A 135861-nucleotide genomic window follows, 5' to 3' on the forward strand; every position below is an offset into this window, starting at 1 on the left:
TGAAATGACGGAATTTTGATATATGACCTAAGTATGCTGTGTGGAAATGAGTGAATTGAATGACTCTTGATTATATATTTTATGTGAAATAGCCCTTGTTTAAAGATCAATGTGAATGGTGGAAACACCAATGTGAATAACGCAGGTAGCTTATGCAATACGTTTATACACGATCTAGAGGAAGACGTCAAGAAAACCAAATGGCTGAAACTCCAGAACAAGTCGCAGCACGACTTAGGACCCTCGAGCAATTAGCTCAAAACTTCGGATTAGTTCTTCAAAACCAACTGAACAACAACCACCATGGGGATGATCCGCAAGCCGCAATGGCGAAAAAGATTTCCTCTTTGAAACCACCAACCTTTGTTGGTAGAGAAGACCCATTGCTTCTCGAAAATTGGATAAGAGACTTCGAAAAGATTTTCACAGCCACGGGTACGCCTGAGGCCCAGAAAGTAGACCAAGCGACCTTTTATTTGCATGAGGACGCTGATGCTTGGTGGGAAAGTGTAGGACCAATCATTAAAGCTCAAGAGAACTTTAACTGGGAAGCATTTAAGATAGCGGTTAAGGCTCGATTCTTCCCCGAGCACATTCGTAGGCAGAAGTACAATGAGTTTAGTAGATTCAATCGGAGTTATAACATGAGTGTGCAAGAGTATGCTCAGAAATTTAATGAGTATGCTCGCTTCTGTCCGACTGTGGTTCCTGATGAGGGAACTAAAGCTCAAAAGTTTGAGGACGGACTTAAGTTCGATCTTCAGACTCGAATGGGAGGTAGTACCTCAACTACTTTCGGGGAGGCGTATGCTAAAGCCTCAAACTTAGAGAGAATTCTGCAGCGTGAGAGATAAGTGCTAAGTAGGCATAAGAGAAAGGAACCTGCTAGCAACAGCAACAACCAAGGGTACGATAAAAGGCCCAACAACAACAACAATGGTGGACGCTACATCAACCGCAGCAACAATCAGAATTTTGGACAACAGGCCCAGCAAGGAAATAGGATCCAAAAGAACTATGTTTGCAAGAAGTGTCACAAGAGCCATCTAGGATTCACTTGTTTGGGTGAAAGAATCAAATGCTTCGAATGTGGAGAATTGGGTCATAATCGTTCAATTGTCCCAAGAAGCAAGCTCCGAATGGACTAAATGCGAACAATAGTAGCAATGGTAACAATAATGGAGGTGGAAACAGAATTCAGAACTTCATTAACAACCGCCCCAATGGAGGAAATGCTGCACAGAACTGAAATCAGAACAACCGCCCCTTTGGAAGTAGAAATGGAAATTTCGGAAGGAATGATAATAGAGGCTACACCAGTGGACGAATCAATGTCATGAGCCGACTCGAAGCTGACACCAATGCCAATGTTGTGACTGGTACTTTTCTCGTGAACTCAAACCCTGCTTATGTACTCTTTGATTCAGGAGCGTCTCATTCTTTTATTTCTAGCACTTTTGTTAATAAGTATCCCCTCGAGTCTACCCAGCCTTGTCGAGCCAATATAGTCATGCCCACAGGTTAGACTGTCTCTTGTAAATCTCTCTTCCAAAATATTCATGTAGTCATAGCTGATACTGAATTACCGGCCGATCTTATTCTTTTTGACCTAAAAGACTTTGACGTTATCTTGGGAATGGATTGGTTAGCTAAGTATAAAGCCAAAATCGAGTGTCATAACCAGAAAATATCTCTTAGAGGACCAAAAGGAAATAGGATATCTTATAAAGGCATAATCTTCCAGCCTGATGTCAAAATAATCTCTTCCCTGAACCTTCGAACCTATCTTAGAAAAGGCTACCCAGTCTACCTCTGCCAAGTAAGGGATGTGAGCGTGGGAAACGAGAAGTTGACTCAAATTCCGATAGTAAAGGAATTTTCAGATGTATTTCCCGAGGAGTTACCTGGAATGCCGCCTGTCAGGGAAGTGAACTTCACAAATCGACTTAGTCCCGGGAACAGGACCTATCTCTAAGGCTCCGTACCGAATGGCACCTGCAGAAATGCAAGAATTAAAGGTGCAGTTGGAGGAATTGCTGGAAAAAGGGTACATTCGACCTAGTGTTTCGCCTTGGGGAGCCCCGGTACTGTTTGTTCGAAAGAAAGATGGATCTTTAAGGTTGTGTATCGACTATAGGGAGTTGAATAATGCCACGGTGAAGAATAAATATCCGCTCCCGAGAATTGAGGATTTGTTCGATCAACTTCAAGGTGCAGCAGTATTTTCAAGGATCGATTTGAGATCGGGATATCACCAATTACGAATTGCTGAAGAGGACATTCTGAAAACAGCCTTTCGTACGAGATATGGCCATTATGAGTTCACAGTCATGCCTTTTGGACTCACTAATGCGCCAGCAGCTTTCATGGACCTCATGAATAGGACTTTCCAGCCATACTTGGACAAGTTCGTGATAGTATTCATTGATGATATATTGGTGTACTCGAAGGACTAAGAAGATCATAAGGCTCAGCTGAGGAAAGTATTGGAAATTCTTCGAGAAAAGCAATTATATGCCAAGTTCTCAAAGTGTGAATTTTGGTTGGAAAAAGTATCATTTTTGGGTCATGTGATATCAAAGGAAGGGTTTCTGTAGACCCATCGAAGATTCAAGCAGTGACTGATTGGCATCAACCTAAGAACGTCACCGAAATAAGGAGTTTCTTGGGTTTAGCTGGATATTACCGAAGATTCGTAAAAGATTTTTCAAGAACAGCCCAACCTCTCACTAACCTGATGAAGAAAACAACAAAATTTCTTTGGGATGATAAGTGTGAGGAAGCATTTCAAGAGTTGAAGAAAAGACTTACAACAGCCCCGGTATTGACATTGCCCTCTGGAGTAGAAGGATTTGAAGTTTATAGTGATGCCTCGAAGAAAGGTTTTGGGTGTGTTTTGATGCAGCATGGCAAAGTAGTGGCCTATGCGTCGAGACAACTCAAACCGCATGAGCAAAATCACCCTACTCATGACTTGGAGTTAGGGGCGATCGTGTTTGCGTTGAAATTTGGAGACATTACTTGTATGGAGTGCAGTGTAAAGTCTATACAGATCACAAGAGCTTGAAGTATCTGTATACGCAAAAGGAGTTGAATATGAGGCAAAGACGTTGGTTAGAGCTTATAAACGACTATGATTTGAAGATAGTGTATCAAGAAGGAAAACGAACAAATGCGGATGTGTTGAGTAGGAAGAGCGCTCATTCGCTAAATGTGCTGATTTTGGCAAATGATCTTGTGAGGAGATCAAGAGATTGAATTTGGAAGTAGTAGAACCCGGTTATGTGAAAGCTCAGTTGAATGCTCTTACTGTTGGACCGGACATATTTGAGGAGATTCGAGAGAAGCAAGCTGCCGATAAGTGGTTGGTAAGTTAAGAGGGATGAAAGAAAGTGGTCAAGCACCAGAATTCGAGATCGATGAAAATGGCGTTGCAAAGTATAAACAGAGATGGTGTGCCACAAGATGAGGAACTCAAGACGAGAATCCTAAGGGAAGCTCATAGTTCGCCGTATTCTATACATCCAGGAGGAGATAAGCTTTATAAGGATTTGAAGAAGCACTTCTGGTGGCCTAGGATGAAGCAAGAAGTAGCCGACTTTGTGGCAAAATGTTAACCTGCCAGAAGGTGAAAATACAGCATATGAAGCCTGGAGGAAAATTGAACCGTTGGAAGTGCCAGGATGGAAATGGGAATCTATCTCTATGGATTTTGTCACGGGATTGCCGAATACGAGATCTGGAAAGAATGCAATATGGGTAATAGTGGATCGTTTGACTAAGACGGCAAGATTCGTAGCAATGAAGGATACTTGGTCGTTGAAACAGCTGGCCGATGCTTACTTTAATGAGGTAGTTAGGCTACATGGTGTTCCGAAGGACATCGTTTCGGATAGGGATTCGAGATTCTTGTCCAAGTTCTGGAAACAGCTTCAGACAGCCGTGGGTACATTACTGAAATTCAGCACAGCTTTTCACCCGGCAACCGATGGTCAGACAGAGAGAACAATTCAGACTTTGGAAGATATGTTGAGAGCATGCGTGATGGATTTCGGAGGATATTGGGATAATCATTTGATGTACATTGAGTTTTGTACAACAACAGTTATCACTCGAGCATAGGAATGGCACCTTATGAGGCGTTGTATGGACGAAAATGTAGGAGTCCTATATGTTGGAGTGATGTGAACGAGTCGTTAAATTTAGGACCAGAAATGATAGAAGAGACTATCAATAAGGTGAAGCTGATTCAAGAGCGCATGAAAGCAGCTCAGGATCGACAAAAATCGTATGCCGATCAAAGGAGACGGAATTTGGAGTTTGCAGTTGGAGAGAAAGTGTTGCTGAAAGTTTCACCACAACCAAAGGAGTAATGAGGTTCGGTAGGAAAGGAAAGCTAAGTCCTCGTTATATTGGACCTTATGAGGTATTGGAGAGAATTGGACAAGTGGCCTATAGGTTAGCCTTACCTACAGATTTAGCCAAAGTTCATAATGTTTTTCATGTGTCCCACTTCGTAAATACATCTCTGACCCCTCCCATGTTATCCAACCTGAAACCATTGAGTTAGACGAAACCCTCACTTTTGAAGAACGTCCTATTAGAATCCTTGATTCCAAAACGAGAAACACCCGAAACAAGACAATAACGTTAGTCAAAGTTTTGTGGTCTAATCATCAAACCGAGGAAGCAACGTGGGAAACAGAAGACGACATGAAAAAGCGGTATCCTGAACTCTTTTCTGAGGTACGATTATTAAGTTTCGGGGACGAAACTCCTTAAGGGGGACTGAATGTAATACTAACAAAGCGCAAAGATAATGTTTCGTTATTATTAAACATCTAACCTTAAAGTTCGAGGACGAACTTTGTTTTAAGGAGGAGTAGATGTAATACCCTAAATTTCAAAGATTATTTTATTATTATTTATTAAGATTTAACATTATTTTCGCTTAAAAATTATATTTGTGTAATGAGATTTCATTGTTAACTACGTTTATTAAAATAAAATTTCATTTAGTTTCGATTTATTTTAACAAGTTTCAACCAAATCACTTACTTATTATCCATTTCATTATCAAACTCTTTAAATTGATTTATGGATATTTTGGTTCATTGTCCATCCACATTGTTAATCCAAGCCCAAACATTAGTCCATAGTTCAATTCCATGTGTCTTTTACCAAAAAGAAAAGTTAAAACAAAACAAAAAAAAAAAAGAGAGAGTGAAAATCAGCTTCTTTCACCACCTCCTTCCCTCCTTCCTCTTCTTCAAAAAAAAAAAATCAGCAGTAAAAGAATTAATTAGTTCAGCAACTTGCAATACTTGTCAGTAAAAATTTAATCTTCCCAACTAATATCAGATTTTAGGGGATAGCTTCACCTCCCTACACCATAGCCTCCATTAATGGGGACTTGATCAAGCTTAAAAATTTCTGACCAAATCCCTCTATAAATAGTGACTTCAATCTCATCAGATTCCTCAAGCAAAACCACTTCAAACGTTTGCTTCACTCTCTCTCTCCCTCTTTAATTTCTGAAATTCTGATTTTTAAAGGTTTAAATAGAAAAAAATTCTAAACCCACCATTATCACCACCTTCGAACCACCACAAAAAGAAAATCCGACCACCTGAAACGCGGCCAACCACCGCGACCAACCAGCCACTCGCATCACCTAAGTCGCGCCTCCCTTGTGCGCAGCCCCTCGCGACCCAACTCCGCGCCCAGCCACCTTCTGTCGCGACCCAACTCCGCGCCCAGCCACCTTCTGTCGCGACCCAACTCCGCGCCCAGCACCCTCGACCAGCCGCGAAAACCGCCGGCTTCCTCCCCGCCTGAATCCCGCCGGAAAGCGCCAGCCGGAACCACAAAAATCACCCTAAACTCCTCTTCGAGCCCCCCTGCTTCGGCTCCCTGCTGTCTTTCCCCTCTCCTTCGTTCCTTTTTATTTTCTTTTGTTTAAATGAAACTGATTCTTAGAATCAGTGATGTGGAAACCCCCCCCCCTTCCCTTTTAAATGATTTTTGTTATTCTACCTTTATTTTTAAAACTAAAACTTTATAAACTCTCTTAAGTTCATTAAGAATTTCTTTAAAGTTATTTGAACTATTTAAATTGTTTACTTTATAAAAAAAAGGGGTTATTTAGGAACTAACTTAAATCTCGTTAATATTGTAGACTCTGATTTCGTAGACAAGGACTATCAAGAGCGCTAATACGTTTGTGAACTTAGCTTTGGGCACGCGTCACGAGGTAATCTTCAATGTCCATCTAAACATAGATCTCGTTAGCATAAAACGAATTGATTACGTGATTATTATGTGCTTATAAAATTTATAAGTATGGACTATAATTATGGATTATCGATTTAATGCGGATTATGAATACGAATGACAAATGGACAATGATTATGGATTTTCGATTATGAACATGACCATGGACGATGTACGATATGACATAGATGTTATTATAACGTTATTAAAATCGGTTAATCTTATTATGATATTATTATAGATATTATTATTACTATCATCATTATTATTATTATTATTATTATTATTATTATTATTATTATGATTATTATTATTGTTATTATTATCACTTTATTCATGAATATTATTATCGTTATTAACTTTGAACTTTATGGAAGTTGGAATTGATAAGAAATTGTGATAACAAAATGATTATGAATCTGAGACGATAAATGAACTCAAGTGATTCAAAATATGAAATAAGTTATTGAAATCTCTATGAATGAATTGAGGTTATGATGGATTGAATATGTTCACACTGGTTTGAACAAGATGACGTAATTGAATAAGATGACGTAAATGTATATGTGATTTATGTGATGACGTGAATTAAAAGATGTTAATCACGTAAAGTGATATATCGGAGGGAAATGATGAACAGGTTGCCCTGTATGAGTGGTTCAGCGGCCCCTACAGGTTCTCTGGTTATTATGCTGATTACTCTGTTACTGTCTTCCTTCTATCTTGTTGTGATCCAAGAAGAAGGGGTGTGCACACTAGGGACTCTGTTATGGCCATTATGATTTTCGTAGGTGGTTACAGGGTTTCGTCCCGGCCTACAAGTAGGTGGTTACAGGATTTCGTCCCGGCCTACTATGTTGAAGTAAGTGGTTACAAGGTTCGTCCCAGCTTATATTACTGGCGTTCTCTTTCCTCTCCTTGAATAACTAGATTAAATGGAAGTAATGATATGATTATCCAGTATATATATATATATATATATAATATATATATATATATATATATATATATATATATATATATATGTGTATATGTGTTATGACTTTCAAAACTATTGATATACTATTTTACAAAATATTTTCAACTTAAGTATTTTACGGGATGGAGTTGGAATTACTCAGTTTATCTGATTTTTGGGAGCTTGTCTCTCTTGTTCTTTTCAATATATTTGTGCAGGTGGGTGATCGATCGGGGGAACAAAAGGGAGATCATTTAGAGTTGTCATCCACTTAGCATTTGATTAGCTTCCGCTGGAACTCTGAAACATTTTAGTTAATTAGTAATGTTAATGAACAATTCGTTTAGTTGTAACGATTAATGAATTTGAGTTGGTGTGTTGTAACTTAGCCTTGCATTTATTTCCAAGGAGATAATTGCGGCGGTAACACCTCCCCGTCGGATCGAACCCTCGTGGATCCGTTTTCCCCCGAAAACCCGAGTTTTATCGAAATGGAAAAAGGGTTCGGGTCGGCGGGGGTGTTACAGTGGAATCTTTTAGCCTAAATTAGAACGGTATTAGTCTAAAAAATTTTAACTTGGTTAAAATTTGAAGTTATTATTGTTTATAATTATAAACCTAAAACATTATTTTTTCATTTGTAGATGGTTTCTCCTAATTCAAACTCCGCTATGTCATCTTTTGGTATTTGCTCTACTCTCGAAAAGGAAAAACTTAATGAAAACAATTTTCTAGATTGGTATCACAACTTGAGAATATTTCTAAAGCCTTAGATGATACTGGATGTTCTTGAAAATCCCCTCCCTGTTGAACCTCCGCTTCAAGCATCTGCTGAGACTCGAAAAGCATATGATACAGCTACATCTCTTGATGTCACATGTTTGATATTCTGAATTGCAAAAGCAATTTGAAATATATGGAGGCTTTTGACATCATTCATCAGCTAAGAGCTATGTTTCAGAAACAAGCAAGAATTGAGCGTTATGAAACGGCTAAGGCTATCCTTGAGAGCATGGTCTCAAAGAAAGTGGTATGTAAGAACAGGATTCTTAGGTGCAACTTGATACTTGGCTCAGCAGTCTTGAGCATTTCTATAAGCTCATTCGTAGTCTTATCCAACACATTCATGTTAAAGTTTAACACGAATTGGTCATACCCCTTACGAAGGGAGTGGAGAGTGATGTCAATTGGTAGCTCATCACCTAAAGTGACACCTAATTGTTCCAAATTCTCAAAATAACCCATCATTTGGAACAATTAGGTGTCACTTTAGGTGATGAGCTACCAATTGACATCACTCTCCACTCCCTTCGTAAGGGGTATGACCAATTCGTGTTAAACTTTAACATGAATGTGTTGGAGAAGACTACGAATGAGCTTATAGAAATGCTCAAGACTGCTGAGCCAAGTATCAAGTTGCACCTAAGAATCCTGTTCTTATATATGATTCAGAAAAAGAAAGGGGTTTTCAAGAAGTAAGGTAATAAAAACCAGTATCCTCATAGCAAGGGTAATGGCAAACAAGTTGACAAAACTAAGGCTAGAGCTACTCCAGACCAAGAATGTTTTCGTTGCCACAAACCAGGTTATTATAAGAGGAATTATCCAAACTATCTAGAGGACAAGAAGAATGACAATATTGCTTCCACCTCAGGTATACATGTTATTGAAGTTAATCTCACTATTTCTGATTCTTGGAGGGTATTTGATACCAAATGCGGATCTCACATTTGTAGAAATGTGCAGGGACTAAAGAAAAGTAGGATCTTGGCTCGAGGGAAAGTGGACCTACATGTTGGCAACTGAGCAAAGATTGCAGCTTAAGTCGTAGGCACTTTTAGTTTAATAATGCCCTTTGGGCTTGTTTTGGATTTAAATAATTGTTATTTTGTTTCAGCTATTTCTAAAAACATTATTTCTGTTTCAAGTTTAGATAATAAAGGGTTTACTTTTGAGATTGAGAATAAATGTCTTTTTTTCAAAAGGACGGAATGTTTTATGGTAATGCTCACTTATTTAATGGGGTCTATTTGCTAGATTTAGAAAGACAAGTTTATAACATTGATACTAAAAAGGCCAAATCAAATGATTTAAATAAGAATTACCTTTGGCATTGTCATCTTGGCCTCATAATGAGAGACGTAATCCAAAAACTTCAAAAGGAAGGACTTTTAGAATCATTGATTTTGAATCATATGATACATGCGAATCTTGCTTACTTGGCAGTACGACAAAAGCTCCATTCACTGGTGTAAGTGAAAGAGCTAGTAACCTATTAGGACTCATACATTCTGATGTTTGTGGACCAATGAGTATAAATGTTATAGGCAATTATCAATACTTCATAACGTTCACAGATGACTTTAGTAGATATGGGTATATCTACCTTATGAGGCACAAATCTGAAGCTTTTGAAAGGTTTGAAGAATTTTAAATGAAAGTACAAAATCAGCTTGACAAGACAATAAAAGCACTTCGATCTGATCGAGGTGGTGAATATTTAAGACAAGAGTTTGATGACCATCTCAAAAGTTGTGGCATTCTTTCCCAACTAACTCCTTCAGGAACACCACAATTGAATGGTGTGTCCGAAAGGAGAAATTGAACTCTATTAGATATGGTTCGATCAATGATGAGTCACGCCGATCTTCCAATATCATTCTGGGATCATGTATGCCTTAGAAACTGTTGCACTAATCTTAAACAGAGCCCCAAGCAAAGCTATTGGCCTGGAAAGACTTCATATGAGTTATGGGATGGAAAAACTCTACCTATGTCTTTTCTTAAGATTTTTGGGATGCGAAGTTTATGTAAAACGTTTACAATCTGACAAAATTGCACGCCTACATCTGACAAATGTTACTTTGTGTGTTATCCAAAAAAACAAAGGGGTATTACTTCTACTCTTCATAAGAACAAATTAAAGTGTTTGTGGCTCGAACTGGTGTCTTTCTGGAAAGAGAACATCTTTCTAGAATTTCAAGTGGGAGAAATATTCACTTAGAAGAAATTCGAGCTGAAAATGAGCCACAAAATCAGGAGCCTCCACAAGTTGTTGTTGAAACTGATAAGACTCCACAACCTATTGTGGAATTTACCTTCGTGGCACCCGCCCCTCGTAGGTCTACTAGGAAAGTTTCAGCATCTGAAAGACATGGATTTCTTATGTCTGAAAATAAAGAAATGTTACTTTTAAAAAACAATGAGCTTACTACCTACAAAGCAGTTATGGCTAGTTCAGATTTCGGCTTATGGCCAAAAGCCATGTAATCCCAAATGGATTCCATGTACGAAAATCAAGTTTAGAACTTGGTTGATTTTCTCGATAGGGTTAAACCTATTGGATGAAAATGGGTTTTCAAGTTAAAACTGACATGGATGGAAATGTATATATCCATAGAGCTAGGCTACTGGCACATGGTTTCAAAAAAAATCATGGTATAGACTATGATGAAACCTTTTCACCAGTAGCTATGCTAAAATCTATTCGAATACTTCTAGCAATTGCCTCATATTATGAGTTTATGACTATGAGATAGGACAAATGGATGTTCAAATCTCCTTCCTAAATGTTTTTATTTTTGGAAGAGTAAGTGTACATGACACAACTGGAGGATTTTATTGATCCTAATACACCTAGAAAGGTATGCAAGCTTCAAAAGTCAAATGGATTGAAGTAAGCATCTAGGAGTTGGAACCTTCGATTTGACGAGTCAATCAAAGGTTTTGATTTTCTCATAAATGAAGAGGAATCTTGTGTTTACAAGAAAGTTAGTGGGAGTAAGATTGTTTTCTTGATCTTGTATGTAGATGACATACTTCTGATTGGAAATGACATTCTTATGCTAGAGTCTGTAAAGATATGGCTTCGGAGGTGTTTCTCAATGAGAGACCTTGGTGAGGCTCAATACATACAAGGCATTAAGATCTATATATAGAGATAGATCTAAAAGAATGATTGGCCTAAGTCAAGAGATTTATATTGATAAGGTTCTGACTAGGTTCAATATTAAAGGTTGTAAAAGAGGTTTTTACCCATGTCTCATGCCATAAGTCTAAGCAAGACTCAGTGTGCTTCGACGACTGATGAGAAAGACAGCGCGCATGAGCAAGATCCCATATGCGTCAGCTATTGGATCCATCATGTATGCCATGATATGTACTTGACCAGATATTTCCTATGCTTTGAGCATGACTTGTAGATACCAAGCAAGTCCAGGTGATGACCATTGAACTACTATGAAGAATATTCTAAAGTACCATAACAGGATCAAAGAAAAATTCTTAGTGTATGGAGAAGAGGATGAGCTAAGTATAAACAATTATACTGAAGCTAGCTTTCAACCTGATAAGAATGAATTTCGATCTCAGTAGGGATTCATATTTTGTTTAAATAGAGGAGCAGTGAGTTGGAAAAGTTCCATGCAGAGCACTATAGCGGATTCTACAACTGAAGCTAAGTATATTGCTACATCAGAAGCAGCAAAAGAAGTCGTTTGGATAAAGAAGTTCATTTCTGAACTTGGAGCGGTTCCTAGTATTGCTAGTGCTTTAGATGTTTATTGTGATAACATTGGAGCTATAGCACAAGCAAAAGAACCAAGATCACACCAAAAATCCAAACATGTTCTTAGAAGATTTCATTTGATACGAAAGATAGTTGATCGAGGAGATGTTGGGATATGTAAAGTTCATACGGATAACAATGTTGCAGATCCGTTTACTAAGCCATTTTCTCAGCAGAAACATGAGAGTCATACTTCAGCTATGGGAATTAGGAACATTGGAGAATGACCTATAGTTGTACTTAATATTGAACGTTGTTCATTATTGAAATAAAAGGTTTATGTTTATTTTATAAAGTTATATATATTTGTTTAATTCGGTTTAGGATTAAACAAATGTCCAACGTAATCAATTGTTTTATATAGGATGTTGAGTACGAAGACTCAACCATGAAACCCTATTAAGTGAAATAAGATAACTAATCACCTTGTCCCTAATCAGGTCATTAAGTAGGTACATTAATTACCTATAATATTAGTTTATAGATTGATTGATGATCATGTTTCATGGATCATAGAGGCATTAGATGTCTAATGAATTATATTAATGTGAGTTGATGAAATACACATTGGATTTGACCCACATAGAGAAATTTTAAGAGCAAAATGTCATAAGTTTCTCTAAAATATACCTAAGTTGATTCCTCTTACTTGAGTTTACCACTGATTCCTTACATTGATGACTAGTACACTTTGACATTGTCAAACATCGTGTCGTAAAAGGAGTCTATAAAGGCAATGTATAGGTTACTATGAGTCGTATGAAGTGTAGAGGGTAAATAAGATGGAATTGTCCTCCTATTACACAAGAATGTTGTTTTGGGCCTCTCGGAGAGTCCATACTGTAAAATGCATGGTGGTGCTAGAATGAATTGTGATTCAATCAGTCGTTTGACAGTTGAACTTGGAGACTAAGAAATATTCTGGACTTCATAGGGATGACAAGTTTTCTTACCTTATGTTCAGATATAACAATAAGAGACAAAGGAATTGTAAAGCACCACTTGCTCTAGGACAAGTGGGAGATTGTTGGAGTATGTCCGACGATCAAGTGCATAACTCAATAATATAAATAATTATATGAATCCAAGTATGGTTTGGATAGTCATGATGCTTTGCTTGAAGCCAATCTTGACTTGCAATATTAATAAATGATTAATATTTACTACTAAACTATATTAGACCTACAGGGTCAGACATAAACTACAACGTTGATTAGTTATTAGTCTTTAATTTGATTAATATTATACGGTAATACCAATATTTTCTTTTGATCATAGAACAAATAAGTTATGGATAATATTTTATTTGTTTTAAATCCAAATCAATTATAGGATAATTGATTGATGATATCAATATTAATTGATTGGGAAAATCAGTCAATCAATGGATTGATATCCTCTAAATTGAAAGGAAATCAAGTCCTTCCTTTTATATGTATACAATTCAAATAAATAAAGAGGTAAAGATGAGTTTGACTTACTCATCCCAATTTCACAACTATCTTGTGGTGAGATTGTAAAAAGCAGAGAAAAGAGTTTCTCATTAAATATTACAAAAGTTCATACAATATACAAAGAGTTTGTTTTAGGTTCTAGTAAACCAAGGTATAATCAACATTGTGGTGGTGGACCTTTGTAGAGGAACTTCAATTGACGTTCTTAAACATCAACGGGGCATGCTTATTCAAAGGTATAATGAATTCACTCTTTTTGTAGATTGATTATAGTATTTTTAGGGTGTTCTTGGGAATAAGATTTATTTGTATAAATTGTTTGTATTTCTGCATCGTAAATATTATTAGGAGGTGTATGAGGGATAATGTGGTGGAAGGGGAGGGGGTTGGGTGGCAGGGGAGAGGAGGAGGAGGAGGGAGCAGTGAAGAAAGTGGGGGGGAAGGAGGAGGAAAGAAGTAGGAAAAAATGGCAAAGTTTACCTGCTACAGTTGGTTTTTAACCTGTTGGGACAAGTATTGTGAGATAGTCCCAAAATTGGGACTAAACAATAATAAACTGAAGTAAGGACTGTTTTTATCAGGGTGCTCGTAATTGAGACTGATTAAATCATATTTTTCGTTTTTTATTGATAAGAAGATAGTCATGCTCTTACTATATTTATCAAGACTTATTATAGGGCTGATTGACAGATAAGGTCGGGTCGTGTTCATCTTCGGGTTAATAATAAACAGGTTGAATATGTCCCAACCAAACCGAACTTGTTTATTAGACGGGTTGAAAAATTCAAATTTGATCCAACCTGTTTATTAAACAGGTTGTCCATATAACCCGTTTAGTCCATTTGCATATTTATTACTATTAAATATTTATTCAAATTTATTAGTTTTCAACAATAAATCCACATAAAAGTATGCATGATTAGATTTTCTTTTCAGTATTTGTGTTCTACAATTAGTATTTTTAAATTTTTCACCAACTTTAACATAACTTTTTAGGAAATTTATATTTTAATGAGCTAAACAAGTCAAAGCTGGTTAATTTCGGGTTGAAAATATTAACCTTAACCTAACCCGTTTAATGAAATGGATAAGTCGTGTCAACCCATTTACTTAAATGGGTCAAAAATCTTAAATGGCCTAGCAAAGTTACCTGCTACAGTAGGTTTTTAACCTGTTGGGACTAATATTGTAAGATAGCCCCAAAATTGACACTAAACAATAATAAACTAAAGTAAGGACTTTTTTATCAGGGTGCCCATAGTTAAGAGTGATTGAACCATTTTTTTTCTTTTTTTGATTGATAAGAAGATAGTCATGCTCTTACTATATGTATCAAGACTTCTTATAGGGTTGATTAACAGATCAGGTCGGGTCGGGTTCATGTTCGGGATAATGATAAACAGGTTGAATATGTCCCAACCAAACCAAACCCGTTTATTAGACGGGTTGAAAAACAAAAACTTGACCCGGTCTATTTATTAAACGGGTTGTCAATATAACCCGTTTAGCCCATTTACATATTTATTACTATTAAATTTTTATTAAAATTTATTAGTTCTCGACAACAAATTCACATAAAAGTATGCATGATTAGATTTTCTTTTCAGAATTTGTGTTCTACAATTAGTATTTTTAAAATTTTCACCAACTTTAACACAACATTTTAGGAAATTATATTTTAATGAGTTAGGGCATGTTCTCCCCATCTTATTTTCTGTGCAGTTCAGTTCAGCTCAGCTCAGCTCAGTTCAGCTCAGCTCAGCTCAGCTCAGCTCAGTTCAGTTCAGCTCAGTTCAGTTCAGCTCAGTTCAGCTCAGTTCAGTTCAGTTCAGCTCTATTTTTTTATAACTATTTTGTTAAATATTATTATTATGTTGGTCTGATTTATTTTACTAATTACTCTTATTATTATTATTATTTATTTTATATATTTTTATTAAGTATTATTATTATTATTATTATTATTATCATTTCTATATATTAATTTGTTTATTATATATTTACTCAGTATTATTGCTATTATTATTTTTATTACTAAATATTATTATATTATTAATTCTAATTATTAAAATAGTAATATTAACTTACTTCTTAGATATTATTGTTATTATATTATCATCATCAAGTATTAATATATTAATACAAATAATATAAATTAACTATTATTAATTATCATTAATTATGATTATTATTAATAATTAATAATTATTAATATTATTTATTTATAACTATCATTTAAAAATATCCAAAAATACTATTATTATTATTATTAATTATTATTACTTATCATTATAATAATTATTTAATATTCACATTATTATTGTTTAAATATTAATTATATATTCATTACATTCAATCAAATTCAATTCAGTTTAATTCAATTCAATTCAATTCAGTTCAGCTCAGTTTAGTTCAATTGTTTTATGCCGAAGAGAACATACTCTTATTATCACAATTAATTCACATGCCATGGCTCTAGTCTTAGGTGTACTTTTTCATTACAATAATAATCAAAAGAATTAGGTAAGATGTTGGGTCCTCCTTGGCGAAAAAGGAGAGATTCCTTCTGAGCCTCGTGGAAAGCAACTTGAGGCACTCATTGAAATTAAGTACGGAAACAAATGAGCTTTGGAAACATAAGCATTTTAGAGGCAGTATAATTTTCGATACTTCATTTAATAATTATTCCATTTTGAATTGGTACGTTTCCCAGGCAGGCGCAACTCTGATCCTTTATATCGTTAAGAGTAATTGTAAAAATAGTGAAAATTATATATTTTAAATATATAGAGAGAGACAAAATTAAGAAGATACAACATGATTATATTTTTCGTTATGTATGAATAGCAAATTGCCCCTTTCGAAAACCCATGGTAAGATGAACTTCCTTTAGACTTCCCTCGCATAGGACCATTCACCTAGAGGTCCAACAAGCCCCAACCCCCCTCCCCCCTCCCCCCTCAAGAAATTTTGCTTCCAGCCAGATTTGAACCTTGGTCTCCTATGTGGGAGATAGATAGGAAGTCATACCATGGGACTCAAGGATCCTTGATAATATTAACAATGTGTAGTTAGTAAGATTCGAACACATGACTTTTAAAATAAAATGTGAGAGTTTAACCACGAATTCACTACAATTTGAATGAATAGCAAGTTATTATCAAAGTAAGACGGATGAATCATGATTGGTATAAAAAGACAACGAAACAACAAAAAACGGAGCAAGTATTCGTTAATTTCCAAACTTCATTAACAGAAATGATCAGAATTTCGGAAACGGTGAAACTTCATGTCAAAAACTTTATGTGCTAAGTTGGAGTTTTTAATAAATGATTGTGAAGGAAACTCAAGAGTTGCTTCAAAAGAGAATGTGAAGAGTCCCACATTGATAGAATAATAGGTAGTGTAAGGGGTTTATATACATTACACTTTCTATACCCTTTGAGTTGTGTGACATAAGGACTTTTAGTGGGCATGTGGTGAGTGGAGTCACCACACGCGCGCGCCCGCCCGGTCAGGGCCATGGGCCTTGGGCCTTGGGCCTTGGGCCTTGGGCCTTGGGCTTTGGGGAATAAACTTAACTTAACTAAAGTTTTGGGTTAAAAATCTGTTGTTTTTAGCCAGTAACTAGGTTACCGTTTTTTCCCGGATTTCCTCCCTTAATGAGCCGTTATTTCCTAATTACGGGCCATTATCTCCTCCCACTAAGTCGGCTGGTAACCACGTTTTAACCCTATTATCCTTTTATAAATACGTAGGTTACTGTTCTCTTGAACACAGAAAATCATAAACACCTTCTTCTTCCTCTCTCAAAAATATCTTTCTGGGCAATATTCAAGATCGTTCTCAATCTGTTTTTCCATCTACACTGGAATCTCAGAGACCGTGTAACCCTGGAGGTTGATTGCTAAGGCCGTGTGTTGTAGCGGGGCAAATTCAACTTTAGGGCAGTGAATTCTTCACGCCACGGTGTTCAGATAAGTTAAATTTATATTGTTAGCGGTTTTAGTTCCTACATTCTAAAGTTGAATTTTTTCGAAATATTTTTTTTAATCCCGGAACTATGGCTGCTGATATTCCTAATGAAGGTACCCGTATTTTAAATGTTGTTCCTATAACCAATCCCTTTGTCCCTGATATGTCAAAGTTAGAACCTTTTCATGGGAAAAACTATAGGATGTGGTCTGATAAAATGGAATTTTTCTTGGGACAGATTGGTGTTGATTATTGTTTATCTGTTGATGTTGCTCCTGAAAATTCTGTTAGGGATTTCGTAAAAGATAATAAGACCTGTCGTGGGATGTTATTGCATTATATGATTGCTTCCCTTTATCTGATTTATAGTAAGTCTAAAAATGCTAAGGAGATTTGGGATGGTTTGAATGCGAAGTATGGGACTGATGATTTTGGGACTAAAAAATATGCGTGTAGTCGTTGGTTGAAATTTTCATATGAATGATGAGAAACCTGTCCTTGATCAAGTTCATGAGTATGAACATTTATGTGCTGATATTGTTGCCGAGGGTATGGCTATTCCTGACCTTTTCCAAGCCAATTGCCTCCTAGAAAAATTGCCTGCTTCTTGGGAGAATTTTGTTCATTCCTTAAAACATAGGCAGAAAGATTTTACCCTTCAAGAGTTAGTGTCCCATATAAAAATTGAGGAGCAGAACCGTATCCAAATAAAGGGAAAATCAGTTGATCATTCTTCTAGTTCTGCTAATCTTGTGAAAACTAAGACTGCTGCAGGTAAAGGACCAAAAGGCAAATGTCAAAATCAGGTTCATGGTACCAGGCAGAATAACAACAACTTCAAGGGAAAAGGCAAATTTAAGGGTAACTGTTTTGTGTGTGGTAAGTATGGGCATGCTGCCAAGGAGTGCCGTCAAAGGAAGGAAACCCCAGTCAAATCTAAAGATGGCAAACCTCAAGCTAACCTTGCTGAAGATGATGATGTCATTGCTGCTGTGGTGTCCGAGGTAAATCTGGTAAGCAATGTTTCAGAATGGATCGTGGATACTGGTGCAACCCGTCATATCTGTGCCAACAAAGAAGCGTTCCAGGAATACCAGAAAGTTCCAGAATCAGAGTGCATCTTCATGGGAAACTCAAGCACTGTGAGTGTTTTAGGCAAAGGAAAGGTTTTCCTGAAATTAACATCCGGGAAAACCATTGCTTTGCAGAATGTCCTGCATGCTCCTGATATCCGCAGAAATCTCATTTCTGGTTCACTTTTAAACAAAGCTGGGATTAAGTTATCTTTTGAATCTGATAAACTTGTATTAACCAGAAATGGTATTTTTGTGGGTAAAGGCTTTTGTAATGCTGGACTTTTTGTTTTGGATGTTGTTATTGATAATAAAAACTCTGCTGCTTCTGTTTATATTGCTGAGTCTGTTTCTTTATGGCATTCTAGACTAGGTCATGTGAATGTTGCCTCTATTAAAAGGCTAAAACAACTTAGTCTTATTTCTGACTTCAGCAATACTTCTTTTGATAAATGTGAATGTGTGTAGAAGCTAAGCACCCTAAGAAAGCATTCAACAAAAATGTGTCTCGTTCCTCTACTTTATTAGAGTTAGTCCATAGTGACTTAGGTGACTTTAAGAATTCCATGAGTAGGGGAGGAAAGAAATACTATATTACTTTTGTTGATGACTTTTCTCGTTATACTAAGGTTTATTTATTGAGTTCTAAGGATGAGGCAGAAGAAAAATTTCTTATTTATAAAGCCGAAGTAGAGAACCAATTGGACCTTAAGATTAAAAGGGTGAGATCAGATAGGGGTGGAGAATATGATGGTACTTCCCTTAAGAAATTTTGTGAGTCTAATGGGATTATTCATGAGGTTACAACCCCTTATACCCCAGAACAGAATGGAATAGCTGAGCGGAAAAATAGAACACTTAAAGATATGATGAATGCTATGCTTATTAGTTCAGGTATGCCTACTAATATGTGGGGTGAAGCTATCCTTTCTGCTTGTTATGTCCTTAATCGAGTTCCCCATAAGAAGTTAGATAAAACTCCCTATGAATTGTGGAAAGGCTTCAAGCCGAATTTGGGTACCTCAAAGTGTGGGGGTGTTTGGGAAAGATAGGACTTCCTGACTTTCAAAGGAGTAAAATTGGACCTAAGACTGTAGATGGTATTTTTATTGGTTATGCGTCTAACAGTGCTGCATATAGACTCATTCTTAAGGATGCATCTGGTTTTGGTCCGATTAGAGAGTCAAGAGATGTTGAATTTTTTGAACATATATTTCCTATGAAAGTTAGTTTGCAATCATGCTTGCCTGCTGCATCTTCTTCTGTTTTGCATCGTGACATTGCATCATCTAGTGAGACCTTAGAACCTAGAAGGAGTAAGAGAGCTAGAACTGAGTCTAGTTTCGGACCTGATTTTATTACTACCTTTCTAGCTGAAAAAGAGTGCTTAGATGAGCAAGATATCAATGCTTTTGTGTTAGAAAGAACCCGAGAACCTATGCTGAGGCCATGAGATCGGTAGACTCAAGTTTTTGGTTAGAGGCTATTAACAGTGAAATAGAGTCTATTATGAGTAATAACACTTGGGTATTGACAGACCTTCCTAGAGGTTGTAAGCCATTAAGCAGTAGGTGGATTTTTACAAAGAAATGCAAGCCTGATGGGTCTTTGGATAAGTATAAGGCTAGACTTGTAGTTGGAGGGCATCGCCAAAAACAAGGGTTAGACTTCTTTGATACTTATTCTCCTGTGACCAAGGTAGCCACCATTAGAGCTTTAATTGCACTTGCATCTATTCATGATTTAATTGTGCATCAAATGGATGTGAAAACTGCATTTTTGAATGGTGAGTTAAACGAGGAGATCTATATGAAGCAACCTGAAGGATGTGAGGTTCCTGGTCAAAGGACAAGGTATGCAAGCTTATTAGATCTTTATATGGTTTAAAACAAGCACCAAAACAATGGTATGATAAATTCCATCAAACTATTACTTCAAATGGTTTTTTGGTAAATGATTCTGATGCTTGTGTTTATTCCAAAATTGATGAATTTGGTTGTGTTTTCATATGTCTATATGTGGATGATATGTTGATCTTTGGGACCAATATAGACGTAGTAAATACAACTAAGTGCTTCCTAAATTCATGCTTTGAGATGAAGGATTTAGGAGAGGCTGATGTTATTCTTGGAATAAAGATTACTAGAACTTCATATGGGATATCTTTAAATCAATCTCATTATATTGAGAAAATATTAAAGAAGTTTGATCAATTTGATTGTGTTCCTGTGAAAACCCCATATGATTCTAGTATTCATTTGAAAAAGAATAAAGGTGATAGTATATCACAAGAACAATATGCAAAAATAATTGGAAGTGTAATGTTCTTGATGAATTATACTAGACCTGATATAGCTTATGCTGTTAGTAGATTGAGCAGGTATACTCACAATCCTAATCGGGAGCACTGGGTTGCCTTGATTAGATTGTTGAAGTATCTAAAAGGCACTACCAATTGGGGTCTACATTATCAAAGGACACCTTGTGTTCTTGAAGGATTTTGTGATGCTAATTGGGTGTCGGATAATGATGAGATACAATCTACTAATGGTTATGTTTTCACTCTTGCTGGAGGAGCTATATCATGGAAATCATCAAAACAAACATGTATTGCCAAATCTACAATAGAATCTGAGTTTATTGCTTTAGAATTGGCAGGTCAAGAAGCTGAATGGATAAGGAGTTTGCTTGCTGATATTCCATTGTGGGGGAAGCCAGCTCCATCAGTTTCTATGCGGTGTGACTCGCAAGCAGCAATTGGGGTAGCGAATAATCAAGCCTATAATGGAAAGAGAAGGCATATTCGCTTAAGGCATGCCATAGTTAGAAATCTAATTAGAGAAAATGTGTTGTCACTCGAGTATGTAAAATCAGAGAGGAATATTGCTGATCCTCTCACCAAAGGCCTTTGTAGAAAAATGGTGCTGGAGTCAGCACAAGGAATGGGTTTAAAGCCTATTGGTGAGTGAATTGTGATGGATACCCTTCTTAGGAATTCCTAAGTTCAAAGGGTCAAACGAAATCACAAAACAACTCAAGTTATTATGTACTACTACCATTCCTATTAATAAAAGTGATGTAGTATTTTGTTTTAAATTACTGTTATATGTGTAAGGTTGAGTATAAGCTCTTAATAAGTTCATAGCCTTATTTGAGGTGGTTTGTGACAGTACAAACTTGATGAACTTACCTATGTGAATGTGGGGTTACGCCCAATCCCCTATGAGAGTCCAAAGGCTTAGGCTCTCTAGAGCATTCACGAGAATCCAGGCTAATTGTGGGGCATCTATATTATATTTGCGAGAACGTATCTTGATTTGAAAAAGGTTGAGTGCGCAACTATGTTTTGCTAACATCATGAAAGGTTCAAAGAGAAATCTACCTCTTATGACAGTAAGACATATTTGTATGCACTGAGTGTCAATTCAAGTCCATAAGACATTGATACTTCAAAACTCAGTATCTATTGCCCAGAACATCTGTTTTCAGCCCTGTTTTTTCCTGTTTTCCTCTTTTGAATCATGTGGGGGATTGTTGGAGTTTTTAATAAATGATTGTGAAGGAAACTCAAGAGTTGCTTCAAAAGAGAATGTGAAGAGTCCCACATTGATAGAATAATAGGTAGTGTAAGGGGTTTATATACATTACACTTTCTATACCCTTTGAGTTGTGTGACATAAGGACTTTTAGTGGGCATGTGGTGAGTGGAGTCACCACACGCGCGCGCCCGCCCGGTCAGGGCCATGGGCCTTGGGCCTTGGGCCTTGGGCTTTGGGGAATAAACTTAACTTAACTAAAGTTTTGGGTTAAAAATCTGTTGTTTTTAGCCAGTAACTAGGTTACCGTTTTTTCCCGGATTTCCTCCCTTAATGAGCCGTTATTTCCTAATTACGGGCCATTATCTCCTCCCACTAAGTCGGCTGGTAACCACGTTTTAACCCTATTATCCTTTTATAAATACGTAGGTTACTGTTCTCTTGAACACACAGAAAATCATAAACACCTTCTTCTTCCTCTCTCAAAAATATCTTTCTGGGCAATATTCAAGATCGTTCTCAATCTGTTTTTCCATCTACACTGGAATCTCAGAGACCGTGTAACCCTGGAGGTTGATTGCTAAGAGGCCGTGTGTTGTAGCGGGGCAAATTCAACTTTAGGGCAGTGAATTCTTCACGCCACGGTGTTCAGATAAGTTAAATTTATATTGTTAGCGGTTTTAGTTCCTACATGCTGTAGTTCGGGTGGTTGACCTGCTGCCCTGACTCGCCATTCCAACTCTCAAGTGGACACACCAAAACTATCATGCTATTAGTCATACGCAGTATACCTTCATGGCTTCATATATATAAAAAATCCACTTTTGAACAACTTTCTGTTACACAATTACACTTATATTGTTTTTACATGCAGTAATCATATATTCATATATTGGTATGTGGGTTAAAAAAAACACTTCATGCCTGCTTTTTAGATAACTTGGCTTAAGATCATCCCCAGTTTTACATCTCTAGCAAGAATCTTTGGATTTCCTCAGCGACAGCCTTGGGGTACTCTTCTTGAGGTAGAAGAGCACCGGGTACTTCAACAAACTTAGAAACCCCTTTAGCTCCTCGGAGGGCTTCCATCTCAGCCTTTGACCTCTTCGGAGCACCTGAAGCTGAGATCACTAGAACTGGAACGTTCCCTGCCAAAGATGCAAACATATCAAGAAACTCCTCTCGAGATTTGACAGGATCTAAGAGACCAGTCAAGAAAGCCGCAGGTACATATCGAGCTCCGTCCTTCTTTGTCAATGCATATCTGCTTTGTACAATTTCTGGAGTCACATTTGCAGGATCTACATAAACATGAGACTTGTACTGGGATTGAATCGCATTTTCGTTGCTGACAAGAACATTATACATCATCCAACCCAAAGCTGGGGATCTTAAGGTTCCCCTAAGAAGCCCATACCTAGCATATTCACACAGACCATGGACAGGTATCAGTAGTCAGTACATCCAGAGTTTGAGAGATGAGAAATGGTATAATGCATTAAAAAACAGAACCTGCACTTCTGTTTCATGTAACCAATAATTGGAACCATGAAAACCAGATATATAATGCTGCCTCATCTAGTTAACTTCTCAGTTTTTTTACTGAAATGTCCCAAAAAAAAAAAAGAACCACCCATTTTCTTTATTAGTTAAAGCTACCTTGTTTTGGACAGATAGTGTTCCCAAGCATAGACTCATAATATGGTTGGCTATGCTGACTTCACACCAGGCAGAAAATGCTCTGTCTATTTACAACTGTGATGCTTTTACTCTATGTGAAAGAAATACCAAGTCCCGTATAATACTTTATATTGCTTAACCCATAGCTATTATTAAACAATGGCTTGCTATCAGTGTCACATCTGTTAACCACCAACAGATTATCATATGGCTGCAGAGGCATAAAGGATCTCAATTTCGAAGGGAAGTTTGTATGGCTGCTGTGTCTGCTACCTTGTATCATGTCTGGCAAGAGCAGAATAATGCTCTTTGAATTTTCAATATTAAGGGCACAAGCCATCCATGAAAAGGTTTGTACAAAATATAGAATTCAGCAGATGAAGGGTACTACATTGAGTCAATGTGATTTAGTTCGGCTGAGAATTTTATATTTTCTTGGCTTTGGTAGTGTTGTAAAACTGTACATTTTGCCAGAGTTTGTTCTGGTTGTTTAGTTCTGGCAATAAGAATTCAAGAAGAGCCCTACCCAGTAAGTACCTCCTCTTTACTTCCTAGGTAGTTAAATGGCTTCAGTTGAGCAATATAATTCTTACAGATTACTTGCCTAAAATAAATAGTGTTACCTTCTCCCTTCATCACATCAACACCTTTTCTTTTTCCCCATTCTATTTCTTCAACTATTTTTCTCTCTATATATACTACTTCTAACAAAAACAATTCCCTATATTCCATGCCACATAAAAGTGAGAAGTAGAAATACGATGAAAGGAGTACAGAAGTATGATTTTTGGTAGGATAGAAAGAACCACATATTTTTTAATTCGTAGGTATAAAAATTAGAAATACAGAGAAAAATATAGGAGTACTAATTAGTAATAATAGTAAATGAAATTTAAGTTTTCTAAAATAAAGTGATCTGATTAGAAATTTTGTGATCAAATGTCATTTGCTTTTTCCAGATGTCTGAGATAAGCACTCAAAAGCTAAAGTAAGTAAATCTGAACATAACCTCAATTAGTAGTGTACTACTTACTACCTGCTCTCCATGTTGGAATCACGTCCAAAGACAATTGGAAGAGGACCAGCCCAGGTCGGAGCTACAGCTACAATGGCTGCTGGCTTCACTAATCCCTTCTTTGCAGCTAGAACTGCGAGAGTGGCAGCATGCCCACCGCCAATAACCACCAAATTGTTGCCTGTCATAGCAGAAAATGAATAAGCAAAATAAGCTGAAACAAAGATTTTCATTCTTATGTTTACAAGTAAAGGATAAGGTGTTCAACCGCAAAAATAAATGAATAAATAAATACATAAATTATAGGGCACAAGGCAGCAAAAAAGAAGACAAATGCACCGAAAAGCCAAATAAATAATGATTTTGCATGAAGCAATTTAATTATAAGTGTTGAAAATAAGATCTAGAAGTTAAATATCAAACTATGTAAACTTTGATGACTACAAACAGTAATCAATATGAAGCACCAATAGGTCACAGCAGAATAGGCCATACTGACTGAAGCCCGCAGAACACAAGGATTAGAAGTCCAACAGAAAAGAAGAATTAAGTGAATATGCCAGCAATGACACTGCTTTCTGAGAGGACACTGGAAAACAAGCCAACATGTTCAAGCTCATGGATGTTTCCTTACAAGAGAACCCACAAACATATAGGACATATCCCCTATCAATTTCAGAGCAATAAATGAATAATGTGCAGCTTCAAGCAACATAGTTCTGGCAATCAAAAAGAGGAATCAGCAATTCTAGAATTTTGAATGTAACCAAAAAAGGGCATCAGTAATAGAGATCTGATAACTAATAAATATCTATTTTCATTGACAAACACAGACGTACAAGTCCATAAACATGGTGTAATGAATGGCCCCATTGGTATTGCATAATTAGTTACTTTAGAAGTAGCTTGAGGAAGAAGGAAATTAGTAACAGTAGGGAGAGGAAAAAGAGAATAAGATTTTTGTATAAAATGTGGAAATCACAGAAGAAGAAAGCATGTTGAATATTATGATAGTTCTATTAGTCTTAATTAGTTCTCTTGCGGGTAAATCAGGCCAACTCGCAAGCCTTTTTATTCTATGATCATCTCTGTAATTTTCCCAATCACTAATCAAAGTTCAATTTGTTTCTCTATCATCCTCATTATTCTGCTTTAGCTATGTCAGTTCACTACACTTGGGCACACCAGAAAACAAACGGGCAACTGCAGAGGACCAAAACAAATGCATTTTGAAGGAAGTGTAGTCTGTAGTATCACTTGATTAATTAGGGCGAGATGAGCAATACAAACAAGGGGAACACTAAAGATACTTAAGTACTAGGCTTATGTGTACTCAATACAGATGAGACAATCCAAATTTCCAATTATACCAATCAAAAGAACAGTAAACACCAATTTGACAATGAACTAAATCCTGGACACACTCGGCACTATACAGAACTTGGAACACTCTAGGCATCAGAAAGTTTCAGAAATCCAAATATCATTCATATTGCTTATCTTCATAATCAGATCATACAATAAGCCTATGTAGGTACTGTCTTTAATATGCATTAAACAGCCAAAGAATGAATCCTGGCAATAAACACTAAACAGCCCCTACCCCCCACACATGCACTCCCCAAAATTACGAAGGGTTTATTTGGGATTAACAATGAGATATCTATCTGTCAAAAAAGTTTACTCAAATTTGAAGCGAGACTAAACAATGCTTGAACATAAAATGCTCTCAAAGAGAATAAACACAATATAATCTTACAAATATCAATTTTGAGAATGCTAGATCATATTAATATTAAATTAAAATAAATCTAAAGAAGTGGATGTGCGAAAGAATATGGACCTTGCTTAGTTATTTCTGAGTAGATACAAGAGATTCAAAGTTTCATGGAAGAAAAAGAGATTATGTTGCCAATAAGGCCCACTTCCATGTACCAGGTTCCCTAAAGAATATATAAATTCCCACGAGACGTTATAATTGCTTAGCTGGGCAATAAGAAGTATGTAAGAGCCATAGGTCTACACCTTCCCCCCCCCCCCCCCTCCCCGGGTTCATTTCTTAAATAATTATAACCCAAATTCCATTCTACTTATTCCTTTCACCAGGCTGAATCAACCCAAGTGCTAACACCACCTCATCCTCCAATATTTGCACCAGCTTAAGCACCACCATGGACTTGTGGAGCCACAGGTCCACCACAAGCAACTGTTTTTATCATCAATTGCAACTGTACTATGTCTGTCACCGCTACTAGTCGTCGCTGCAGCACTACTGCCTTCCTCCACTTCGTAACACCAGCATTTTATCCACCTCACCACTACCACCATCCTGTCCAATCCATTTTCACTCTGATCAAAGATAAAGAGAGAGGGGGATATAAGAATGTGGCAGATCAAACCCGTAGTACTTAAGACTGAACTCCTTATGATGCTCAAATTTCACCTTCGAGCTTTAGCTTCTAGAGCTAGAACCTACCACCAAGTCTGACCAACAGTCACAGTCAGCCTTGAGCTTCGCGATAGTGCAGAAAAAACTTTGAGCTTGTGATGGATTTCCTTTGAGATGATAATAAAAAGTGGGAGTGAGCAACAAAAGTAAAGTGATGGTGGTGACTACCGACTACTTCGTGGAGACGCAAGATGGTGATATTGGTTGCGATGTGCGTTAAATTATGGTGATGGTGTGCTACGAACGAGATAAGCATATGATTGGAACCTAACCTTTTAAGTTTTTCACCAATTAGTACTTCACCTTATTTCTTCACCTTTTGACACCCAAAGTCAATTTTAATGTAACCAGCCTTTAACCAAACTAACTTAAGAAAAAAAAAAAAAAAAAAAAAACTTTCTTGTACTTAATAATTTCAGCAAAAGCATTAGAAAAGGCAATAAAAACAACCATTGAAAAAAGCAAAACCAAACTATTTAGGTCAAAAATGCATAAATCTAGCAATAGAATTTGAATACTTCATCCCTTGTTTTACAATCTTTTTGTTTCTCAATATAAACCCAACCAATCCTAACTCCTAAGTATTAATGAAGAAAGCAAAGTTTTCTAAGTGATCCAAGTTCAGTTCAACATCATAGAAGACAATTCATATAGATTGAGCACATAATTTAGTCCAGCAATTCTTTAAAATAGAAAAAATAAAAGCTTATACCCTTACATATACCAACAATTGTTCTCCGTATGCGTTGTTTTATCAGCAAGCGGTATCCTCAAATTGCAACTTTACAAGGTAAAACAAATTAAAAATTTAAACTGTGCAATATAAGCTTGAGGTTTTTTTTTTTGCAAAAAAAAAAATTGCACATATAACCTCATCCCACCAGTACCCAAGATAAATATTGGCTTACATTAATCAAAAGAAGTTAAACTAGTATTTATAAACTAGCGGCAAATGTTACAATCTCTACGTTTCAATTAAAATTCTAGATCCAGAAACTATACATTTTCCTCTTCTCTAATTAATTGCTTTGTATATCAATTAAACTAGCCACCACTAAGTGTAGTAAGTCAATTAACCATCCGAAGTGACTTAGGGTCCCTAACGGTGACAAAAAAAAGGTGAAGTCTAAATGGTGAAGAAAAAAAAGGTTAGGTCCTAATTATATACTTATCTCGCTATGAACTAACATAGCTTAGACACCATTAATGACAAGAATTTAGGAAGAAGAAGAAGATGTGATTGCTACAAAAAAAATTACAGCAATAAGTAAAGATATTCAACCTTTCAAGAGGCTTGATTCTCTCCCAAATGACCTCTCAAAAGCTAACTAAAACTCTCATCAAAATTCAACATAATTTTTCTCTCCCTAATCTCCTATATATATAGAATCTCTTTCCTTACTAACTCCCTAACTTATTTCTCAAGCTACTATTAAAACTCACTAATTATGCAATACCAAGAATGCCCCTCTCCTTAGGTTGATTCGTTACATTGTGCTAATGCACTTATTTGGTGTTCATGGTAATATGGACACCCTACCACAGAGGGGGGGAAGAGATGAAGTGTTGGGGAATGGGGCGGTCCGGCGGGATGGGGGAGAGGAATTGTAACCCCATAATCTCACATCATTCCCTTTCTGCTTTATCTCACTTTTAGATAACAAGCAGCTTATCTTAAATAAGGAATCCCTATTCAAACCAGACTTAAAATTGAAAATTCTTCCACTTTCCTCTCCCTTCGATTCCATTTATTAATCTTTTTCCCTATATGTGAACCAAACAACCCCTAAGTATGTTGTAGCCCCAAAAGATCTTCCGTCTTCACAAATTTCACCTAATTTTAGAGTAATTATGTTCTAGCATAAGTGCTCCAAGAGGATTAAGCCACAGCTTAAAAAATATCTATGGTTTCTAGAATACTGAAAACTAAATTGTGTCAACATTAGAACTAGAGTATAGGAAATTACATAAGTGAGTGTTATAGGCCTATAGTACTAACTAATAAGAGTAGACTGCAAAGAAAAGAGATAGCAGGAGTAGACCTAACGTTTGGGATTTGTCTTCCTAAAAAGCTTAATAATTAAAACAACACCTATCATCTATTGAAGATGGCACCTTACCATGTGCCATGTGCAAATTTCATTTATTAAACTAAACAAGTGTGACCTAGTTTTTTTAAGTGATAATCTCAGGCCAAGAAAGATATAAGGAATGTCTAAGACCTATATAGGCATAGAGCATAGTCACTACAAGCCTCAGAATAACAAGCTTATATCGCATATTGCACAGCTTAGGTCCACACCAGCTCGCGTTTTACACTATTATGTGCTCAACATCACACACAAAAAAACACATTGGGAATGCACACATTAAAAGCACAAAACGCAAAGGCACACGTCAAGAGTTGTTTCTATAAATTTCATACAATTTTCCAGAATATTTGACCTGAAACATACTCCCTCCTGCTCTCATTTCTGTCTGAAACACTTAAACACAAAACCTAGTCATGGTAGTGTAACCTCCTGCAGAGCCTATCGAAGAGCTGATTTATGTACTAAGGAAGGCCCCCTACAGAAAAGTGATACTTTCCTCTCCGTCTCTTGTATGTTCTTTCCAGCTATACATGCCTACACGTAATAACTATATAATCTTCTTTCTTTCATTTTCTTTCAATCATCTTTTTCATACTATTAATAGTTAGAGGTTTAAAAGGTTATATGAATCACCTAATTCAGATATACGATTAGACAAAATAAATCACATTAGGCTCCTTACGTGAATCTTAAAATGGTTCGACTCAATTACAGTAACCATTTGATGATTAACCTAAGTTTAACTTGTTATTATTGCGTATAAATATGGCCGTATCTTGCTTTTGCAACACACATTTACATTTAAAGAGGAACTAGTAGAGTATGTAAAATGGCCCCATATGACACACTCCGTTGCCAAAATCTATCTTTCCTATGAAATATTGAAACGAATGGAGTTCCCCCCCTGTGAAAAATGGGAAAATTGATGATTTTATATCTATCCCAATCAAATTTTCCCCTTTGAACACCACATCTAGCTCCCCTGCAACATTAGGTCATTAGGTGCGAACAAATAATCCTGTAACTCTGCAAGGGGTTTGGCGAAAATTCTATTGTGCTCCCAGGAGCACGATACACACCATGCACCCAGTAAATTTGTTCCATTTTCGATGAATAAATGTTCTATTTCAACAAATGTTCATTTTAAGCATATTTTTCAGCAAAAAATATGTTCTATTTTCAGTCAAAATTGTTCTATTTTCAATAAGCAAATGTTTTATTTCAATAAATGTTTGTTTTAAGTTTATTTTTAAGCAAAAAATTGTTGGGAAAGATCACAAATAATCTTGCAGCGGAATAATATTCGTTTTCCCTTTCGTGTATAAACAAAATAGGCTAACAATTAGATCTCTATGATATAATAAAACAACTCACAAAGTGTTTATAAAATATAAACTAATATTCGATGGTATAACTCAAAATGTAATGTTTCTCAATAAATATGAACTATCTTACAATGTTACAATTTCTGAATATATTAACTATCAATCTGATTACATATTTATAATGAGCCTATTACTAAGAAACTAATGATGCAAATTATCGCAAAATAATTTGCCAATAAATGTTTCTTGATTTCTCACTTCTCTCCTTCTTTTTCTCTCCTTTAATTTCTCTTATTCTTTTCTACTTACATCTTCTCCTTTTTGATAAACCCGCTTCCCCTCGACATATATCAAGCTTTTGCACGGTCAATACTTTGGTCATCATATCTGAGCCATTATGGTCAATATGGTCTTTTCCATATGCAACAGCTTGGCTTCAAATACCTCTCATATCCAATGATACCTTACGTTTATATGTTTAGAACCGGCATGAAAAGGTGGGATTTTTCCCCAGATGAATAGCACTCTAACTGTCACAATAAAGTATATAATTTTCTTGTATAATTCCTAACTCTTGTACGAAATTCTTCATCCACAAACTCTTTGCAAGCTTCTGTCACACCAATATACCCAGCTTCTGTTGTTGATAAAGCAACACATTTTTGTAATCTTGATTGCCATGATATAGCTCCCCCTGCAAAAGTCATCATATAACCTGTAACTGGCTTTCGCGAATCAATATCATTTGCCATATCTGCATCTGTGTATTCTTTTAACACAGGATCTCCTTGACCAAAGCATAGACACATTTCTGACGTGCCACGTAGATACCTTAATATCCACTTCACCGTTTCCCAATGTTCTTTTCCTGGATTAGAGAGAAACCTACTAACAACACCTAGTGAATAGGCAATGTCTCGTCTTGTACAAACCATAGCATACATCAAAGTGCCAAGATGCATGAGGAACTTTATCCATCTCTTCTTTTTCTTTATCACTTGTAGGACATTGTTGAGAGTTTAATTTAAAATGACCTGCAAGTGGAAAGCTCACCGGCTTAGCATTATGCATATGAAACCTCTTAAGTAGTTTCTCTATATATCTTTCCTCTGCCAACCATAATTTTTTTTTTTTAGTCAGAGGAGATTTTCATGCCAAGTATCTGTTTTGCTGGTCCTAAGTTTTTCATGGCAAAGAACTTATTCATCGCCTTTTTCAAATTGGCGATTTTATTGGTATCATGACCAATGATTAACATATCATCAACATAGAGGAGTAAAATGATAAGATCTCCCTCCGTAAATCTTTTGTGGTACTTATGGTCATTCATAAAGGATTCAAATTTTCGATACCATTGGCGTGGAGCTTGTTTTTAACCATACAAGCTCTTATTCAAACGACACACCATGTGCTCTTTTCCCTTAACCTGAAATCCCTCAGGTTATTCCATATATATTTCTTCTTCCAAATCCCCATGTAGGAAGGCTGTTTTCACATCTAGCTGTTCAATTTCTAAATCCATGCATGCTGCCATCCCTAGAACAACTCGTATTGACTGAACCACCCGTGAGAATATCTCTTCAAAGTCAATACCTTTCTTCTGACTGAACCCCTTCACAACCAACCTTGCTTTGTATATTGGTTGCGGATTATTTTCTTCAGTCTTCAATCTAACACCCACTTATTTTTGAGTGCTTGTCGACCATTTGGTAATTGTACCAAATTAAATGTGTGATTCTCATGCAAGGATTTGGATTTTATCTCATCTTGCATGGCTTGCATCCACTCTTTATAGTGGTTATCTCTTATAGCCTCTTCATAAGACTCTGGCTCTCCCTCTTCAGTAAGCAACTGATACTCACCACTAGCAAGTCTTTCTGGAAGTCGTCTATCTCTGCTAGACCTTCTTAACTGTAGTGGTTGACTCTCTTAGTGTGTCATTTGTTCCACATTCGCATTATTATCATCCTCGTCATCATCTATATGTTGAGGTTGATCTTCTTGGTGTACTTCTCCCCCGTGATCATTAATAATATCCTGAGAAGGACCTGGATTCATGATTATAGGTGATTCTTCACGGGATATTGTTGATTTTTCCACTTTTTGTGTGTCTTCAATGGTTTGATCTTCAAAGAAGACAATATCTCTACTCTCGACTATCTTTCTTTCAGTAGGACTCCATAGCCTATAACCGAACTCATCTTCGGGATAGCCAAGAAAAATACATTGTTTTGTCTTGCTATCAAGTTTTGATCTTTCATCCCTCGGGATATGGACGAAGGCTCTACAACCAAACACCTTTAAACTTTCATGGTTAACGTTTCTCCGAGACCATATCATTTGTGGAACATCACCATCAAGCGGAACTGAAGGAGAAAGATTAATCAAATGAACTGCAGTCTTTACTGCCTCCCCCCAAAAAGATTTGGGTAACTTTGCGTGTGATAACATCGAACGAACTTTTTTCGTGATCGTTCGATTCATTCTCTCAGCAAGACCATTTTGTTGAGGTGTTTTTTGCGACAGTTTTCTCAAGCTTTATCTCATACTTCCTGCAATATTCTTCAAATGGACCTCTATACTCACCACCATTATCGGATCGGACACATTTCAATTTCATGCCAATTTCTCTTTCTACTTTTGCATGAAACTCCTTAAACGCGTCAAAGACTTGGTCTTTACTTTTTAAAAGAAAGACCCACACTTTCCTGGAATGGTTATCAATGAATGTAATAAAATATAATGCACCACCAAGAGATTTCTCTGTCATAAAACAAATGTCTGTATGAACCAAATGTAGAACCCGGGATCTTCTAAATGGTGGATTTCTTTGAAATGAAACTCTATGTTGTTTCCTAACAAACAATCAACACATGATTTCAAATTAACATCCTTCAAAGGAAGGAGTTGCTTTCGAGTGAGGATTTGCAATCCCTTCTCACTCATATGTCCGAGTCGCCTATGCCATAGCTCGGTCGAACGTTCTTCAGCTACAATCAACTCAACTGTGAGCAGAGCTTCCCATTTGTGACATAAAGGGTTTGTTGCTTCTTTCCGTGAGCAACAATCATCGAGCCTTTTGACAATTTCCACTTTCCATTTGAAAAGTGATTTGCATACCCTTCATCATCAAGTTTCCCAGCTGAAATCAAATTCAGCCGAATATCTGGAACATGTCTCACATCGTGTAGTGTTAGCTTACACCCTGCATTGGTTTCCAAGCAAACATCTCGACACCAATAACTTTCGAAGATCCATTATTTCCCATTCTCACAAAGCCAAGATCGCCACTAGTATAAGATGTGAAGTAATCTTTATTTGTAGTTAGATGATATGAAGCACCTGTATCAATCACCCAACTACAATATTCATTTGTAAGGTTATAACATGAGTCATCACCTACAAAATAAACTTCATCACCAACTGCTGTAGCCATGACATTTTTCTTGTCTTCATTATCACTACTCTTGTCATTCTTTGATCTCATGTTCCGCTTCCATATTTTACATTCACTTTGCTTATGTCCTGCCTTATGACGATAAAAGCAAGTGAACCTCTTCTTGGATTTCGATCTGCCTCTCGATTTATCTTGACTTTGGTAGCTTCTAAAAATTGGTCTCCCTCGACTTTAACAATGTGTGCTTGAGTTTGATTATTTGTGGAGGCAAATTCTTTCCTTCTAGCTTCTTCATTGAACAAGCTATCTTTCAACATGTCAAGAGTGAGTTTACCATTGGGAGCTGAATTGCTCATCGAGATAACAAGAGTTTCCCAGCTATCGGGTAATGAGCTAAGGAGTAATAAGGCTTGGACTTCATCTTCAAATGTCATGCTAACATTCGTTAGCTGATTAACAATGCCTTGAAATTCATTCATGTGTTCAGCCATATTTTTACCTTCTTTGTATAGAAGACAAACCAACCTTCTCACCAATGTAGCTTTATTTAAAGCTGTCTTCCTCTCATACATTGACTGAAGCTTTTTCCAAAGCTTGTTAGGCATTTGTATCATTAGCAACATGTTGAAAAATGTTTTGATTAATATGTTGTCTTATCAACGCGACTGCCTTTCGATTATCCAATTTCCATGCATCTTCGGTTTCATTTTCCAGTTTATTTTCTTCCTCGATGAGTTTATACAAATCCTTACAATAAAGGATATCCTCCATGCGAGACTTCCACATGGAATAGTTGGAAGACGTCAATTTAATCATTCCCGATATGCTAACCATCCAATCTTCCATTTTGTTTCATACAATGTGTATGTACGTATCCGGCTCTGATACCAGACTGTTGGGAAAGATCACAAATAATCTTGTAGCGGAATAATATTCGTTTTCCCTTTCATGTATAAACAAAATAGGCTAACAATTATATCTCTATGATATAATAAAACAACTCACAAAGTGTTTATAAAATATAAACTAATATTCGATAGTATAACTCAAAATGTAATGTTTCTCAATAAATATGAACTATCTTACAATGTCACAATTTCTGAATATATTAACTATCAATCTGATTACATATTTATAATTAGCTTATTACTAAGAAACTAATGATGCAAATTATCGCAAAATAATTTGCCAATAAATGTTTCTTGATTTCTCACTTCTCTCCTTTTTCTCTCCTTTTATTTCTCTTATTCTTTTCTAATTACATCTTCTCCAAATAAGGAGGAATAACCAACATAAATTATGTTCTATTTTTCGTGAAAATTATTCAATTTTCAATAAGCAAATGTTTTATTTTAAAAAATGTTCTTTTAACACTTATTTTCCACCAAAAAATATGTTCTATTTTCCCTGAAAATATGTTCTATATTTGATAAGCATATGTATTTAAGTAATTGAATTCTAGTAATGTTCCACTTCAACAATAAAATGTTCGTTTCGTAATTGGATTTTGGTAATGTTCTACTTCAACAATAAAATGTTCTTTTTTGTAAATGAATTCTTGTAATGTTCCATTTCAACAGTCAAAATATTCATTTTCGTATTGTGTTCCTGGGAGCACAATGCACGCATTAGAGGTTTGGCTTAGGCTATAGCCCTTACAGGAGTCATATCATGTTTGTGAAGTCAAAGTGTGAGCAATAAAAGGACTCATAAAACAAAGGAGAATCTAAATACATATATCCAACTATGGGTGACAACATTACATGGTACAGGATCTAATTTGATGGGGAATGCAAGAGTGGATATGGAGAACGCCACCAATGGTCATATAATTCATCTGGCGTTCTATAAGATTTCAGTTGGTACTGCTAGTTAGAAGATATAGTAACTGTTAATAGGTGATTGCTTCTAATGAGTCAAAATTCAACAAAAAGGGAAAAGCAAAAGGAACAAGACAGTTTGGGTACTTGCAAGCTACCCTAATACTTTTACTTTTATGTGCAACCCATTACCCGCAAAGTAAATGCTCTTCTCTCTCGGGAGAAAAAAGAAGTAAAAGCTTCCATCATCTCTCCCTCACTGTCTCACATTAATTTGCAAGTGAACATGCCACACAAACATCATCTTGGTGCCATGAAGACACTAGACAACTCACGTCACTCTGGCAAGTCACATCTCCTATGCTTTTAGGGCTCCTTCATTGTATAGGAATGCCTCAAATACAATGTTTAGATATCTTATGATTAGCCTTGTTTTTTTAGCATAAGTATGGGTAATCGACAACCTAGATCCTGTTAGCCCAGTGTTTTCAAACACCCGATTCATTAGCACTTGAAGGCAGTTAACATCGATGAGGTGTTCAAATGAAAATATATTCAACAATGATTACAAAAAACTGAAATATACACAAATTATCATTATTTGAAGAAAAGTACATTAAATGACATTAAAAGTGAAATCTCCAGCTACAAAATCAGAGGAGGACATTAGTCTTTGACCAACAAAAGGTAAGATTTCTTTAGAAGTCCACTATACCTTTAAGTATATTAATGTGATCTTTATGGTAGTCAAAAGTTCCATGTGTTGTGTCATTTAATGCACTTTCGTTTACGCATTTGATAATTGAAATATCAATATCAAGTTTTCCTAAGACGAAATAGTCACTTCAGCAACAAATGAGTATCTTGCAAGAACTCTTTGGTCCTACATTATTTAGACTGAAAAACCTTCTCTAAACTTATTAGCCCCCATAATTATCTAAACAAGCAATTAATTGAGCTTGGTCACCAATTATCTAAACTTATTAGCCTTTATGATTACCCACAATAATTGTGAGTTGAGCTCGGTTTGCCTTTATCTAAACTTATTAGCCTTCTTTGGAATTTATTCACCCATATCTAAACTTATTCGAACTTATTGTTCCTAAAACTAACTCATTACAGTGAAAAGAAACAGCCTTCATCTTACTTTTCAACACTAAGACACTTAGAATCTTTAACTTGGGCCACGCCCAAGTACTCCAAGAGATAAAAGAACAACCCTTAAACATGGGCGTCTTTAAGTATCATAGTCCATCGCCCACCAGCACAATTAGCACACTACCCTATCTTCAAATCACCTATCAAATGTTTATAATAGATCAAAAAGATAAAAGGTATGTGCAAAGTTATCCCATCAGACTTGCAAACAATGACACAATAACTTTAAATACTAAATAGCCAGGTTTGAATTATAACTGCGTAAAAGATACCTATTTGCGCACACCTGATTTACAAGCAGGACTGCCAGGAGAATTAATCAGATCAACCAGGAACTTCTCCATGACATCTGCATTATAATCCAGCTTTGGCCGGTCAGACTTTCCCAGACCGGGCCAGTCAACAAGCGTAGCCCTCAAATTTTCATTACCATCCCGTTGCAAAATGTCTGAAGCCACCAAATTCCATTCTTCCACTGTGCTAACATCAGAAATTGTGGGTATCATAAGCAAATTCTTAGTAGGCTGAGAACCCTCCTTTTCGTGTTCCTCAAAATAAATATTGATGGATTTATCACTGAATTTCCATTTCCAACAATCATTCTGAAATTAAATATGACAGAATACTAATGAGAAGAAGAACACATACACCCAAAAAAAAGTAATTTCAAAAGGATTATGCAAATTAACAAAATTTCAGCATTGGCAGCATACCGCTTCCCTATCTACAAATACAAATAACAACGACAACAATGTTAGAGCCTTAATCCCATTAATATAAGGTCGACTGCATGAGCCAAGATTTTATTTACGAGGGTCATTTACATGAACCTCTGCCTTTGTTCTCTTCTATCTAGAAACACTAATTTCCAAATTTCAACATCTTAAAATTCAATAACATGATAATGATTAAAACCCAATAATGTGACCATTGCAATCAGATACCCTCACAAATTAAAACACCACCACCCAATTAAATAGACAAAAAAGTTAGCAAATTGTACACAATGTAAGAGCAAATTAAACGAATTCCACTAAAAAAAGTTATTACCTTTCTCAAAGTAGAGGGCTTATCAGAAATGGAGACATTGGAAGAACCAATTGAGGTTGAAGCATTAACTCTTAAATGTTTAAAAGTAAGTGATTTTGAGTATAAAGTGGGTTTAGATGGTACAAATGAAAGTAGTTGAAATTGAAGTGGTAATTTAGATGGGGAGAATCGAATTGTTCCTGGAAGAGCCATAATTAAACGATCGATTGATTTCTCAGAAAATAAAATGAGGTCTTAGGCTTTGAATTAGCAGTACACTGTCCGCAAGACGAATGAAAAAATCAGTTGAGCGGGCCATCAAAATTAAGATACGTGGAGTGTTAATAATAGGGGTGTAAGTTCGGTTTTTGGTTTGGTTTTAGGTCAAAACCAAACCAAACCGAAATAAATTCGGTTTTGAAATTTCCAAACCAAATCCAAACCGAAATTCGACTCAATCCAAACCAAACCAAACCAAAATATGAAACCAAAAACCAAACCAAACCGGATTTTTTTATCTTTCAAAATCCAAACCAAAACAAACCAATTTTTTTCATTTCCAAAATCCAAACCAAACCCAAATGAAACTAAATCAAACCAAGATAAAAACCAAACCGAATTTAAAACCAAACTTTTTATAATTTGTATTTTAAGTGACAATATTTTTGTATTTTTCGTAATTAATATTAAAAAAAGAAAGACAAAAAAATAATAGACAAAATTCGTATGTTAAGTGACAATAATTCGGTTTTTTCGGTTTTCCAAAACCAAAACCAATCCAAACCGAAAAACCGAAAAAATAATTTTTTTGAATCCAAACCAAACCGAATTTAAAAAAAAACCAAACCAAATTACTAATTCGGTTTGGTTTGGTTTGGTTTTCGGTTTTTAACCAAATAACTTACACCCCTAGTTAATAAGCAGAATCCGATTCCAATTTCCACCCATGTTGTTAGGCCCTTGTTTGGTTGACAAAACAAATTATGAAAAGTGCAAATTCCTAGAATTCTAGGAAGTAGAAGTATATGAAGTTGTTTGGTTGGCAAAATCATGGGAATTTGCACTTCTTAGGAAGTTCTACTTCCTCCAAAATGGAGGAAGTTACTTACCTAGGTCCCCCTAGGTAAGTAGAGCTTCCCATAGGAAGTTCTACTTCCCATTATCAACCAAACACAATTTTACACTTTCTAGGAATTTCAAATACATGGAAAAAATAACTTCCTATAAAGTATGACTTCTCATATACAACCAAACAAAGCCTTAGTTTCTTACCGTTCTTTGCTTGCCCCTTCCTTTGGGCTCCTTGATATTTTGTCCCTGTTTGTTTGCCCCATCTATTTATACAAATATATTAAACGGCGTGTGAAAGAAAGTATATTATCAAGAGTTTAACCATTAATACACTATGATTTTGTTGTTTAATGTTTCTAATGTTTCAAATAAAATATGATAAAATCTTGTAATAATTATAATTAACTAAAAAGACTTAAACAAATATACATATCTCTAACACTCTTATTACGTAACTTACCAGAGAATATTGATGTCATATTCTCTGACCACAATTCTTTTTAAGGTATTGTTTTCAAACTCAAACCTTTTAATTTCTTTTACTTATCACGTCATGACGTGAATTTTTCAATTTATTGATGGACAAAAAATAAAAGTAGTAAAATAAATTATGAAATCTAAAAATAGTAACATATTTGTTTACTATAACTGACCTGGAGCATCACCCAGGCAAAAAAAAACTAGTTAGGTTGTAAAAGACGACATAAAGTGAATGTGATAGTAAAATGATAATTTTTGTAATCTTTAGTGACATTTTAATTCAGAAATAGCCAGAAATAAAATGGGATAGAGGGAGAAACTAATTAGGTTCACTTTATATTACGTCTCACAAAAAAAAGAGATAAAGTGAGAAACTAGTTAGGTTCTCAGTTTTCTTCACTATTTCACCTTAATATTTACTTGATTGAAATTATTTATTGATCGGTTAAATTGTATTTTTCTAGTTGATTTTTAGTAGTTAAACTAGTTATTAGGCCCGGGCTATGCCCCGGGTAACAAAAAATTTCATTTATTAATATAATAGTTTATGATAATTACACTAAATACAACTTAGCCTAGTGGTTAAAACTTTAGTATATGTACTTGAGGTCTTGAGATCAAATCCTATACTACTAGTCTTACATGCACGCAATGCGTGCGATAATGTGTGATAACAAATGAAGTAGAAAATAAAATTAATTGGGTAGAAAAACCGTCTTTAGATTTTATGTTTTCAAAAAACTGATATTCAATTTAAATGTCTTACTTTCCCCCCTTTTTTCATTCAAATGAAATAGTTAGTTATCCTCTATTTTTTTTTTTTTCCTTTTTCTATTTTTTGGTGTCCCCAATGTGTTGCCTTATATAATAGAGATGCAATTTCTTAATTTTTTTATTGTACATGAATTACATGAACTAAAACTCCCTAGGGAGAGCGCACGTAGCACAGTTTCTTGTTATCACACGCCTTTTAATATATTTGTATAGATCTTATTTAATTTGCTTCTATTGAGTATAGTCCTCTCATGCAGTATACTAGTCCCAACTAATTACAAGTTTACAACCAACCAGAACTAATTTTGCATGATTACTAATATTACTAATTAAAACTTTTTTTCTAGTTGTTCATTACTTTTTCTAAGGTGGGATTAAGAGCATGAGGAATGAGGTTGGTTTAGTTGGTATAGTAAAAAGTAAAGCTAGCTTTACTTAGTTTTACTATTGGAATAATTGGTCCTCGGAGTTGGTTGGTTTGGAATGCTAGACCTACTATGCCGTGGATGGTGTGCGTAGCAACGAATGGGGTGATGCCATATGTATCAATATTGCTTTATTGTTGCTGTTGTTTTTTTACAAGATTGCTTTTAATTTGTTTTAACGTGAATAAAATCAGCTTACAGGACCGGACCATGAAATTCACGGTTTGGATGGGCTGGTCGACGGGCTGAAAAATCTTAGCCCACACGGTCGGTTATCGTTTTTACGATTCGAAAGCGGTCCTGGTGGTTCGTGGGCCTACCGGGCTGGCGGGTCGACATGATAATTTTTTCCCAAAATATAATCATTTATTATTGTTACTTAAAACCTTTAATATTAATTAAAACATATACAATTATTAATATTAATGAATATTTTTATTATTTTTGAATTTGATTTAATTATAATATATTCAATTTGATTAAAATATATACAATTTGATTAAAATATACACAATTTGGTTGAATAATTACTTGGGTTGGGCTGGGCTTGTTCATGAGTTGGGTTCAAAAAATCTGACCCATGATCCACCCACCAATTTAACAGTTCGAGCTGGGCTGGACTGTGCTTTTCGCGGGCTCAGTCCACGCGGCCCAAGAGGCGAGCTGGGCTGGATCAATTGGATTGGCCTGCACTGTTGGTCATCTCTACGAGAAACAAAAAAAAGATAATTAATGAACACGTCCTAAGGTTGAAGAAGTTGTTTTACTGCTTAACCATTTAGTACGTAGTATGTGAGAAAGAGAGCTTGTGTATGCAATTTCATCCATGTTCTTACAATCTTACCTAAGGCTTTAGGGGTGATACTGAGCCTGACATGTCGTGAACAGTTTGGGATCGATTCTTCAAAGCTTGGCTCTTCGTGGCTCAACTCGGATTCGGCCTCGTCCCGAGACTTTAATGAGCGAATTGAGCTAGGCAAAGCTCGGCTCGGAAGCTCGTGAACAAGCTCGATTATATTTTTATACAGAAAAATTATATATTTATATATATAGATAAATATAATAATCTAGATATCACACAATAATAAATTAATAGTTTTATTGTCTAAAAGAAAACCTATAAATCCCAAATATTAAAAAAGGAAAAACAAAGAAAACATGTAAAAACTAGGGGGTGATAAAGAGTCAAGCATGTTCGTGAACAGTTCGAGCTCGACTCATTTAATATTTTTTCAAAGCCCGGCTCGAACAATGTTCGACTCGTTAAGCTTCAAGCTCGACTTAAGCTCAAATAAACTTAAATGAACACAAGCTGAACATACCACAATTCGGGCTCGGCTCGACCATAAGCATCCCTATTCTTATCGTAATTTGCTTGGCACTCCCTTTGGGCTCCTTGATCATCTTCCGTCCCTACTTCTTTACCCATTAAGTTTTGTGAGACAACATAAAGTGAATGTAAGGGTAGACTGAAAATTGTAATCTTTAGTGACACTTTAATAGGGAAATAAACAAAAGGAATAGAAGGAGAAACTAATTAGGTTCGTTTTATTACCTCTTGCAAAATGAGATAATAGAGGCACAACTAGTTAGGTTCTCAGTTTTCTTCACTATTTCACCTTAATTTTTACTTGATTGAAATTATTTATTGATCGACTAAATTGTATTTTTCTGATTGATTTCTAGTAGTTAAATCTAATTCATTTTGCTTATATTGAGTCTAGTCCTCTTACGCTATATACTAGTTCTAACTAATTACAAGTTTACAACCAATCAAAATTAATTTTGTCTGATTACTAATTTACAAATTAAGACTTTTACTTTTTCTAAGGTGGGATTAATACGACCCCTCAAACAAACAAAAAAAAAAATGAGATGAATAGTGTCGTACGTTGATACCTCTCTCCGTATAAGTATTCTTCATCACAAACACTAGTACTAGGTCTAAGGTACGTTGTCTTTATCTTGTAAAAATTCGGTCCGGAATTGATCACTTTATTCAGCCCTGGTCCGAACGATTTGGAGATCTTGTGCTAATATTTAAAAATATACCTCTATATAATTTTTTTTTTAAGAAATAACCAAAATATGCAATTAAATTAAACCAAATAACAAACATTATCAAACTAAAATCTTCTCTTCAAAATCTTTTGGTACATTTCAAGAAAAGTTGAATTCAAGAAACTTGCAGATATTTTGACTATCACCTTTAAGTCTTTTATAATTAAAGAATTTATTTTTTCAATTTGAAACCCCCTTTAAAAATGAGGTCCTATTGTTCCATATCTCACTTTGGGCATGATAAAGATCAGGTCTGACTTTATTATCAAAGAACATGAGGAAATTCTAAAATGGATGCAAGTTAAGACCATGTTAATGAAAGTGAACACATAGAATATAGTAGATAAAAGGGGAGGAAAAAAAAAGACTTGTCTTTCCATATTAAAAGATAATCCTTTGAAAACCCTTAGAGCATGGTCATTGGATGATGTATAGCCTAGATCATGAGGAGAGTGGGAGAAAAATATAATAAAGGATTAGGAAAGAGAAAAAAAGAGGAGAGAGAAAGTTATGATCAGATCGTTGCAACAATTTGATCAAAGGAAGATCAAAGCAAAAACGCTTGAGGAAAAAAATGAAAAAGCAATGTCCACGACACTCTTAAGAATGAGAGTAAAAGAATTTTGTGATGGGCTTCATAGTGCTGTCATACTTTAGCCGTTCAAAGGCCAATATGCAATGACTCCAATCCCACAACTCATAGTTAATCAGAATTTTGTATTGTTGCAAATGTTTGCAACAACTTGTTTGAGCTGTTAATTTCCTTTTCAAAAAATAAAAAATATACCAATGCTTATTTTTTTTTGTCTACAAATAGAGACCAATATTGAGTTAATTCCACAACACTCATTTTTCAATTAATTTGTTATCAAAAGGTATATTTATTTTCTTTTAACATTTATCCAATCTCACAAAAATATAATTTTTTATAGAGATAAACTTGATGATAGAGAATATATAGTGGAGGTATGGTAAAATGTAGGAGAGAGAATGTGATGATCCAAAATTGTAAATCATCCATCGGGGTAAATAATAAATGATGGTAAAATCAATAGTGGATCATGAATCAGGTGAAAGAGTGAAAAAGTAATTGATGATCTCAACTTTGGAATCATCCATTGAACATGTTGTTAGTTTCAGCTTTCACCTACCAACAAACAGAAAAATGAAAACCATCTCACTTACGCAATCTACTATAATTATAAAACTTTTATGACCATAATTATACTATCTTTTATTTGTATATTAATAATATATAAATCATATTAAGTTGATAAGTTAAAGGTATATATTCATACAAATTTAAAACAAGATTCCATATATTTTCTCTTGTGTTTATAACTTATAGTGCAAAATTTATGTTTGACCTTGGAGAAAACAAATGAAAACTTTATCTTGAAACAGAGGGAATAATACAAAGTAGGAAACATTTCATTACTCAATCCGACACTTGACAAACTTTATTTCTGCTACAAGTTACACACTACTAGACTAGTAAAGGACACACAATATGTGTACATGGACGATATCAATAGTTCTTCAGATGAGACCAATAGTCTCGAATTCCACCAAAACTAACAACCATTTAGGCTTATTTTGGTGGGAGGTACTTCTGCAGCACAACTTTAAGATGCTGAAGAATCTTAGGCTTCGGTGGTGAGAGTTCTTTTACTTCAGGAACTTCACTTATTGCATTGATCCAAGATGTTAATAACAGATACTTTCCTGAGGTGAAAAGTTTAATGCCAAAGCACTCTTCTACAAGATCGGAAATGCCAAAATAAGTATAGAACATTATATCCAAGTATCCTGGTTTCATATCCTGGAAAGATGGAGCACCATTGGGGAACATCTCCTTCATTAATAATTCTTCAATCACATCCAGCTTATTCAAGCACTCCTTTAGCAAGTCATCTGCGGCTTTACCTTCTGAAAGTGTTTTGAATATGAACTCGGAAACCTGTCCGCATCGAGACAGTATATTGGTTAATTCACTAAGTAGTGGTTGCTTGGTTAATTATACTTGATATTACTTTTCCCTTGTAGTTGCAATTATTAGGAAGTGCAAATTTTTATTTTGATTAATTAGGAGAAATTCTACTTATCTTGGAAACTTAGATATTCTACTTATCTTGGGAACTTAGATAACTACATTTTTAATTTTTATAGAGATGGCCAACAGTGCGGGCCAATCCAGCCCATTCAGCCCAATCCATCTCGTGGGTCGTGTGGGTCGAGCCCGCAAAAAGCATGGCCCCAACTCGATCGAACCGTGAAATTGGTGGATGGGTCGTGCGCTAGATTTCTTGAGTCCAGCCCACTAAAGCCCGCTACTAAAACCGCCCAGTCCGGACTACGAAATTGGTCCAGCCAGCCCATGAATCGTACCAGCCCAGTCCAATTAAATATTGAACCAAATTGTGTATATTTGAATCACATTGTGTAATATTTTAATCAAATGGCATATATTATAATTCAATCAAATTTAAAAATAATGAAATTATTCATTAATATTAATAATTGTATATATTTAAATTTATTTTAAAGATTTTATGTGATAATAATGAATAATTTCAATGATTAAATAATTTTGAAAAAAATTCTCATGCCGGCTTGCCAGCCGGATCCAGCCCACCAGACCCACGAACCGTCAAAACCGCTTCCTGAACCGTGAAAATCGGTAACAGATCGGTGTGGGCCAAAAAATTTCAGCCTGCGGACCAGCCCGCCCAACCCATGAATTTCACGGTCCGGTCCTGGACCATGATTTCTCAGCCCAGCTCGCTACGTCCCTAGGCCCGTCCAGCCTGCACTAGTGGCCATCACTACATTTTTAATCCATTTTGTAACCTTTTTACTAGGATGAGTTGTCACGTCAAAAAAATGAGTTGTCTTACATTGCATGCAATGCATGTCTGACATCACGTGTGTGTGATTTTGTTGAAATTTTTAATTTAATATATATTCATTATTTTTAGTTAAAAAATTTGCTTTAAATAATTATACAAATAAGTGTATAACAATATATATATAAAAAAAGGGCTTGATAATATTATGTGAAAATTTACTTGTAAGATATAAGTGTACATCTCAATAGATAATGAATTAGTAAATAGAAAATTTCAATTACTACTTTGAGATTTGTACATGTTTCTTTTGTTTTTTAAAAAATCTGAAAGGTACATTCACTTAAAAAATATGATAGTTACATTAGTTTTTTTATAAAAAAAAATTCATGACCTCTTTGCCCTCATTAATTATCTTGGAATAATAAATACAAAAAGGGTATCTAAGGAAATTCATACGGGCACCAAATTTACAAGTGTTTCCATAAATATATACGGGCACCAAATTTACAAGTGTTTCCATAAATATATATATATATATATATATATATGTATATATATATATATATATGTATATATATATATGTATATATGTATATATATATATGTATATATGTATATATATATATGTATATATGTATATGTATATATGTATGTATATGTATATATATATATATATGTATATGTATATATGTATGTATATGTATATATATATATATATATATATATATATATATGTATATGTATGTATATGTATATATATATGTATATGTATGTATATATATATGTATATCTTATTGAAGTTAAAGTTTTCAAGACCTTACTTATAAACGATAATGAATTGCTAGTGACCATAAATTATTGTGTAATTTGTAAGGATATAATGTTAGATGTACATAATAGTATTATTCACAAATTTCATTTCATCTATCTATCTATACTAATATATTAAAAGACGTTTCTAAAAAAGGAATAATATTATGTGGCACCTTCGCTTTGAGTCTTTCATGCCATTTTAATCTACATATACTAAAAAAAATAGAAAATGCATTATGTAAGATTCGATCTCATGATCACAAGCATATGTAATATTAATGTCTTAACCACTACACCAAGTGATATTTGATGCTATTACTTCAAAGTAAAAATTAATAAATGAAAGATATAATTACCCGGGGAATAGCCCGGGCCTAAAAACTAGTCTATACTAATATATTAAAAGGTGTTTCTAAACAAGGAATGTTGCCACGTGGCGCTCTCTCTAAGTGCGTTTTACTCCATGTAATCCAATCAAATACAATAAATTTTTATATAAATTGCATAATATAGGGTTTGATACCGCAACTTCATATAAAGTTTTAAAAACTAGACCAAGTGGTATTTAGTGTTATCATCTTCAAGTATAATTTTAATAAATGAACATTTTCCTTACCCGGGGTATAGTTCGGGTCTAATAACTAGTCTATATAAATATATTAAACAGTCCGTTTTTTGTGCAACACGCCACACGGAAAAGAAACTGTGTGGCTGACTCGTGACAGACAAACCGTCTGTTTTCCTATCTTCCTTCTTCACGCTTCCCTCCTCTTATTGTTTTCTCTCTCAAAACCCTAAACCTCAATACGATTTTCGTTCTGCCATTATCGTCTCATCGTCCTCAGATCCAGAAGACCACCGACGAGGACAAACACCAGCCACTGGTGACGACGAACACCAGCGAACACGAATTACGTTGCTATTTATCTCATTTCTCCGCGTCTGATGTTCATCCCACAAATGTCTTGCTCGATCTTTCTCTCTCCTCGTTTTTTAGGAGGTTGTTTTCTCCTTCCTCACCTCAATTCTACAATGGAGTTTCCTCCACCTCCACCTCAACTATGAGGAATGAAGATATCAACAGCAAATCGCGAAGCCAAATCTAAGAAATTTCACTGAATGTGAATCTTTCTCCAGTGTCATTAGAGTACTTTTTGATGAATTTTGTTGTTTGATTTCTTGCGAAACTTCACATGTGAGGTTTTTTGAGATGGAGAGGGAGACCAGAAGAGAGAGATAAGGTGCTCTCTCACCATTTCCCACTTGGTTTCGACGGCGGGGGTTTTCGTGGGTAGGGTCTTCGTGCGGTGGGTGGGTGTTTCGGTGGTGGGGTTTATGTGCATTGGGAGTGGGTCGTTGGGATGGGTAGGGTGGATGTGAGGGTGGCTGGGTCGTGGGGGGTGGGTGAGGGTGGAGGTTGTGCGTGGTTATGGGTGAGGGTCAGAGGGTGGGTGGCTGTTGGTGGGGCTGGTGGTTGTGGGAGGGTAGTGGGGCTGGTGTTTGTGATGATTCTGTTGACAAATCATAATGATGATGCTCAAGTAAGTGATGAATGATTGATTAATTCAGTACTATCTAGTTTTAATGATTGAATTAATGAAGTGATAACTATGATAGTTTCATCACTATCAAATTAATTCTAGTTTCATATTTGTGATAATTTTGGTGTATTGTAATTGAAATTAGTATCTGAATAATGAGTTATTGTTGAGTTGTAGTGATTTTTGAATTGAAGCTAGTGAATTGTGATAGTTTTGGTGTATTGTGATTTTTGAATTGAAGTTAGTGAATTGAAGCTAGTGAGTTGTAGTGATTTACTGAGAAGATACCCTTTTTCTGCTGTAGATTGCTGGGTTCATCATTGGGATGATATCTCCATTTCGTAGGCTGCTCATGGACAATAATGGTCCTATCCATGTTATTGGAGACACAGGTTTCTTGATTTTTATGATCGTTGATGTATTGGAATCGATCTCAGTCCATTAAGGAGGAGGATAAATGGTTGCATTGTTGTGATTTGTTAATGGAACTATTGAATGTTGTGATTTATGCATATGAAAATCTATAACCAATTCACATATCACATTGGAACTGCTAAATTTCGTGATTTGTGATTGGAACTACTGATTTTTGTGATTGTTTCGATCTTTTGGGGTTGATTTTATGCATAATTGAATATTGATACTAGAACATGGATTATTGGGTTGTTAATTTTCAATTCAATTTCAGTTTCGCCAACTAATTACAAAAAGTAACCCCTAGTTTCCATAAAAGTAACCCATTATTATTACAAAAAAGTAACCTACACTTTCAGTAAAAGTAAACCCTAGTTATAGTAAAAGTAACCCCCTTATAGTTACAAAAAGTAACCTATATTTTCAATAAAAGTAACCCCTAGTTATAGCAAAAGTAACCCCCTTACAATTACAAAAAGTAACCTATACTTTCTGTAAAAGTAACTCCTAGTTATAGTAAAAGTAACCCCTATTTATAGCAAAAGTAACCTATACTTTCTGTAAAAGTAACTCCTAGTTATAGTAAAAGTAACCCCTAGTTATAGCAAAAGTAACCTATACTTTCAGTAAAAGTAACCCCTGTTTATAGTAAAAATAACACTTATTTATAAAAAAAAGTAACCCCCATATAGTTACAAAAAATAACCTATATTTTCAGTAAAAGTAACCCCTTAACATTATAAAAAGTAATCCCTAATGTCAGTAAAGTAACCCCTCAAAATTCGATAAAGTAATCTATAATTCACTAAAAGTAACACCTTAGCATTGGAAAGTAACGCGTTTTACTTTTTATGAATAACTTAGATTACTTTAAATATATAATGGGGTTACTTTTTATGAACTAAGAGGTTACTTGTACATTTATTATGGTTATTTTTTATAAATATTTCAAGCTATTATATAATAATTGAGGTACTTTTGTGAACATATGATGTCACTCGAACAAATAAATAAGGTTACTCATACATTTAATTAAGGCTACTTTTATTAACTAATGAGGTTACTTTTATAATATAATAGGTCATTTAATTTGAAAATATATATGAGGGTTACTTGTAGAATAAATGAGTTACTCGTATGATAAAATAAGGGTACAAATAATAATAGTTACTTATTATGAAGTAATCGGTTCCTCGAATCATAAAATAAGGTTACAAATAATAAGGGTTACACGTACATTCATATAGGGTTATCCGAAAACGGATTTACACTTAGGCTTTTTTTAAAGGGGACACGAGCATCATTATAAGGCCTAGCTTGGACTTGTTATTTCGATCGAATTTGTTACAATTGCAAAGTACGAGGAGAGAGAAAGATCGAGCAAGACATTTGTTATAATTACAAAAAGTAACCTCTATTTATTGTAGAAGTAACCCCTTATAATTAAAAAGTATCCCCTAATTTCAATAAAAGTAACCCATTATATTATAAAAAAGTAACCTATACTTTCTGTAAAAGTAACCCCTAGTTATAATAAAAGTAACCCCCTTACAATTTAAAAAAATAACCCCTAATTATAGCAAAAGTAACCCCCTTACAGTTACAAAAAGTAACCTATACTTTCAGTAAAAACAACTACTAGTTATAGTAAAAATAACCCCTAGTTATAGCAAAAGTAACCTATACTTTTAGTAAAAGTAACCTCTATTTATAGTAAAAGTAACCCCTATTTATAAAAAAAATAACCCTCTTATAGTTACAAAAAGTAACCCCTGTTCACTGTAGAAGTAATCCTTTATAATTACAAAAGTAACCCCTTATAATTTTAAAAAGTAACATCTATCTAATGTAGAAGTAACCCCTTATAATTAAAAAGTAACCCCTGATTTCAATAAAAGTAACCCCTTATAATTACAAAAGTAGTACCTACTTTTGCGAACATATGAGGTTACTCGAACAAATAAATAAGGTTACTCAAACATGTAATTAGGGTTACATTTGTTAACTAATGAGGTTACTTTTATAATATAATGGGTCATTTGAAAAATATATAAGGGATACTTGTAGAATAAATGAGTTACTTGTATGATAAAATAAGGGTACAAATAATAATAGTTACTTATTATGAAGTAATGAGTTTCTCGTATCATAAAATAAGGTTACAAATAATAAGGGTTACACGTACATTCAGGTAGGGTTATCCAAAAACGAATTCACGCTTGGATTTTTTTTAAAGGGGATACGAACATCATTATACGGCCTAGCTTGGACTTATTATTGGCCACGTCCTTATTTATCAATGGGTTAGTGTTAAAATTCTAGAGGAAATAAGAGGAGAGAGAAAATAGGAAAAAAAAATAGGGGAAATAAGAGGAGAGAGAAAATGAGGCAAAAAAATAGGAAAAATGATAGACACATCAAAGAGAAAAAAAAAAGGAAAAAAAAGAGTTTTAAAAAAAATGAGAGAAAAGAGAAAATAGGAAAAAAAAAAAAGGAGAAATAAGAGGAGAGAGAAAATGAGGAAAAAAAATAGAAAAAATGAGAGACATCAAAGAGAAAAAAAAAAAAAAAAAGAAAAGAAAAAAGAAAGAGTTAAAAAAAAAGAATAAGAGAAAGAGGGGAGGCGTGAGATAAAGGGGGAGTTGAGAGGAGAGGGGGAGGGGTGGCCACACACCATTAGTTAAAGATGTGGCCCGCCTCATATAAAAGTTTCTTTATATTAAAAGGGGTTTCTAAGCAAGGAGCGGTGCCACATAACGCTTTTCCTAAAAGCGTTTTACTTTATATAATCCATGTACAATAAAAAAAAATTAGAAATTGCGTAGTATAGATTTGATCTCATGACCTCAAGTTCATATATTAAAGTTTTAACCACTAGACCAAGTTGTATTTAGTGTTAACATTTTAAAGTACAACATTAATAAAAGAAATTTTTTCTTACTCGAAGTATAGCCCGTGCCTGATAACTAGTCTATACAAATATATTAAAAGGCGTGCGAAAATAAAAAACTGTGCCACGTGACGCTCTCCCTAGGGAGTTTTAGTTCATGTAATCCATGTACAATAAAAAGTTAAGAAATTGCATAGTGTAGGGTTTGATCTCATGACCTCAAGTTCATATATTAAAGTTTTAACCACTAGACCAAGTTGTATTTAGTGTTAACATTTTAAAGTACAATATTAATAAAAGAAATTTTTTCTTACTCGAAGTATAGCCCGTGCCTGATAACTAGTCTATACAAATATATTAAAAGGCGTGCGAAAATAAGAAACTGTGCCACGTGGCGCTCTCCCTAGGGAGTTTTAGTTCATGTAATCCATGTACAATAAAAAAAATTAAGAAATTGCATAGTATAGGGTTTGATCCTAAGATCTCAAGTACATATACTAAAGTTCTAACCATTAGGCTAAGTTGTATTTAGTATTTAATCATAAAGTATTATATTAATAAATGAATTTTTTTCTTACCCGAAGCATAGTCCGAGCCTAATAACTAGTTACTACTTTTAAAAGGTGGTAATTCATGAGGAGAAAAAAAAACATGTTTTACTATGGATCTTCATTAACTTGGACCTTAACAGCATGGTTACATGGGGGCAATTTTTTTTATAAAAAAAAAATTACGCTATAACTTGTTCTCGCTTATCAAAATAGTTATCTATCAAACTAGTTACTTCCTCCGTTTCAAAATAGATGATACATTGTCTATTTATGGGTGTTTCAAAATAGATGATACAGTGTTTTTTTTTTTCCTTATTTAGTAACTTTTGCCTTACACTTTTACCATTTTACTTAATTAATACATGTGGTCCCCAACTTTTTCTTTCTCCCTCCTTTTCACATGGGACCACTAGAATTAATCTACCTCCCTTTATACTACTTAAACATACTTATGAAATTTTGCCTAGGAGTCCGTTTTAATCACAATGTACCATCTATTTTGAAACGGAGGAAGTATTAGGTTTCAAATCTCTCCTCTACCTATATTTTAAAAAAGCAATAATAAAGCATTGATTGACTAGATGATAGAATTAATGACGGGTCCCACATAATATAATATTTAGAGAGAATGAGATTGATTGGGTTAGAGAAGGGACCGTGTCACATAGATTAAGTAGTGTGGATTTTCAATTTACTATAGTAGGATAATCGTTCAGAGATTGACCAAATAGTATTCTCTATGTCCTACTACCTCCGTTTCTTTTTAATTGTTACACTTACACTTTTCACGCATGCCGATGCACTACTTTGAGCCTTTATATCTCTAATTTTGTATTTGTAAAAAATATAAAAACTACATATTAATAAAATACATACTAATACGAATCTAACAAAATCCCACATGACTATGTTTTTATTCACGTATAAATCACAAACGAGGGTCAAAGTGCAATTTGTGAATAGTGTAAAATGTCAAAGTGTAACAATTAAAAAGAAACGGAGGTAGTATAATATAAGTACTATATTTCTTTTAGGCATTCCTCTAATTTAATTATTTACTATATTATAATCCTATTAGTTGTTTTTGCTCATTTAAGTTTATTGGTGAAACAATTAGAACAATTTACAAAATGTTTCAATTATTGTTGTTTTGCTTTTTTGCTAAAAGAAAGAAAATACCATTTTCTTAAGTACAACAAAAAAAATTCAAATTGTGATATATGTTTCACTTTGCTCAAATGAGAAATAAAAACTATTTTATAAGGAGTATATAGGACAATTATTTAAGGACGAAGAGAATAGTAACTAGTAAGTAGTACTTCATATACTAAAGGAGTGATTAGCTTACCTGGTTGAAATAGGCGACCCAGAATCGATGTCTGGCCCTTAGATAGGGATCTTTAGGCAAGAGATATGGGGGTTCATTCCAAGTCTCGTCTATATATTCAATGATAAGAGAAGATTCCACAATTGGGAGACCATTGTGCACTAGTACAGGCACTTTCTTGTACACTGGATTATACCGAAGAAGCAAATCACTTTTGTTGGCAAGATCTTCCTCTATATATTCATACTCTATTCCCTTAATTTTGAGGGCAAGTTTGACTCTTAGAACATAAGGACTTGCCCACATACCATATAGCTTAACTGAGCTCTCTTCCCCCATAACTTTTAATGGATCTTCACCTCTTTTCTCACACGATGCAGCTGGTCTTATGTAGTATTTGTGCGTGGTTGTGTTAAAATGCTTGACGCAAAGTGTTGGAAATTTCTTCATTTTTGACCTTTCCTCACAATGCTAAAGTTATACTTCTGATTAAGGAAAATTCTAACACCTTTTCCAAATTGTGATGCTCCTCATGACGTCAACGGTAAAGCTTCGCTATGATCAAATTTGCCCACCAACGTAGAAAAGTGAACTTAAATATTTCAATTTTTCCACTTTGAGTTTAACAAAATATAAATTGAACCGTTTTTGGGGAGACAGTTTCATGTTAGTGTTAACGTGAGACCATTGATATCATGTTGACATTATGCGCGTGCATCAAACCAACAATAGAATTAGTTAAGCGCTTGCCCCTATTAGTTATGCTAGTCTTAAATTGCTTCTGGATGAATTAGTTAAGCGCTATATTAGTTAAGCACTGGAGTATATTGGTTAAGCGTGGGAGTATATTAGTTATATCATATATTCCAGATCATAATGCATTTTATTGACCCTAACTTCAGTATCACACATAAACATTCTCTCTTTCTTTCCTAATCCATCGAAACGCCCTGAAACCTTTATTGTTTTCCTCCTTCATTCGTTGCATACAACCTGCATTGGATGTTTAATTCAGATGTAAGTAAAATATTAAAGCACGAGTTTGCAATGACAATGTCCACAAACACTTATTTTGTTTTTTCACCTGATAAGATATTTATCATGTTTGAAGTGAAAGAATAGTTTGACACATATTCATCACAAAGGGTAATATATACTGCCCATTGTTAGATGATCGATAACTTGCACTTGCAATTTTTTTGAAGAAACAAATCAGATCACTTTTGGTACCGAAAACTTAACTTTTGCATTTGAAAGTTTAGCTTTTTATTTGAAAAATATAACTAATACCTAAATTTTATTAGTTATTAATTTATTTTTAATAGTTAAATAATATGAAGTAATAAAATTATTGTATTTTCATGCCTTGAGAATCATGCACATGCGTTCAATCATAAAAATACTACATAAGTATATATGCAAAAGGTCGATTAGATATGTAAAGAGGAAAGTGTGGAAAGGGGAAATAAATAGATAAACCAATCTAACCCCATGGCGATATGAAACCGCGAGAAAATTAGTTCTACAATCTCATTCTCAAAAGTCAAGATAATGAAGATGCAATAAAGACACTCCAAGAAGTCTACGAAAATACTACTGCAATTTAAACCAAGTCATAACTACAAAACCAAAGAACAACGCTCATCAAGTACAACTACATTGGTTATTTTATACCCGTATGGTTCAAAAACAAAGAGAGGAAGTGCAAGAAAAAAATGTCATTTTGAGAAGACTAAAAAAATAAATTTCAAGAATCAAACTGAAATTAGTACAATAATTAATCCAAATGCTAGGTTGTTTTAAATTATATTTTCAGGTTGCATTGTCTTTTGTATTTGACATTTTAGATGTGTAAGAAAGTTGTTTCTTCGTTTATGATAGAAACTAAAATAATGCTCAATTAATCTTAACTAATTATAGAACAATATTAACTAATGTATTGAATATGTTAACTAAAAAACAATGGAAGTCTAGCTACATAAAGATTACCCTCTCTGAACTATTGTGTTAAAATACTTAACTAATTCGCCAAAAATATTAACTAATTCGCCAAAATATTATCGTGAGAATTTGTGAGACGCGGTTTGTTTTCCAGAAAATATATATCTCTTGGGTTGGTCATGTCTCATGTTAAGACTAACGTGAGACCGTCTTTTTTCAATTTTTTTTGTATGTAATTACTTTCAATTTGTTCTTTAGCTAGTTTCATTTCTTCATTCTCTAGTCTGATTTCTTTTATTTTGTCTTTTGTATATTGTAATTGTTTTATTTTCATTATTTATGATTTTATATTCAATACATGGATTCAATGTGTTGTACCAATGAGTTTTAGTTACTTTTAGTTTTTATTGCATTTTAACATTGAAAACAATATGAAGGTTTTCAATTTCAACTTTTTTTAAGAAAAAAGTGCAACTATTGCTGCGGTTTTGGCCTAAAACCGTAGCAATATTATTTTTAATATTAAAGAGATACATGTTGCGAATTAGAAGAAACCGCAGCAATATGTCACCGCAGCAATAAGTTGACATATTGCTGCAGTTTTTAAACGTAGCAATAGGATTTACTTATTGTTGTGCCCTTATGTGACGTGGCTAAAATCGCAACAATACCCCGCTTAATAGCCGCCACAATTCAATATTTCCACTAGTGACCAGCCCAATTGCTCGTGTGGATTGACAAAAGTACCTTAAAGTTGTTTACAATTATAACTTTGCCATTATTCACTAGGTTATTATCTCCATAGAAACATGTTTATGTTTACCAATATACTTTTTTTTATCAGGAAAAGAAAAGCTAGGCTACCTCTATGATAGGAGCAACATAACACATCCTTACGGATGATCGAAAAGAATACCATATCATCAATCTCGAACCAACAATGAAGTGTAGGGTACGAGTGACCTTTGTGCGCCATAAAATTCACTACTTGGTTAGCCTTCTTAAAGCAATGGTTGAAAGAAACATTCGAGAACTCACATAGATCAATACTTGCATCATGAAAAAAATTGTTGATTTCCCAAGGGACCTTTCAGGTTTTCATGAGAGAGTTAATAACCACTAGGTTGTCCCCCTCAATACAAAGATTTTTAATTCCTAAAGAAAGAGCAGCACTAACACCCTCGCGCATACCCCAAGTTTCAGCAACCAGAATAGGACTAGAAGAAGACAAAGCTTTGCACCCAACATGATAACTTTTCCGACATGATCCCTAATAACAAACCCGAAAGAAGCATCCTAAGAATTGAACTTAGACCCATCCAAATTAAGCTTAAACCAATTCTCTTAGGGAGGAGACCACCACGCCTTCTTTGCTTCCTCATTGGAGCCATCCTACTCGACTTGGACCTAGGCAAACTCGCTAAACAAATATCGGCCTCTAGAGCATGCACCCAACTTTTACTGAATTTTTTTAGTAATGCCACCGTCTTGAAAAGGGAACAACCTTCCTCATGGAAACACACTCTGTTTCTAGCAAACCACACATGCCACCAAATGAATGAGAGTTTACAAATATGGTCTAAGCTGCAAATCGACCTAAGTTTATCAATAATAGAATATAAGGGTTGGTTAAGATTAACAATCGAGATACTTGATCTTGATCCTGAGACATTACTCACTAGATTATCTCCATAAAACATGTTTTCTAACTTGATCGTAGTAGGGAACATTCTTGGGTTGTACACTTATATGGTTATACCCCACATAAATTTTCTCAGTATTTTAGGATTTCAATCAACCTGAACAATGGAACAAGACTAGATCTTGTATATATGGGCCACTAGTGGAAAAATATGGAAGGGTTGCGCTAAAAAAGGCCCTTATGGCTGCGCTTTTTGACAGCAACCCTTTCAAGCGCAGCCCTTCACTTTTTTAGTAGGGCTGCGCTTTTACCTAAAAAGCGCAACCCTTCCTACCAAAAAAAAAATTCACATTTTTTTACTCATATATTAATCTCACATTTTCTGAATTTTAACATTTGCATTAAACTTTAAAGTAAACCATCCAAATCCAAAAGGGGAATAGGAAATATGGTCAGGAAAACTAAAACTAAAACAGGAAATCAAAAAATGTTATCACATAGAGAATTCTACAATGCAATGCAACTAAACCCAAAACAAAAAAAAGAACGAAACGAAAATGAAAAAAAAAAGAACGAAAATGAAAAAAAAGGAACAAAAACTAAAATATAGAAGAGAAAAAAATTATAGATCTGAAAATACAAGAACATTAATCAAAACAAAGATTAAGAAATGATAAATCTGAAAAGTCAAAAACTGCCTCCAAACGTTGACCTAATAATGTTTAAATACGTAAAACAAAATCCTAATACGTAATTAAGGAAATAATAAAATTCGGAAATACTTAAAATGCCTATTTCGACCCTTAAACAAACTCGGATGGCTTAAAAAGCCTATACCTCACAGCATAGCGGTGAGTTTGACTCATTGGCCCGTTCCGCTTCCGAAAAGGTATCACAATAGGCAATCGGACTCCGTCGGCCCGATTAGTGCAAATCATTTCAGGCTTTTTGTCGCGTTTCTGGGAGCTTTTGAGAGAGAAGAGAGGATGAGAGAGGAGGAAAAGGAAGGGAGGAGGGACGTGAGAGAGGAGAGAGAGAGAGAAGGAGGAAAAGGGAGGAGGGATGTGAGAGAGGAGAGAGAAGGAGGGATAATATTTGAAGCCCGCTTAATATTTCAAGCCCGCGAATTTATTATTTCAAATTTTTTTAAGAAGGGTTGTGCTTGTTTTAAAAACGCAGCTCTACATAACAGAAGGGCTGTGCCTTTGAAGAAAAGTGCAGCCCTTCACTTAGTAGGGTTGCGCTTGTAGAAAAAGCGCAGCCCTTCTGAATGTAAAAAGGGTTGTGCTTTTTCTACAAGTGCAGCCCTACTACGTGAAGGGCTACGCTTTTCTTCAAAGGCGCAACCCTTCTGTTATGTAGGGCTGCGCTTTTGAAGAAAAGCGCAGCCCTTCACTTAGTAGGGCTGCGCTTGTAGAAAAAGCGCAGCCCTTCCTTTTTTTTCTCCTAGTGGGCATAGCTCCTATACTATTCCCCAAATATCATTTCTTAATTTCCTGAGCAAAATCAAATAGTATTAGTTTAATTTTTAGGTATTTATTATTTTAAGACAATTTGTATTCCACCAAAATGGATTCACATTTACTCTTTATTTTTTGAATATTTTTGGAATGATATAGAATTCATAAAAATATTATATTTGAGGATCAGCTACATGAGTCAAAATCTCCTACATTTATCTCATCCTATCAAGTGCTACATCAAACTGCAAAGTGTAATTTTCATATAGTTTTCAACATCTTAGCTTCTATCCAAGTCATCTTCGACCTCCCTTAACTTAATCTAGGAGCATGACTACTTATGTATTTTTGATCATGAAAATATGTCATGAAGCTTGATAAAAAAAATCATGGCCTTTCACTCATGTTATTCTGGTGATCTAATTTCGGTCATGTCATAACAAATCTCAATTTAGATCATCTTATGATATGAGTCATGAAATGAGTCATGGAGCAATTGTAAAGGTGGGCTAACATATATATATACTAGTTGCATATACACGCGATGCGTGCGTCGATAATTTTATGTAGTTATATACAAATGTGTATGTTTTTTTTATCTAAAATTATTTTGATAGTGATGTAAATTATTGAGGTTATTTTGTAGATGTTATTATCTTTTTAAATTAAAGGTGGATGATTTTTAACTGATCAATACCGTCACTGTAAAATTTGGTAACTGATTTAATAATTTTCTTTTCAGCGACTTTAGTATAGTTCTTTAACAATTATAGATGTTAATAAACCATATTGTTTGAACTTTATAAATATGAAATGTTATGTTATCACGATATGTTGCTAACTTTTTTTGGTTGAAGATTCTAATTGATTTCCTGAATCGATTGTGTCAATCTTGTTTGTTATTAATGGTATTGCATATTCCATTTTTGACCTATTCATATGGCAAGTTCCATTGATTCTCATTTTTTAATTTTTTTATAAAAAGAAAAACATTATTTTAAATTATTAAAGGGTATTTTAGTCACTTCAAAAGAGGACACCACACCTCCTCCCTTGGCTTATATAATAGATATATATATATATATATATATATATTATAATTCAAAATTTGTAATTAAAATATTTTAAAAACTACAAAGAAAAAAAACAATGATCATAATTTTTGAGATATAAATAGAAATCCATTCTGTTGTATTTTGACACAGTTTAATTTTTTTTTTCTTTTCAAATTTTATATACTTGAATTTTTATTTTGGGATGATGTTTTTTTAATCTAGTCATAAGAGGTGCATTTATCAATATAGATCATGAGACATGATCAATTTTTGTAATATGAGAGAGAAAGTTGATGAGAAGGAATGACATATTTTAGATCATGAGTGGTCAGACTCTAAAATCTCGAATATCCCAACCTTCTCCAATTCCACTATCCAAAACATTGCAATTGCATTCTCTAAACGACATATGTCATTCTCAATGCTATTTCAATCCCAAAAGTAGAATAAACATGGAAAGAAAACAAGTAAATAAAATAAAGGAAAAATTGATGTCATGGGTCTTAACTATGACTCAACATTTTTAATAAGTTCCCCGTGGAGGTTCTAACTTTATTTTGGGAGTATCGTCTTTTATTGAACCCTCCAGGTCACATAACCTGTTAGAGTAGGTTATGAGTCACATGACCCTATTAAAAATCACGTGACACCCTCATCCATCTTCTTCTTCCTTTACCCCTCTCGCTCCTTCTTCAACCAACACCTTCACCTTCACTCCTCTTCTTCCGTTGTCGCATCCTACTCCTTTCCCACCCCAAATTCCTAAAACACAATTTCCCTCACCCCACGCGACCCACGCCACCGCCGGCAAAGGACACAAACCTGCGAGTCTAAGACGACAAGCGTAGAGATTTCAAGTTCTTTCAACATTTATGGTGAACACTAAAGAGATTTAAATGGATAGCATAAACCAACGATTTTCAGCCACTTTCGGGGCAAATATTAAAGTTTTAATTGTTCTAATTGAAAATCTGAAACTTTGTAGAAGATGAAGGAGATGAACAACTAAGGAGTGACTACATGGAAGCCTTTTTAATAGTATCATTAATTGGGTTAATTTAACATTTGGCTTGGGTTTAAGCAAAAAATTGCAATGAAATACTCTGTTAACTTCATTGATGGACACAAAAGGGCAGATGGTAGATTGTGTAATTTCTTGACTTTCATTATAATTGACACAGTGAAGAGGAGAGAGAAATGTTAGAATATATGTAAATATGGAAGTATTTTCACTATTCTGTATTTTAGGTAGGTGTATATTGGTGTATAATTAGTTCCTCAATTATAGCATGTAATCACTCTTGGTTAGTCTATATCTTAAGGTTGTAAATCAGTTTTGAATTAAGGAAATTATTATCTTACATGGTATCAGATTGCGAGGGGATTTTCTCTCACCCTTCCGCTCCATAGCTACGCCCACAGTCCGCGTGTTTCCGTCCGGCCACCATGACCGGCAGTGCTAAGGACAATTCTCCTTCTTCTTCTTCTATCTCTTCTGTTTCTTCTTCTCTTGTTTCTTTTAATATTAAGCACAATATTCCTATTACTCTTGATATGGAAAATGTGCAATACTCGACGTGGGCCGAGTTACTCAAGATCCATGCACGATCTCATCGTGTTCTTCACCATATTATTCCTCCTTCCAAGGGAAAAGAAAAAACGCCTAGTACTGATGATGAGAAGGAGGAATGGCTCACTCTTGATGCCATTGTTTTGAAATGGATTTATGCTACCATTTCGGAAGATCTTCTTAACACCATTCTTAAACCCGACTCCACGGCTATGGAGGCGTGGGAGCAGCTTCGGGATATTTTTCAGGACAACAAATCCTCCCGGGCCGTTACTCTTAAGCAAGAGTTCTCTAGTACTCTCATAGAAGACTTCCCGAACGCATCGGCCTATTGTCAACGTTTAAAAATGTTGGCGGATCAACTTAAGAATGTTGGCGCTCCGGTTTCCAATTATCGCCTTGTCTTGCAAATGATTGTCGGTCTAACCGAATCCTATAGTGGCCTTGGTACTCTCCTTCGCCAAAGCGATCCTCTACCGCCTTTCTACCAAGCCCGTTCTATGTTGGTTTTGGAAGAGGCCGATTTTTCTAAAAAGACCAATACCGGGGCTGCTTCCTCGGCCTTAGTGGTGGATGTAAATGTGCTTGATGACTCTTCTTCCCACCGTGGTTCTAATGGTGGCAAGAAGGGCTCTTCTCGGCCTTCTTCTGGGAAAAACCGGAACCACGACACCAAGGTTGGTTCTGGCAGTGGGGCCAAGGGTGGCTACCCTCCGCAGCAGCAGTCAGCAGTATACCCGCAACAACCGGTATGGGGGCTTGGGGGAGCTGTAATAGCCCTGTTTTTAAGAGCCTTTATTAAAATGCTAATTATAATTATTAAGTTAATTATGTTTCGAAAATTCTTATTTTATTTGAGTTGGATTTGAATTATATTGTCGTGTTTGTAATATATTTATATGTTTAATTTTATAAGATTATTATTATTATTATTATTATTATTATTATTATTATTATTATTATTATTTTCAGATTTTAAGTGTAAGTTGAGTGGTATTTGGCCCAAATAGAAAATCTAACCCAAAACCCGAATCGTGTTTATCGGTTAATAAGAAGCAAAACCCATCTTCTCATCCTTTGGTTTCGGTTGGATAAGACCCATAATACCCCATCACAACTTATGTGTCGGTACATTAAGCAAATAAAAGCCAAAAAAAAAAACCCCAAAGTTCAAAACCCGTGAAAACCCATTTCACTCAAAACCCCGTAAAACCCCAAAACCAAAACCCAGTTACTCCTCTTCTCTCTCTCTCCTCGCGCGTCGGTGCCGGTGGCTACAGGCCGGCGGTGCTGTCGGCCATTCTCAGCTCGCCGGAGTCCTTTTCCTTTGTTCACGTCGTCACTGCCAGTGACGTCGTTGTTGCTGCCGCCCTGTTCTTCTCTCTCCCCCCCGTCCTGCGACCACCGCCTGGTGTCGTTGTGACTGGTTGTCGCCGCTGTTTTGCGCCGCCGTGGACTGCTGCTATCTCGCCGGTGCTCAGCAAGCCTCACAAAGCTCCGCTGCTGTGCACTGAAGTTTCGGAAACTTCCCTCAACCTCTCTGTTTCTCGGTTCTTCTCGTGTCTTCGCTGCTCCTAATAGAGCAGAGGTACATACCTCTTGTCTATTTTTCTTTAAATTTCAGAATTCTTGATTAATGATTCAAGTTCAAGTTGTTATTTGTCATTGTTGCTATTGTTTGTGTTACTCCTAGTGGTTGTAAGTGTTGTCTTGGTTGTTGTTGTGGTTGTTGATGATGATGAGGATGACATGTTGTTGTTTTAATGCTTGGTGGTGTGTTGTTGTGCTATTGTTGTTGTCAATTCTAAGAGTACCTAAGTACTAATTTGATTCCTTGGAGTATAAAATCAGTTTATGGTATCATTGGGTTTTGTAGCCTTAGTAAACTAGATCAATTTTGCCTACAAATAATTCTTTTATGTAATTCCTCTTGAAATGAGTAAAGAGAAGCCATGTTTGGTGGGTGTTGCATTTACGTATGTGGTTTGTAGTTGAGTTTATTAAAAATTGAAATCTAGGAAATGACGTTATAAGTTCCAAGCTACTTTTGTTAAATAATTTTACCACTAATCTTTATCGCCGTTATATTGGAGAGTACTAAATGAGTAAGTTAGTTTGATTGACTCTTTATAACCTCAACTTAATCCGACTATTGGAATTTGCTAGTTTAGTTGAATATATTAGTGTTATTGTCTCCTTATCAAAGAAGTGTAATTAGACTTGTGAGACATTCTTATTTAAGAAAATTGATTGAGTTACTTTAATTAGTTTTTTTTTTCCTATTAAGTTAGAAAGAGAATTAATTAGTCCTTGTTAGTAATAAGAAGAGTACGTGAGTTAATACTATTCATTATGGATTAGATTAGTGAAGATGTGGTTAATAAAGTATTTTAATTTGATAACTATAAATGAAATAAGATGATAAAGTCAGACTACTTGGCTAGTGATTCACTAAAGTAAACTAGTGTGTGTGGTTAACTACGTAAATCAAAGTAAGTTATGAGTTACTTTAAAGAAGTCCCACTTAGATAATGAAATTGTTTCAATGAGATAAACTCGCTATGTATGACCATGAGTATGATCTGTAATTGTTTTTATTACTGATTATGTTAATGAGAACTCAGCTAATGGTATAACATGGATTATATTTTGTTACTTATAATCAACCTATGATCGATGAAACCGGAGTCGTGTGTTTTTGGTCAACTCTCGTTAGTTAAGTCTAATTGAGAGACTTAGTAATATTGTTGTGGATATTTATTGACATGATTAATTACTACTAGTTGTGGCTCACAATCTTTATGTTGGTAATTGGAATTGAAAAGCATATATGTATCGATTTGAAATATGTATTTATAAGAGTTAGACGATTATGGTTATCTACAGGGGAAATCACTAGGTTGGATACAAGTTGCTAATTACTTTAATAGTCTTGATTAGTGGAGGATGATTTTGAATGGAGTATCATTGGGATCATGAAGGAGATTATAATATTGGAATTGTTATTCGATTGGTTAAGGATTTGAGTGCAAGATAGAAATAAGTTTATTGAGGTTTATTTATGAGTCGAGCTAGCTTCATATTCTCAATATATTTGTTGGTAGCCAAATTATGTTCTCTAGTTCAGATTAGTCTAAGTTTAGTTATTGATTATCGAAGTTATTTTGATGGTTGTTGGAGGATGGCTATGTAGACGTATATAATTCAAGATGACATGGGAAATCAAGTCATCATGCTTTGAGGTTTCGCATAATTGTTATAGACTGGATGTAACCTTTATGTTCAGCAATATATATTTAAATGCTCTTGTGTGCGTTTTATGAATATTAGATATCATATATCGTTTATAGTAATGCCTGTGAGTATAGATGTATCTCTATGAGTTAGTTGTGAATTGCTATTGGATTATTATAAAAGTATTCTTTTTGTTCAGTCATTGGAGTTTTTCGAAAATACTATATTTCTAAATTATGATTTGGTATGATAACGAGGAAATGATTCAGATATGAGTTAAGACCAGATAAGGTCGAATATGGTGTTATGTTATGAGTATTGAGGTTTAAAGTATAAACCATTAAATATCTTATTTTATAAATATGAAAGTGAGGCATGAATAGGCACCCCGAGTTAGGGCGGGTAAAGTCCCTATTGGTTGCCTTCCAGGAGGGGCTAATCCTGGCGTTATAGGACATGTCCGGGTAAGTCTTGCAAGCATAATAATAAAAGGCTGGGTGACGACCCTCACTAGTTTGGAGACAGCTGGTACTGCGTGGTACCCCTCTCCACTCGCGTTCATGCCAAACGATCGGATTTTGTGAAAATATAGTAATGAGTTGAAAGGTTGATTAAATGAGAATATAAAAACGTGTCACTGTTGAGAGTCATCTTATTGAATTTTGTTACTATATGACTGATGAAGTATTATGGAACGTGGAATTTGGAAATGTAATATGTATGTTCAACAAGAATATTGCTGCTAAGTATGCTATGATTGGTGTGATTGTTGAACTTATATTGATTGTGTGAGAGTCGTTTTCAAGTAAAAACCACCAAAGCATGTGTTACTCTTGTTTACGGGTTAGTACTCAGCTTTGCTGATGTGTATATGTTGTTTTGTCATTTCTGTGGCCTGTCACTTGGTGGGTGGCAGTTTTCCTAAATGTTTCAGGTTGAAGCCGAAAGTTAACCTTTGCAAGTTGAAGCTGATACAAGCTGGAAGTATTTATAGTTGCTATCGAAGTGAGGACGCTTGACTTTGTAATAGTTAGTTGTTTATAATCTATAGTTATTTCTACATTTAAGAGTCGCTAGTTAGTTTCCTGATTCTCTATTGGTTGTTGCTCCGTGGAAAGCGTTGAGATTGTTGAGCTTTGGGATTTGGATATATTTTATAAATTGAATTTGCAAACAGGTTTATATCATTTTTTCGCTTTAGCGTTGTCCTATTTTCAAAGGAAACTCTGCCGGATTTTCTGTAGAAATTTATGGGAATAGAGTCTGAGAATCAGAGCGTAGTTATAATAGTTAATTTATTTGAATAGAGTTGGGATTGAGTTCCACACTCTCCGATTTAGTTCGGTGAGTGTGATGGTAATAGTCCGGGTTACCTCGACTGGAGTCTCTTTCGTTGTGCTTAATCCTTTGTAAGCTGGTCGGGAAATTCGGGCTGTTACAGGAGCGCAGCAGTGGGCTGCCTCTTATTACTCCCCCTAGGTCGTTCCTCCCTACCCGTTTCCATCCACTCCCTAGGTCAGGCCCACTTACGCTCCTAAAACTAGACAACAACAGCAAGGCCAGCAGGGCGTGCTTGGGTCTCGACCTCCACAGGCCTACTCGACTGAGGCCCAGTCCACTCCCACAGATATTGAGCAGGCTATGTACTCTCTTGGGCTATCTCCTTCGGGACCTAATTGGTATATGGACACTGGGGCTACCTCTCATATGACCTCCTCCCAAGGTAATTTCTCTTCTTATTTTAATTTGAGCAAAAATAGTGGAATTATAGTCGGAAATGGTCATAGTATTCCTATTCTTGGTTATGGACACACTCACTTAGCTTCCCCTAATCCCCCCTTAGCTCTCAAAAATGTCCTCCATGCCCCTCAACTCATTAAAATTTGGTCTCCGTTCGAAAATTTACTACTAATAATTCTGTTACTGTTGAATTTGATCCTTTTGGCTTTTCTGTGAAGGATTTTCAGACGGGGAGCCCACTCATGAGATGTGAGAGTCAAGGTGCTTTATATCCCAGTACCACCACAAATAATCAAGCCTTTCCTCATTCCAGTTTTGCTGCTCTTGTACCTTCCTTATGGCATGATCGGTTGGGTCATCGGGGTGCTCCCATCTTGGACTCTCTTAGGCGCAATAATTTTATTGAGTGTAATAATGATAGTAGTTAAGATACTTGTCACTCATGTCCTCTTGGAAAACATATTAAGTTCATCTATTTCTATTTGTTCATTGTGATCTTTGGACATCTCATATTTTGAGCTCGATGGGCCATCGTTACTATTTGGTTGTGTTGGATGATTTTAAAAATTATGTTTGGACTTTCCCTCTCTCCAAGAAATCTCATCTCTTTTCTACCTTCTTGAATTTCCGAGCCTATGTTTGTACTCAATTTGAAAGGGACATTAAGAACATTCAATGTGATAATGCTAGAGAATTTGATAATGAGCCTTTTAGAACCCTTTGTACCAAACATGGTCTATCATTTCGTCTCTCTTGTCCATACACTTCATCTCAAAATAGGAAGGCAGAACGTAAATTAGGAGTATTAATAATGTTGTTTGTACTCTTCTTGTTCATGCGTCCATACCTCATACTTTTTGGCACCATGCTCTACAAATGGCCACCTATCTTCTTAATATTCTTCCAAGTAAGATCCGCGCCTACCACTCTCCACTCAAGCTTCTCTATCACAAAGACCCGTCTTTTTCCCATCTTCGAGCCTTTGGGTGTTTATGCTTCCCCCTATTTTCATCCACTACTATCCATAAACTCCAACCTCGGTCCTCTCCATGTGTTTTCTTGGGGTATCCCACTAATCATCGTGGGTATAAATGTTATGATTTGTCATCTAGGAAAATCATCATTAGTCGTCATGTCGTATTTCACGAACACACATTTCCTTTTACTTCGTTAAATACCTCACCTGCCATCACTTACGATTTCCTGGATTATGACCTTCCTCCCACTCAGCCCAACCACAAATCCAGTAGCCCAAACACCACTCCACTCACCCAAACACACTTCCCCAATTCTGCTGGTGGGCCGCGTTCCCCAGCCCACTCTCCTGCCAGTTCCTCGCGTGAGTCTCCCCTCCCCCCCCTCATTGCTGGACTGCCCCTCTCTCATGGGTTGTACTCTTCTGGGCTTGGGCTCCCTCCTCCCGCTTCCCCCATGTCTGGCCTTTCCCAGCCCTCCCCTGGTCCGCACAAGGTAGCAGACTCCCATTCTCTTCCTAGGCTGCCCCTTTCTGTGAGTGGGCCCTCCAACCTCTAGGTCCATGCAGTCCGTCTCCCCTGTCTCCATCTCTCAGCCCACTCTCTTCACCACAGCACCACAACCTACCCCTCATCCCTCCCGGGCTGTTACGCGTAGTCAGCGTGGTATCCACAAGTCCAACCAAAAGTATGGGCTTGCTACCCATGTTACCCGTTCACCACTACCTCGTAATCCAGTGAGTGCCCTTCGTGACCCGAATTGGGAAATGGCTATGGATCATGAATTTAATGCTCTTATTAAAAATAAGACGTGGGAGTTGGTGCCCCATCCTACTAATACTAATATCATTCGATCTATGTGGATTTTTGCTCATAAAGAAAAATCCGGCGGTTCTTTTGAAAGATATAAAGCTCGTCTTGTAGGTGATGGGAAAACTCAATAGGTGGGCATTGATTGTGGAGAGACTTTTAGCCCGGTAGTCAAACCGGCTACTATACGCCTTGTTTTGAGTATTGGTATCTCAAAGTCTTGACCCCTTCATCAGCTTGATGTGAAAAATGCGTTCCTTCATGGGGAACTCAATGAGACTGTCTATATGCATCAGCCTTTGGGATACATGGATTCCACTTATCCTGATCATGTTTGTCTCCTGAAGAAGTCCTTGTATGGCCTCAAATAGGCCCCAAGAGCCTGGTACCGCCGGTTTGCTGATTTTGCCATCAAAATTGGGTTCACAAATAGCACGTCTGATCAATCATTGTTTATTTATCGTCAAGGTAACGATACTGCTTATCTTCTCCTATATGTTGATGATATTATCTTGACTACCTCTTCTGTGGCCCTACGACAGTCTATCATGTCTTTACTTGGCTCTGAGTTTGCTATGAAGGACTTAGGTCCTTTGAGTTATTTCTTCGGTATTGCTGTCACCCATCATGCAGGTGACCTGTTTTTATCTCAGCGTAAGTATGCTGAAGAACTCATTGAGCGAGCAAGCATGTCGGCATGTAAAACTTCTCCTACTCCGGTCGACACTAAACCGAAATTGAGCGCCCAATCTGCCACCTCGTACTCGAATCCTCATCTTTATCGGAGCCTTGCTGAGTGTAACAGCCCGCACTTCCGAGCTGCTAGCTAATCATACTTAAGATCCATAAAACTCAATTAACATTTCATAACCTCGAATTAACTATTTACTCGCAGCGAAAACAAAACCTTTTTACACGATCCTGGACCTGTGGGTCAGGGCCTACAACATAATAATCTTCACAACCAATAACAGATTACAATTTACTTTATTCCCAAAACAATAGAATATTAAATTCTCCACTAAGAGCTTGCATACTTCCAAATACAACCTTAGAATCACAAGGATATCTACAATTCAATAATCGACTCTTTACTTTCGATCCACTATGAGCTCCCAACACAAACCTGCAGATTACGGAAGAAAATACAAAACAGAAACAAAACTAAAATGAGCGAAAAAAATCAGTAACTTTACTTCAGCCCGTCAAAACGGTTTTGGTTCGTAAACATTTTTCATATCAGAAACAACTTGGTCATTGTTCGGAAATAATTCATCTTTTAAATATATCGCTGGCATAGCTTAGTCACATTGCATAAATCGCTGGCAAGTACAGGCTTATAACATAACTTAACATAATATTCGACCTTATCTGGTCTTAACTCATATACGAATTATTTTACTCCACCTGTACCTTGCCCACTATTCATCTCAGTTCATAAACTAAGCCAGCTAAAACCATTTCGAAAACATTTTCTCATTATCACACTCAAATCACATTTCTAGAATACTTTATAGTTTCCGAACAATTCCAATAACATAACCAAAGCATTATTCTTCCATAACCATCAAATATCAATTCACAATTAACTTATAAATATGCATCTATAACCATGGCCATGACTATAAGTAATGTATGATATTGAAAACACAATATAACATGGGCATGTAAATTCATTTTTGCTGAACATAAAGGTTACCTCACTCGAAATCCAATTCTTTACAAACCTCCAAGATCTTGATATTTGGTCACCAACTCAATCTTAAACTCCGCATAATTCACCATAAACAATAATTATCATTAGAATAGAGAATACACCTTATTATTCAACTTAAAACCCATAACTTATTCGACTAGCTTCTCCTTAGTATTACCAACATATTTCTAACATTACATGCCTTTCCTAAAAGAAAACCAGATACAAATTTAGAATCAAGGTCTTGTTTCAACTCCATAACTTCCTTAGAAATACAAAGCAGATTTCGCAAATTGTTTCTTAAAACTAAATAGGTATGGTGAGTACATAAATTGATATGATTCCTTTTAAAAACAATAATGAGTTTGTGAAACTTATCTATGATTTCAATAAACCCTTATATACACTTGTTAGCCTTAACAAACGAAAATTTTCAATTAGCAGGAAGATTAAAACTAAGTTACTGATGGAAATCATAAGACTATTAAATCTTCAGCTTTAAATTGATGAAATTAGAGAAAATAACAATACAATTAAACCTCCATCCAATGCATTGAATAAAGAAAAATCCAATCTTGGACTTACTTAAACTATTATCTCAATTGATTTTTGGAAATCAGTAACAAGTTCAATGATACTTGTGGAAATTAACCATTAACAACATATAAATCAGATTGCAATTGATGAAATAAAATTCACAACTGAAACTCAAAATTATACCTTCCCAACGTAATCCAGAATTGAAGCTAATAGGGACAGCAACAACATCCAGCAACAAAATAGAGGAGAAAGAAACCGAGGGCAACAACTACACAATCGACCACCATTTAGCGGCGGCGGACCACCAACCGAACACTAACAACAGCAACGCTGAAGCAGAAAAGACGGAAGAGAACAGAACAAGAAGCAACAACACGCCGGCGAGGAACACCGTAAACAACGCAGAGGAGAGAGAAAATTGGATTTAAAGAACCAACCAGCAGCGGCAGCACCGCTAGAACAACAACAACAGCGCGACGACGCCGACAATAAGTCCGGCAGTCGTTCGTCGTTGGGGTATTGGCAGGACCCGCGAGAGAAAGAGAGAGAGAATTGGGGTTTTTGGGGTTCTTTGATTTTCTGGTTCATGAATATCAAGAGTTAAGAATGAGTTTCTAACTTTTTTTATTCTCAATAAAAGAATCTCATGAGGCTTTTGTATTTTTGACAACTCAAAGATGTTATTCAATTTGGCAGCACCATACTAAGACACGTAGAGAGAGGAATAGGTTGTTCTCTTTTCTTTTTCTTTTTTTTTTTTTAAAAACCCAAATTATATCTTAAAACCCAGATTCTATTTAGACAATTAAATACACCTTTTCAAAGGTATTTTACAATAGTTTAACATATAATTTAAGGCAATAAAATTTAATTATCTTTTAATGAAACCTGCTTAAAAACACGACTGTTACACTGAGGTTCTGCAGTATCTCACTTTTACCAGACCTGACATCTCCTATGTCGTACAACAGATTTGCTTGTTTATGCATAATCCAATGGAGGAACATATGACTGCTCTTAAGCGGATTGTCCGCTACGTTAAGGGGTCTCTTCACCATGGCTTACATTTGTGTCCTTCCTCTTTGTCCACCCTCATCTCTTACACTGATGCTGATTGGGGTGGCTGTCCTGATACTCGCCGTTCTACGTCCGAGTATTGTGTATTCTTGGGTGACAATTTACTTTCTTGGTCCTCCAAACGCCAAGCTACGCTGTCCCACTCTAGTGCGGAATCTGAATATCGCGGCGTGGCTAATGTGGTTTCTGAGTCGTGCTGGCTATGCAATCTACTTCTTGAGCTCCATTCCCCTATTAAGAAAGCCATCTTGGTCTACTGTGACAATGTTAGTGCTATCTATCTCTCGAGTAACCCAGTTCAACATCAGCGCACGAAACATATTGAAATGGATATTCATTTTGTTCGTGAAAAAGTTGCTCGTGGTGAGGTTCGCGTCCTCCATGTTCTTTCTCGCCATCAACTTGCTGATGATATTTTCACCAAGGGCCTACCATTGATCTTATTTGAAGATTTTCGGGACAGTCTCGGTGTCCGTGCTCCTCCCGCTTCGACTGAAGGGGTGTGTTAGAATATATGTAAATATGGAAGTATTTTCATTATTCTGTATTTTAGGTAGGTGTATATTGGTGTATAATTAGTTCCTTAATTATAGCATGTAGTCACTCTTGGTTAGTCTATATCCTAAGGTTGTAAATCAGTTTTGAATTAAGGAAATTATTATCTTACAAGAAAGAGATGGTTTTTGCCCTGCCGTCGGCTCCACTCCGCTGCTCGATCTCCCCCTCTTCTTTCATGCTTCATTGAAGTAGGAGGTGTCGTGGTTGATGAGTTTAAGAAATTATAAACAAAGATGTTTAAAGATTTAAGAAAATAAAAATAAAATAAAATTACTTTACCTAGATAGTAAGTAAGTCATAAATCATTTGGATCCAATAAAAACCAATACCCTCATAAGTTAGAACCTGCACACGTTAATTAATAGTTGATTTTTTTTTGATAAGGAGAAAAAACCTAGGCTAGCCCCTATTATAGGACCAGCCTAGAGCATCCCTTCGGATGATAGAAAGGAACATAAGATCAGAAAGCTCAAACCAACAATGAGGAGAATGAACCGGGTGACCCTTGTGAGCGAGAAAATCCGCCGTTAATCACTTCGTGGAAACAATATTGATAGAGAAACCATCCAGCACCCTGAGATAATTTCTTCCATCCAAGATAAAATTATTTATTTTCCAAGGGATCATCCAAATTTTTTTAAGGGAGTTAATAACCACCAGATTAGTTGAAATTTATTACTTCCTCCGTTTTAATTTAGATGTTACACTTTTAAAATCACGGACTCCTAGACAATTTTTGGAGAGGAGAGAGATAGAGAAAAAAAAACAAAAGGGTCCCATGTGTAGGAGAGAGATAGAGAGAAATTATTACCCGAAATGAAAGTGTAACATCTAATTTGAAACTTCTTAAAATAGAAAGTGTAACATCTAATTTGGAACGGAGGAAGTAAAAATTTTGAGTAATTGGACATCTCACATCAATTTTTACTGAAATAAAATAACGTGACCAATTCTCTAAAAAACAAAGAAAAAAAAAAATAACGTGGCCAAATCCAGATCGTGAACAAGGAGCTAGTAAATACCGTTAGATCTAGTTCTACTCAAAAACAAAACTAGGGTTTTATTGTTCGCCTCCACCAAATATCAAAATTCCAAAACCTTCTCTACTGTCGTTCCATCTCCAGGAAGAGAGAGAAAGAGAAAGACAGGGGTGAGACTTAGACCTTCATTCGCTCAAAAATGGTGCAACGTCTCACCTACCGTAGACGGCATAGCTATGCCACCAAATCCAACCAACACCGCATCGTCAAAACCCCTGGTAACAACAACTTTAAATCTACTTTTTTATCATCTTAATTCTTCGACCCATATCTTAATTCTTTAGATTTTTACCAAAAGTTCTTGTTTTTATGTTTGATTTCTTCGTTATTTATCTGGGTTTTGATTGTAATGGAAGATAATGTTGATTTGATTGTGATTTATGTAAGGTGGGCGGCTTGTTTATCAGACCACAAAGAAGAGAGCAAGTGGGCCCAAATGCCCTGTTACTGGAAAGAGGATTCAAGGGGTATGTTCTTTTTGTTATGCTTATGATTAATCTTGGAAATGTTGATTTGATTTAATTCTTGATTTTATGTAATATGATGAATTTTGAACTGACATTGATAACAATGTAAGCATGTGACAGTGAAATTTGAAAATGCTTGATTGTTAATTTTGCTAGTTGAGGTTGGTTTTTGTGAAACATTGGATTTGATAAGATAGTTTTATGCAATGGGTGACTGTACTTACGTATCGTCCAATACCCCAATTATATAATTTCTCGAACATTGAGGTATTGACATTGCGTTGTGGAAATGATATGCGCAATGGCCGATTGTACATACAAAAGGAAGCTAGTGGGTGATACCGTGATTGTATGCGAATCAATGGTTATTAATTCAACTTCTTTTTACTAGTTGCAATGCAATCATGTGATGACCTTGAAATGTATTTTACTGATTAGATACTAGTTGAAATGCTTATGAAAATTTGTTGTAGGTAGTTGTTTCTGTGCTGGCTTTATTGAGTATTATTGACGTTTTTAGTTTCGGATGTATTAGATGTGTTGAATTGATGTCGTGCATCACTAGCTACAGTTTTTAGTGGAGGAATAACTGTGTGGCTTGATCAGCTGCACCTTACTATCACTTGTTTGCTTCAACATGATGTTTTAGCTGCATGTTTTTGGGCTAAATATAGAAGTATGGGATATCGATGGTGTAGATATTGCTCTGGTCAATTGCCAAATGGTGCACATGTTGTTTGATGTTGTAACGGCTTTAGGTTTCAAGATCCCTTAGAGCCAAGATATGGCATTATTGAACTCCTTGCTTCTCTGACTTAGCACAATGTATGTAGATCTTTTTAACCTTTTTTAGGATTAAGTATATTGACTTGCATTCAGCCACGAATGTTGCACCTGTTTTTCACATTGTTGCATCCTTTCCTTGAGAATAAGTTATTTTGGGACTTGGGGTTCCCATATCCGAGTATTTTCTACCTGTATATCCACGATTGCTGTAGGCTCTTGTGGTTCTGTTTACTAGTGATATGTAGTTGGTTTTTCATTTTTGTCTGTAGTAAGTAATTGCCTTTGTGGTCTATCTTCAGCAAGTTCTAAAGATATAATAATGTATTAGGCTGATTAGGCTGCTGATCTTTGCAACTTCTATGAGGCATAGATACATATGCTTTTATTTGTCATGTATTCAATTTCACCAAGTAGGTTTACAAGTTTATTGAACTTGAGTGTTCCGATGATTAATTATTCTCTTGGCCTTTTGCTTTACAGATTCCTCATTTGAGGCCCACTGAGTACAAGAGAAGCAGATTACCCAGGAACAGGCGTACTGTGAATCGTCCATATGGAGGCGTTCTATCTGGCAGTGCTGTTCGTGAAAGGTTTGTTCCAAGCCTTCATGTTATCATGATTTAAAGTTATGGTTTTATGTAGCTTATGTCTTTTGTGCCTCCATTTCGATGCTAACTCCTTGGGTTGCTCATTGTATCTTCAGAATCATCCGAGCTTTCTTGGTCGAAGAGCAGAAGATTGTGAAGAAGGTGTTGAAGATTCAGAAAACAAAAGAAAAGCAGTCTTCAAAGAGCTAGAGTGGCAGTGTAATGATGCTTTTTTGTTGGTCCTAGTTTTCCAAGAGGAAATTTTGTTTTTTAAGAGGAGATGATGACTTAGGAAGAATCCTGTTTACAGTCCGTACTTGTGTCTATTACTACTATGAGGTGATTGCATTTTGAATGAGCATTTTTGTTTTCCTGTTGACGGCCGTTTTTTTAAATGGATTGACCATATGAATTTATATAGTACTTGGCTTTAGCATTTATTTCATGACCATAGTAAATATTTGTTACTACTACAAGCAATGAAGCATCGACCAATAAATAGAAAACACCTAATTAGGCAGACAATAGCTTGAAGGGAAAACTGTAATAGAGCTACACATGAAGACCACTATAGTCAACTAATTTTATTTTGTTGTAATTAGATTAGAGCTCTTTTCTTTTGAGTTGAAGTGGATTGAGTTGAATCGGACTGAATTGAAAAATGAATTGAATTGAATTTGTGCCTCAAAGAACAGGGCCTATGCTTGTTTTAGTTACATCTATATTTTCTCGGTGTAACAAATACTCAAATACTCCTAGTATGCGCAACTGTCTGTCTACTATGAACCCTTACTATTAGCTAATGAATGGAAGCACTTTCTCTGCCAAAAAAAAGTAGTTGTAATTGTTGTAAAATCTAATTCAGTAAATTATGTTATTGGTTAGAAAAGAACTCAACAAGGGATATGGATAGTTGGAGATGGATAAACTAAAAAAAAGGGATGAAATTAATGTGTTTGACGAGTTTGGATGGGCATGGAGCTATTGCTCAATACAATTTTGGTTGGACCCGACCCATATTTAAGGGTTTGGGTCTAGAGTTTTGAGACCCATTGGATTTTGGGACGAATTTGGGTTTGGGGTAAAAAAAGGGTCTACGTCTCTCCCCATAGACCCATGTTCATATATATAATAATACTTTATCCGTTATGAAATAAATGAAATAATAATAGTATCTTTAATATGGATGAAAATCTAGAGAACTATAAGAAATTATTAGAGGAATAAACAACAAGTAATTCATGTAATGTTTTTTCTTTTGGTTGATATATATACCTACATTTGTTTTATTATTTGCAACTCTTTGTTCGTATATTAATCATAACCTAGTCAAGCTTGTTTGGTGTAGTTGGTTAGGGATTCACCTTGTAACCTTAAGTCACAAAGTCGAATCCTCCTAACTGCTGTTATTGTGGGTACAAACTCCCCCTACCTTCACCCCTACTCTTATGTCTTAACTCTTAAGTGCCTGGTCCGTAAATGCTAGACCAAAAAATTGTGCGAATTGAGGTATAGACAAGGTCTTTCTTCGTACTACAAAAATAAAGGTTTTTGCACAAAGATTAAGAATTTAGTTAATTTTAGTTGGATTTGCATGGATAACAAGAATTGATATTAAATATTGTATTGATAATACTACCTCTGTATTTTTTTAGTTGCACCATTTGATTTTTCACATTTGTTGGGATGTTTTTTTAAAAGTTCATATTTCTTATTGGGTTTAAGTAAAAATTATAAAAATTTGATATTTGAAATCTTCACATTGAGACGAATTTAACAAGACCCCACTTGACTATGTTTTTTCTTATATAATATGCGAGATAACTTAACAAAGTTAATTGATGAATAGTGTCAAAGACGCAAATGGTGCAACTAAGAAAATACAGAGGTAGTACAAAATAACCTATAGGCTTATCATGATAGCATAAAGTTGCATTTAATCTTACATTGATATTGTCGAATGCCTTATATTTTGAAACAATTTTTTTTAACTAAAATGCCTTATAATTTAAAACAGAAGGAGTACAAAATTACGAATGTAAAAAAATCCCACATTAATTTTTTTTTATTCCTTATGCATAACAAATCAAAGTATTACATCATTGAATGGGTCAAGGATGAAGCACTTTCCAACACTTTACCTAAATTTCTCAATACATCTACTAGAAAGTAGACACACATACTATAAACCACTATAAATTGTATTAGGTGACAAAGAGGAGAAAGCCACACAAAAATAATGCGGGAAGAGAACTCAGTAAAGCTACATGGAATGTGGGCAAGTCCTTATGTTTTAAGAACTAAGATCGCCTTGAAAATTAAGGGTATAGAGTATGAATATATAGAGGAAGATCTTTCTAACAAAAGTGACTTGCTTCTACAATATAACCCTGTTAATAAGCAAGTGCCTGTACTCGTGCACAATGGCCTCCCAATTGCGGAGTCCATGATCATCCTTGAATATCTTGATGAGGCTTGGACTGACCCTCCATATCTCTTGCCAAAGGATCCTTACCTAAGGGCCAAACATCGCTTTTGGGTCACCTACTTCCAACAGGTAAGTTCCTTTACTCCCTTCATATATGTACTTCATTCATTCACCAAAAAACTCTCACATTTACTCTCAAAATGTTACAAGTAATTCAGAACGCAGGAAGTATTTATCTATGATTTGATATGTTGGTTATATTTTTCCCCAACAACGATCACAAATAAGTACATAACATCATAGTTTACATTAGGGTCATCTCATAAAATTAGGGGTCTTGTGCTAAATTAAATTATAAAAATTAAATTTTTTTTTTGGTAAATAGGAAGAAATGAGAGAGTCATTAATGGTCTTTTTTTGGAGAATAGGAGGAGAAGAAACACCAAATAGAAATTTCTTTAAATTTGCATGAATTGCATCCAACATTATACTCTATAAAATAGAAAAAAAATACTCTGTAATTGAAAAGGACAACTAATATAATTGGACTCCTTATATTTTGGGACCTGTATAGTTGCTCACCCTGCACATGGCCTTAGCCGCCTTTGTTTACATTACTAATTTAATTCAACAACTTAATTATGTATGTCACGGACAGGTATCCGATGCTTTAGGCCAAGCACTATTGGCAGGAGGCAAAGCGACCGAGGACAGAATGAACGATTACTGGAAGAAGCTTGATGTAGCTGAAGATTTGATCAAGGAGATCTTCTCTGATGGCGCTCCATCTTTTCAGGATTCGAAGCCCGGATACTTGGATATAATGTTCTATTCGTATTTTGGAACATCTGATGTTGTTAAAGAGTGCTTTGGAATTGATCTTTTGATCGCAGGAAGGTATCCGTTATTAACTTCTTGGATCAATGCACTGAGTGAAGTTCCTGAATTCAAAGAATTGACACCACCGAAAGATAAGCTGCTTCAGAATCTTCGTGCTGTGCTGCCCAAGTACATGTCAAAAAAGGCGGCTGAATGAGATGGTTAATATCAGTTGTTGTCGTGTTGATGAGAATAGTGTGTTTAAAGTTTAAACTGTAACAACATTGGAGGAATAAAATTTTAGTATGTTCTATGCTAAATCTATGGTTTTGTAAGGGGTGGAGAGTGTAAGAATATATAGGAAGTGAATGTGTGAGTGCGCCAAAACTTGTAGAAATTAAAATTTACCGTATCATATTAATGGAAATTAAAATATGCATATTTGTTACTTAACAATGATAACTTTAATAAATCACATCAAAGTAAAATTGTATATATATTTTTTTACATTGAGAAAACTTGCATTAATTAAACAATAAAGTACAACCCATTTCTAGTACAATCAAACATAAAACAAAGAAAAACCTAAAGGAGCTTTAGTAGCTCGTACATGCCCTAAAAAACATACACAAATAAATCCGGCAGAGAGTTGTATATTAAGTAAGGAGTCATTGGTCGATGATTGTGCTGGTGGAGTCAAAAATCTGATAACTGATGGAAGTGGTAGGAGAAGCAAATGTCGATCACGATCCGGACAACAAACAACGAACAGTGAGCAATCCCAACGAGCATCTATCGCTTGAGATTCTTGGCTCATCATCTGTTGAAGAGTCACATTCCTAGATGACTCATGACTCTCTCTCGAGAGTATTTGAAATTTCTCCTTTAGATAGGAAAAACGGGGCTGTTGAAATCCACCAGATGTAATTGGGGTACCGCCTGCAGATTTGAATTTTTCAAGGCAATGACCATATTAAGATCATTGCCAAGCTAAAATGAGAGCTAAACATTGTGAGCTCTCGAAAACACCTTCGGCTTTGGAAACCGGAAAACACATATTCGAACCATAGATACTGATCATCTCCTCGACCACGATCACACTTCTCATCCTTTCGATTCACATGTCCCTTCACCAAAGAGTCCAAAAGAACTACATATTCTACAACTATAGGAGAACACCACCATCTCTTATGCAACTGACAAACGTTTATTAATTGCCACAACCAATTACTATTCCCAACCTTATCAATTCGAAATAAACAACTGACAACTGTTTCACGACTTACCACCCAAACTAAGAAAAGACCCAACCCAGTTAAAACAGGGGAGGGGAAGGAGACTGGACATCTTAACATGAACAGGGGAGGGGAATGGGATGCCTAAAGAGCGAAAAACCGGGGAGGGGGAGGGGAAAATCGACACACAACCAGGGAGGGGGATGTGAGGCCCAATACACCAAGCTAAAACAGGGGAGGGGAGGGGAAGGGGATGCCCAAACAAACGAAAAACAGGGGACGGGTAGGGGAAAGCCCAACACACAACTAGGGGAGGGGTAGGGGGAAGCTCAACGCGCAACTAGGGGAGGGGGAGGGGGAAGCCCGACGCGACTCAACTACGATAGAAGGGTGGAAAACCAACGAAACAACCCAAGGAAAAGAAACAGGGGGTGGGGAGGACTAACCGACCAACAAGGGAGGGGAAACTCCGTGGCGAAGACGACGGAAACACGGGAAAGCCACAGAGGAGCAACGTCGACAGCAGGGGAAACACCACGGAGGAGCGATGAACCAAATCTAGAACATTCGAATCAGAAGCGGAAATAAAAAGAGGGAGAAGGGCTCGACGACCGTCGTGAGGGCGCGGAGGCGACTCAGGCGGTCGTCGAGCCCTAGGTTTTGACGGCTGAGGAGAGGGTTTTAGTTCGCCTAGGGTTTTACTTTTGTAGAGAGAGAAGTTACATGAAATTTTTTTTAACATCTTAAAATTGTATATTTTTAGTGTTAAAGTTTTATGAGATAATCACTTCACTCAATAAAAACTTACTTTTTTGTTTTTTTTTTGTGATCCGGGGTTTTCAAAACACAACCTCTACAAGTTAATAAAGAATAAGAAGCGTAGAAAATTTAAAATTTCTTCAATTTTGCACCATCAATTTTGAAAAATTTGAAATTTCTTCAATTTTGAAATCTTGAAATTAAATTTCTTCAATTTTAACACAAATAGGAAGTATATAATGTCAATTGATATTTAAGAGTAATCATTATTTGCTTAATCGTATTAAATTTATCTCGATTCTTCATACCAACTTTTACAAATATTTGCAAATTATATAGAATTATAGAAATTTACCGTTAAAGATGCATCTGATAGATTGTGCAAAAAATATGTACATCAAATAAAGAAAGATGGAGAGTAAACATACTTAGAATTTCATGAAAGGGATACATTATATAGCAAGTTTAAAAGAGCAATAATTCAAGTTTAATTTTACATGTTTCAATGACATCTATTATATCAGGGAAGAGGAGGGGGATACCAAAAATGGTAAACTCTTTTATACCCTTCTAATAAAATACAAATTCACCATCTTTTAAATTTATGAACAATTTTTCGTATATATTATTGTGCAATTGACTTTTTATTTGTTTTCGCACGCATTGCGTACATACAATACTGGTTTAATATTGAAAGGGTACACAACTTTTTTCCTTTTTCTATTTAGTAGTTGTAATATTCAATAGTTAGTTTTGATTTTTTATGATATGAAATGATATACTTCTATTAAAAGTTATGGAATAATTAGGGTTTAGTTAATTAGTTGCTTTAGATAAACATCTAAATCTTTTTGGTGTTGGGAGATGAGAATTATTCTTGGACTCAACTTAAGAAGCATTATTAATTGGTTATTTTAAACATCTTGATTAGATAATTGGAGTATAATTTGTTGGCCCATGTTTTGTGTTACATGAACTTTATTGGACCACTGTCATTTGGAAACTATTTTTTTTATACAATATGTTATATATGTTTTGCTGCTAGTTATCATTAAAAATAAATTCTCCAATATACATTTAGAAACAAGTATCATTAATTTAAATTCATAACCTTTCAAAAAAAAAAAAATTATAATATAAAGAACCTACATGATTTCTTTATTTATATGACGCTAACCCCACAGTACAAAGTTGGGAAAAATATAGCAATGTGATTCAACTTGTAATTACATGGGATAATATTGGGAAAAAAGTAATAAATTTATGGTTAAACGCAAAAGTGGAACAAGTGAAATTCACTTATTATGTGAAAGTTGAACAAGTGAAATACACTCATTACTCCTGTCAAAAAAAAAAAAAAAAGAAATACACTCATTACGCGAAGGTGGAACAATTATTACCTAATTTATGGTCTTATTGTCGCCAAATCTAATTTAATTTACCAATTTATCGTTTGAGTTTTTTAATTTACCAAGTTGTCGTCAATGTCCTTTTTTGTACCAATTTGGTCAATTGGCCTAAAAACTTTAATCTTACTTTTATGTGTCCAAAATCATGCATCATCCCGATTCTCACCTGTAGCAAATAGCTTGTATTACAATTCGTATAATATAATCAGCTAGTAGTCTCATAGTCAGCGTAGTTGCCATCACCTGCATCACTGCATGTAATGATATAAAGAAGGAATTAGAGTTGGATCAAGTAGTAAGCTTTTACATCTTTCCTAATAGAGTATAGGGTTCAATTCCTACCTCAACCATTTGCTTGGAATTTAAGAAGGGAGAGAGGTTTGGGATCTCTAGCTTATAATGAGCCTCTGGGTGAGAGCTCTATACGAAGATAGCCCAGAGAAATTCTTCTTACCAAATACGAACTAATCACAAGAACAAGTCAGCATGGTCCTTGATGTGATTATATAGATAAGGATGAAGTCCATGTTATCCGACGAATTTTTGTCCATCCATCGATACTTAATGAGTTAATGTGGACTATGTGGTTGGAAATTCAACGATACTTAATAGTCTTTATGTCATATGTCACCCTTGAGTAGTGGTGTCAAAACAGGTTAGTAAACAGGTTCTGGGTATACCCACGGCGAACCAGGTCATACCCGGACAGGTCAGGATTCTGATTGTCAGTGCCCCGGGTCATGACTGGTCAGGTTTTGTTCAACTGGGTCGAACACATTTGAATCATTGGATTCCCGGGTGCCAAACAGGTCTGAACGTTCCGTTTACAAGTCGATCCATTCTCGGGTATAATTGCCCTTTGACATTTTTTTAGCCGGGTTTGCGAAGATCGTATTTAGGTTCCATGTGCGGTTGAGTTAAGTGAAATATACTCGGGTTGAATTAGTAATGATCTTACTCATCTTAGTTCGATCATTGTGAAACATCGGGTCCATTCGCTGTTGAACGCCAATTCAACTTCGGGTAACTCCTGATCGGGTCATCTTGATTTTGTTATGTATTTTGTTAATGAATCATATTAATAAAAGTATTAAGATCAATATATAATATATATATATATATATATATATATATATATATATATATATATATATATATATATATATATATATATATATATATATGTGTGTGTGTGGTCGATAAATATAAGGATGACAACGAAAAATCAATAAAAACACTATATTGATTACCGTGATGTTTAATGTAGTCTTTTAGTCAACTCTTATTTATCAACTGCGTAAAACGACTCTAATGAGTAAAGGAGTAGAACGACTATTCATATGTTTTAATATTATATATTATAACCAACGACAATAATAACGAGTATACGACAATTCCAAACTTTATATAAATGATTTATTATTATAAGCATTATGATTGATATATAAGTTTGTAAATAGCTATGATGGTAATGAGAACAATACTACAAATAAACATCAAATGAAAATGATAATAGTTAATCATAAGAACATGTAACAAGTAACAACCATAAGTTAAGTAAAATAGTTAATCATAACTTATTAAACAAGTAAAATATAGTTTAATACTAGTATAAGATTAACAACAATAACACTCCCTTGTCTTTATAAGCTATAATATTATTTAAGTTAATTGTTTTTATGTTATACTATAGTTTAATACTAGTATAATATTTGTGGTCTTCTCTTAACTTTGTATATATATGTAAATGAATCGTATTAATAAAAGTATTAAGATCAACATATACATACATATGTGTGTGTGCGATTAATATGTGGATAATAACGAAAAACCAATACAAACACTATATTGATTATCGTGATGTTAGTGTATTCTCTTAGTCAATTCTTATTTCGACTAATCAACTGCGTAAAACCACCCTAATGAGTAAAGGAGTAGAGACGACTCTTCATATGTTTTAATATTATATATCATAATTCATAACCAACGACAATAATAACGAGTACAAGATCAGTTCCAAATTTCATATAAAGGATTTATTATTATAGTAATACAAATACGAAGAGGAATAATAACAATAACAATAACAATAACAATAACAATAACAATAACAATAACAATAACAATAAATAGTATAACAAATGATAATCATACATTCATAGATTTACAACGACGGTTCATATGACTATATGAGGTCTACCGCCTACGTGATTATAACGCGGGTTCATATGTTGCACAATACTAATAATAGTAAATTATATCCCTATATCATTACCCCATATAAAAGCTAACTATAACTTATTAAAAGTAACATCAATAAGTTAATTGCTAAAAAGTACTTTTTTTTTTTTGACGCCAATTGCTAAAAAGTACTTACTAGTTACTAAATATAGTATTTATGGTATTCTCTTAAATTTGTATATATATGTGACTATAAAGAAACTATTTTATCAGTAGGCTTAAATGTATTAGGACGATTATAATATTGGAACCATTATAGCGAATACGTGATTGATTATTTGATTATTAACGAGTATGAGGAGCATCGACTCTTAATATGCTCTAATAACTTAACTACCGATAACATAATGAGAATTATATATTAACAACAATATACGATCAATTACTAGATTTATATCAAAATAATTGTAGAACCAATCTAATACTCTATTGATTATAGATTAGTATAACGACTCTTAATATGTTATAATAATGCTATAACAAATGACAATCATACATTCATATGTTTACAACGACGGTTCATATGAGGCCTAGGTGATTATAACGAGGGTTCATAAGTTGCACAATAATAATGATAATGAATTATACCCCCAAATCATTATCCCCTACGTATGCGTGCGATAGATATATGGATGATAACGAAAAAACTAATAAAAACACTATATTGTTTACCATGATGTTTAGTGTATTCTCATAGTGAACTCGTATTTGGACTAATCAATTGAGTAAAACCACTCTAATGAGTAAAGGAGTAGAACGACTCTTCATATATATATATATATATATATAATATATATATATATATATATATATATATATATATATATATATATATTAATATATATAACCAATGACAATAATAACGAGTAGATGATCAATTCCAAGCTTCATATAACAACAACAATAATAATTAATGTAAACTTAATAGATTAAAGTATAATATCTTTATCTATCTCATTGATTATATCTTGATATATATGTAAAACCCAACAAATAAGATATCATTTCATCCCAACCGTCGATTAAAACAAACCTATGGCTTAAACCTCATAGATACAATCACGCATCAATATAAGTATATTGTTATAATATAGTTCACGTAAATGACTATAATTAAAACTTCAATTGAGTACGTAATAGTTGTATATAAGTAATATTTCAATAAATTTAGTTTTGTAACAATGACCACAAGCAACATATATAACTAGTATAACTATTTACGGATTCTTAACAATAACAATATAAATACTAATAGTAATATAGTAGCAACAATGTTAAGAATAGCAATAGCAATAACAAACATAACACGGTATATATGCTTTATGTTGTGACTATATATGATAAAGTATAAACAAATAATTTTATCAATGTGTTTAATCATTTTAGTATAATTTTGGTATTAAAATCATTATAAAACCCGTTTAATACTCTATTGATTATAAATTAGTATAACGACTCTTGATATGTTTACTATAACAAATGACAATACTAATTAAATTTAGAAAACTAATTTCTTAAAAATCATTAATACTAATTAAATTTTGAAAGTTTCTAATTTCTTTTAATTTCTAGTAATACTACTAATTTCTAAAGTTAGTAAACTAATAATATTAGAACTAGAAATTAGAATACTCAAATCATAATAATATCAAAATACAATACTAGTTTATTAGTAGTTTAGGCTATTAAATTTTTTTGAGGGAAAAACCATTGATTTTATAAAGATGAAAATCCAACCATTGATTAAGTTAGCAATCCATGTGATTGACCACTCTCAATTCTCATTGGTCAAAATATAATGTCAAAGATTATGAATTAAGACCATTGATTTGAAAAGATCAAAATCCAACCATTGAACTACATCCCTTTCTAACCCTAAACCCTCCCCCTTCCCTCCTATCATCATTCCTCAGTAATAGCCTCCCTCACTCTCACTTCTCCCTCTCTGAGATTTCCTTCCTCAGCCTTACTCGTACTCCTCCCTCCCTCTCATGGTAGATCTCCTTCAACTTTCTCTCTCACGCACCTCTCTTCGCCACCGACGTTCAAGCTTCGCGGTCGTTCAAGCACGCAACGTCTCTTCTTCTCTCTTTCACGCGAACGTTCAAGCTTATCGTTCGTTTGTTCGATATCAATGGCTTCAGATTTAGTTTCCAGATCTCGCCGGTCGGTCTTCATTCTCTCATCATCTCGCCGGTCTTCATTGTCTATTTTTTTTTGAGGGGAAATTTTGTCTATTTTTAATTTAGTTTGTTCATTGTTGTAAATCATTTCTTAATTTAGCTTGTTTATATATTATTTTTTAGATTTTTAATTGTCGAAATCTTCAACAAGGCTGAATGTTGTTTTAGATTTTTGATTTAGCTTGTCAATATACATTATTTTCGCAATTCGTTTATTAATTTAGCTTATTTAAATATTAGTTTTTAGATTTTTAATTCGTATAATATTATTTTTTTGCGTTGAATAATTCAGAATTTTGTAATTCATTTTTCTTGTTTTTATTAATTTATTTTTTCGTTTACTGTCTTTTTCTTCTTATTTTTGTTAATTTATTTGTTTATTTACTGTCTTTTTCTTATTTTTATATTCTTATTAATTTAACTGTATTATGATATTGCATGTAGAATCTCTTGCTTTTTCAGAAATGATAAAGATTGTTGGTGGTGTTTGTTAATTGAACAAGATTTGCATAAAACCAGTAGTTAACAAGTACTTGATTAAGCGATTTAAAATCGCTGGTTTGGGATCTAGAAATAGTTTTGTAAGTTGATGTTATCTTAGGTTTAATAAGTTTAATAAAAAAATCAAAGTAAAAATAATTGACTTGTAAATTCAAGTACAATTTGATGTAGATAACAATAAATTAATTTGGTTACTAAACAGCTTTGGTTAGTCAAGTTCAATTTTTGATTAAAATTTGTCAAGTTTCAACTCAATTTTTGTTCAATTTAATTTTAGTAAAAATAATTTACATGTTGACGTTGTGACTTTAATAATATACATCAATAGATGTAAAATTAAAACAAGAGAATAATGTACAAAAATAATTCAAAAATAAATGAAAATAAAAATATAAACAAATACATGATATTGAAGGTGTAACCCACAAATAGTCAAATTAAATGTAATTTAATTTTTAATTTTTTATTTAATTAATTATTAATTGTAAGCAATTTTATAAATTAACATATTTAAATTATTTTGTAGATATAAAAAAAATTGAATTTTAATAATATCTTGTTGATTGCGGTCGGGTTCGGGTTTGAGAGCAGGTCTGTCTGAACAGGTCAGGATATAATCTTGCCGGGTGCCGGTCAGGTCTGGGTAATCCCAGGTCAGGTTTCGGTCAGGTCTAAGGACTGACCCTCACAGGTCGAACCAGGTTCAAGTCAGGTCAGAATCAGGTTGACCCAGCGGTCAGATCTGATTCTGACACCACTACCCTTGAGGCCTTGGGCTTGAAGTTCCGAATTCAAAACTATTTTTGCTGATCGCGCGCTGTCAAATACTTGGCATGATGGTACCGGTAGATGTTTGATATTGAATACTAAGATATACTATAGTTAAATTCTTGACCTATATAATTTTCAATAAATTATAATTTTATAAATCTAACTATGCAATCATCTATTAAGTACTTATCTTATTAGTTTCTGTTTTAACTGTTGGGGTAAATGGTGGAGTTGAGCAAACTCGGAAGCCCACTACGAAAACAAGCCCAACACACGAAGGAAACCAACCGTCTCCTAGCAGCCCGAGCGGGACATCAATGAACTCGGGCGGGACTGCTGGGTTGGTTTGGTTCTGCCTCGAAGGCAGAAAGTCTTCTTCACCCTGCACCCGGGTGGGCTGGGCTGTGGCCCGAGCGGGCTGCATGGCCCGACATAAGCTCGGGTGTGCTTTATTTCATGGCTTGAAGGCAGTGAGTTGCAGTGGGTATTTACCTGGGCGGGCGGCACTTGGGTCCGGGCGGGCTTTTCTTGTCGCTCGTCTAGGCAACCTAGATTTCTGGCGTTTTTTTTTATCAGGTTTGAGGTTTAATCTCAACCCTTGGATTGTATTAATTTCCCTAAAGTATATAAACCCCTTTTTTTATGTTTTAGAATATCATCCACACAAAGAGAGATCAACCTAGGTTTTAGTAAAGAGGAGAGAGAAAATAACATTAAACTCATCCTTAATGCTTGTATTATTCATCCATTGTTGCCAACTTGCCATTAATCAAAGGTGCTTTCTTGGTGGTTTTTTCTCCATGTGCTAAGGTTTTCCCACGTTATTCGGTGCATTTTCATTGCTTTCCTATTTATGCTTAGTTTCATCACTTTTCATTTATTATTGATTAGTGTTAATTACAAGTAATTAATAATTTTGCTTAATCTAATTCTCAACATTAACTTATAGTACAAATTCTACTTTAGTATACTTCCTCCGTTTTATTATACCAAGCTTCCTTTGCTTATAAACAGTGAAATTTTACATATTCATTGCTGTGCGCATACTTTGAACTTGTTTGTCCAAGATGGTATATGATTTTGATATTCTTAAGTGGTTGAAACAACATTCTAGCCTAAGGATGGCAACGAATTGGATCTGGATTGGGTCCATATGATACCGGATCCAGATTCGTTTTCAGACTTTGGATCTAGATCCGACCCGAATCTAGCTAGCGAGTCAGAAAAGTTGGACCTAGATCCAGATCTAACGGATCCGGGTCCAAAATGGATCCAACATCACACGAGTCACTATCAAATATGTAATGCATACCCACATCAGAATTTTATTAGTCTTACTGATCTCGGCGCAACAAAGACATAATTGCAACGAATTTTCGACTTGAAGAACAACGATAATTAACATTTCAGCAAGAAATCTAAAATTCGAACTTATTTTTGATTTCTATCAAATTCAAGTGTTTTTTTAGCAAATTTCAAAAGCGAATGAAACAATGTAATCACCGCAAAGATGGTGCAGTGTCGTCGAAAATAAAAAGTACAAAGCAGTTGCATGCCAACGTCCTTTTTAGCCGAGGAGAGTGAACTAGAAAAGCGAGGAATTACGGCGAAGAGAAGAAGTAGAAGAAGATGGTGCAGTGGACAGTGCAGACGTTGGAAAGATGGTGCGCTGGACAGTGTGGTCATCGGAAAGGTATCGCTGGAAAGATGGCGCGGTAGTGGGCCTGCGTGGAGTGTGGAGAGAGGCGTGAAGGGGAGCAACAGTTCAGGGAGTCAGACTCCTAGAAGTTAGAGTGAAATGTTTATTCTAGAATTAGAGCGAGGCTTAGAAGTTAGAAGCCCAACTCACCTACTTTTTCTAAAAAACGGGTTTGCTTATTTGGGTCGTGGGTCAGATTCGAACCGAGATTTGTAATATAAAAACTGAACCCAGATCTTACCCCGATCAAACTGGTCTGAAACTTGAGGATCTAGATCAGATAAAATGGATCGGGGTCCACAGATCTGGATCGGGTACATGATCCATTGCCCTCCCTACTTTGACCTTAGTGACATTGATATTCTTAATTGATGTTATGACTTATGAATTTTTAGTATTTCTAATGTTTTATTTGAATTACTATAAAATTGCAAAATTGTAATGAGTAAGATGTAATGATAGTAATACAGGTTAAACTAGAATAAATGGTATTAATAATGATCATGAGAAATCTCATTATTTATTTAAATTACTTTTCAAGTGTTAAATATTTAATAATAAAAATTGTTAAGAGCAAAATTATATAATAAATGATGTAAATTAATAAATCATTAACATTACTCCCCAAAGCATGATTTTCATTTTTAATTAACTGTAAAAATATAACTTTAAAATATAATGATTATAATCTATTAATCATTAAAAAAACTAATTGTCTAAAATTATTAAATTCTAAGGTTTATATTGTTGGATTTGGTGGAGATGATTGAAGTAAGGAAGCAAGGCACGAGGAGAAGCGAAGAAGACGAGTAAGGAGCGGCCAAGGAGCAACTGCCAAGGCGGGTAGCAGGGGCCCGAGCGGGCAACTTCCTCGGGCAAACTATCTTTGGCTCGGCGGGAGACTTTGGCTGAAGGAGACAGAAAATTCCAAGAAGTCTACTATGGGTGGGCAATCATTTTGCATGGGCGGAACAGTTTGGCCCACGCGGGCGGTTTTTCGAGCCCGGACGAGCAAACATAGTGCGCTTTAAGTTTCAATAGTGGCCATTATATTGCTTTTGTCTTGTAATATAAATACCCTATTTTGTGGTTTTAGAGGGAGTAACACACAACTTCATTGGTCAAACTTAGGTTCAAACTTAGAACCTCATCTTTTCTTGGATTTTAGGAGAGGGAGTGAGTTTCTGAGAGAGTTATGTTGTTCACCATTGTTCTCCATTGATGCATAGTGCAAGTTTGTGGGTTTTTCTTCCGAGCTCGAGTTTCCTAGTAAATTGGTGTGTTCTTTCCTTCTTTTTCTCTCTATTTGTTTTATGTGGTTGTTGTTTCAATTTCTTGTTTGTTCGTGATTTTTATTGATTGTCATAACTAGTTAGCACTTGTTTTTAAATCACAACATATGTAACAATAATTCTAATGCTAATTTATTTGTTTAAATACAAAAGTTAAAAACTCGTTCTTAATTCAGCCCATTACCACAGCTGGCTAAACTCCTTCCAGACCAGCCCAAACTAGACTCTCATGGCCGAACAAATTGGCCCACCAGACCAGCCCATCATATCTAGAAACTCGTGGTTTGGTCCTAGGCCATGGCAAGCCAGCCTAACCCGCTTTAGATTGCGGTGTGACCTACCCAATATGTCTATTGGTCACCACTATTACCAAATAAAGAAACGTTACAATTAATGTGAAACTTATAAATAAGAAAAAAATTGCAATTTTTTTTTTTTTTTTAAGAAAGTAGTATACATGGTACAAATGTGAAACAAGTTTTAAAATCTTTTCCGCAACAAGAATATCCTGAATTGATGCACCCAAGAGTGTATTCTATAAAACTTCAAGCACTCTAAATCAAAAGTCTCACACTTTTTACTTTTTAGTATATGACAAAATTGACCGAGTTTAAGCTTTACACTTTGAAGTCATAAAGAATATTCAAACGGTGGAACCGTGGAAGAACATGTTCTAAATTTTTTTTGTTGATGTGTAATAGACTAGTAGTGTAAGGAAAAGTCTATGATGAAGCAGATTCCAACACTTTGCGTAATACATTTTAACACTTCCATTATAAACACACACAAATACTACCGTTGGACACGTATTGGTTGAGAAAGAGGTGAAGATCCACAAAAATTATATGGGGGAAGAGAGCTCAATTAAGCTATATGGAATGTGGGCAAGTCCTTTTGTGTTAAGACCCAAACTTGCCCTCAAAATTAAGGGCATAGAGTATGAATATATAGAGGAAGATCTTGCCAACAAAAGTGAGCTGCTTTTGCAATATAACCCGTTGTACAAGCAAGTGCCTGTCTTTGTGCATAATGGCCTCCCAATTGTAGAATCATTTGTCATTGTTGAATATATTGATGAAACTTGGACTGATCCTCCACATCTTCTGCCTAAAGATCCCTACCTGAGGGCCAAGCATCGTTTTTGGGTAGCCTATTTCGAACAAGTAAGCTCCCTCAATTTCTTGATAATGACTTAAGAGTGATCTCGCATATATCTCATATTAATGTTAAAAGTAATGAAAACCCTTTCTCTTTTCTCGTGGATTTCCATTATTGAGACCATCTCATAAAATTAGGGGTCTGTGTTAATAAATTACTTTCTCCATTTTAATTGTGACATTTTCTATTTTAGAAAATTTCAATTTAGTTGTGATATTTTTATTTTGGATAATAACATCTCTCTATCTCTCCCCTATCATCACATGGAACCTTATTGTTTTCTTTCTCTATCTTTTTCTTCTCCAAAAATTGTTTAGGAGTCTGTAATTTTAAAAGTGTCACAATTAAATTGAAATGGAGGAAGTATAAAACTTATTTTTTTTGTAAATAGAAGAGACGGAAGAATTACAAATGATGCTTTTTGGAGAATGGGAGAAGAAGAAGACACCATATAGAAATTAATATCTTCACATTTGTAATTAGATTTAGGTTTTTTTGGACGGATAACTAATAGAATTAGAATTGATCCGGCCCCAGCTCTTTTTTTAGATGTATGAGCTGCTCACCAGCATCTCCTCCTTATTTCGAACATGTGCAGTTGCTCACCCTAAACACAGTCTTAACCACCTATGCCATTATCACTCAATATCACCTTCTAAGACTAATAAATTATAATGAACTTTGGGGAATGATAAAGTAAGTTGATATGAGATTTCTCTTACAAATTACACTAAAATTCATTATCATTAAGAGGCAGACTAGAAAAAAATTTAGCTTTTCAATGAGGTTTTATTCCAAATTCAATTGAAACAAACGAGGGTAACTATTTCCCTTAACTTTAATCTACTCTATACGTGCTATCGAAAAATTGATGCATGATGCACATCTAGTTCTCTAGTCTCTTGTATATAATCTAATTTACGGTGTATGGTTGGGCCAGGTCTTGCTGTTTTTGGGAAAAACACTAACAGAAGGCAAAGCGAACGAGGAGCAGCTTAACGAGTACTTGAAGAAGCTGGATGTGGCTGAAGAATTATTAACGAAAGAGATGTTCCTAAATGGTGCTCCATCTTTCCAGGATATGAAACTTGGATACTTGGATATAGTGTTTTATTCTTGTTTTGATATGTCCGATGTTCTGGAAGACTGCTTTGGTATTAAGCTTTTAACCTCAGAAAGGTATCCACTGTTAACATCTTGGCTCAACGCACTGAGGGAAGTTCCTGAAGTTAAAGAACTAACACCGCCGAAGCCTAAGATGCTTCAACATCTTCAAGTTGTGCTGCAGAAGTACCTCCCACCAAAGCAGGCGTAAATGATCATCAATTTTCACAAGGAATTGTCGAATTTTGGGGACTGTTGTTTTGATTTAAGGAATAATTAAGTACATGGGTCCGTCGATGCTGTAGTAACTAGTATGTAGATTGTGTGTACTTACCACATACTTCCACTGTTTATAGAAATAATTGCACCATTTCTAATTTTCATGCATGTCGATGTATGATTTCAATCATTAATATTTTTAATTATCAATAAGTAAAAATTTATAAGTTTATATTAAAAAAATTTACATCAATACAAATCTAACAAGACCACCCATGACTCCATGTCTCCATGAGTCCATGACTATGTTTTTTCTTAAAATATAAATCACCAAAGACAATCAAAATATAAGATGTGAATAGTGCACAAAATAGAAATGATGCAACTATTTCTAAACGGAGGAAGTATATAAGAGGTGGGCATGGGCCGTGGGCTTGAGTAAATGGCGGGCCGGGCCCAGGCCCATGAGTGGCGGGCCGTGTCGTGCCGGGCTTGAAATTATTAAAATATGTCCACGGCCCAGCCCGGGCCTGCGGGCCAGCCCATGTTTTATGTTGTATTGTTGACAGTTTTAGGGTAAAAAACAAAGAAAAGGAGCGTTCGGCCTGCGGGCTCATGCCGGTGCGGGCCAAAAATAAAATTTCTTGACCATTACATGCCCGCAGCCCACGTAACGGACAATGGGCCGGGCCGGGCCGGGCTCAAATCGTGCCAGCCCGGCCCATGCCCACCTCTAAATATATTATAGTAGTATACACAACAACATAAAAACACTTCCTGTATCCCAATTTGTTGCTACCACATTTGCAATTTTGCATCGATATGTATCGTTTTGATTTGCATTGTTAAGCTCAATAATTAATGTATATGCTCTATTGAAAAATAGAGACTATTAGGAAAAAAAAAAACGAAACTTGAACTTATCCATTCAGAAGATCAGACTTCATTTAGGATTTGTTTTTGACTTCATAGTGAAATTGCTATGTAATCTTATCGCAATAATAAATAGAGGAAAAATCGTCCTACATATGAAGTTAGAATTAACAATTCAAGTTGATTCCAACTCGATCCAAACCAAAAAAATCAATTGATATTAAATTTAAAAATCCGATTTCAAATCAATAAAAAATTCGACTCTATCATATTGCCTACCTAATCACATTCACTAAGTGATCGTTTATCACATAGACTTATGTAAACCCTATTCTTTCAGATTTATTTTCAGTTTTGTTAAGTTCAGTTTATTATTATTATTATTACTATTTGAATTCACTTTAATTCAATTCCGTTCCATTCAGTTAAGTTTATTCCGCCAAAATAAGTTCAAAAAACAGGACAGAAATATCCTACAGATATTGAAACTTGTCAACTCCTACTCCACAAATTATTTATTTGAGAAAATTGACTGTAAAAAAGATTCAACAATTTGAGAAAATAATTTAAAATTCTATTGATGTACGTGTAACACCGTAAAGGTCAAGGTACAAGGATGAATGATGAATCATTTCCAACGCCTTAGATTAAGTTTTTTATATCCTTGTACGAATCAATTATAACCACACACGCAACTACTAGTCTACTACCAGTCTACCACTATAAATTGTACTAACTGAGAAACAGGGGAATTAACACCAAAAAGTTATGGCGAAAGAGGGGTCATCAGTTAAGCTATATGGAATGTGGGCAAGTCCTTATGTGTTAAGGGTTAAAATAGCCCTTAAAATTAAGGGCATAGAGTATGAGTATATAGAGGAAGATCTAGCCAACAAAAGTGAGTTGCTTTTGCAATATAATCCTGTGTACAAGAAAGTGCCTGTAGTTGTGCATAATGGTCTCCCAATTGCGGAATCATCTATCATCCTTGAATATATAGACGAGACTTGGACTGATCCTCCATATCTACTGCCCAAAGATCCCTACCAAAGGGCCAAAGATCGCTTCTTGGCCACCTATTTACAACAGGCAAGTCTCTTGTTTTTGAGCTTTTGTTAAAAAGTTTTGTGCAAATTGGTATGTTTGTTTAGAATTGCAACAGTTTTCTTTTCTAGTATACATAGATTTCCCTTTGACAATATTGTTAATTGACTTTTTGTTAATTAATCTGCAGAATAAGTTTTTTTTTTATATTTTGATGTAAATAATCAAAGTTTTAAGCTGTTAAACTGCAACTGAAACCGTTGCAATTGTGAATTATAAGAAAATGGACGAAGTATAAGAACTACATTTTATAAGGTGGGATATTATTATATTGAAAAAATTGACAGAAATAATCCTAACTATGATCCATCCGCTTAAAATAATTCGAACTTTGGGTTATTCTGAAATAATCCAAATTATTTGAGATACCTTCGTAAAATAATCCAAATTTTTATTTTTTTTGCCTTCAATGATCCCTTAATAATACATAAGTTAATTAAAAATTTGGATTATTTTGAGAACGTATTCCCAATAGTTCAAGTTATTCTAGAATAGTCCATAGTTGAGATAATTTCGAGGGAACCAGTGATAGTTTGGATTATTCTTGTCAATTTTTCCTACTATATTTAATTCCATATATTTAAGATATCAACCTACATTACTTTTTGTTTATATGCATTGAATTAGAAATAAATGGTGACTACATTGTCCAGAGAAGGTTTAGCCAAAAACTAAAATATAAAGGGAGTGTAAAGAGTAAATTAGAGTTTTTGATCGGTGTACACCCCTATCTTTGTGTGTGATTTTTTGAAAATTTCCTTTCTTGTAACATCTTTGTTTGAATTTGATCATCTTTGATAGACTATACACACTGATAGGTGATAACCAAGTCAAATAATGTTGTATGGTATTGGTACGGATTGCAGATATCCGAAACTTTGGGCAAAACACTTATGTCAGAAGGTAAAGCAACAGATGATCTACTGCAAGAGTACTGGAAAAGTCTAGATGTGGCTGAAGAATTAATGAAGGATATTTTCTCTAATGGCAGTCCATCTTTCCAGGATTCGAAACCGGGTTACTTGGATATAGTCATCTATTCCTTCTTTTGGGCCTCAGATGTCATGGAGGAGATCTTTGGCTTAGAGTCTTTAACTGCAGAAAGGTACCCAACATTGTTTTCATGGACCAAGGCTCTAAGTGAAGTTTCTGAATTTCAAGATGTCACTCCATCCAAGCCTCAGCTGCTTCAACTTTTGTATGCTATGCGGCAGAAGTAGATCCTACCATAGGCTTGATTGATTGTTATCAGTTGAAATAAATGTATGAATTGTAGACTGGTTTCCTTATCTTGTAAACTTAAGCATATGATTCGTTATGACAGACGTGAAAAATAAATAAATGAAGAATGCAAAACAATGAACAATAGACAACAGATTTACGTGATTCACCAATTTGACTACGTTCACGGTAGAGAGAGAATATTTTATTGATATGAGGAAAACCAGATTACAGAGAGAATTAGACTAAAATTCATAGTCTAAACAATTAGGTATAAATAACCTATTTATACCCCCGTTACAAAAACGCGTCTCCGCGTTTACAAGGCGTCTGCCGATTGGGTCGGGCGAATCCGCCCGATCGGGAGGTAATTACTAACTCCTGATTTGTTGCGCCCCCGGTCGGGCGAGACTCACCCAGTCGTAATTCGCGAGCTCGCCCGATCGGGCGACTTCCCGAAAACTGTTGTTCTCAAATCCGTCACGGGCCCGATCGGGTGACTCACTCGACCCGATCGGGTGGTAAATCGGAAACTCCTTTTTTGACGCATTTTGACGAACACATTCAAGGCACTATTATTACAAATCTCCAACCTGACTTCAATCCTCTCATAATAACCAGAAAAAAAACCAGATGCATTGATCACAACGCCCAGAAACTCCCTACACCAGATTTGTCCCAAAAGACAACCAGACCAGATTAGTCCCTAAGGACCCCATAATTTCCCCAAAAGGGCAACTTACAATTACGAATGTTGAGCAAGTCCAAACAATGTTGAAACTTACTCTGTGGAACCGGCTTGGTGAACATATTAGCAGGATTATCAGTTGTTCCTACCTTCTTCACCTTAATTGTTGTCTCACTTTTCAGAAAATGATAACTGACATCAATGTGTTTAGTACTCTCATGATGAACTTGATCCATGGCCAAACATATCGCACTCAAACTGTCGTAATACACGGTTGCCTGATCATGATGTAGACCCAAATCACTAATTAACCCCTTTAACCAGATTCCCTCCTTAGCTACTTCCGTCAAGGCCATATACTCTGCCTCAATAGTAGACAAAGTTACCGTAGGATGCAAAGTTGCTTTTCAACCTACCACAAAACCACCAAGAGTAAAAACATAACCAGTCATAGATCTTCTACCATCCACATTTCCACCATAATCAGAATCAGAATATCATGCAACTAAACATGCCATATCACCTCCATAAATGAGACCAATATCTGACGTACCTCTAAGATACTGAAAAATCCTCTTGACTGCCTGCCAATGCTCCTTACCAGGATCATTCATGAACCTACTAACCGCACTGACTGCATGTACAAGATCTGGCCTAGTGCAAACCATAACATACATCAAGCTCCCTGCTGCACTAGCATAAGGAACCCGACTCATGTACTCTTTCTCCTCAGCATACTTAGGTGCAAAAGCTACAAACAAGTGACTATTTGAAGCACTTGGAGTATCTATAGGTTTTGCTGTTGACATGCCAAACCTTGACTATCTTTTCAATATAACCTTTATGTGACAAGAAAAGTTTTTGTTGAGCGCTCTCCCTATTAATCTCCATACCCAAAATCTTCCTTGTTGCACCCAAATCCTTCATCTCAAATTCAGCACTGAGAAGTTCCTTCAATCTTTGAACATCCGACTTGTTCCTAGCAGCCATCAACATATCATCTACATATAGCACTAAGTAGATGAAAGATCCATCAATCAGCTTGTTGTGATACACATAACAATCATATGAAGTATGAACTCCTGTTATAGCCTACCTTCATCATATAGCTATCAAACTTCTTGTACCATTGCCTTGGAAATTGCTTTAGCCTATATAAGGACTTTTTTAACTTGCAAACAAAGTTTTCTTTTCCCGGAATCTGGAACCCATCTGGTTGAGCCATGTATATTTCCTCCTCCAACTCTCCATGTAGAAAAGCTATTTTTACATTTAGCTGCTCAAGCTCAAAATCCTGATGTGCAACTACTGCTAGTAGCACCCTGATGGAAGTATGTCTGACGATAGGGGAAAAAAATCTCATTGTAGTCTACACCCTCCCTTTGTGTGAAGCCTCTTGTAATAACCAGTCGAGCCTTATATTTGACCCCGCTTCAGATCTTATCCCCTCCTTTTTCTTGAAAACCCATTTACACGTAACAGTTTTTCTCCCTGGAGGCTTAGATACAAGCTCCCAAATAGACTTCACACGTGGTTCACCAATTTGGCTACATCCACGGCAGAGAGAGAGAATATTTTGTTATTATGAGGAAAACCAGATTATAAAGAGAATTAGACTAAAATTCGTAGTCTAAGCAATTAGGTATAAATAACCTATTTTTACTCCCTCTCAGAAAAACGCGTTTCCGCGTTTACCGGGCGCCCGCCCGATAAAGCGCTAATTACTAACTCCAGATTTGTTGCGCGCCCGGTTGGGCGAGACTCGCCCAGTCGTAATTCGCGAGCTCGCCCGATCGGGCGACCTGACCCGATTACATCGGGCGACTTCCCGAAAACTGCCGTTCTCAAATTCGTCACGGGCTCGATCGGGCGGTACCCCAGAAACTCTTTTTTTGACGCATTTTGACGAACACATTCAAGTCACTATTCTTACATGATTTTTAGTATTAACGTTTGACGACAAAATTGTCTATGAAGAAGATTCAACAATTTGGAATGAAAGTTCCAGGATAAATCACTTTCCATCACCTTATATCAAGCATTTTCTTCTTGTAAGCAATTAAGCATTAGTTTTACCACTTTTACACACAAACGCAAGTACAACCAATAGAAACTGAACTAGGTGGGAAACAGGGGAAGGCAAAAAAATATGGTGGAAGTTAGCTCACTTAAGCTCTATGGAACGTGGGCAAGTCCTTGTGTGTTAAGAGCCAAACTTGCCCTTAACATTAAGGGCATAGAGTATGAATATATAGAGGAAGATCTTGCCAACAAAAGTGAGTTGCTTTCGCGATATAATCCTGTGTACAAGAGGGTGCCTGTACTTGTACACAATGGCTTCCCAATTGCTGAATCGTCCGTCATCCTTGAATATATAGATGAGACTTGGACTGACCCACCACATCTCCTTCCCAAAGATCCCTACCAAAGGTCCAAACATCGTTTCTTGGCCGCCTATTTTCAACAGGCAAGCCTCTTGTTCTTGAGCTTTTTGTCTAATGGTTTTGAATTTGGTATATGCAGTGCGTGCAGCCTTTAGATGTAAATATAGATATTTATGACAAAATCGTGCGTCAATCAGTGATATGATTGCTTAGATATTGCTTTAGGGTCACTTGCTTTTAGATTCTTATATGCATCTTAGGAGTATATGGTAAAACACTAAAATGTTTTGTTTTTGTATCAGTTTGTGTTCAGATTATGTGGTACTCCTTATGTGTTAATCCTGAATGTTTTTATAGTTGATCTAAAAGGCATGGAAACCTCTCCGACTTCAAGTTCCTAGTTTTTGTAGAGCTAATCGTTTTCGGGATAATAAGGCCTGGAAATGTCTAAAATCCGAGGTTACCCTGTTCTTGAAACATTTTTGTTTCCATGCTACACAGGTTTTGATTCCAGCTTCATTAGAATTTGCTGTAAGTTCTATTGACTATCAATCTAGAAATAATAGCAAACAATAATAGAATATCAAATAATAAAGCAGGAAAGAACACACCAAAAATTTTACGTGGAAACCCAAGAACTGGGAGAAAAACCACGAATCTGCACTAGGAATCGATGAATGTTTGATAGAGATTACAAAAGCACTCAAGAGCTCTCTCTAAAGCTTTCTCTCTCTCAAACTATGTGTTAAAGATGATGAATACATTAATCGTAATTAGGGCACCTATTTATACCCTCATTAAGCAAAACCGGAAAAATAACGCGTCGTACTTTTCCCCGCAAAACCGCTAGTCGCGGAACTGGCCGCGAGTCGCGGTTCTGGCCGCGAGTCGCGGTTCTGGCCGCGAGTCGCGGTTCTGGCCGCGAGTCGCGGTCAGCTCTCGCAGTTTTGCCAGTTCTGCGTAAAACAGTCATAACTTTCTCGTTTCTCACCGGAATTGGACATATGACCTATCGTTGGAAAGATCTCGGAACAAGCTATCACCTCCACTTTTAATCACCTCAAAATCATTTATATATTGAAAGATATGCCCATTCAAAGTTAGCCTTATGTCCCAAATGACGTTTTCCTTCTACGCAACCTCATCTCCACACCCATACACCTCCATGAGCTTCATATCACGCCATATACCCAACATTTGCATCATTTCAATTTTCACAGACTACATAAACTAATAGCTAAGTCAACAAACTCTTTATAATATTGGAACGGACAGGTAGTTGAAACATTGGGTAAAACACTACTATCAGAAGCTAAACCAACAGATGATCTACTGAATGAGTACTGGAATAGTCTAGATGTGGCTGAAGAATTAATGCAGGCGATGTTCTCTAATGGAGATCCATCTTTCCAGGATACGAAACCGGGTTACTTGGATATAATCTTTTATTCCTTCTTTGTAACCTCCGATGTCATGGAGGAGTTCTTTGGCTTTAAGTCTCTGTCTGCAGAAAGGTACCCGTTATTGGTTTCATGGACCAAGGCTCTAAGTGAAGTTCCTGAAGTTAAAGATGTCACACCATCCAAGTCCAAGCTGCTTGAACTTCTATATGCTATGCGCCAGAATTAGATTCTACCAACAAAGGCTAAATGGGTAGTGTTAATAATGTGGGAATTAGATACTAAGCTTCTTTATCTTGTAAAATTAAGCATATTTGTTTCCTTAGCTAGTTGTAAGACAAATTGGGTTCATGATCCTACTGCTCTAATAATGTTCTTTTGTCCGAAATTGGGATTCATGTGTTGGCTTTTAATGGTCAAAGAGATTGAACTTTGACCAATATTTTAATTTTTATATTTTTGTGGGAAAGAAAGTAAATTTGTCATTTTTTTTTCTATATGAAAAGATTATAAAGGAAAGACCATACATGTGCAGTCAATGGTTGGGTTGGGTTGGGCTTGAGATAGGCTCATGGCTAAGCTTGTAGTTTCGTGTTTTCATTATATCCCAATTTATATTTGGTCAAATTTATTGTATATCGGTGCATTGCTCTATTCTCTATCATTAAGAAGTCGAACTTAACCAATACTTAATCAATATATATTTTCTGCTCAAACTTTTGAAATATTAGACTTTCATACAAGTACTTCTGCAAACAAGTCTTAGATTACTTTCAAGTATACATAGAGACATAGGAATAATAGGACTCATAATCTCTCAATTCTTGATCAATCAAAAACTACACGTGTTTGTCATTTACTCATAAATCCAAACAAATACTTTGAGAATAAGGAAAATTAAAAGAACTACTATAGTTCATAGAAGGGTTTTTTTATTGAAAAATTGTAAAATTTTGACTTGGTAATTGGTAATATTTAGCTATTCATGGTGGATCCAAAATAAAGATTGTCAAACATTGATATAATAGTAAATCAACCCCATGATCACTTGATCAAAATATATTCAGGACCATTGTTTAAGCGCGGCCACTAGTGTGTCATGAGGAGGGATACTATCTTTAATAACAGGCAGGTTCTTCAGAGCATTTACCCAAGAATATATCAAAGGGTGCTTTTCTTGGTCTACAATCTTCTTTCCAAGCACTTCTTCTTGAGCTTCATGTGCAGCGAAGAGCGTCACCAATTGGATGTCAAGAATGCCTAGACCCTCGGCCGTGATTGAAGACTCGTCTTTCGGTATCAAATCGATCATCTCATCCTCCATCAACGTCATTTTCTCATGCAATTCTTGAAGAGCTTCATCTTGTGCTTCTCCACTGCAGAAGAACACTTTCTTAGCGCTTGGTGGCAACTGTCACATTAAAAATATTTATGCTCTTCTGTTAGCAATTTGTTACCAGCAATAGAAGAATTGACTTAGCTGTTACTAATTGGAAAAACATGTGCTCTCATGTGATTAGTGGCGGATCTTGAAACTTTAGTTATCAGGGGCCAAAAACCATTTAATTTATAGATATGAAGACACTATTCTAAAGTTAGATAATACAATTTTTTTTTGTATAAATGTATGAAATTTATTTAATTTTTAAGATAATTTTCAACTTTACAAAAAGACGAAATACGAGCGTTAAAATTTTTAAATGTTATAAAGTTAAACATTTATATGAAAAAAATAAAAAATAAAAATAGTAATCAATAAAATATAAAACAGGGCTTTAAAAAAAGAAAAGAAATAGTAAGCATCATCAACACGTGACAAAGGAAATAACATCAACATCATCTGACAGAGTGAGTGACAAGCCTTTTTGTGAGTCCCCTACTCCCCCTTCCCATTCCCTCTTTCGATATTTCCCTCTTACGGGTAGAGCCTGCCTACTATCTACTATAATATTTTGGGCTTTTTTTGTTGGGCTAGACAAACAACAAGTGTACTTTTTTCCTCAAAAGTTTTCAGAGCGCAGGCCCAGTCCTGCCTTTTGAAAGATCCGCCTCTACATGTAATAACAATTGTATTAAGTACATTTAGAGCATACATTTCAACTCATTTTTATTTCTCCAAATAACTTTATCATAAGCTAAGCAATCATATATAAGAACTATATATGTTTGGAAACCTGTATTTCTTTTTTACTAATAATTGTTATTACCATACATATGATGTATAAGAGAGCAACATGTGATAGCCTAGTTTTATTGGCATCACCTTCGATCCCCGAGGTCAAGGGATCGAGTCTCACCCCTTGCAAGAAGGGATCCCCAATTTTCCCCTTTCCTCGCAAGGGGCTTCATCTTACCATTAAAAAAAATGAACGTATGATGTATAAGAACATAATTTCCAACAACATCATATATCTAGATTAGTTAAAGCTAAGTTACCTGGTATGTGAGGAAATTAGCCCAGAATCGGACCATAGCTCGTTCATATGGATCTTCAGGCAAAAGTCTCGGCGTGTGAGTTGGCCAAGCCTCATCGATATACTCAAGGATGACTAGAGATTCAGCAAGAGACTTACCATTATGAACAAATACTGGAACTTTCTTATGAATTGGGTTGTGTTCGACCAAGGCTTGGCTCTTGTTCATAAGATCCTCCTCAACATACTCATAAGGTATGCCCTTAAGTTTAAGGGCATACTCAACCCTCTTTGAATATACACTTGCCCACATTCCATGCAACCTTACATTGTTGTTGTTGGCTTCCATTTTTCTCAATGAATTTATTTGATAGGAATAGGACTGCTAGTTAAAGATGGGAAGGAGCTCTTTATACAGGGCTTTTCTTTGTCAACCATGATGAATAAGGTTCCCAATTTGTAAGGGAGATTCACAATTTGATGTACTAAAGTATATGCCTAATCAAATGCTTAATTCCCATTGACTTTGTTTTATTTAAAACCTAAGTAATCAGATCTTATAATTTATTAAGCAACATGAATGAGAAGATTCAGTATATCCGTTGAACAACCAATGAACAATGAGTCGTCCTAGATCTAGCATGCAGAATTCTTTATAAATAACAGCTAAAATTTTAATCTACTTAGACCCGTCACTATATGACATTGGCCTTTGAGTATTTGTTGAAGGCATGTAGAAAAGCAAGGTAGAAGCACAATTTTCTATCATGCCGACGAAACCAAGCTAAGCAACTCTTTGTTCTATATTCAAATATGACTACCAAGAATAATATTAACTATTAATATCTCTAATTATTTATTTGTAAAGGTTATACACACTCAATTCCAAATTAATTATGACACTTTTAAAAACATGAATTCTTAGGCAATTTTTGGAGAGAAGAGAGATAGAGAAAGAAAACGAAACGGTCCAATGTGATATGAAAAAGATAGAGAGAATTATTATCCAAAATAAAAGTGTAACATTTAATTTGAAACTCACCAAAATATGAAAGTGTCACAAAAAATTTGCAACGAAAGAAGTAAAAACATTGATAATTTTGCAAATATACATTAAAGTTATATATTAGTTATTGGTGACTTTTTGTAGTTAAATTACTTAATTGTTACTTTCTTACTTATTTTTTATTTAATTTGCAACAACTTGACTCTTATAATATTTAGTATTTTATATACCACATTTAAACTTAAATATAAGCAAAAGATATATGAACATTATATCATTTGACTTAAAGATATATGAAAGTGTTATACCGGCAAACAAGTGTAAAAAGTCAAAAGTTTGCAGCTAAAAAAATTAGAATTTTTTCATTGAATAATACAAAAGTGGGTTTTATTTCCAGAAATATGCCCAAAAAAAAAACAATTCCCTGCGTACCGTCCACGTAGGACGGCACGCGAGAAACTGTTTTTTGTTTTTTTGTTTTTGCCCACGTAAACTGCTAAGCAAGCACCAAAAATCAGCCATCCTTTGACTCCTCTCCTAAAGTAAGCATAAAGAACCCTAAGCAAACTGAACCCTTTTAAACTCCCCCTTCCGAAGCAGACTTCCCCTCTTATACAACCTTCACTTCCACCACCTCCACCACCTCCTAAGCCATCATCACCACCTCATAAGCCATCATCACCAACTACTAAAACAAAAAAAATCAACTGAGACCAAGAGAACACCCACACAACCTTCACCACCACCCACATAGCCTTCACCACCCAAAAAACCTTCACCACCATGCACCCACACATCCTTCACCACCCCAAAAAACCTTCACCACCACCCAAACAGTCTTCACCACCCAATTAAGACCCATTTATTTAATGCATTGAGCCCATTGACATAAACTTCATTGTCAGTTATGAATGAGAGGACCCAAGGCCAGACAGTCCAATCCCTTTGAAAGATCTACATGAGCCTAACAGTGATGAGTTTAGTGATGAAAGTGACCCTAATTATGAAGCTGATGATGGTGTAAGTAGTAGTGATGAGGAGGTCAGTGGCCTAGAAAGTGAAGGAGGATACACTGAGTTAGAGAAGTTAGAAGGTGAATATTTTATTTTTGAGATCCTTGAGTTTGATACTAGTGATGATGAGTTCTAAACAGCTAGGAATAAGGTTAGGGAGTGCAACAACAAGTTGTTGAGAATTGCAAAAGAGTTCCAAGAACAAGCAGTAGAAGGTCTTGTTGGTGCTCAACAAGTGAGCCAAGCCACATAACCTCCCCCCACCCTTGAAGAAGGTAACATCAGTGAGTATGAAGAGAGTGGAGAAGAAATACAGCCCCCCCCCCCCCCCCCCCCAAGAGTGAAGAGGAGGGTGATTTGACTGCTAGAAAAAGGAAGAGGGTGGGTGTAATTGTGGACCCAAACACTGGTTTCTCTAAGTTTATGTGGTGTGTTGGGTAGAGATTCCATACAAGGAAGGCATTTCAAGAAGCTGTAGCAAAGTGGGGTATATTACAGGGTAGGAATGTGAAGATTAGTCACGAGAACAAGAATAAACAACAACAAACTGGGATTAAGTGCATAAATGGGATATATTACAGGGTAGCAATGTTGTGTCGATTGTTCTACCCAAAGCAGAACATAGACATTGTGCCAGGCATATATTTGCCTATGACATAAATCTTTCAAGGATGATGAGTTTAAATTGCAATTTTGGAAAGTTGCAAAAGCTTATAATCGAGCTGATTATAATGAGGCTCTTGAAGAATTGAGGGTAATAAGTGAAGATGCTGCAAATGCTTTCCAAGCATACAACCCCAAGTTATTTTGCAGGGCATTCTTAGACTGTAAGATGAGGACTTATGCCATTACCAACAACATGGCACTACTACAAAATATGGCAAAGATAACTGTTAAATAAGGCTTTACATAACAGTTTTGAGGTGTTATCCAAGTCAATGTAATGTAAAGTAAACATAACACCTGACGAAAGTGTTATGTTTGCCAGAGAAAACATAACAGTTATTTATAATACACGTTATACCGCTAGATAACACATTTTGTAAATAAGTGTTATGTTTGCTATTTATATGACAAATTGGAAGAAGGAAAATTTAACACTTATCTTGAATAACTGTTATATTTTCCTATAATATATATAACATATATTACCTATAACTGTTATCTATGATTTTTTTTTTTAATTATCATATTCTCACCTGTGAGCAGGCATTAATTGCAACAGCTCAAAAATTTCATACAATACCTGCTATATAATACTCAATCCATAGGATCTTACAACCAACAAATTGAATCCCAAAATTTTTATTTCACAATATAATTCAATGAATATTCATAATTCTAAACTTCCAAAAACTACTATATATACAAATCAATATTAATCTAAATCATAAACAATCAAATCTATACTAGCCACATCCACATGATATTAATATCCAAATCCAAAAATATAATAATGTACATCCAAAAATGGATTAAGGTAAAAAAAAAAAATTAGGCGGGAAGTTAGAACTCATTCATCATTTGTGCTTGTTGTTGATCTCCGACATATGTAATTCACAACTCTTTGAGTTCATCAATTTTCTCGTGAGAATAGGTTCGACCAATGCCGTAATAATACTGCAATAAAGGTAATTACATAATAAGTATTCATAAAACAATTATGCATTTGTATTTATGTGCCACAAATTGTCAAATATCTACAACATCATCTTTGAGACTCAAACAATAAGATTGTATATTAATTTCAGGCTCAATGGGTTTCCCTTTATATGATCTACCTTGGGTTTGGGAATAATAATACAAATAGAAGTCATAGATGTATCGCTCAATAAAGAGTGATATGGTCCATTACATTACATCAGAAGTCAGAACACACGGTATACAATGTCATCCAGCTAGAAGATGCATCGAAAGTGAAGGAAAATTCTAGATTTGATTTATTTCATTTCTAAATAGAAAATTCAAGGTTTTTCTTGAGTTAATCTTTTAGGATGCAGATAAAGTTAGGCTGAACTTAGAGCGACTCTTTAAACTATTACCACTTTAACTTCACACAATTACTTGCAATACTCAAGCAAGTGAGAAAAGAGCAAACTAAAAAAATCCTAAAGCAAAAGTTCTCAATAAACTGACCACCAGCTTCCATATCAACCACTCATCCGAAAAGTACAGCTCTTTTCTTGTGCACACATAGAAAATCCAGCACGAAGTCCCGGAGGAATCCCACTTTTCTTTACCTGATCAGAGGAGACAAAGATACACAAATCTATAGATGACACAAAATCGAGAATCTGGCTGAAACAATAAACAGCTACAGGAAACACAATTAATACAGCGTGGGAAGGGGAGAACTAAGAGACCTCTGTGTGATCAAAATACCATATCCCAAAGTTGCAGTTCTAAAGAGAACAATGAAAATTTGTTGAAGGTTGATAGAAGTTCTGATATATCCTTGCCTAAAGTATCTTCCATCGAGAAAGAGTCTGTGAATAACAAGAACATATTAACAGAAAATTCTTAAAATCTGATGCACTAAATGAAGCAAAGAAAGGAGCTGAAAGCAAGTTACATCTAGATGATTATGTCGTGGCCAGGTTTGTGGATTCTGCAATTGTTGGAAGGTCTGAAGCAGAGGATGCTTGTCACCAAGGTCTAATGGAACCTACCATAAACATGAAAGAGGCCATGAATGACATTAATAGCATGTTCAGAGAACCCATTGAGCCTGCAAATGCTGTTCGGAGATCATATGAAGGGAAACCCAAGGTAGATCAGATGTTGTTAAAGGGAAACCCATTGAGCCTTTATTGAGACTGAAGGTAGGTGAAGCAAAGAAGAATTTGGGCAGTACAAGAGATGTTAATTACTATGCACAGTTTATAGATGAAGCTAAGGGATTGGAGAAGAATTTGGACAGTACAAGGAATTCAGCGTTGACAATACTAAAGACCAACAAATTAAAATTTACACAATGGAAGAACAGGCATGAGAATCTCATAGTAGGTTCTTAAACCATATCCTCCAGAAAAGTCATTAAATTAATGGATCTATATTAAGCTCATTCTAGCCGGTCAAACCTTTGCTCATAAAAACTTGGATCACAACTATAATGCCTAAAACTTCTATGAACTGCTTACCTTCTGCCACCTCGGAGCAAGAACCCAAAATCCCCATTCTAATCATACTGGCACGGAAGCTGCAAGCAAACACACATGTAGGTGTTATAATCAGATGATCAGAAAATCCTATCAAGTAAAAGCTTCAATAGTATACTTACATTTCGGGATTATGAATCCGCTGAATATAAAGGCAAACAGTAAGAAATAGACGGACGCAAGATTGGAAACAACTATGGTTTGAAAGAGAGAAGCCAAGAACCAGAACGTGGTTAATCAGAGATGAATTTCAGCATTGGCGAGGCCAGAGGATGCCTAAATGTGTGCAATATCAATCCTAAGCAGTCAACTGTAGTAGGCAAAGATATTTTCATATGGCAAAAGATGGCATACAATGAGCTAGAAAACAAAAATGTAGTCTAACAAATCAATACCTTGATATTATATATACTATCATTGGGAACTGAATGAGTTCAATTATAAATCAGCTCATATTTACAATATCCTAATTACAAATTCGAAATTGCAAACTAACAATTTCCAAAATCATGAGTTCATGACCAATTCCAAATCAACAACCATAAATCCACAATCACAAATTCACATTTCACAAGTATCATAATTCACAACCAAACAATGTGAATATTACCTTTAAAAAAAATTAAAACTAAAACTAAAACTTAGGGTTTAGAAAACTTACGGACTGACTGGAGTGACAGTGAGTGAGTGCTGGGCGTCTCGGGAGGTCTGGGACGGCGAATGGATGTGGGTGGTGGGGTGGCGGCGTCGCTTCGCCTCCTGACTCCGTCGCTTCGTGGTTTCGTTTCTCTTCGTCTCTTACTCACTGCTCCTGACTCCTTCGTTCCTCTTCCTCACTGCTCGTCATCGTTGTCTCCGGCGAATACGAATGTGCTGTCGACTGTCGTCATTGCTCCGCAGCCGAGTTTAGGGTTTCGTTTTTCAATTTCTCACTTCCTCAGTCTCTCTCTTCCTTTCAACGTGTTTATTTCAAAATCTTTCATCTCTCTTCCTCACCTTCACGCGTCTTGCTGCGTGTTTTTTTCGTTCATTTTTACTGGCCCAGCCACTGTGTGACTGTGAGAGAGAGAGGTGGAGGTGGAGATCGAAGGTGAAAATCGGAGTCGAGAGAAGCATTGAGCGAGCAACAGACGCACAACTTGGTGCAGTTACAGCAAATTGAAAATAAAAGAAACAAACTTTCTTTTTTTAGGGGAGTAGAAAGCTTGTTCAAAATAAAACGGTTCTGTTTTCAACATAATTATTTTAAGTGAATTTTTATTTATTAATAAAAATTCACCACATTCCCATAAAAGAATAAAATAAAACACAATAAACTAATTTCATAGCATCTTTAAAAAAAAAAAATAATTTCATAGCAAAGATAACACACATAAAGATAAGTGTTAAGTGAAATATTTTATATACAAGCTAAGATAACAGTTCTTTTGTTAAAACATTAAATTTAGACTTTACATAACAGTTGATAAAATAAGAGTTAATTTAGGGATGTTATCTTTGCCCTTTTTTCTAGTAGTGTGGCAGAGACATTCAATGTCTACATTATCAATGCAAGGACAAAGCACCTGCTTTTCATGATGGAAGACATCATAGCTGCTCTGATGCAGAGACTTGTGCTCAGATGGCAGAAAATGGAGAAGGTGACATCTACATTGTGTCCAAGAATACAAGCCATGTTGGAGAAAGAGAAATAGAATGCTGCAAAGTGTGATGTGCTTCCTTCCATAGACAACTTATTTAATGTCAGATACTATTTGGACCAGTTGGTTGTGGATCTAAATGCAAGGACATGCACCTGTAGGAAGTGGGAGATGAAGGTTGTGCCTTACTGTCATGCCATTGCATGCAGATATTTTCAGCGCGAGGAGGCTGGAGATTTTATTGATCCTTGTTACAGGAAGGATGTATACTTAGCAGCATGTGCAGGTAAATCATTTCTACTTGTGTATTTTTTGCCTAGTGTCTATGATCTCTAAGTGTTTTATTGTTAAATGTGCAGGTTCCATTCCACCATTAGAAGGGGAAATACATTAGCCAAGGTATCTATGTGAAGTACAACCTCCTCCTATCAAAATAGGTCCAGGTAGACCTAGAAAGAATAGGAGGATGGACCCTGAGGAAGACCCTATTAAGCCAAAACCTTGAAGATAACTGGATCTGAGATGACTTGCGGCCGATGCAAGGTGAATGACCATATAAAAGGAGGTGCCCAAACAGAGACAACATAACTATGCTTGAGCCTGCACCAAATAAACCTAGGGGGAGGTCTAGCAACGAAGGGTGGCCAACCACCACAAGCCAGAACTCATCATAATGCAACTGCACAACCCTCTCAACTGGGCAGAGTAGGAAGAATGGTCAAATGTGGAGTTGGCTCCAGGGGAGGTGGAAGAAGTGGCCGGAGAAGGGGAAGGGGAAGGAGGAGGGGAAGAGAGAGGGTCCCAGTTGGTGGGGAAGGAGACAGCATAACTTGCACCTTACTTTTTGACCATTCTGTGCAGCCACCAAGATCTGCTGCTCCAAGTATGCCTACTGACCATCACTTTCAAGGCTCACAATCTAGCCAATGCTATGATCTTCATCAAGCAACTCAGTAAATTAGGCATGTGGTTTTTTGGTTAGGAACTGATTTCAGGTAGAGTAATTAGGGTTGTGATTTTGTGTAGATTAAGGTTATTAATTAGTTTCTAGGTTTATGACATTTGATCCAATTTGTACTACTATTTGGATGAGCATTTGACTGATCTCCTTAGGATCTTTTTTGAACAGTTATATGTGATTGGATGATGTTTTTGAGTCCACTTAATGTATTGTTAAGCATCATATCATATCATATCATCATCTCCAAACATTTTTTTTCATTTCACCAAAAGCAAAATAGCATGACGACAACTAGAAGGGTTCCAACAATTTTTTTCTTGTATTATAACAACAAAGCATCAGATTTGTCACAACCACCAATAACAATCTTAAACTAACTTAAGTAATACACGAAAATGGGAAAAACAAGCCATGAAACAAATAAAGTCAGGTCAAGTTCTTCTCATTGTGTGACATTTTGAACACCTCAATACGCAGTTGTGAAATCTCAAATTTCATCTCTTGCACATCTTCGTCCAAGTTGTCCTTTTTAAGCTGCAATTTTTTGATTTTTTCGGCCATTCAACTGTTCTCATACTCTATCCCAGCTAAGGTAGTCTCCTCAAATATCTGAAATCTAAGATCATCAATTTCACTCCCTTTCTCATTAAACCACTTTAAAAAAATCACACTTAATATCCTACAATACAACAACAACCAATTAGTCGAGGAAAAAAAACACTAGATTTCCCAATTTTTAAAAAATAATTCAATAAAAATAAAATTAAATGCTCGCAGGCCATAAAAGGGCAACCATAAAAATTCTGTCCAACATTTGCGCCACGCTTCACAGTAAGAACAACAGCTTCTCTTCCATAAGAGCATTTCGTGGAACCATTCGAATTTCCCCTTGAATCAGAGGAAGAACCCACCGACGTTTGTCTTCTCGCAGCCATTTGTGCTTCAGGTTCTAAAATTGCAATTGAGATTTTGTTGTTGAGGACGAAATTTAGAAAACCATTGGCAAAATTTGAGGGAGGAAGAAGAAAAAAAAAATGGAGGAAGAAGAAACCAGAACAAAGAAAGAAAAAGGGGAAACTAACAAATAAAAAAGAGCCAAAAATTAATGTTATAAGGTCCCCTCCAACAGCAAGTGCCACTTTACCAGTTTTCCTGCACCAACAAGTTTATAACCAGTCATAACCTCTTGGAGAAATTTTGGCATAAAGTTTGTATTGTTAAAAAATAATCAAAAGTTTATATTATTGTGAGAACGGACAAAAATTTGTATTATCCCAGTTAAAAAATCATTTTTTTTAAAATTTTTTAGGAGAATACCATCATATTTGTGGCAAAGCTTTTAAGGACAAAAGATAGTCATGCACAATTTTATTTAATAGAATCTAGTTTTCAGATCCTTGTCTTATAAAGAGTCTATGATAAACTTCCTCCATGTTTTACAAATTGAAACACTTAACTTTTATGCCAATGAATAAATAACTTTAATTATAAATATATTTATTAATTATCCACATCCAAATCTTTTATTTGGAAGCCGAATAAATTTGTGCTAAATTTAGGGAGAAAAGTAGGTTAATCAGATAACGGACTAAGATTTTGAGAACATAGAAAGATGTGTAAGATATATTTTAACATTATCCATATATTATATTTTGATAATTGTTTTTTGTTTGTGATTTATATCTTAGGAAGATATAATCTTATTGTAATCCAAGTAAATTCGTCTTGATAAATAATTTTGGAAATATCAATTTCTATACGTTATACAAATACATAAATTAAATATATTAAGGCTTAAATTTTTATTAGTAATCGTAGAAGGTCAAGTGTAGCAATTTTGGTTCGACACAAAAATTTTTGTTTTATAATAAAAGCTTTTTAAATTACATTAAGCAGTGTTTGTGACCTTTATTCATTTCAATTTTGGAAATGGAACTTCCTATATTCAATCCCAAATTAACTGTTTGGGAAAACAAGTGATTCTAAATCCATAATTTCAGTATCAATATGTTGTTTGAAAATACATTAAAAATTTAAATCTTAATTTTTTTTTCTTATATTAATCTTAACTAGATCTTATACGATTTTTCCTCATATTTAACTAACAAATTTAAACAAATCTAAATCTTAAAAAAATTATCTTTTCCTTTAATCTTCAAGTTTTGCGGAAAATATCATTCATATATAATATAAATAAAGATGATTTTGTTATCGATCGTGGCAAATTGTTATCGATCGCGGCAAAGATGCTGAAAGAGTACACTGTGATGCTATGTCGAGTGTTGGAACACAATAAATTTTCAAAATATAACAAGTTCCCATAAAACATAATAAATTCAATTGATATTACGTATGACATGTCTCACCAACATGCAAACTACTAGAACTTGGTCATTAATGACAATCCAATTATGATAGGCCAAATAACTACGGGCTTAACAATCAAATAACGACCAGAACACCAGCCACGATATATCTTATGACGGACTGATGACGGGATTTTCCATCAATAAATACTCCTACGGGATTTCCCGTTGTTAGTGCTTTAGTGCTTAGTGGTAAAATCTCTTGTAATGATGTGAAACATAACATAATCAATATGTATTGAATAATGGATCTTAGTTGTTGAACAGTGAGTAAAAAGAATTGAACAATGAATCACACGTATTGCCTTGAACAATGAGTCTTTAAATTTTTACATTCTGAGTTCCACATCCTACACACATTGTATGCTGCAACAAACCGAGATGGATATTATTACCCTTTATGTTTAATGAGTACAGATGATATTTATATAATCTTCAGTAAAGAAGAAAAAAGTCCACAAAAGGTAATTGCAAAACATGTAAAAACAAATTATGCTTTTGGTGGGAGGTACTTCTGTCGAAAATACTGAAGAAATCCCAACAACTTAGCCGATGGTGGTGTCACCTCTATAACTTGAGGAACTTGTTTCATTGCCATGATCCATGAGGTCAACAATGGGTACCTTTCTGGAGTTATCAAAACACCGCCTAAGAAATCTTTTGCAACTTCATGGGTTCCGAATAGAGAATAGAACACTATGTCTAAATACCCAGGATTCACATCTTCTGAAAAAGATGGAACACTATTTGGGTATATCTCTTTGATTCCTTCTTCAGCCACATCCAGTTTTTCTAGCAACTCATTTAACATGTTCTTCTGTGCTTCACCTTCCAGAATTAGTGTTTTGCGCATCATCTCGAATACCTGTTCATGTCAGCTAGTTAGTTATTGGCTCAACCAACGAGGTTCGTTCTGTTACTCGTGTAAGATTTTGTTAAATTCGTCTTAATATGTACATCTTAAAACTAAAACCGTAAAACGTTATCAAATACATTAACGGACAAATGTGTGTCATGGATATAGTGCAAAAGACCAAAAGTCTAATTAGAAGTTTATTTAGTCGAGGGAGTAATACAATTATACAAATTCAGGTTGCTTACCAGCTGGAAATAGGCGGCCCAAAATCGGAGTTTGGCCCTTAGGTAGGGATCCTGAGGCAGGAGATGCGGCGGGTTAGTCCAAGTTTCATCAATATATTCAATGATGACCAATGACTCTGCAATCGGTAACCCATCATGCACAAGTACAGGCACTTTCTTATGCACCGGGTTATATTGCAGGAGCAACTCACTTTTGTTGGCTAGATCTTCCTCTATGTGCTCATAGTCTATACCCTTAATTTTAAGCGCGAGTTTCGCCCTCATAGCAGAAGGGCATGCCCACATTCCATGTAGCTTTACTGAGCTCGTTTCTGCCATGACTTTACTCTGTTTCTCACCCGAGTAATGTGTCTAGCAATGACTTTAGTACTGCTTTATATAATGCTCAATCTTTGCCTTTTCGTTCATTTTACAAACCCAGCCATTTTAAGTGCTAGCTAGATCAGTTTACTTTATCCATCATAGTTGGTAATCACTGACCTAAGCAAGCGACCGAATTAAATATGGCTAAAATTTAACTCAATGTCATCTTAAACTAAAAAAATCTGACTTTGACCTGATTTAATCAACATTTGTCCTGTATTTTCGTGACATGTTCTAATAGGAACTACATAACTACCGGAAAGTGAATAAGAGCTGACTCGTTCAAACAAATGTATGTTTGTATTATGGCTGTTTTCGTAAACGAAGAAACCTTTTGAAGGCAATTTAAATGTTGTTTAACAAAATAATTAATACTTTGTATATTTTAGTTAGTTGCAAGATTTCAAATCACAATTTTGTCAAAGCACAATTCCTAATTTTTTTTTGTTCCGGTATGGAATAAATGTTGGGGAACGAACCGGTATTCTTCGTATGTGTAAGCCGGTTTGATGTCCTGCAAAACAGAGCACGTAAGTTAACCTCGGAGGTTGGTCAGAGGAACACCCCTCCGATGCCTAAGTCAGTGATGGGTAACAACCGGTATATCTCAAGTAGAGTATGATAATATATGTGAATGTACCTTATGACTCAGATCAACAGAATATTTATAGAAACTGGTAGAGTTCTTGTTAAGATAGGACTTTACTGCTATTGGTGGGATACAATTATATCCTCTTGCAATACTTATCTTTACGCCCATAAGCACATTAGATAGTGACTGGCTCTGGCCCAGGCTCAGGCTCGTATGAGAGTCGCCCAGGCTAGGAACACAATTAAGGTATCCCGATAAAACCGTCCTGACATACTCAATGGCCCTGTAACAAATATATTAACCATGACGGTCTTTAGCGGTTCCTGAGAACCGACATGGAACTTAGTCAATCTCCATCATTTTTATTTCCCCATTACTTTCAGTTGTAACATGCGAAGGCACAATTTTTAAGGAGAGAGGATGGAGAGGGAAATGAAAAAGAGTCTGGATCCTCTAGATAAGGAGAGATGGTTAGTTCTCAACATCAAATAGAATAATGTTACAATTAAGTTGAGATTGTCATAAAAGCCAAGTATATTGCAATTAAAAGTAAAGGGAGAAAATGTATCTTTGATTATCAACTATTAAACATCTCAAAAAAAAATTCAAAGGTATACTGTAACATACACATTTTAGCCTCTTATATATTCAGATTTGTTTTCTAAATCAACCAAAAGCTTTTGATCAAGATTACTATACTTCCTTCATTTCTTACTATTTCTTCCGTTCCGAAATAAGTGAAATATTTCTCTTTATTATGTGAGAGTTTTTTGAGAGAGGTGTTTCACTTATTTGAGAATGGAGGAATTATATTAACTTTTTACAATATTTGGATATCAGCTTTGACCATCTCTAATTACTATTTTTAAAGATAATTACAATTATTTGATGTTTTTTTTTTTCAAACTACCTTTAACTTTCAAATTTTTGCAAGAAACTACCTTATAAAAAATTATTGTCCCAAACTACTTTACTTTTATCATTTTATTGTTGACAGCTACCTAATAATACCGATTTTACATGTTGACTTTTATTTTCAGTTCGTGAGAAAACGAAATTGCCCTTTTGGAACTTGCTTGAGATTCGAGGAGACTAGGAGGGTGATTGGGGGGGTGATTGTTTCATTTTTATTTTTAAGCGGAACAGTAATTTAATGGTTGATTGGTGGTACAAGTATCGGCATACATATGAGAGAGACAGAGAGAGCGCACAGGAAAATGAGAAAAATGAAAAAAGGGTTTGAATAGGTCAAGTGATATTACGTGACAATAAACAACTGAAAAAAAGTGTCAAAGCCTGAAATCAGCATAAGGCTATGTAGCTGTCAACAACAAAATGGTAAAAATAAGTCAGTTTCCAACAACAAAAATTTTATAAGGCAATTTCTTGCAAAAATTTGAAAATTAAAGATAGTTTGGGACAAAAAAAATCATATTTTTAATTGTTGATGGGTTAATCTCAATGTAAATTCTAATTTATTTTTATAATTTTATATAAAATAATTTAAGATATTAATAATAAAAATTATATAACGTCAAGTATACAAGTCAATATAGTGCATTTATTAAAAAATACATGGAAATATGCTGAACTGGGGATGCCTATAATAGTGTATATAAAGACAAGTTCATAAATTGGATATCCATCAATGACAAGGATATCCAGCATTTTTCTAAGGAAAATAGATAAAGATTGATTGGTTAATCATTTAAGTTCTTTTCTTGAAGATTGGACTGCCGCATTTGAGATTACGGATCGTTGATAATTTGATATAAATATATTATCATCACTAATTCACTATGAACCAGATTAACGATATTATGAAGTCATATATTACATGAAAACCTCGGTAAATGATATCGCTAATGGCTATTGCGGTATACTTATGGAGCAGAGATGCCATAGGTCCGAAAGGTTTTGTATAATTATAATATGCTTTTTTTTTTTTATGGAAATTAAGAGAAACTATTATATTACGTTAAAGTTAAATGTATGTATGATAGAAAGTTAGTGCTCTCATTTCAAATATAAGCAAAAGATATGGGTAAACTAATAAGGAATATCCCAAAAAGTAATACAGGTAAACTAATAAAGATCGGAGGTAGTATATACACATATGACATATCCATAGTGATTGGATGCTTTGTATTGATTCGTTTTTCTTCTTTAATTATTTTCTGCAAAGAACTTTGTTTAAGAATAGGAATGGTAGTGGGGCGGGTCAAGTAGGAGACCCGCCCCATCCCCGCCCAATTGGGGAGGGGATGAGTCTAGGTTTGGCGGGGATGAGGCGGGGATGGGGATTAAAATTGTACCCGCAATGGATGGTGGAGCGGGTGTGGATTTTATCTTATACCCGCCCCGTCCTCTCCCGCCCCCCCCCCCCCCCCCCCCCCCCCCGCATATTTATTATTAAAATTCTATTTATATACATACATTATTAATGTATTTGAAGACACTTTTGAAATGTAATAAAACACTTGCCTTTATTAATGTATTTTAACTTTTCTTTTACTATATTATATTGTGATTTTGTGAAGTAGACAACTATAATGGGCGTATGCTAGATTTTTTAGTGGATTTTTTGCGGGGATGAAGTGGGTATGACGCGGGTGCGGGGGTGGGGCCGGGGGGGAGGTCTAGAATTTTTCCCCGCAATGGGTGGTGGGGCGGGGATGGGGATGGAATCTTCCTCCGCAATGGGTGGTGGGGCGGGGATGGGGATGAGAATTTAATGTGGGTGCGGGTGTGGTGGTACCATCCTCTGCACCCGCCCCGCCCAATTGCCATCCCTATTTAAGAACATTGAAATTTTGGACCAAAAACCTTATATGGTTAGTTAGCTCTCCTGTTGTCCTAAATATATGCTTCTTCATATATTTTTTTGGATTTTTTAATTGCAATAATACAAACTTTTGCCCGTTATCTTGCAATAATACATACTTTTGATTATTTTTTAATAATACAAACTTTAGGCCAAAATTCCTCTGATAGGTCAAGTTTACAGGCAACCGGTTAATCCTTTGCATCATGTGTCTGTTGACTTTTTTTAATGAATTTCCCTCCCAAATTTTGTTGACTCCTCAACAAAAAGCAAAAACCCCCAGAAATTCGAAATTCCCCTTCAAAAACACTTTGTCTCTCCTGTTTCTTTCTCCGCCATTACTGAGCGCACCAACCTCGACATTGACGTTTCAAGACCAATTGGGCATTAGCGCGTTGAGTTTCCTACAGAAGGACAAAGATGAGTTTTGTGCAAGGTAAAAATTCAAAACCCTAAAGTTTAAAATTCGTGTTTGAAGATGAGTTTTTTTTTTTTTTTGGTTTATGATTGAATTGCGGAAGTTAGTGGGTTATTTTGATGGAATTGTTGGTTAAAAGTAGTTAGGTTTATCAATTCGCTTCTAATTGGCTAGTAATTCAAGTAAAGCAGCAAAATTTTGTTCATTATTCAATTTTTGTTCAATTGAAGAAATTAGGGTTTTTCTGTTTCGATTTTGTTATATCTAGGATTTATGTGTGGAGGTTTTTATGTTTGTTGTTGATTTTGCTTATTTGTCATGCATAATTGTAGGATGCCTTCTGTGGCTGTCAAATTTTGGCATGGTGGTGTTTTTAGGAACCATGAGAAAGGTGGTTTAGTTTATGAGGGAGGTAAGTATAGGATTGTGAGTGTAGAATCTGATGAGTTGTGTTGGTTTGCTTAGAAAATGAAGCAAAAAATTCAAGAAATTATGCAGGGATTAAGGCTCCGTTTGGTAGGGTGTAAAACGTTTTCCCGGAAAACTGTTTTCCTCTATTTTCAGTTTTACATTGTTTGGTTGGCCAAAGAGTGTAAAACCATTTTTCCTTGGGGTAAAATTACTCTCCCAATGATGAAAAACCATTTTCCTTTCAAAATGAAGGGAAAACTATTTTCCTTATCTCTCTTGTACACTCCTCTCACTACCTCCTTACTTTCCCTTTCATTTTCCTTTCATTTCATCATTTTTCTTACATCGAACCAAACAATGGAAAACTAATTTTGGAATTGTGTTTTCCATTGTAAATTGTTTTCCATGAAAATCATTTTACACTGAAAATGTTTTACGCCCTACCAAACGGAGCCTAAGGGTCTTTTCTACTTTGTATCAGGACACTAGGTTATCGTTAGACTCAAGCCGATAGGCGCAGGGGCACAGAGCTGAGCCCGTAGGGATCAGTATCGAAGACGACGACTAGCGCCTAAGTGGCGAAAGAGGTTCATCACCCCTTTAGATTTTTAAATGTTTTTATCAGATCAATGTTGATTTCCAAAGTGTTATTCTGAATTCATCGTCTCAAAATAGGCATAAAAATCCTTTGTTTGGTATAAACCTTAAAATGTTGAAGGCTCCGTTTAAAAAACTTAATATTCAACATTTTAAAGGTATTTCTCATAAACTTGAGCCCCTCAAAAGAAAGAAAAAAATGAAACTAAAGGAAGTTCTATTCGATAGTCCCAACCCAAGAAATAGGGATAGAGACAAAGGTTGCAGCAGGAGGGAAGCCACTACAGGATTAAACCTATGGGACTTAAATAATTATGAAAAGGATCTAATGTCTTCGAAAGAATTGAACGAGGAGTTGTACGTAAAACGTGAAAATCTCATGTAGCGTCCTTACTCTAAAGTAAGAAAATAGGAATTACCTTCAAATCTAATCCTTTTGAAGTGGAGCCCCGGCTTCCATAGGTCCTTGGTTTGGCCTCCTTTCATCGAGTGCTTTTCCCGATTCACTTAGTTAATGGTTTAAGGAGGGTTTATGCAGACAAAGAGGTGTTGGAGATGGCTGAAATTGATGTTAAGAGTAGGTCTGTTGAAGTATTTATGTACCATAGTGGCCTTTCACCATAAATTCAGCCCACTGACCCACCTGTTATTCAAAGGTGCTCTAAATCTTTGCAAAGTGAGCCCAAAACCTCAACTGAAAAATCCAAAAGCCCACCTCAGAAGCTGATACCCAGAAGGAATACAAGATTATCCTATTCTACAGTACCACCAACAGAATCTTCCACATCAGCAAGCATCAAAAATCAGTCATCCTTTGACTCCTCTCCTAAAGTAAGCATAAAGAACCCCAAGCAAACTGAACCCTTTTAAACTCCCATTCCCAAGCAGACTTCCCCTCCTATACAACATTCACTTCCACCACCTCCACCACCTCCTAAGCCATCATCACCACCTCATAAGCCATCATCACCACCCACTAAAACAAAAGAATCAACTGAGACCAAGAGAACATCCACACAACCTTCATCACCACTCACACAACCTTCACCACCCAAAAAACCTTCACCACCACCCACACATCCTTCACCACCACCCAAACAGTCTTCACCACCCAAAGACCCATTTATTTAATGCATTGAGCCCATTGACACAAACTTCATTGTCAGTTATGAATGGGAGGACCCAAGGCCAGACAGTCAATCCCTTTGAAAGATCTACATGACCCTGACAGTGATGAGTTTAGTGCTGAAAGTGACCCTAATTATGAAGCTGATGATGGTGTAAGTAGTAGTGATGAGGAGGTCAGTGACCTAGAAAGTGAAGGAGGACACACTGAGCTAGAGAAGTTAGAAGCTGAAGATTTTATTTTTGAGATCCCTGAGTCTGATACTAGTGATGATGAGTTCTAAACAGCTAGGAATAAGGTTACTGAGTGCAACAACAAGTTGTTAAGAATTGCCAAAGAGTTCCAATACCAAGCAGTAGAAGGTCTTGTTGGTGCTCAATAAGTGAGCCAAGCCACATAAACTCCCCCCCATCCTTGAAGAAGGTAACATCAGTGAGTATGAAGAGAGTGGAGATGAAATCACACCCCCCTAAGAGTGAAGAGGAGGGTGATTTGACTGTTAGAAAAAGGAAGAGGGTGGGTGTAATTGTGGACCCAAACACTGGCTTTTCTAAGTTTAAGTGGTGTGTTGGGTAAAGATTCCCTACAAGGAAGGCATTTAAAGAAGTTGTAGCAAAGTGGGCTATGATACAGGGTAGGAATGTGAAGATTAGTCACAGAAACAAGAATAAACAACAACAAACTGGGATTAAGTGCATAAGTGGGCTATATTACAGGGTAGGAATGTTGTGTCTATTGTTATACCCAAAGCAGAACATAGACATACTGCCAGGCATATATTTGCCTATGGCATAAGTCTTTCAAGGATAATGAGTTCAAATTGCAATTTTGGAAAATTGCAAAAGCTTATTATCAAGCTGATTATAATGAGGCTCTTGAAGAATTGAGGGTAATAAGTGAAGATGCTGCAAATGCTTTCCAAGCATACAACCCCAAGTTGTTCTGCAGGGAATTCTTGGACTGTAAGATGAGGACTTATGCCATTACCAACAACATGGCAGAGACATTCAATGTCAACATTAGGGCTGGCAAAAACTGACCCAACCTGATAACCCGACCTAAAACTGACCTGAAAATTCCGGGTTTGGGTTGAGATTTTCGACCTGAAAAATAAAATGGGTCGACCCAACCCGACCTGAAAATATAACGGGTTAGGTTTAGGTTGACCTTTTGAACTTGAAAATAACCCGAAATGACCCGATTTAAAAATAATTTATATTATTTAGGATTAGCCCTTAGCCGGTTAGGTTATAATATTGGGCCAATCCCAAGTTTTAGATCTTAAAACATAAAACCCTAGAGTAATTGAGTAAATCACTCCACGAGGTTTTTCTTTTCCACTTCTCCTCTGCTACACAGACAACAGAGTATCACTAAATCATCAACTGAATTCAATCAAAACCCTAGAGTAATTGAGTAAATCACTCCACAGTTTTTTGATCATTGGATATTTAGAGTTTTATTTCAGGTCATTTTGGGGTGGTTTCGGGTCACCCCGAAAAATATAAGGTTGGGTTTGGGTTGAGGTTTTCGACCTGAAATATAAATCAGGTCAGGTTTGGGTCAAGAGTAAGTGACCTAAAATATAAATCAGGTCAACCTGAAACTGACCTAACCCGACCTGATTGCCAGCCCTAGTCTACATTATCAATGCAAGGACAAAGCACCTGCTTTTCATGATGGAAGACATCATAGCTGCTCTGATGTAGTGACTTGTGCTCCGATGGCAGGAAATGGAGAAGGTGACATCTGCACTGTGTCCAAGAATACAATTCATGCATGTTGGAGAAACCAAAAGAAAATGCTGCAAAGTGTGATGTGCTTCCTTCCATAGACAACTTATTCAATGTCGGATACTATTTGGACCAGTTGGTTGTGGATCTAAATGCAAGGACATGCATTTGTAGGAAATGGGAGATGAAGGGTGTGCCTTGCTGTCATGCCATTGCATGCATATATTTTCAGCACAAGGAGGCTGGAGATTTTATTGATCCTTGTTACGGGAAGGATGTATACTTAGCAGCATATGCAGGTAAATCATTTCTACTTATGTATTTTTTGCCTAGTGTCTATTATCTCTAAGTGTTTTATTGTTAAATGGGCAGGTTCTATTCCACCATCAGAAGGGGAAAGACATTGGCCAAGGGTGCCATGTGAAGTACAACCTCCTCCTATCAAAACTAGAATTTTTTGCACGCGATGCGTGCTTGAATTTTTTTCGAAACAGAAACTCGATTTTCTTCGGCATAATAGTCAAAATTTGAACATTAGACATACGAAATATAACTGTTTTTAGTTGCAAAATTTGATTGGTTTAGTTTCTGTCACTCAAGTCTCTCACCATTCTTTGTTTTTTTTTTTTTACTTTTGAAAGTTAAATTCTATGAACAAAATATGAATTTTATTTATGATTTTTAATATTATAATTTTTTAGTTGATTTTAAAATTAAGTACAATACTCTATTAATTTTCGGTAGTTTTTTTTTGAGTAGTTTTCTTTGAATAGTTTTCTTTGAGTGTCGATTTTAATTTTGATATTCCTTTTGTAGTTTAGAAAGGAAAGGGGGGCAAAATAGGCATTTCAAAAGAGGACATCATTGCTCCCATCTTCCCTTATATAATAGAGATAGGTCTAGGTAGACCTAGAAAGAATAGGAGGATGGACCCTGAGGAAGACCCTATTAAGCCTAAAACCTTGAAGATAACTGGATCTGAGATGACATGCAGCCGATGCAAGGTGAATGGCCATAATAAAAGGAGGTGCCCAAACAGAGACACCATAACATTGCTTGAGCCTGCACCAAATAAACCTAGGGGGAGCCTAGGAAGGATGGCCAACCACCACAAGCCAGAACTCATCATAATGCAACTGCACAACCCTCTCAACTGGGCAGAGGAGGAAGAATGGTCAAATGTAGAGTTGGCTCCAAGGGAGGTGGAAGAAGAGGCAGGGGAAAGGGGAAGGAGAAGAGGAAGGGGGAGGGTCCCAGTTGGTATGGATGTGTTGATTGGGGATGATGGTTCACCCATTTTCAATATAAGTCATTGTGACTTTTATGTGTTTCAACATTTGTTTAACTTGCACCTTACTTTTTAACCATTCTGTGCAGCCACCAAGATCTGCGTGCTGCTCCAAGTATGCTTACTGACCATCACTTTCAAGGCTCACAATCCAGCCAATGCTCCGATCTTCATCAAGCAACTCAGTAAATTAGGCCTGTGGTTTTTTGGTTAGGAACTGATTTCAGGTAGAGTAATTAGGGTCGTTGTTTTGGGTAGATTAAGGTTATTAATTAGTTTCTAGGTTTATGACATTTGATTCAATTTGTACTGTTATTTGGATGAGCATTTGACTCTCCTTAGGATCTTTTTTGAACAGTTGTTATATGTGATTGGATGATGTTTTTGAGTCCACTTAATGTATTGTTAAGCATCATATCATATCATTAGATCCAAACATTTTTTTTCATTTCACCAAAAGCAAAATAACATGACAAAAACTTGAAGGGTTCCAACAATTTTTTTTGTATTATAACAACAAAGCATCAGATTTGTCACAACCACCAATAACAACCTTAAACTAACTTAGGGGACGTTTGGTTCGTTGAGAGGAAAGGGAAAGGGTATGAGAAAGGGTTACAAGAGGAATGGAAAGGGTTTCCCTTTGATTAAAAATGTTGTTTGGTTAGAAACATCCAAGAAAATGAAAAATTATTATTATTATTTAATAATAATAATACTAATAACAAATAATAATAATAAATAGTAACAAAAATAAATAATAGTAATAAAAATAAATATTAATAAATATTAATAAAATAATTATAATAATAAATAAAATAATAATGAATAATAATAGTAATAATATATAATAATAATAATAATAATAATAATAATAATAATAATAAATAAATAAATAGTAGTATTAATAATAAAAATTATTATATTATTAAATAATAATAATAATAGTAATAATAACAATAATAATAATAAATAATAAATAGTAATATTAATAATAATTATTATTATATTATTAAATAATAATAATAAATAGTAATAATAATAATAATAATAATTATATTATTAAATAATAATAATAAATAGTAGTAGTAGTAGTAGTAGTAATAATAATAATAATAATAATAATAATAATAATAATAATAATAATAATAATAATAATAATAATAATAATAATAATAATAATAATAATAATAATAATATAATATGGTAGAGGGATATGGGGTAATCCCAAACCTTGGGGGTGGTGGGGAATCAATCTAAGGGAAAGGAGGGTAATCCTAATAAGAAAAAGGGGTAAAGGGTTTGAAAAAACACACTAACCAAACACTCACAAAGAGAAACAAGGAACTCAATTCCCTTTCCCTTTCTTAAAACCCTCCAACCAAACGCCCCCTTAAGTAATACAAGAAAATGGGAAAAACAAGCCATGAAACAAACATAGTCAGGTCAAGTTCTTCTCATTGTGTGACATTTTCAACACCTCAATACGTAGTTGTGAAAGCTCAAATTTCATCTCTTGCACATCTTCGTCCAAGTCGTCGTCCTTTTTAAGCTGTAATTTTTTGATTTTTTCAGCCATTAAACTGTTCTCATACTCCATCTCAGCTAAGGTAGTCTCCTTAAATATCTGAAATCTAAGATCATCAACTTCACTCCCTTTCTCATTAAACCACTTTAAAAAAATCACACTTAATATCCTACAATACAAGAACAACCAATTAGTCGCGAAAAAAAAAACTAGATTTCCCAATTTTAAAAAAATAATTCAATCAAAATAAAATTAAATGCTCGCAGGCCATAAAAGCGCAACCATAAAAATTATGTCCAACATTTATGCTACGCTTCACAATACGAACAACAACTTCTCTTCCACAAGAACATTTCGTGGAACCATTCGAATTTCCCCTTGAATCAGAGGAAGAACCCACTGACGTTTGTCTTCTCGCAGCCATTTGTGCTTCAGGTTCTAAAATTGCAATTGAGATTTTGCTTTTGAGGACGAAATTTAGAAAACCATTGGCAGAATTTGTGGGAGGAAGAAGAAAAAAAATGGAGGAAGAAGAAACCATAACAAAGAAAGAAAAAGGGGAAACTAACGAGAAAAAAAAGAGCCAAAAATTAATGTTATAAGGTCCCCTCCAACAGTAAGTGCCACGTCACCAGTTTACCTGCACCAACAAGTTTATAACCAGTCATGACCTATTGGAGAAATTTTGGCATAATGTTTGTATTGTTAAAAAATAATCAAAAGTTTATATTATTTCGAGAGAACGGACAAAATTTTGTATTATCCCAGTTAAAAAATCCTTTTTTTGTTTTTTTAGGAGAATACCATCATATTTGTGGCAAATTTTTTAAGGACAAAAGATAGTCATGCACAATTTTATTTAAAAATCTAGTTTTCAGATCCTTGTTCTATAAAGAGTCTATGATAAACTTCATCCATTTTTTACAAATTGGAACACTTAACTTTTATGCTAGTGAATAAAAAACTTTAATTATAAATATATTTATAAATATATTTATTAATTATCCACATTCAAATCTTTTATATGGAAGCCGAATAAATTTGTGCTAAATTTAGGGAGAAAAGTAGGCTAATCAGATAACAGACTAAGATTTTGAGAACATAGAAAGATGTGTAAGATATATTTTAACATTATCCATATATTATATTTTGATAATTGTTTTTTGTTTGTGATTTATATCTTAGGAAGATATAATCTTATTATAATCCAACTAGATTCGTCTTGATAAATAATTTTGATAATAAATTCATTTGATATTACGTATGACATGTGTCACACCAACATGCAAACTACTAGAACTTAGTCATTAATGACGATCCAATTATGATAGGCCAAATAACTACGGGCTTAACAATCAAATAACGACTAGAACACCAGCCACGATATATCTTATGATGGGCTGATGACGGGATTTCCCATCAATAAATACTCCTATGGGATTTCCCGTTGTTAGTGCTTTAGTGCCTAGTGGTAAAATCTCTTGTAATAATGTGAAACATAACATAATCAATATACTAGAATTGAGAAAATCACAAAAAATTATGAAAATCACTCAAATGATCAGAAACTTTACAAAAATAAAAAATTAACTTATAAACTAAAACTAATATACCAGGACTTCAATACATACAAAAACATTCACAAAATTCACTTACAAATCATTGTTCTCAAAAATCATCATCTTTATTATCTCTATTATATAAGGAAAGGGGAGCTATAGTGTCCCTGAATGAAGAGACTATTTTACCCCTTTTTCTTTCTAAATTACAAATTCACTTACAAATCAAAGGGAAATTCAAATAAAAATACTGGAAATAAAATTATAACAATCACTCACAAGTCAATTAAGATCATAGAATCGCATAATTTACATTATACAAATCACTGAAATTAGTAAACTTTACAAAAACCAAAAAATTAACTTACAAACTACAACCAATACACTACAACGTCAATACATAGTCACAAAAATTTGACTTGAAATCAAAGTGTCCACTTTCTTCACAGTATATGAAGTAGTATGCTTAATTCAAAAACCAACTAAAAAATTATAATATTAGAAATCATAGATAAATTCAATACAATTTCTATTTTGTTCATAGAATTAAACTTTGAAAAGTAAAAAAGAGAGACTGGTAAGAGACTTAAGTGACATAGACTAAACCAATAAATTTTGTAACTAAAAACAATTATACTCAGTATGTCTAATGTTCAAATTCTGACTTTTACATACGTCGAAAAAAATCGAGTTTCTATCTTAAAAAAAATTCAAGCACGCATCGCGTGCAAAAAATGCTAGTATTACGTATGACATGTCTCACCAACATGCAAACTACTAGAACTTGGTCATTAATGACGATCCAATTATGATAGGCCAAATAACTACGGGCTTAACAATCAAATAACGACCAGAACACCAGCCACGATATATCTTATGACGGGCTGATGACGGGATTTTCCATCAATAAATACTCCTACTGTCCTACGGGATTTCCCGTTGTTAGTGCTTTAGTGCCTAGTGGTAAAATCTCTTGTAATAATGTGAAACATAACATAATCAATATATATTGAATAATGGATCTTAGTTGTTGAAGAGTGAGTAAAAAGAATTGAAAAATGAATCACACCTATTGCCTTGAACAATGAGTCTTTAAATTTATACATTATGAGTTCCACTTCCACATCCTACACACATTATATGCTGCAACAAACCGAGATGGATATTACATGTTTAACGAGTACAGATGATATTTATATAATCTTCACTTCTTCAGTAAAGAAGAAAAAAGTCCACAAAAGGTAATTGCAAAACATGTAAAAACCAATTATGCTTTTGGTGGGAGGTACTTCTGTCGAATAAACTGAAGAAATCCCAACAAATTAGCCGATGGTGGTGTCACCTCTATAACTTGAGGAACTTGTTTCATTGCCATGATCCATGAGGTCAACAATGGGTACCTTTCTGGAGTTATCAAAACACGGCCGAAGAAATCTTTTGCAACTTCATGGGTTCCGAATAGAGAATAGAACACGATGTCCAAATACCCAGGATTCACATCTTCTGAAAAAGATGGAACACTATTTGGGTATATCTCTTTGATTCCTTCTTCAGCCACATCCAGTTTTTCTAGCAACTCATTTAACATGTTCTTCTGTGCTTCACCTTCCAGAATTAGTGTTTTGGACATCAACTCGAATACCTGCTCATGTCAGCTAGTTAGTTATTGGCTCAACCTGTCAACCAACAAGGTTGATTCTCTTACTCCCGTAAGATTTTGTTAAATTCGTCTTAATATGCACATATTAAAACTAAAACGTTATCAAATACATAAACGGACAAATGTGTGTCATGGATATATTGCAAAAAGCCAATTAGAAGTTTATTTAATCGAGGGAGTAATACAATTATACAAATTCAGGTTGCTTACCGGCTGGAAATAGGCGGCCCAAAATCGGAGTTTGGCCCTTAGGTAGGGATCCTGAGGCAGGAGATGCGGCGGGTCAGTCCAAGTTTCATCAATATATTCAAGGATGACCAATGACTCTGCAATCGGCATCCCATTATGCACTAGAACAGGAACTTTCTTATGCACCGGGTTATATTGCAGAAGCAACTCACTTTTGTTGGCTAGATCTTCCTCTATGTGCTCAAAGTCTATACCCTTAATTTTGAGGGCGAGTTTCGCCCTCATAGCGAAAGGACTTGCCCACATTCCATGTAGCTTTACTGAGCTCGTTTCTGCCATGAATTTACTCTGTTTCTCACCCGAGTAATGTGTCTAGCAATGACTTTAGTACTGCTTTATATAATGCTCAATATTTGCCTTTTCCTTCATTTTACAAAACTAATATTTTTAAGTGCTAGCTACATCATTTTAGTTGTTCCATTAGAGTTGGTAATCACTGACCTAAGCAAGCGACCGAATTAAATATGGCTAAAATTTAGCTCAATGTTATCCAAGTCTAAATAACCTGAGTTTGACTTGATGTAATCAACTTTTGTCCTGTATTTTGTGACATGTTCTAATAGGAACTAGATAACTACCTGCAAGTGAACAAAAGCTGACCCGTTCAAACAAATGCCTGCTTGTATTGTGGCTGTTTCGGTAAACGAAGAAACCTTTTGAAGTCAATTTAAATGTTGTTTAACAAAATAATTAATACTTTGTATATTTTAGTTAATTGCAAGATTTCAAATCACAAGTTTGTCAAAGCACAATTCGAACTTCTTATTTCCCCCATTTACTTTCAGTTGCAACATGGGGAGGCACAATTTTTAAAAAGAGAGGTTAGATAGAGAGAAATAAAAAAGAGTTTGAATCCTTTAAATAAGGAGAAATAAATAGTTCTCAATGCCAAATAGAATAATGTTACAATCAAGTTGAGATTGTCATAAAAGCCAGGTATATTGCAATTAAAAGTAAAGGGAGAATATATATCTTTAATTATCAACTATTAAACATCTCAAAAAAAAAATATTTCAAAGTTGTACATTAACACATTTTAACCTCTTATATATTCAGATTTGTTTTATAAATCAACCAAAAGCTTTTGATCAAATTAATATACTTCCTTCGTTTTTTACTACTTCCGTTTTGAAATAAGTGAAAAATTTTTCTCTTTTATGTGAGAGTTTTTTGAGAGAGGTGTTTCAGTTTCACCTATTTGAAAATGAAGGAATTATATTAACTTTTTACAATATTTGGATATCAACTTTGACCATTTCTAATTACTAACTTTTAAAGATAAATGTCATAATTTGGATTTTTTTGGTTCTCAAACTAACTTTAACTTTCAAGTTTTGACGAGAAACTATCTTATTAAAATTTGTTGTCCCAAACTACTTTACTTTTAACATTTTGTTGTTGACAGCGAGCTCCCTAATGCCGGTTTGACGTGTTGACTTTCATTTTCAATTCGTAAGAAAACAAAATTACCCTTTTGGAAATTGCTTGAGATTCGAGGAGATTGAGAAGGTGATTGGGGGTGATTGTTTGAATTTTATTTTAAGTAGGATATGAATTTAATGGTGGATTGACGGTACAAGTGTCGACATACATATGAGAGAAACACATATAGCGCATAGGGAAATGGGAAAGATGAAAAAAAGGGGTTAAATAGGTCAAATGATATTACGTGACAATAAAAAAAACGAAAAAAAGTGTTAAGGTCGAAACCGGCATAAGGCTAGATAGCCGTCAACAACAAAATGGTAAAAATAACTTAGTTTCGGACAAGAAAATTTTTATAAGGTAGTTTATCATATTTTTAATTGTTGATGGGTTGATCTCTATATAAATTTTAAATTTTTTAGAATTTTAAATAATATAACTTAAGATATTAATAATTAAAAAAAGATGTAACATCAAATGTACAAGTCAATACTCCATAGTGCATCTATTAAGAGATAGAGGTTATGCATCAAGCTAAACTGAGGATGCGTACAAGAGTGCAAATAAAGACAAGTTCATAAATTGGATATCCATCAATGACAAGGATATCCAGCATTATTCTAAGGAAAATAGATAAAGATTGATTTGTTAATCATTTAAGTTCTGTTCTTGAAGATTGGACTGCAGCATTTGAGATTGCGGATCGTTGATAATTTGATATCCTAAGATCTTAAGATATAAATATATTATCATCACTATGAACCAGATTAACGATATTATGAAGTCATATATTACATGAAAGCCTCGGTAAATGATATCGTTAATGGCTATTGCGGTATGCTTAAGGAGCAGAGATGCCATAGGTCCGAAAGGTTTTGTATAATTATAATATGCTTTTTTTCCCATAAAACATATTCAACTTAGGGGGAGGAACATAACTACATAAGTGTGAAGTGTGACTTGCTCGAGAGTTGTTCTCGGCACGAGTGGTGCGCCCGCACCAAATAAAGGTGCGTGCGTCCGCACCAGGTCAGGTGCGCCCGCACCAAGTAACAGTGGCGGAGCCAGGATTTTCACTCGGGGGTAGCGTAGTATAACTAACCAAAAAAACGGTTCATTATACAGAACATAATTCACGTTAACCTACACTAACAACTCTTTTAAAAATACGACACTATATTATTATATGGTTCATAATACGATATTCTTGTAAAAACTTTACGTACCCTACTACTTTGTCGTATCCCTTTTCAAGCCGGAGAATTTTCTCTCCCGTATAATGTAAGTTTGAAGAACTAAAAATAAGAAACTAATGAAAAACTTAAAGTTGATTTAATAGAGATGTACAATATAGAACAAAAAGATTCAAAGCTACAATTCGAAAAGGAAAAAATATTCAGAATATAGAGTAGAAAATGAAAAAATAGATGGGTACTATATCAACAAAAAATCAAAAAAGATTCTCTTTATAATATGTGATTTATAAAAAGTTGAAGTTTTTTATTCGAAATTAGGAGAGTGTGATGTATTAATAATATAATGAAAGATAATTATAATTATAATTATAATAGAGTTTGTTGAATATGAAGTATTATATTGTTTAATTTACAAGTGTAATTGTGGAAGATGGGAAATTAGGGACATAGGAAAACTTAAAGAAAAAGGGAAAAAAAAAACGAAAAAGGGCAAAAGCAAAAGGAAAAAAGAAAATGAAAAACAACAAAAAGTGACAAGCAGTTTCGAACCTAAGACCTCTAGGTTCTAAGAGACACGCTCTTACCACCGCGGCAACATCATTTAATCAATAATATGGTGCTCGATATTGTATATGTGTGTTTCTTTCCTTATTTTTTTCAGCGTAATTTTCTTTTTATTTTTTTTAGGGGTAGCATCTGCTACCCCTTGTTACTAAGTAGATCCGCCCCTGCCAAGTAATGGTAAGCCCGCACAGTCACGACGACAGATTTCAAGAAGTGAGGCAGAAACTTTGGTGCTCCCGCACTCGAGGCATGTGCGCCCGCACATCAGGCTGGTGCTCCCGCACCTATCGGGGAGGCAAAATTTTTCCGGGTTTTTTTATTATTTTACGACTTAGGGCTTGTATCTTAGACTTCATATATAAATATGTTTTGTCATATTTAGGGCTTTGAACCACAAAATACTAGAGAGGAGATTAGAGAAAACACAATAGAGAAGATTAGAGAGAGTCTTTGAGATTCAATTGGAAATCCATTCAATTGAATCTTGCCTATTGTATTTGTAATCGTCTCGTTCATAGTGAAACAATCTTTTTCCCTGCCTTGAGGACGTAGCTATCACGTTGATAGTGAACCTCGTTAAATCTGTGTGTCTTTTATTCGCTTTCTTGTTTTTCTTGTGTGTGTGCTTGGTTGTTGTGAATTCTTATTGGTTTATTTAAACGCTTCCGCACAACAAGTGGTATCAGAGCTACAGGTTAACACCGGGGTTAATCGCTTTTGGGACATGGCAACAACAACCTTAAAGATCGACAAGTTTACGGGAAGGAATAGTTTTGGGCTATGGCAGATAAAGATGAGAGCTTTATTGAAACAACATGGTATCTGGAAACCATTGATTAAGGGTTTCACAACGACATCAAAAGAGGGAAATCTGACTGGTCTAACTGAGGCCGAGTTGGAATCTATGGAGGAAAGAGCACACTCCACTATCTTGCTATGCTTGGCGGACGATGTCATCACAGAAGTTGCAGATGAAATCACGGCTGCAGGTTTGTGGTTGAAACTGGAGAGCTTGTACATGACAAAGTCGCTCACAAACAAATTGCTATTGAAGCAAAGGTTGTTTGGCCTACGCATGAGAGAAGGTATGTCCCTAAAAGATCATCTCGATCGTTTGAATTCTATTTTACTGGACTTGCGTAATTTAGATGTTAAGATTGAGGATGAGGATGCTGCGTTGATATTGTTGGTTTCATTGTCAAGTAGCTATGAACATTTTGTAGAGTCTTTTGTGGTTGGAAAAGACACTGTGTCCCTAGAGGAGGTAAAGTCGCCACTTTATACTAGGGAATTGCGTCATAAAGCAACTGGTGATATGGTAGATGATCGTGATTATTCTGCAGGTTTGGTAGCAAATGCTGAGAAAAATAAGGGAGATTCGAGTAGGGATAGGAGAAAACCTAGGTCGAAGGGCCCTAAAAGTAGTGATCTTTGCCATTATTGTAAAGAACCGGGTCATTGGAAGAGTGAATGTCCTAAGAAGGATGGTACGGCTTCTTTTGCAAAATAAAATAAGGTTGACTACGATTCTCAGGAGGATTTAGCTCTAATTGTCCATGAGGAGAAACGCTTAGAAGATAAGTGGGTTCTAGATAGTGGATGTTCTTCACATATGTGTTCTGACAAGGAGATTTTCGACCTATAGCTTATGCAAGAGTAGTGTTACTTTGGGTGACAATACGGTGTGTGAGGTGGTTGGAGTAGGCTCTGTGAGGTTTAGAATGCATGATGGGAGAGTTAAGGATCTTAGAGGCGTGAGGCATGTTCCACAACTTAAGAGAAACCTTATATCTCTTGGGATGTTAGACCGTAAGGGTTTTCGATTCCAAGGAGGGGATGGAGTTTTGCGTGTGGTAAGGGTTCTTGTGAGTTACTTCGTGGCGTGAAGTCAGGTGTGGGTAACTTGTATGATTTGCAGGGTACGGCACTGGCTAGAGATGATTCTGAGTTGAAGCTGCATTCTGGGTTGAAAAATGATGGTCTTGAGTGTGAGGTGGAGCTTATGGGGGCTTCTACACATGTTGAGGGGTCAGAGTCAATGAGAATGAGTTCAACAACCGGGTTGAAGAGTATTACTTGGGCTAAGGATGAGAGTGTCAACAGTGAGGTAGAGTTTGTGGGAACTTCTACACAACTGGTTGAAACTAAGGGTCATCAAGAAGAACAACCGAGGGTCTCTCAGCAGCAGATTGGTATGATAAGGTTCGGTTCTATCGATACTTGTGTGCCAGCTTATAGCTATGGGATCTCGAGCGACATGTCTTTGCCAGGGAGTGTTGGGTTGAGAGGTGATTCTAGGAGGAGTCACCAAGAGGTAGCTAGATTGGAACTCCAAGAGGAGTTGCCTGTGTTCCAGTGAGAACGGGGTGGAGTGCTCCGGCGCGAGCATAGAAGAACTTTGACGGAAGTTCCCCTGCGCCAAAAGTGATTTGTTTTAGGTACTTAGACGTAAGTGCAAATGGCTCTAGTTGGAGCAACTGGCAGGGTACTGGCTCGTCTTGATTAAGGTGGAGCTAGTGTGTTTGCGGTTCAGTGAAGGCGATTTGATTTCCGACGGGTAATAAATCGGGTTTCAGGTGAATGCGCAACATGGATCTCATAGGCTGTGAGTCCGGGTCGTTCATGATGAGTGGTCAACGATCTTGGCGAGATTGGGTGAGACTCATATGAGGGCAAGTCTGGCATCGGGTGAAAGATGCATGAGCAGGAGGGGAAAGGAGTATCTCGCGTACTGTTGCAGAGGTACATGATGTGTTGATGGTTTCGAGATGGAGTCGTGTGGTAGATGCAAGTCAAGGTGGAGATTTGTGAAGTGTGACTTGCGCGAGAGTTGTTCTCGGCACGAGTGGTGCGCCCGCACCAAATAAAGGTGCGTCCGCACCAGGTCAGGTGCGCCCGCACCAAGTAATGGTGCGCCCGCACAGTCACGACGACAGATTTCAAGAAGTGAGGCAGAAACTTTGGTGCTCCCGCACTCGAGGCATGTGCGCCCGCACATCAGGCTGGTGCTCCCGCACCAGATGATGGTGCTCCCGCACCTATCGGGGAGGCAAAATTTTTCCGTGTTTTTTTATTATTTTACGACTTAGGGCCTGTATCTTAGACTTCATATATAAATATGTTTTGTCATATTTAGGGCTTTGAACCACAAAATACTAGAGAGAGAGATTAGAGAAAACACAATAGAGAAGATTAGAGAGAGTCTTTGAGATTCAATTGGAAATCCATTCAATTGAATCTTGCCTATTGTATTTGTAATCGTCTCGTTCATAGTGAAACAATCTTTTTCCCTGCCTTGAGGACGTAGCTATCACGTTGATAGTGAAACTCGTTAAATCTGTGTGTCTTTTATTCGCTTTCTTGTTTTTCTTGTGTGTGTGCTTGGTTGTTGTAAATTCTTGTTGGTTTATTTAAACGCTTCCGCACAACAATAAGGTTGTGGCCACCAACTGTGCTCTTTCTTTAAAAATCATGAATATATGAAGTATATTGATATGTTGTTTTTTTATATAGATTTTAATTGCATTTAGGTTGTATTTTAGGAGCATTTTAGGTATATTTTAGTTCATAATTCAAAGCATTTTTTAATGTCAAAGCCATGGTATCCTTAACATCCACTTGAGTTTCAACCATGGCTTTGACATTAAAAAATGCAATTGAAACTCTGTTTATGGATCATTCATCGAGTTTGTCTGGAGTTCGTGGTCAATTATCGGTGCTAGTAATGAGGTGTAAACGGTCTTAAACTTTGATCATGAATGAAAATCCTTCTGCTTATTATGTCCATTGTTTTGCTCATCAACTTCAATTGACTCTTGTTGCGGTTGCTAAAGATAATGATGATTGTATTTGGTTTTTTGAGCAACTTGGAATTTTATTGAATGTTATTGAAGTTTCTTGCAAAAGAAGGGAGATGATTCGGGAGTTATAAGCTCAAGAAGTTCTAGAGGCATTAGATTTAGGTGAAATTGAGAGTGGACAAGGATTAAACCAAGAGATTGGTTTGGGTAGGCCTGGTGATACTCGATGGGAGTCGCATTATAAAACAATTAACAATGTCACTTCATTGTATTCCACTATCATTAAGGTTCTTGTGAAGATTGGAACAAGTAAGGGTAATAAAGAGGATCGTGTGTAAGCTATTGCTATTATGTCAACATTTGAGTCATTTGAGTTTGTTTTCATGATACACTTGATGTCAGAAATATTTGGACAAGCAGAAAAATTATGTCAAGCATTGCAAAGAGGGGACCAAGATATTGTTCATGCCATGTCATTTGTCTCTTTAACTAAGGATCGATTGCAAAAGTTAAGAGACCATGCATGGATGGGAAAGATTTTTGGAGATGGTTACTTCTTTTTGTGCTAAAAATGAGATTGATGTTGTTGATATGAAGGATTTGTACATTCCTCGTGGAAGATCAAAACGCTTCTTTGCCAAAGTTCCAAATCTTCATCATTTTCGGGTTGAAATGTTTCTAAGTGTTATTGATTTGCAACTTCAAGAGCTTAACAATAGGTTTGATGAGAAAAATATGGAGTTGCTTATATGTATGTCTTGCTTGAATCCTATCAATTCATTTGAGGCATTTGATACACAAAAGTTGCTTAGGCTTGCCGAGTTTTATCCAAAAGAGTTCCCATGTAATGATATGACCACACTTCAACATGAACTTGAATATTTTTATGATGACATAAAGATAGATGCAAGGTTTGGAGGAGTGAAGGATATTAATGAACTTTCTATGATGCTTGTTGAAACAAAAAAGTATCATTCTTATAAACTACTTTACTTGCTCATAAAACCAGTATTAAATCTTCCGGTGGCAACTGTTGAGAGTGTAATCCACATGTGTCCCACATTGGAAGAATTGAAAGTATATGACTAGTATATAAGCTAATGGGTTACTCCATCTATCACCATATGGTTTTAGGATGGAACCCCATTGAACTTGTGTGTGGTCATACTCTTCTCTTGTGTGGGCTTGTGCCGAGCCCACTTAGAT

General features: G+C 35.3%; 11 protein-coding genes across 11 annotated transcripts; 6 read left to right on the forward strand and 5 right to left on the reverse strand.

Annotated features, from left to right (window-relative positions):
* Positions 1-22615: 22615 nt before the first annotated feature.
* Positions 22616-38115, reverse strand: LOC104894056 (hypothetical protein). Its single transcript, XM_010680224.4, has 4 exons — positions 37824-38115; positions 37060-37375; positions 24553-24712; positions 22616-23253 (listed from the first exon to the last, which is right to left on the reverse strand). The coding sequence occupies exons 1-4, from the start codon at positions 38013-38015 to the stop codon at positions 22800-22802; spliced, it is 1122 nt and encodes a 373-aa protein (XP_010678526.1). The 5' UTR covers positions 38016-38115; the 3' UTR covers positions 22616-22799.
* A 5871-nt stretch (positions 38116-43986) lies between these two features.
* On the reverse strand, positions 43987-53474 carry LOC104894057 (glutathione S-transferase U9). Its single transcript, XM_010680225.4, has 2 exons — positions 53020-53474; positions 43987-44573 (listed from the first exon to the last, which is right to left on the reverse strand). Exons 1-2 carry the CDS (start codon positions 53446-53448, stop codon positions 44205-44207), a joined length of 798 nt encoding a protein of 265 aa, XP_010678527.1. The 5' UTR covers positions 53449-53474; the 3' UTR covers positions 43987-44204.
* Positions 53475-60878: 7404 nt separating this feature from the next.
* On the forward strand, positions 60879-66068 carry LOC125497673 (uncharacterized). Its single transcript, XM_057394791.1, has 2 exons — positions 60879-61415; positions 65859-66068. Exons 1-2 carry the CDS (start codon positions 60879-60881, stop codon positions 66066-66068), a joined length of 747 nt encoding a protein of 248 aa, XP_057250774.1.
* A 6296-nt stretch (positions 66069-72364) lies between these two features.
* On the forward strand, positions 72365-74554 carry LOC104894058 (60S ribosomal protein L34). Its single transcript, XM_010680226.4, has 4 exons — positions 72365-72553; positions 72723-72802; positions 74069-74178; positions 74292-74554. Exons 1-4 carry the CDS (start codon positions 72475-72477, stop codon positions 74383-74385), a joined length of 363 nt encoding a protein of 120 aa, XP_010678528.1. The 5' UTR covers positions 72365-72474; the 3' UTR covers positions 74386-74554.
* Positions 74555-74703: 149 nt separating this feature from the next.
* LOC104894059 (glutathione S-transferase U9) lies at positions 74704-77944 on the forward strand. The gene is made up of 2 exons (XM_010680227.4): positions 74704-76732; positions 77262-77944. The coding sequence occupies exons 1-2, from the start codon at positions 76415-76417 to the stop codon at positions 77637-77639; spliced, it is 696 nt and encodes a 231-aa protein (XP_010678529.1). The 5' UTR covers positions 74704-76414; the 3' UTR covers positions 77640-77944.
* Positions 77945-90090: 12146 nt separating this feature from the next.
* Positions 90091-92151, forward strand: LOC104894061 (glutathione S-transferase U9). The gene is made up of 2 exons (XM_010680229.4): positions 90091-90675; positions 91611-92151. Exons 1-2 carry the CDS (start codon positions 90358-90360, stop codon positions 91983-91985), a joined length of 693 nt encoding a protein of 230 aa, XP_010678531.1. The 5' UTR covers positions 90091-90357; the 3' UTR covers positions 91986-92151.
* A 1438-nt stretch (positions 92152-93589) lies between these two features.
* LOC104894060 (glutathione S-transferase U9) lies at positions 93590-95288 on the forward strand. Its single transcript, XM_010680228.3, has 2 exons — positions 93590-93955; positions 94837-95288. The coding sequence occupies exons 1-2, from the start codon at positions 93635-93637 to the stop codon at positions 95188-95190; spliced, it is 675 nt and encodes a 224-aa protein (XP_010678530.1). The 5' UTR covers positions 93590-93634; the 3' UTR covers positions 95191-95288.
* Positions 95289-97922: 2634 nt separating this feature from the next.
* LOC104894062 (glutathione S-transferase U9) lies at positions 97923-100299 on the forward strand. The gene is made up of 2 exons (XM_010680230.4): positions 97923-98346; positions 99539-100299. Exons 1-2 carry the CDS (start codon positions 98029-98031, stop codon positions 99890-99892), a joined length of 672 nt encoding a protein of 223 aa, XP_010678532.1. The 5' UTR covers positions 97923-98028; the 3' UTR covers positions 99893-100299.
* A 296-nt stretch (positions 100300-100595) lies between these two features.
* Positions 100596-102526, reverse strand: LOC104894063 (glutathione S-transferase U9). The gene is made up of 2 exons (XM_010680231.3): positions 102100-102526; positions 100596-101074 (listed from the first exon to the last, which is right to left on the reverse strand). Exons 1-2 carry the CDS (start codon positions 102424-102426, stop codon positions 100727-100729), a joined length of 675 nt encoding a protein of 224 aa, XP_010678533.1. The 5' UTR covers positions 102427-102526; the 3' UTR covers positions 100596-100726.
* Positions 102527-112520: 9994 nt separating this feature from the next.
* On the reverse strand, positions 112521-113744 carry LOC104894064 (glutathione S-transferase U10). Its single transcript, XM_010680232.4, has 2 exons — positions 113323-113744; positions 112521-113086 (listed from the first exon to the last, which is right to left on the reverse strand). The coding sequence occupies exons 1-2, from the start codon at positions 113638-113640 to the stop codon at positions 112712-112714; spliced, it is 693 nt and encodes a 230-aa protein (XP_010678534.1). The 5' UTR covers positions 113641-113744; the 3' UTR covers positions 112521-112711.
* A 13059-nt stretch (positions 113745-126803) lies between these two features.
* On the reverse strand, positions 126804-128092 carry LOC104894065 (glutathione S-transferase U10). The gene is made up of 2 exons (XM_010680233.4): positions 127632-128092; positions 126804-127403 (listed from the first exon to the last, which is right to left on the reverse strand). Exons 1-2 carry the CDS (start codon positions 127947-127949, stop codon positions 127029-127031), a joined length of 693 nt encoding a protein of 230 aa, XP_010678535.1. The 5' UTR covers positions 127950-128092; the 3' UTR covers positions 126804-127028.
* Positions 128093-135861: the final 7769 nt, after the last annotated feature.

The sequence above is a fragment of the Beta vulgaris genome, chromosome 5, assembly GCF_026745355.1.
Source record: "Beta vulgaris subsp. vulgaris cultivar EL10 chromosome 5, EL10.2, whole genome shotgun sequence".
NCBI lineage: Eukaryota > Viridiplantae > Streptophyta > Magnoliopsida > Caryophyllales > Amaranthaceae > Beta > Beta vulgaris.

Coding starts and splice junctions, on each gene's coding strand:
- LOC104894064 (XM_010680232.4), bottom strand. CDS start 113,640: ATGGCAGAAACGAGCTCAGTAAAGCTACATGGAATGTGGGCATGCCCT. Junction 113,087..113,322: donor GGGCCGCCTATTTCCAGCTG/GTAAGCAACCTG, acceptor TGACATGAACAG/GTATTCGAGATGATGCGCAA.
- LOC104894057 (XM_010680225.4), bottom strand. CDS start 53,448: ATGAAGAAATTTCCAACACTTTGCGTCAAGCATTTTAACACAACCACG. Junction 44,574..53,019: donor GGGTCGCCTATTTCAACCAG/GTAAGCTAATCA, acceptor CGATGCGGACAG/GTTTCCGAGTTCATATTCAA.
- LOC104894059 (XM_010680227.4), top strand. CDS start 76,415: ATGCGGGAAGAGAACTCAGTAAAGCTACATGGAATGTGGGCAAGTCCT. Junction 76,733..77,261: donor GGGTCACCTACTTCCAACAG/GTAAGTTCCTTT, acceptor TGTCACGGACAG/GTATCCGATGCTTTAGGCCA.
- LOC125497673 (XM_057394791.1), top strand. CDS start 60,879: ATGGAGGCGTGGGAGCAGCTTCGGGATATTTTTCAGGACAACAAATCC. Junction 61,416..65,858: donor CAGTATACCCGCAACAACCG/GTATGGGGGCTT, acceptor TTTTCTGTGAAG/GATTTTCAGACGGGGAGCCC.
- LOC104894060 (XM_010680228.3), top strand. CDS start 93,635: ATGGCGAAAGAGGGGTCATCAGTTAAGCTATATGGAATGTGGGCAAGT. Junction 93,956..94,836: donor TGGCCACCTATTTACAACAG/GCAAGTCTCTTG, acceptor TACGGATTGCAG/ATATCCGAAACTTTGGGCAA.
- LOC104894063 (XM_010680231.3), bottom strand. CDS start 102,426: ATGGAAGCCAACAACAACAATGTAAGGTTGCATGGAATGTGGGCAAGT. Junction 101,075..102,099: donor CTAATTTCCTCACATACCAG/GTAACTTAGCTT, acceptor TTAATGTGACAG/TTGCCACCAAGCGCTAAGAA.
- LOC104894056 (XM_010680224.4), bottom strand. CDS start 38,015: ATGGCTCTTCCAGGAACAATTCGATTCTCCCCATCTAAATTACCACTT. Junction 24,713..37,059: donor CAGTCCTGCTTGTAAATCAG/GTGTGCGCAAAT, acceptor CTGCTATGACAG/GCAACAATTTGGTGGTTATT. Junction 23,254..24,552: donor GATTCCAACATGGAGAGCAG/GTAGTAAGTAGT, acceptor TGAATATGCTAG/GTATGGGCTTCTTAGGGGAA.
- LOC104894062 (XM_010680230.4), top strand. CDS start 98,029: ATGGTGGAAGTTAGCTCACTTAAGCTCTATGGAACGTGGGCAAGTCCT. Junction 98,347..99,538: donor TGGCCGCCTATTTTCAACAG/GCAAGCCTCTTG, acceptor TGGAACGGACAG/GTAGTTGAAACATTGGGTAA.
- LOC104894065 (XM_010680233.4), bottom strand. CDS start 127,949: ATGGCAGAAACGAGCTCAGTAAAGCTACATGGAATGTGGGCAAGTCCT. Junction 127,404..127,631: donor GGGCCGCCTATTTCCAGCCG/GTAAGCAACCTG, acceptor TGACATGAGCAG/GTATTCGAGTTGATGTCCAA.
- LOC104894058 (XM_010680226.4), top strand. CDS start 72,475: ATGGTGCAACGTCTCACCTACCGTAGACGGCATAGCTATGCCACCAAA. Junction 72,554..72,722: donor CCGCATCGTCAAAACCCCTG/GTAACAACAACT, acceptor GATTTATGTAAG/GTGGGCGGCTTGTTTATCAG. Junction 74,179..74,291: donor GGCAGTGCTGTTCGTGAAAG/GTTTGTTCCAAG, acceptor TTGTATCTTCAG/AATCATCCGAGCTTTCTTGG.
- LOC104894061 (XM_010680229.4), top strand. CDS start 90,358: ATGGGGGAAGAGAGCTCAATTAAGCTATATGGAATGTGGGCAAGTCCT. Junction 90,676..91,610: donor GGGTAGCCTATTTCGAACAA/GTAAGCTCCCTC, acceptor TGGTTGGGCCAG/GTCTTGCTGTTTTTGGGAAA.